The sequence below is a fragment of the Myodes glareolus genome, chromosome 6 (assembly GCF_982192425.1).
Source record: "Myodes glareolus chromosome 6, mMyoGla1.1, whole genome shotgun sequence".
NCBI classification, from domain to species: domain Eukaryota; kingdom Metazoa; phylum Chordata; class Mammalia; order Rodentia; family Cricetidae; genus Myodes; species Myodes glareolus.
Genome location: NC_142031.1, coordinates 65,899,869 through 66,021,090, shown reverse-complemented (window position 1 = coordinate 66,021,090; position 121,222 = coordinate 65,899,869). Strand labels below are relative to the sequence as shown.

The 121,222-nt window shown below is 43.3% G+C and overlaps 1 protein-coding gene across 3 annotated transcripts; it reads right to left on the bottom strand.

Annotated features, from left to right (window-relative positions):
- Nucleotides 1–9,900: 9,900 nt before the first annotated feature.
- Ldah (lipid droplet associated hydrolase) lies at nt 9,901–89,522 on the bottom strand. 3 transcript variants are annotated; one of them, XM_087907253.1, is made up of 7 exons: nt 89,417–89,522; nt 79,342–79,497; nt 72,418–72,561; nt 53,648–53,817; nt 24,987–25,221; nt 16,817–16,899; nt 9,901–11,806 (listed from the first exon to the last, which is right to left on the bottom strand). In XM_087907253.1, exons 2-7 carry the CDS (start codon nt 79,493–79,495, stop codon nt 11,615–11,617), a joined length of 978 nt encoding a protein of 325 aa, XP_087763379.1. In that variant the 5' UTR covers nt 79,496–79,497; nt 89,417–89,522; the 3' UTR covers nt 9,901–11,614. The 3 variants fall into 3 exon arrangements, with proteins under 3 accessions (XP_087763379.1, XP_087763380.1, XP_087763381.1); XM_087907254.1 differs by having other exon boundaries at nt 89,284–89,425; XM_087907255.1 differs by lacking the exon at nt 89,417–89,522 and adding an exon at nt 89,256–89,405.
- Between the last annotated feature and the right edge of the window lie 31,700 nt (nt 89,523–121,222).

Here is a 121,222-nt window from a genome sequence, read left to right as displayed (position 1 = left end):
CAGATCTGGCTTTGCCCATTAATCATCTTGGCAAGTCCCTCACTTGTCTTGGCTTCGGTTTCTCCAGTTGTGTATAGGGAAGAGGGGAAAGGATCTGGCACTGTCTGCATGACTGCATGACACCTCTGATCGTAGGACTCAGGAAGTTGGGATAGATTGGTGATCCTTCCTACAACGGGTTTGAGTAAGCCACATAGCTTCTTTGAGAATGAATGTCCTGGTCTCTGAGTCTTTGTGTAGCTAAGACACAGACTGGAACAGAGGTTGCTCGGTAACTTGTCCCCCCGCCCCAGGATATTCTGACTGCTAACTGTGAATCTAGACGTAGGTTTGTGAGCGCACTGGAAGGCTTTGGAAGAGAATGGAAGGCTTGGGGCGGGGGGAGGCTCACACAACCCACCAGCGGTATGTAAAGCAGGGTATAGTCTCTTCATTTGTACTTCTTGGTCCAGACCCCTTCATCTATCCATCTCTCCACTCATTCCTTCTTGCAGCGATTTGTTATTGCTAGGCATCCTTCCATGTGTTGCGAATTCATCAGTATTGCAAAGACTCTTTGAGAGCCAGGGTGGGCAGGAGAAACAATGAACAGTAACACACAAGTGACTAACATACATACTGTCAAGGACACTCTGAGAACCACGACGATAGGAAAGGTCTTTGTGATCAGCAGAGAACACCCTGAGGCAGAGCCCCAAAAGAGGAAAGCATGGGGGTCTAGGGAGCATAACTGATTCCTTCCCTCTTACTTCTGCTTAAGGGATGCTAGTCACTTGTCACCTGTCCATTGCTTACACACCCCATGCCATTCCCTCCCAACAGCTGCTCTATCCAGTAATAGTGATTCGTATATCATTTTCTAGACTGGCCAGTCACCTAGACATTAAGGCTTTGCCCAGGGTCAAGAGGAAAGTAGCAGAGTCTGGAGTGTCAAACTGTCTTGGCTCAGCTTTGGGCTTCCACTGCCCCAAGGAGGTGAGACTGTTGGGGGGCTTTGGTCTGTTAATTTCCTCCATGACCCTCTCTGGCCCTCTGGAAGCTTCTCAGCAGAAAAAGGGACTCCAAGGTCCCGATGAGGATTATGAGAGAATCCCCCCAGTGGACTCTTCTCTCTGCCATGAGCTGGGAACTCGCTGTGCTGAGACACTGCCGCCTATAGGGCCAACAACAGGGCTCAGCTGTCCTCCCTCTGACTTCCTAGCCTGGGGCTTTCAAGGCTCCTGAACGAATTCCTATTCTGAGGTGAAAATGCAGAAGACAGAGAAAAAGGCCGAGAGATTCCCCAGCCACTCACCCTTCTCTGCCTATAGCTCACTCAATTCCTCCTATCTAGTAGATGGTCCCTCTTGGACCCACAATTCCAAAGCTAGCCCAGGCATGCTTGGGGGTTCACCTTGTATGCAGGAAGCCCTTGGCAACTGTCTGGGCAGTAGTGAGCCAGAGATCTGAGCCATAAGATGTTGGAGCTGTGTTCTGCTGCTGGCTATACACACTGGAAGGTAATGCTTGCCCTGGGCTTTGTCACAAGACTCACTGGGAAGTGGCTGCAGCAACCCAGTGGCAAATGGCGAAGTTCAGGGATGGTGGGGAGCAAACCATACAGGAAGTTATCACTTCTGTTCTCTACCTCTGTGGTGATCAGGCCCCTGCACAGTTAGGAGGGGTAGGGGTCTGCATTCTTACCCCAAGTCCTCTCCCTAGGGATAGATTGCCTGTCTATCGCCCCTGCAAAAACTATTGGCTCACTTTGAGCCCCTGCTTTCTCCACAGATCTTCTTAGTTATTTAGACCAACTTTCCCTGCCAGGCTTCAGTTACTACAAACGGCTGTCCAGGTTGCATTGGCATATCCCAGGCAGCCTTCTCATAGCTGAATGGAAGGCAGTTCTATAGGCTGCACCCATGAGAGCCATGGCTTTCGAATTTCACCTTGCCTATGGGGAGTTTGCTGTGACCTGAGATCATGGTCTTTGAAATCTGGTCTTAGAACATATCACAAGAGTTGTGGTGACTTCTGGGTACTGGAACTTAAAGAAGCTCCAGCTACTGCCAATAGGCATGGCCTTGATGATCCTCCTGCCACACCCAGATATCTAGCCCTCCTGTGTGCTGACAAGGGAAGTAGAGGTCCCTTAGAAGTGAGGAGCTGCGCAGTCCACATTATCTAGGAGAGGAAGCCAAGCCTGCAGCAAAGGGAAGCGGCTCACAGCCTGTCGTTTGGCATCACAGCCATTGGGACCCATGAGCCCTTTCAGAATCTGGCTGACCTGACCCTTTGCTCTCCACTGCAGCTCAAAGACACTTGGTTCTGCTCTGCTCAGGGGCCCAGTGAATGACTTGAGAAGTGAGATGAAGGCCACTGTCGGGCACTCTGGCTCCCTGCAGCCACACAAAATTAAAACACTCAATGTGTCCTCCAGAACCCCAAGAGACCTGAACTGAAGACATCCCTTGAACATCTGGCTGCAAGTCCCTCACCCTTCCTGGCTTTGCCCCCTGCCAGCTTTAGTGAGACTGACAATCACATTTCAACGGAGGGACAGTGAAAAGTGGAGGAACCACGACAGCAGGACCAGGAGTGTGTCCTCTGTGAGGTCGCACCATGACCTCTGACCTCCACAATCCAGAGCAGAGAGAGAGAGTAAAGGGAGAGTGTACCTGGTTTAGGCCTCCCTGAGGGGAGATGGAGAGAGAGAGAGAGAGAGAGAGAGAGAGAGAGAGAGAGAGAGAGAGAGAGAGAGAGAGAGAGAGGTGACAGCAACCACCCCTCCTCCACCCCCGCAGAGGCATCTTCTTGCCTCTTCCTTCTCTTTTGATAACTCTGGTTCCTCTACCAGCCCCTAGGAAAGCTTAAGTCTCTCCCAGAAAGACCTGGACAGAGAAAGTAAAGATTCCAGCAGCTTCTGAGGGCAGCACCCCGGTATGCCCAGGGCCAGTCTTCCTCCTCAAGCTGCAGGAATTTCCCCTTGCTTAACCTATAACTAGGCTGTCCGGGTTGCCCCAAGCAACAGCTCTGGCATTCACACTGGGGTCCTCAAAGCCCTGGCCTCGGGCCTCTGGGCGTGGCCTGCTCTGTGGCCCAGACCACCCTGTGGAGGAGGGGAGGAGAGGTAATAGGAGAAGGTAGCTTCTTTCCCAGAGCCCTTCCTAGGAGAGCTTTTCAGTGCCTCCTAGGTGGGACAAACCGCAGAGGACTGGCGGATAGTGCCATCTGCTGGCAAGAGTATGTAACAGCGCCTGGCTGTTTAAGCCGGGCCTCTGAACTACCCTTTTGGGAGGTGTCCAGGGAGAAGAGATGAACACACTCAGTGAGGCCAGAGAAACATACTGAGGTGTGGTGGAGTACCTTGCCTTCAAACCACCATTACTGTGGACTTCCTTTGTTACTCTGACACAGATGATCTCTATCCATAATTCTAGCATTCAGCAAACAAAGTGATTTTGACTTTCGAGCTAGCCTGAGTTGAATATCTTCAGACAAGCAAAGTCTAACATAGTCTGCCTCTTTTAATGGGAATAAAGTGTGATCTTGCTGAAGAAGGTGTGTCCCGGGGGATGGGCTTCCATCTCTCTCTCCCTCTGCCTGCTGTCTGCAGATCAGGAAGGAAAGCTCTCAGCCACTGCTCCAGCGCCATGCCTGTCTGCTTCCCACCGGCGATGGCAATAAACTCACCCTCTGAAACCGGAAGCAAGCTCCCAATTAAATGCTTTCTTTTATGAGTTAGCTTCGTCATGGTGTCTCTTCGCAGCAACAGAACAGGAACTAAGACAGCATCTTATTGTGAGATATTTGATTGCCCTGTCACTGCGATTGGTCTAATAAAAAGCTAAATGGCTAATAGTGAGACAGGAGATATAGCAGGGACTTCTGGACAGAGAGAGCTCTGAGACAAGTGCACACGGAGTGGTCCCCCCACACAGGAGGGAGGAGTCTTGTGCAACATGGTCCTTGTTACCACTGACTTCACCATGGAGCTGAGCAGGAAGCACACGGTACCAGATTTAGATCCCACATTCCAGGCACTGTACACAGCTATGCACTGGAGCCTGTGGGACCCACGGAAGGTAAAATGGAATTGCTATCAAGGAAGTCGGCCACTTTCACAGGAATCCCGTGGTACCCCTGGCAGGCACCAGGCAGGGGGCACATCCCTGTAGTGCCCGGGAAAGCCCAGCTCACTAGCTCACACGGTATTGGTGGCAGGCATGCTAGCAACACTGGGTCTCATGGGGAGTCCCCACTCGGGTCTCTCAAGACAGCTCTCACCCAGATCCTTCACTTTAATAGTCTCCCTTATACCCAACAGCCCACATTGGAATCTTAAGTCCCCAGGTCCTGACTATAAATTCAGCATCTCCACATCCAAGGTCCTGAAGTCTCTCTTGTCCAAAACAGACTCATCATTATACCACCTCAGGGTTCTTCCAAGTGTCGAGCCACAAAAGAGACCACTAGCCAGCCACTTGCAGGAGCTAAACCATAGCAGCATCTTTTTACAATTTCTTTCTCTCTCTCTCTCTCTCCCTCTTTCCCTCCCTCCCTCCCCAGGCTGACCTGACCTCAAGCTCACTGTGGAGTACAGGATGACCTTGAACTTCTGGTTCTCCTTCCTTCACCTCCTGAGTGCTGGACTCACCACCATGGGTTTACATGGTACTGGGCATGAAGCTTTCTGCAGTGGACAGGAAGAAGAAGAAAGGGGGTGGGAGGGAAGGGTGGGGAAAGGAGGGGAGGGTTTAGGATGGGACAGGAGGGGAGGGTGCATTAAGACCTCTGTTCCTGCCTGTGTGATGGCTCAGGGAGTGGAAACATTTTCTGTACAAACGTGCTGACCTAAGCTCAATCCATGGTGGGGAGGGGAGAAAACCAACTCCTCAAAGTTGTCCTTGACCCCACAAGTGCAGTGTTAGTTGTACATATGTATACACACACACAATAATAATAATAATAATAATAATAATAATAATAATAATAATAATAATAGAGGGGGCACAATATGGCCCATGGTAACTCTCCTGTGGCCCAGCATCTGTAGCTATTGGTCACTGGAGAGAGCAAAAGGACCGTACAGCAGTTCGTTGCCTTCACCTGGCCCTAGTGCCAGCCTCTTGAGCCACAAGCAGGACACAGCCATTGGCTGATAATATTGTCTGATTCTCTTTGAATCTCATGGGGTAGAGAGGTGAGTTTATTCCGTGTCGGTTCAGCCAGCTACATGCGGAGGAAAACACCCAGGGCCTTCTCTTCAAAGACAACCAAAGTAAGCCAGGTCACAGACCTCTTCCAAGGTGTGGCCTTCCACCAGAGTGCATGCCCCAGCAAAGAGAGAGTCAAGGGTGGAAGGGACAGGAAACCTTAGGAAGAGTGCCAGGATAGGCTAGAGATCTGAGTGAGTATCTGGGACTGGGGACTGCTGTGTTCTCTGTGCAGGCCCCAAGCCTGAAGAGACAGAGCCCAAGAGGAGAAGACCCTTGCAGACTGAGTGATCGGCTAGGTGCATAAGTGAAAATGGACCCGGGGAGGAAGAGAGTGCTTTTGCAGCTAGCCGTAGGAAAGATGTTTGAGGACTAGCGGTTGCAGACCCATCGTCTTAGAAACCTAAGCATGTACTGGGATTAAATAACATCAGGTGCCAAGTTTATGAGGTGACTTTGGGGGACCTGGGTAGGGTTGAGCTGCGCATGCCCCTCACAACCTAGGTTACCTAGGCTGTGTTGTGCAAGAACGCTGCCACCAGGGGGCGGGCGAGAGATGGAGAGGTGGCTCTGCGTCCAAGCTGGGCTAAGTGAGAACCCTGGGAGACCCCAAAACCAGACTAGAGACCTTCTGCCCGCTAACAGCCAATGTATATTCCCCGGTAAGCCAGACCCCCCGACCTTTACGTCCCGAGCACCCTAGCAGCCTGAAGGTTTATTCTGCTGCACCCTACTACCCCACGGGTGCGAGGTGTGCCACCTAGCGTCGTCCCCGGTTTAACAGACTGGGAAACTGAAGCCAAGCACTCATCCAAGACTCTAGAAAGGCCCGGGACTGGTGAGATCACGCTGGCTGAAACAGAGACCATTCCCAGTCCTTGTGTATTTGGGGATCATTTCTTCAGATCTCCCAAACCTTTCAGCGCTAGCTCTGTGTGTACTAGCTCGATACTAAGCACCAGGGAGACGTGTCACGCAGTGTGACAGTTTGAATGTAATTGATCACCATAAATTCATGAGGAGTGGCACTATTAGGAGGTGTGTCTTGTTGCAGGAAGTGTGTCACTGTGGGGCAGGACTTTAGAGGTCTTTCTGCTCAAGGTAAGCTTAGTTCAAACCACTTCCTGTTGCCTGCAGGTTAAGATGGAGGACTCTCAACTCCTCCAGCACCAAGTCTGCCTGCATGCCACCATGATGACAATGGACTAGACCTCAGAAAATGAAAGCCACCCCAACTAATTTTTTTTGCTGTAGTCATGGTGTCTCTTCACAAAAACCTTTTCTAAGATGCTGAGGGTAGTCTTTAAGGTTTCAAACACCCATGCCAGGCCCAGTCTCTCTCTCCCTCTGCCTGCTGTCTGCACATCGGGATTTAAAGCTCTCAGCCACTACTCCAGCGCCATGCCTGTCTGCATCCTACCATGATGGCAATGAACTAACCCTCTAAAACTGGAAGCAAGCTCCCAATTCAATGCTTTCTGTTATGAGTTAGCTTCGTCATGGTGTCTCTTCGCAGCAACAGAACAGTAACCACGACAACATCCAAAATTAAAAATCAACAAGGACTTTTGGAATCAAAGCTGCCATTGTGTGATAATTTGGAATGTCTATCCCTCCAACCTTGGTCATAGAACCCAGGGTTTCTGTTCTAGACACACAACGATGAAGGGAGCAGCACTGGTCAGTGTTTGCAACTTGACACAAGCTACAGTCACCTGGGAAGGGGGACCTCAACTGGGGAGCTGCCTCCATAAAATTGGCTAGTAAGCATGTCTGAAGGACATTTTCTTCATTAAAGATTGTTGTGGGGGAGACCAGTTAGGTGGTCCTGTTTTGTAAAAGAAAGAGAGCTGGGCAAAGCATGGGAACCAAGCCAGTAATCAGTGTTTGTCCATGATCTGCTTCAGTTCCTGCCCCCAGGTTCGTATCTTGAGTCCCTGCCCTGGCTTCCCTGGATGATGGACGGTAACCTGTGAGGTAAAATCAGCCTTCTCCTCCCCAAGTTGCTTTTAGTTATGGCGTTCATCATAGCAACGGAGAAGCAAACCAAGACAGGGACAAAGATAATTTTGACCTGGGAAGATGGAGCTTGAATACCCAGAGCAGGAAGAGAGACACTAGAAGGTGATTTCCCAGTCTCAGATGAAAACAGTTTCTCAATTGCTGCAATCGACCCACTGGATAGGCAAGCTAATTCGGTTGGCAAAGACCTCTGGGAAATCTGCCTACAGAAGGTACTCCCTGAGGCTGCCCCACAGAGAATGGTGGGCCTGCAAAACTCATTTAAGTCCACAATTTTTCAGGCAAATCAAATGGCTGCAGAAAGTGTGGACAGACATGTGAATAAGGGAACAGAAGGAGGGGGAAGACGTAAATGGTAAAGGAAAGGGAATAGGAGAGAAGGGAGGAGAAACGGGTTGGTATGTAAAATAAATGAAAAATGTTATTTAAAAATTGGAATAAAGGAAGTGGTGACCTCAGGGCAAGGTAACATCCAGCTAAGTTTCCAACCTGTGGAAAGGAATTAAAGAAAAGATTGGGTATGATAGTGTACAGATTTAATCCAAGCACAAGGAAGGCAAAGGCCAGCAGATCTCACCCAGCTAAGTTTCCAGCTTCGGAAAGAGAATTAAAGAAAAACTTAGAGCCTGGTGTGGCAGGGTACATCTTTCCAGCACTCAAAAGGCAGAGGCGTCCAGATTTCTGAGTTTGAGGCCACATTAATCCACAGAGAAAATTCCAGAACAGCCAAGCTTAGGCAGTGAAGGACAGAAAGCTAGTGAAGATGTAGCTGAATGAAGGGGCCGTGTTCCAGTCCCAGCAAGCAGCAGAACTTAGCAGTTCTGTTTAGAGTCAAAGATAGGAGAAAGGGATTGTAGAACCTTCTTCCCCAGAGACTAAGAAAAGTTGCTGAGTTCAGGCATGTGTCAGGGGTGTCTCTGAATGGAGGCCGAGGGATGCCATTGTGTGAAGGTGTGAATTGAAGCCTGGAGACCCCAAGATGTTGGAGATGCCAGAGCTGTGGAATGCCTGCTGAGGAGACCTGGTAATAGAGCAGAACCAGCACAAGAACGCTGCAGTCAATAGAGCTGAAAGGACTTGGAGATCTAAAGAGCATTTTCACATCAGATATGGAGTTGTAGAGTTTGGAGTATGTCTAGCTGGTTCTCAGTCTTGCTTTGGTCCAATATTTCCTCACTGTGCTCCCTTCCATACAGTCATTAGGGATGGTAATGTATATCCTGTGCCATTATAAGTCGGAAGTATGTGATCTGCCTTTTTATTTTGATTTTACAGAGGATTATAGTTAAGAGATTGCATGGATTTCAGAAGAGAGTTTGAACTTTAGATTTTAAACAAGTTTGAAACTGTTACAGACTACGAGGACTTCTGAAGTTGGACTGAACGCAACTTCACATTATAATATGGCCACAAGCATTTGGAAGCCAGGGAGTTGGAAGCAGCAGTCTGAAAGAGAATGGCCTCCAAATGCAGTTGCACTATTAGGAAAAGTGGCCTTGATGGAATAGGTGTGGTCTTGTCGGAGGAAGTGTGTCTTTATGCAGCTGGCACTGAGGTCTCCTATGTGCTCAGGACACTGCTCAGTGTCTCCAGAACACACGCCTGCGGCCTGCAAGATGTAAGACTCTCAACGACTTCTCCAGCAACAGGTCTGCCTGCACGCTGCCATGTCCCAACAGGATGAGAGCAGACGGAACCTCTGAACTGTAAGTGAACCACCACAATTAAATGTTTTCTTTGAAAGACTGCTGTGGACATGGTGTCTCTTCACAGCAGTAGAAAACCTAACACAATATGTAACAGTATAACACAGGCGTTTTTCTACGTCTCTTTAGTAAAATTATTTAAGTCAAAAAAAATTTAACACTACCATCTTTACACACCATCCAATTGTCCCCAAATTTATTTGATAAAAAAAACGTCAATGTAAAGTCAGAGGTCATGTCAGTTGGTCACACTCCTTTAGTCTGAATAGTTACAGATTTACTGTAAGTAGGAGAGAAATTCAAAACAAAGAACGAGCCTGGCTGTCCAAGGGTTGGAAAAGACCCCAGACACGAGCTACGTGAGCTGCCCTCTTTCGTGGCACAAGGAGTCACCATGGGCATTGATCAAGTTTCCAAGTAAAGCTTTTCACACACACTAGACAGCTTTATAAGAAGCACTATGAGGACCATAGTGACGTTGTGTGGCTAACTGGAACACACAGGCACAGCTACTGGGAAACGGATCTCACCCACTAGCTAACAATTTTGGTATTCTGCTCTCTCCTCTTCCTCTTCCTCCTTCTGTCTTGGACAGTGCCCTCCTATCTTTGACACAATGTCTTGTCATGTTCAAGATGGTCTCCAAGTACACACCTGAAGTGCTCAGGGAGGCCAGAGGAGGGCGGCAGATCCTCTGAGACAGGAGGTACAGACTGTGGTGAGCTGACTTGGGGTGGTAGGAATTGGTCTGTGGGTTCCTGGTCCTCTGGAAGAGCAGTTAGTGCTCTTAACCACGGAGCCATCTTTCCAGCCCCTCTGTAATTCTTAAGGATTCAGTGTCCTGAAACTTGGTTCTTCCCTCTCTCAGGAGTGCAATGACAAAGAACTGTGTCCTGATAACAGTGAGCTTAGCTTAGGCCAACTGCGTACATTATATCCTTGCTCACAGCACACAGAGATCAGACCAGACACAGCAGTAACTGCAGGAAAACATTTATTATAAATATCATTAGGTGTTTAGATGAGGAATAGGAATGAGGCACCAGAGTCTTTTAAGTAGAGTTTAGAAACACAGAGTAATGTGATTTCTGAAAGGAATCTATGAAGGTTGTTCTGTTCCAGTGCGTCTGATTGGCCAGCATTTGTTTCCACACATTGATTCCCAGCACAAGTGGACCTGTCCTATAAGCAAGGCACTCGGAGCAGGAAGCCTGGCTTCCCAGGTCAGCTCCCCAGAAGGCCTCCGGGTGCAGATGCACTGAGTATTTGTGTGTAGCACCGACCCTCGCTGTATAGCTACTGCCCTTCTTCATGGACTAAGAGCCCTCCTTGTCTGGAGTTTGGCTTTTCCTCTCTGAGAAGTAGAGCTCCAATGCAGAAGCCATGCAAAGGATGAGAACCCAGCCATCCCTCACCACAGAGCTGGCAGCATTTAATAACCAAAACTGTCTTCAGAATCCCATATTTTTGAGAGGAAGGACTGCCTCACTGCAACAAGAACATTTCTCTAGAAGAAAATGGAATGTTTCCAATTGTGCGCCAAGTCTCACTGTCACTACAGACAGTGGGGTTCACTGGACTCTGAGAGCTTAGGACTGAGTCAATTAAGAGAGGCAACATAGCTGTCCCTCCACTTCTCAGTCAGGAATATGCTTTCGCAGGTGAAGTAATACGAAATTTAACGGATTATTTCTGTTCATTCATAAAGTGAGGTCTTTACAGTCAGTAAAGTTTAGGCAAATGGGGAATTAATTTGTTAATATTTTACTCAATAATTTAAAACACCTTTCCAAAATTTATGTGCTGGGAGATTTTCAGAAAGAAAGAATCATAGGGTAGCAAAAGCCATCACGAATAGCATCAGTGGCTCACCACCTCCTGCCCATGGTGCTTCATTGGAGGAACTACACCGATGAGCTACTCTATGGTCATACAAATTTGACATGGACAGTCCATCCCTCCCTTCTGGCTCTAGAGGAGGCTGCAGGGACCTGACAATTTAGGACCCAGGAAGAGCCTGCTGCCCATCCTGTAGCAGGTCAGAGTCAGGATCCTTCAGCAACTGTCTAGTTGATAAATATCAGGCAACCTTGATTCTTGGTTCACTGCAGGAGGATCAGAAAGACAGGCTGACGACCTCAGCCAAGACTTGTACAAAGTTGGGACTGATTTTTCCCAGTACCTGAAGGGAACCCAAGTTCACTGCCGGCGTCCTCTGCTCATTCCTCCCTGCAACTGGACGAGGAGGGTGAGCTTGTCTCTGTCTCACTCATTCCACGTGACTGACTGCCCACTTCACGTTCATGGGTGGTTTCTATTTTCTAGGAAGCGTTTCATAATTTCATTCAGGACAATCTGTCCTAAAGTGATAATTTGGTCAGAATCCCCAATATTTAGAGTCTCTTCAGCTTGTAGGATCGCGCTGGGCAAACTGCGCTGGGCAGTGATGTTGGGCTTCTTGTGAAGAGAGGAATCCGTGTGGAGGCCACTGTGTCTCCTGAGTCAGGGATCATGTGGAATGAGTCATCAACTGTGCTCACTTCAGTCTCAGCACAGGGAGCTGAGCGCTGGTGTCTGTAGCCGAGGGTCTCAATGTCCTTTTCAAGCATTTAGATTAAACATCGCCGCTAAGCAGAGCACACCTACGTCTTCTATGTATTGAATGTAGGTGCGTTTTCCCTGAGCCAGTGCTTATATTTTGGGCAGTTTATTATTCATCCAGTCAGCAACTATGGCAGCCACCTCCTGGCTGAAACCGAGGACAAAAGCATGCGCTATTCCTTTCTCACAGAGTCGGATATCGCCGCCTGGGAAGTCTTTCTTCATGTCTTCATAATACTTCACTGGACACCAGTCATCTGTTTTACCGTAGTAAAACGTCAGCTGAAAGACAAGAAACACCATTTTATCCTCCCCTCCAACATCCACCGCCAGCAGAGGACTGCAGTGGTCTGAGGGTCGCCCCTGTGCCCGACTCTGCCCACGGTCCTAGGTCCCTTCCAGAGCCCTTAGAGACCGCAGAATGCATTAGGGCAGGAGATGGGAAGAAACTGGAGACTTTGTGGGGGCAGATTTCTCTAACTCATAAAGGAACACCTGGCCAGTTCATGTGCACAGAGGTGGGGTGGACATGGGAGGAAACATGCTGACAGTGAGAGAGACAGGTAAGCTGACATGGTCACTGTGAGAGTAGTGGCCACAAACTAACTGTTTTCACACACCACTTTGGGAAGCACAGGGCTGTTCCCACAGGCAGCGTGCACCTCTGGCTACGGCAGGCTAAGCAGACAATGGGGACAGCGCTAGGGCTGAAAACTCCTTTCCTGAGAGCTCTTTGCCCATTTTTTAAGTCACAAGGTAGCACTGGCCTAGGGCAGAGGCAGTACCACCTTACACTGCCACAGCTGCCCACCTTCTTCCAAAGGCTGCAACCAGTGTGCTCTCCCTGTGAACAACTGAAGACTCCTGTGGACCCAGAGTGACATTCAGATTCAGGCCGGAAGCAGCACACAACAGCTGTTTCCAAAAGCTTGGGCCAAAGACGGTCACAGCAGTTTAGAATTTCCCTCCTAAGTGAGTTTGAAATGAAAACTTCCAGTTGATAACCAAACACTAAGTCACTTTTCTATGAAAGAGACATGCATCTCCTCATAGTTTAGAGCAGTGACAGACTCAGGGGAGGCTGACCTAGCGTCACTCCAGATACACCTGGGCCTGATATAGCACAGAAGAGCCTGGGGTCCCACACAATTGAAATGTACAGGTGATTTTCTTCCCTTGGCTTCATCTACTCCAGAGTTCACCTACTGCCCCTCCGCCTCTGTCCCATTATATTCACTGGCTCCTCTATCCACAACCTTTAACCTGAACTGCCCAAGCGTCAAGCTTCAGATGGCTTCTTTATATTTCAGACTTCTGCTCACAGCTGCAGCTATAGGCCTGTCATGCCAAAGCCAAACTTGAGCCCAGACTCTTCCTTTTAAGTCTCACAGCACACACCTGGGCACGGACTTGCTGGGATGTTCCACAGGTGTCTCATACACAAGCACCAACCACCTCCCACAACCTGGGGCTACTTTCCCATCCTCCCTTCCCACCAAATCTAGACCATGGGCAACAGTCTCAGATTCCTTCACCCCATCTGCTAATGCCCCACCTGCACGAAGGGCCTTTGATTCCTCCTCCTGAATCTTTTCAGCCCCAACCCCACTGCGTTCATTCTTCTAAAAGCCTGTAAACAGGCATGCCACCTAAAACGTAACTGGTTCCCAATATTGTCCCGACACTTTCCCCAGATTATCCCTCCCGTGGGGTACTCTCACCACATTTTTGGGGATTATTGATACATACTGGGATATCTGAATGGGCTGTTGGCAGCTGCTCTATGTTCTCACTGGTTATTGGCCATGTGGCTATGTCATGTAGTCACCAAATAGTCATAATATCCTCTAGTTCAGTATTTCTTAACCTTCCTAATGCTGTGACTCTTTAATGCTGTGACCCTTTAATACAGTCCATTATGTGTGGTGACCCCCAATCATAAAATTATTGTCAAAAGTGTAATTTTGCTACTGTTCTGAATCTTAATGAAAGCACCTGTGTTCTCCAGTGGTCTTAGGCTACCCCTGTGAAAGGGTAGTTCAACCTACAAATGCATCATGACCCACAGGTTACAATGGCTGTTCTTCTCTTGTTTTGTTTTGTTTTGTTTTCGAGACTGGGTTTCTCTGTAGCTTTGGAGCTTGTCCTGGATCTAGCTCTTGTAGACCAGGCTGGTCTCAAACTCACAGAGATCCACCTGCCTCTGCCTCCTGAGTGCTGGGATTAAAGGCATTCACCACCACCGCCTGGTTAAGAATGCCTGCTCTTGATGTTGTCTCTTGCTTATGATTTAAAAAGTGTCCAAACCAACACATCAGGCTAACCCAGCCTCTCTTTCCCTAAAGTGGGGCTTTTAATGACTCCTACAGTCCCCACAGATCCAGTGTTTTGGACTAGAAACTTGATATATACCCCCAATTATAATTTAATTTTCTTTCAATTATACAGACAATAAGCTACCATATTACTAATACACATATAATCAAATCATAGTAAACTTACTGTAGATGACTAAAAACTGAATTACACTTATTTCTACAAATTCACAGGAATAGCTCTGTACTTAAGTTTAATTAATTTTCAAATATGTGTGTCTGTGTCTGTGTGTGTGTCTGTGTTTGTGTGTGCATGTGTGTGTGAGTGTGTGACTGTGTCTGTGTGCCTGTGTCTGTGTCTGTGTGTGTGTGTATACATGTGAGTGGAGGTGCCCATAGACATCTGAGGCATCAGATCCCCCTGGACCTGGAGATACAGTGGTTCTGAGCTGCCTGGTGCGGATGTATGAACTGAACTTGGAGCCCTGAAGAGCAGCACTCACTGCTAACCAATGGGCCATCTTGCTAGCACCTGTGATTATCCTTGCCTTCAATGTACTGATAAAGATGCACATGGTACATTAAATTAAATTGTAATGCATTCTTGGTAACTGTATTTCAATATAACCTATATTCTACAACAGCTTCCTGATGGACCTGTCTTTCCACCCACCTACCTAGCACACATGCACTGATGTGCTGGACCGTCAGATGAAAATCACAGTTCCTTCCGTGGGGAGGGCAGGAGGGCTCATGTACACCTGTGTGACAATTGTGACATTCCAACTCTAAACAGGAGCCATGAGGCCCACGGGAGCACTGCAGCTGGGGAAACTTCCTGGAGATGGCAGTGGGAGCCAAGTTTAAGGAAAGTGGGACTTAGCCAGGTGAGGGGACAGGATCACCTCTGACATCACCGTCACCCTACACTCCTAGGAAAGAACTATCATGCTGGATTTTCATCTGGAGAGAGAAGCAGTTGCCTACTACAGGGAATGTGAATCAATACAGGTGTCCATTACTGGACATAAATTCTCCAGATTGTCCAAGGAAGACAGTTGCCCTGGACATTTCAGTTAATTGGTCACTTTCCCTAAACATATTAAAACACCTCTTTGTGAGAACAAGGAAACCAATGGCAGAGAACCTGACTGTGACTTCAAAGCTGAAGCCTGTCACTCAGGGTAGAAGAAGGGCCCAGGAAGCTTTTGGCATGGTGTGGTAGAGACTAGTTTTATGCTAGCTTCGTGTGGCTTCTTGGTGGGACGGCACACAAATACTCTTTATGGAATGGCTTTGAGGGGAATAACTGAGACAAAGGGAAAGGTTCTCGCATCTGTGATGGCTCAGAAACTTCACGCTGGGCAGTGTGAACAGACACAGAGGTTCTGAGTACCTCTTCTCGGTGGAAACGGGGACCAGGCATCCTTGAACACACACTTAAGGGAGAGGCATTTGCAGTCTCAGGAACTGGGCTCTCAGCTTTGACTACAACATCATTTCTCAACCTGTGGGTTGTGGCACCTTTGGGGATCAAAGGACCCTTTCACAGAGGTCACCTAAGACCACTGGAAAACACAGATATTTACATTACAATTCATAACAGTGGCAAAATACATTTATGAAGTAGCAATAAAAAGAATTTTATGGTGGGGATCACACATCATGTATTATGGGGTAACAGGATTACGGAGGTTAAGAACCACTGGAATAAAAGGTCTCTGGATGAGAGGAGGTATTGCCCACCTTCCTAGGACTGTGTGCCTTAACTTCCCTTATTTCCTAAGCTGACAGGGATATATTGTGTTAAGTACTTTATTAAATTAAGTTGCAGCATGGTTCCTCCTTTTATCCTTATGTAACATAAGTGCCCATACATTCCCTGTCTCTGTATTCACTTAGGAACGCTGAGGAACAGGGACGATCCTATCTGAGGGGAGAGCTGCTCTCTGGCTGGTGGAAGGTGTTCAGTGAACTGACTGAAGGGAGTCACAGTGAGACAGGAATGAAGCTGCACACCAACAGAAAGAACAACACTGGGCATGCCTTAAATTCTGCCCTGCATTTGATGTTGTCATCTTAGAAACACAGTTGTTCCCTGGAGTTGGTGAGCTCCATCCTGAGCCTGTGCTAATAGTAACCTTGAAATGTTGCCTGTCTAGCGGCGCACTCCCGGGTTTCTCCCGAGAAATTGTCAGGAAACTTCCAGCCCTGCCACAGCTGCCGTGAGCAGACCTCTACCTGGGAACGATTACACGTGCATGAGGATTTAACCTAGCACAGGAGTAAGTTAGCGCCTTCCCTGACCTCTTCCTGACCACAACACACAAACAGGATGCAGAACTAGTACTGAACAGCAGCTGGCTTCCCCAGGTGGGAGGACCGCCTCTAACAGGTCAGTCCCGTCATCCCCAGGTGTAAATTTTGGAAACAAGTGTCTGCCAGTCTTACTATAAAGCAGGACTTGAACTGTTTTTATAGACGCCCAACCTGGTGAAGTAAAATGCATCTTGGAAACAGACTCGCTTATAACTTAACTACAAAATAAAATGCTGTTTTCTGGTCATTTCACACCCTCAGTGCTGGAGTATTTCAGAGCCCTGGACAGTAGCAGGTCCTCCTTGCCCAACCTGCTCCAGTCAGTGAGTAACAGCTGCCTCTTGACACAAATTTCTATCTCCAGACAACTGCTGCTCAGGAAATGCGATGGCCACCAATATGCTGATGATATGATGACGTAAACGTAATGACACAAACCAAACAGTACCGGCATTTCTCCAGGTCCTCTTGGGAGGAAATATGTTTAACACAATGAAATCTTTCTTGCAAAGTATGTAACGCTTGCTTCCTAAAACTGCATCAGGGAGGGGTTGCAGAACTGAAAATCAGCACTGTGGATGAGCTGCAGTCCAGTGTCTCACAGTCTGAGAAGTATTTCTTCCCACCACCTGACAGCCTGCAGCCTCGAAGTGGTTACCTTAGGTAAAAGTTCCTGAATGGCTTCATCATCTCTCTTTCCCACCTGCATCATCTCTTGGCTCCCAAGGTAGGCAGCATTCGCTTCATTGGAAACAAACAAAGAAACAAACAGTTAAACACATAGACTATGCAGAAGAAACACAAACATCAAATGAATTTTATCAAATTGATATGATTCCTTTTTCTAGAGGCCAAGCGCTATTTGACACCAGATACTGTGGGTCTAAAAGATGTACACGAGCTCTCTGGCAGGCTTGCAAAGGCAAGGTTGTGTTTTCAGAGCACTGTGTCTCCAAGGTTCACCTAACCCTGGGAGGGGCAGCCCATCCTTAAGTAAAATGTTTTAAAAAAAAGTTTTTAAAGAGACAGAGTTCAGACAGTCAAACATTAAAAGGAATGAAAAAAATAAGCCACGTAAAGATGGACTATACACAGAGAGTCTGGATTATGTACATTATTGTGTTTTCTTTGAAATTTTTGACTGTTAAGAAGCTAAGTACAGAGAGACATTTCATTGTATGGGCTGCTAAGCTAAGCCAGCATGTATATTATAAAGGTATCTTGACCTCAAAGTTTGAGTCTATGGATATATTGCTTTGGAAAAGAGGTTCTTCTTTTGTCTCCACAGAGGATAAAAACTTGTGGATTCATTCCAGGCTAATATGATTTGATATACCACGACCCCCTGAAAGGTTGCTGAGAACACCCTCAAAAATTACTTCACCCAACTGCTGACTGAGATAAACCTAGCAAACATGATATACCATAAAAGACCTGATTAACAACACCCCCAAAAAGCAAAAAGCAATATGAACAAAACTATGCACATATTCCCAAATATTGTTTATAATTGTTTGTTTACACTTAAAGGGAGTATACTATAGAGATGAATAATTTGCTTTGGTATGGATCTTGGTTTATTGATACAAATTTAAGGTAAATTTTGTTATACTGTATATATATATATTTCTGCTCTTGATTAAGGTATTATGTTTGTGCAGTACATTTAAAAATGTAATGTATAATTAAGAAATATAGGTAAATAGAGAGTCATCTATAATAGTCAAGCTTGTAGTCACATTTGTCAGATAGTTATTCTTCAAATCTTTCAGAGACCTTCATAATATAGTATTTAAAATGTTTAAGAACTTAAGACTTTTCATGACAATGAGACACATATGCTCCTGGCTGTACCAAGCTACTTCATGAGGATGATAGGCATCGAAGAGGCTTCCTATGGAGTTTGTTAGCCATTTTCGGCAAGAAACTGCTCTTGCCTGGACTGCTTAACTGGATATGCAGGACCCACAGAGAAATGACTGCTAAACTTGCCTGAAGGTGAGACACGATCCTTCAGGGTTCCTGCTACATGAAAAAGTCTGCCAGACATTCTTCAAAATACAGAAGAAAGTGACTGACAAACTGTCAATATAGGTGGAACTGTCTTTGAAATTTCCTGCTTTGTGAAAAAGTATGCTGGATACTATTGGTCTGTAGGCTGAAGATGGATGCCCCAATGGTACAGAAAAACTTTGGGTGACTGTTCAGGTAGCGAGATGTCTCTGTCAGTTCTAGAGTTTTGGAAGTTGCTTACAATGTACTTCCTGTTTATTTAGGTAATATTATATCCTTCTGGAGCCTTTGATGGAGTTAAAGAACTTATGGTTATAGTTTTCCTTAGTTATGATAAAAGATAAAGTAGATATAAATATTGTAAATGTAATTCTTGTTTGATACCTGTTTTGTAATATGTAATTTTATTACTTTAAAGTGAAAACCTTCCTTTTTATTTAAGCAAAAAAGGGGAGGTTATGTGGGCATCTCCTCTGTGTGCTGTGATTACCGTTAATGAACAAAGAAACTGCTTTGAACCTATAGCAAGGCAGAACTTAGGTTAGGTGGAAAAAACTGAACTGAATGCTGGGAGAAAAAAGCAGAGTTAGGGAGATGCCACGGAGCCACCGCCAGAGTTAGACATGACGAAACTTTAGCCGGTAAGCCACAGCAATACACATGTGGCAATACACAGATTAATAGAAATGGGTTAAATTAATATGTAAGAGTGAGCCAATAAGAAGTTAGAGCTAATGGGCCATACAATAATTTAATTAATACAGTTTTTGTGTGATCATTTTGGGTCTAAGCTAGCTGGGCAGCCAGGAACCAACAAGCACCTCCCTTTTACAACACATCCTGGCCGGTAAGGCCCAAAGATGCCAGGACAGCCTGGGGAATAAGAGTAGAACCCACAGCCTTCAGGCAATTTGAAGGGTTCCACTTGTGTTTGTCCCTGTATAGAAGCCGGGAAACTTCAAACAACAAAAGAGATAATTGTAAAATTCACTTCATTGATTTCTCTTTGGTCAGAATCCCTGCTTTTCACTTCAACATCTGCTGTCTTGAAAACTTTTGATTTTACATTTTATTTGTTGTTTCAGTTATTTTGGGCAAGAGGGCAAATGAAGTCCTTTTTATTCATCTCAGAAGTGGAGGAGCTTTGTGAAGTTATTGCCATTTGAAATGAAAATCCACTTCAGATTTGCCCAATCGAGATATTGGCAAACAAGCAATTTATTTGGTTGCTACTTTTACAACTGAGAAGTCTTCATTAAGAGATGACACTTCCTGTCTCTGGAAACATCTGGAGACTGACGCATCTCAGCATCACGAGGAAGACTTTGTGGTTCTGTATTACAAATTAAATTCAGAGATTGTTTTAACCAACACTGGCTAATGTTTGGGTATTTCTAGCCTACGAGGATTTATTACAACAATACCGAACACAAGGCACTGAGTCACACATTTAATGCTACAGAGCAGCAGAATTCAAGTTACACGTGTGACCTTGGGAGGCTCCTCCGTGGCTGCCATGTGTTGGTCAGACCTTCTCACAGCCCACACGAGGCTTCAATAGTCATCACACATTTCCAGGTAGCCTTTCTACCCTCCCCACCAGCTGGAGTGTTATCAAGTGTTATCAGATCAAAGCTCCTATTCCAATCAATACTTCGTAGGCTAGGCACAGAGACTCCAGTGATAATAACTTTCCTATGTAAGCCAAACTACCACAGGCTCAAACCCCAGCTATTTACTCTCTGAAAACACCCAAAAAAAATCAACCCAGCATCTTACCTTCCCTCCACTTGAAATCACCCCAGAGCTAGGTAGGTACCAGACAACAGACCACCCAGAGACTTCAGAAAATGTAACAGCCAATCCTAGATCTCCCAACCCAGATGCCAAGCACCCCACAACACAGACTGTAGGTCCTCTGTCCCTTCTGCCTTCTGAACTAATAAACAGGGTGCTTCCTTGTGGAGACCTGTGGTGTGGCATGTCCCCCACTACTGGGAGCTGTAAGCAATAACCTCTCCTTTGAAAGGCAGCTGACTGCATGTCTATTGTACCTGATGGAAACAGTTCTAACTGCATTCTGCATCAAGGAGACAGGGCATCTGGGAGGGTGAATGCTGTGACTTAGGTAGAGTAGAGCAGAGGAGAGGAAAGAGCTACAGTACCTGGAAGTTTCAGCAGGTTTCAGAGTGTCGAGCACTGTTGAGAAGGAAATGTCTACCATGAGGAGAATGGACGTGAAACCCTGAAGGATGACCTAGGAAAACGCTTGTTTACTTGGGCTTCATTAAAGCCTAAACACAGCTGAACAAAGGCTCACAAGGAGCTCCATGCTCTAATTTCTTTGCTGCAACCACCTTCTGAAACGTTTGACATTCAAGTGTCACCGTGGATGACCAGAAGAGAGGCTGAGGGCTCAGGGTGGCTGAGGGCTGAGGCTGAGGACCAACAGGACATTGATCTCATAGCACAGTGTTGCTGGGTTTTCCACATGCTCACAGTCTGAAACAAGGACTGCCTTCTGTACAGACTGTGTCCTGTCCTGATGTTATCCATGGGGCCAGTCATCTCTGCTTTACAACTGACCAAGGTCTGATTTCCAGGGTCTAAGTACCACTCAGGTCCTGGATCTGTTCTTCTGACAGCAGACATTGCCACACCTGAACATCACCCACAGCAGTCCCTCCTGCTCCATTGTTAGCTTACGGGCAGAGATTGTGCCTCATCCATTAGTCTATCTAGTGTTCTGCTTCTAACAGGTGTATAAAAGGAAGGGTTAAGTGACGTAAATGGGAAGGGGCTGAGGGAGACGGATGCTTGGCTAGGTATTTTTGCAGGAGTGGTGAGAAAAAGCCTGCTGCTTTATTTAAAGTGGTCCAGCATCTGACATCACTGTGGAAACAATCATGGAAGCCGAAGCACATTGTTGAGCTAAGCAGGAACTCAAGCAGAACAAATAAGCACACATAAGAGGAGGGTCTAAATCTTTATTTTGACATCAGTCATATACTTGTAACTCCCAGGGATGATACATAGGAGCTGAGCTGCAGGTAGACTGGGGAGCTGCAGGGTCAGTGGACAGAAGCTTCAGCAGAACAGAGGCCCAACACAAGAAGAGCTGTGGTAGAGCCCGGCAGTGCAAACCAGGAGGCCCCCCCCCCCAAAAAAAAATCTACAGAATTTGACAGGCACAGAGGCCAAACAAAGACACTTAACACACGGAACTTATTTAACCTTTCTTGTTTCCATTGTTTTTCATCTTTGCCAGTGGTGAAAAATTTGTATAACAACAAAGAAACTAAGCCCAGAAAAGAAAATCTCCTATTCTAAAATTTTTCCAAAATTAAGCGTTTCTTACTTCTGAAACATACTGTTTCTTTACAAGCCAGGACTCTAGTACTGTAGACTGACGACACACTGCCTGTCTGCAGCACTGAGAAGGCCACGTGACTGATCAGCACGACCATCCACTTCGTGTAAAATGTATAATATTATCTTAGTAATAGTTTGTTTATGACAGTGAAAGACGTAACCAGTGGTAGGTAGTGTGCAATTTTAAGCTATCACATTTTAGACTGACAATAATTTAAAAATGTGAGTTAAAACTATTCGGATAAACGATAAACATTGCTAAGACTATTTAACTTTAGAAGAGATGAGGTCCCAGAGTCATATAATTACCCCTAGTACTAAATCCAGCACAGACAAATGCTTTCTTTCTGCTCTTTTCTCCTTGGATTTTAGGTTGAACTTCTTCTGCTCACTAAGTCCTCAGTAGGATTTATGAACAGACTTTATGTACTTTTTTCTTTTTCTTTTTTTTTTTTCGAGACAGGGATTATCAGTAGCTGTGGAGCCTGTCCTGGAACTCGCTCAATAGGAAAGGCTGGCCTTAAATTCACAGAGATCTGCCTGCCCTGCCTCCCGAGTGCTGGGATTAAAGGTGTGCACCACTACCACCACCTCCTGGCATGAACAGACTTTCACATGCCCACCTGAGTGAGAGAGTAGATCACAGGATTTCTTTGTGGTAAAGAAATTTAATCTGGGACAAGATGAAAATATTCTAAGGAGAAATTGGTGACCTGCTGTGAGGCTTGCTATCGTTAGCTTGATAAACAGCTTGAACAGTTATCCCCATGTTTATTAAGGAGGGAGAAGACTATGGAAGCTTCCTTCACAACATGATTTACAAAGCACAAAACCCTGGCAGAACTGCCTCGGGTCTTGGGCTCCGTTCCTCTCCTGAGGTAATGGAAAAGAATGAACATATCAGGTTAGCCTATCAAAAGGACAGTGTTGTTTTTATATGCTATGAAACGTCATACGGCAAAATATTCAACCATTTGTGTGCCGCCACCCTGCACAAAGATGGCACGCCAAGCCTTCTACTCCGTCTTCATGTCTCCAACCCTCCCTCAGCAGGCCAACATTGTAAACACTTAATTGTTTGACCTTGATACTGCTGAGCTAAACTATACTTTCTTTTAGCTTTGATCAGAAAATCTAACTTCGTGTCTTAGTGGGACGACAATGTATATCTCAAGAAATGGAAGTGTATCAACTCAAGGAAACATGCACAGTAGCAAATATTCCAGAGTTGAAATTAAGGGGGAACATCCGTGTATAGTCTTTACAAACCACATTTCAGAATATCAAGTTACCTAATTACCCTGATGGATGCAGAGGTAAGGCTTATACTATCTGCTAATTGAGTTAGGGCCACTGTCTAGATGGGAAGCGACATTTCTCCCCCTCCCACAGGAGGAGAACTCTGATGCCACAGACCTTGGCCTGCTGGAGGGAGGGGGATGTGAAGAGGTAGTAGAGGCTTGGTGTGCCTACCGTCTGCCCAGGGTGGCAGCACTGAAAGGACTGAATATTTTTGTGTATGACCTTTCAGAGCCTATGAAAACAAAACTGTGTGCACAAACTAAAGGACACTGAAGGGCGCCCCTATCTAGACAGGGCAGGATTTATAATCTACCCCTTGGACTAGCAAACTTCCTCCATGTGTTTCCATAAGATTTCTCCTGTAGCACAGACATTACATAATGCACAAACACTGCAAGGCAGCCTGCAAGTCCACCCAGCAAGTTAAAGATCATCCTCTGAAGGGCAACTGGACACGGAGCAGGTCCCCAGCGGGAGGACATAGCTGGACCACAAGCAGTACTGGGATGATTTCTGACTTGAACATTTGCTAGGACTCCTTAGCCACACCACTGAGGCCCCTATGAACACTGGTTACCTTTCTCCAGGGCATGAGATGTTCTGGGGCCCACTAACCATTCTCAGCCTGAAGCCATCTCTTAAGAGCACTGTCCTTCCAGCAAGTCACCAAAGGCATGACCAGGTGGCTGGAGAGGGGGTAGCTTCTGTGATGATTATGGCAAGAGGAGGCAGTGGGTACTGGAGAGCCAGAGGAAGAGGGGTTGTGGTGGTCGGGATGTCTGGACACTTGGTTAATGACCACGAGAGGAGGCCGTGGGTACTGGAGAGCCAGAGGGAGAGGGGATGTGGTGGTCGGGATGTCTGGACACTTGGTTAATGAGCATCTCAGGGTTACTAGGTTCAACTAAACATCCAGGCAGAGGAGCCAGGGACTAGAGAAGTAGCTCTTGCTTCCTTTCCCTGTAACCAAAGTTACACTAACTGGAAAAAACTGAAGTACTGACTACTTGGGTATTGTTAGTCCAAATCAGAGCCAAGGAGCGGAAGACCAGATGAAGCAGGCACACCAGCAGCAAGACGGCTATGTGCACAAATACATCTGCTTGCAAGTCGGTCATTTAAAGTGAAGAAGATGAACTTCCTTCTGGTTTTTAGGGTCTATTTTGAAGACAGTGAGCGACTGTGGTTGGGGAGAAAGCCTGAAACAACGTGGCTGGAAGGCGCTGGTTGGCCCTGTCTAGAGGGGGAGTGTGCACTGTGGTTGAGCTCCAGCGGAGGCTGCTGGAGCCCATGACTAGAGTCCAATCACTGCAACTGCAAGGGGGCTCCTTCCTCACCAGTGACTTCAGGGGTGTTTCTCTAGGAAGATGCTTGTAACTCTTGTGTAGGAAAGACTAGAAATAGCTTACATAAGCACTTGCTTAAACAAAAAGTAAGTGATGGCATATGTATTATATATTCACTTGATACAAAACTGTCGTTTAATTATTGCATTTAGAGTTTATATAATTGAAAGATAAAAATTTCTTATGTTCCACATCCTGATCTGAGGCCTGCTTCTGGTCACAAGTTAGCATGGTGCACAGACATATGTGCAGGCAAAACACCCATACATACAAAAAACTAAATAAAATTTAAGTAATTTGTAAAAACTAATAAGTTATTATTGTCCAAAAGTACAAAATAGAAAGACTAATCATTGGTATATCTGAAAGTATAGACAGCAGAGATTTCAATACTAAACTATGTTAGCATGGTGATGTTTACTCTGGCATAATTTAAACTCTTCTAAATTGATGGAAAAGATGAGCATCAAGATGTAACCCATGCCCTCTACAGGCCATTACTGCAGACACTGAGCTGCAGGCTACCTCTGGATTCCTGCGAGGACTCCACACAAGCTGTATCCTGTGCTTGGCTCATCTCCCCATGCTGTAGCTACAGCGTGAACCAGGAGCAGAAGGGAACATTAAAGCCCCATGAGATTTTTACTTCCGGTTATCCTGAACTCAATGTCAAATTAAATGTGGGGTAGGAAAAGTCAAACAGATAACTGCCCGATGCTCACGAACTGGCCAAGACTAGTCTGCACACTCTTCCTTACACAACAGCAGCCACACACCTTTGAAAAGCATGCTTACCCAGGCAGAATGGATGAAGAAAGTTCTTCAAAGGAATTTCACAGGTGAAGTTCAGTTTTTCAAGGGCTTTTTTGATTATGAAGGACTTTATTATTTCTGGACATGGTTTAAGTAATAAGTAGCCGGTAGCATAGAGCGCATATCGAAACCAGCACAGAAGTGGAGTGGCAATTCTGCCGTTGGGCGTCTCAGCCATCCGCTCAATAGTGGGAAACAGCAGAAAGGAGTGGATGACCTACAAGAAAGAAACACATTTACATGAGAGGTTTTCTTACAGAATAGCCCATGCTTGCCTGTATTTCCTATAGTCTCCTGACAGTCACCAGGCCTTGGCTGTTCTTCCTACACTCTCCTCCTGGCAGTCATCAGGCCTAGAACACCACTAGAGATGCGCTCACACAAAGCTAAAGCTGACTGTATTCTTACCCCATGCTAGTCCATAGGGGGCCTAAGTGCATCCTGGGGCACTGGGGCTAACTATGGGAAGGAGGAGGAGTGACAGACACTTCTAGGTCATGATGGAAATTCACCATTCATTGAAGGAGTACCAGAAGGAGGAATTCATACCCTGACCTGACTTGATGGGAACAGGGTCGCACGAAAGGCTCCATTGCTATGAGCATTTCTTTACTGATTAGACTTGGAGACAGTTCTCTTTTCAAAGTGGGTTTCTCTTAATTTCAATCTTTTTTTAAAATTTATTTATTTATTAAAAATTTCCACCTCCTCCCCGCCTCCCTTTTCCCTCCCCCTCCCTCTACTCCTTCCCTCCCAGTCCTAAGAGCAGTCAGGGTTCCCTGCCCCATGAGAAGTCCAAGGTCCTCCCCTCTCCATCCAGGTCTATAAAGGAGAGCATCCAAACAAACCAGGCTCCCACAAAGCCAGTCCATGAAGTAGAATCAAAACCCAGTGCCATTGTCCTTGACTTCTCAGTCAGCCCTCATTGTCAGACACATTCAGAGAGTCCAGTTTGATCACATGCTCCATCAGTCCCAGTACAGCTGGCCTTGGTGAGCTCCCATTAGATCAGTCCCACCGTCTCAGTGGGTGGACGCACCCCTCGTGGTCCTGACTTCCTTACTCATCTTATCCCTCCTTTTGCTCCTCATTTGGACTTTGAGAGCTCAGTCCAGTGCTCCAATGTGGGTCTCTTTCTCTATCTCCATCCAACGCCAGACAGAGAATTCTCAACAGAAGAAATTCAAATGGCCAAAAGACACTTATGGTCATGCAATCAGCAAAACACAAATCAAAACAATGTTGAGATACCATCTTACACCTGTCAGAATAGCTAAAATCAAAAACACCAATGAGAGCCTATGCTGGAGAGGATGTGGAGTAAGGGGAACACTCATCCATTGTTGGTGGGAATGCAAACTTGTGCAGCCACTTTGGAAATCAGTGTGGCGGTTTCCCAGAAAACTGGGAATCAACCTACCTCAGGACCCAGCAATTCCACTCTTGGGAATATACCCAAGAGATGCTCAATCATACTACAAAAGCATTTGTTCAACTATGTTCATAGCAGCACTATTTGTAATAGCCAGAACATGGAACAACCTAGGTGCCCCTCGATGGTTAAAGAAGGTGTGGCACATATACACTTTAGAGTTTTACTCAGCGGTAAGAAACAATGACATCTTGAATTTTGCATGCAAATGGATGGAAAAAGAAAACACTTTATTGAGTGAGTTAACTTCAATCTTAACTTTATCTTAAGGATAAAAGCATCAAACTGGCTCACTCAGGAAAACAGAGATAGATCCAAATGCTTCTCCTGATGAAAATGAACATAAGTCCAACCACTTTAAGTCAGACAGTATTTACCACCTGGTTATTACTAGCTATGTGAAAATGACTTCTATAGGAGATCAGAAAAGTCAAAAGAGTTATGCTCAATCTATTAACGGAAATATAAATGGGCACCTCAGTAATAGTAAAAGATCATAGAACAGGAAAATAAGAACAGAGGCTATCAATTTAAGTTTCCTATCCTTTACTTTTATTTTATATGTATGGGTGTTTTGCTTGCATGTATATATGGGTACCATGTGTACACAGAAGCAAGAAGAAGGTGTTGAATCCCCCTGGGGCTGGAATTCCAGACAGTTGTGAGCCATGATGCAGGTGCTAGGGATAAAACTCAGGTTTTCTTAAAGAACTAACATTGCTCTTTACCACTGGAAAATCTTGGCACCTACACCTTAATTTATAATTACATTAGAAAACCAATTTAAAGTGTGTGTGCACACACATGTGTGTACCAGGGTGCACATTTGGAATTTAGAAACAATTTGTGGGAGTCAATTTTCTGCTTCCACTATGAACTTGGGATATCAGGCTTGGCACCAGTCCTGGTTTTATTTTTAAACATTTTAAGTTAAACAGAACACACATAGAGTGAGGCCAATCACTATAGAGCAAACAGCAAGGCAGCAGAAAATGCAACGAGCACAGCCTGCCTTGAATCTCCAGCCACAGGGTTTCCTTCCGGTCAGCACCCATCACCTCATGTGGGCAGTCCTTTTCCATTTCACATCAGTGCTCACGGTCCCTTCACAATGAAGAGCCTCTAGGTTAATGAATTTTACATAACAGCACGCTTTATGGTTTTACTTCTTTTATTCAACCTCATGTTTATAAACATCTTTGTTTACCTTATTTTTGCTAATATTCCACTATATAAATATGCAAACTTTATTCATTTCACTGTAAGAGATTTCAGTTGTTTTCAGTCTTTATTCAGATCTTAGTTTCTGACCCAGTGCTTTCGCTGTAAAGAAGCTAACGCAGGTCTTGCAAAGGCCGGTATGGCCCACACCTCTCCTCAGCTGTTGTTGTCTACAGGGTTGTTACTTTCCCTTAACCTTTGGAGGATGAGCGCACGGGGTAGCGACTGCAGATGGTGGTTTTCTCTTTTATTTCGTTTCTCCTCTTCTACACTAAACATCTCATGCCTTCTCTCTTCCTGTCTGTGAAGGTTCTAAGGAGCTGAAAATGATTCTAGCTTTTGCTTCTCGACAAGAAATGTGCTTGTTTTTTTCTCTTTCTCTCTCAGAATTTCATTATATATTTGACTTTCTGTAGTTTGGAAATGCATGCCTAATTGTAGCACATTTTAGGAAGCTGTTAATCCAGTGCGGTGTCTACGGAGGTCCCTGTGTCTCTAGTGTGGTGTCTGACATGAATTTAGTTGCTATCTTTAAGAGTTACTTTCTGTTTCTCTCTTTCCCTACTGTATGCCGGTTCTTTGTAGAGTCCTACACTCTTCCCAAACTGTTTTGTTTCTCTTTGCTTTTTGTTCTCTTTGCTTTTTGTCATTAGAGGTTTCTACTGAGATATCTTCAAGCTCAGAAATTCTTCACTTACTATATTCAAGTTACTCACACACCTAACAAAGGCCATATTCATTTCTGTTCCTAGTTTTGATTAGCAGCATTCCAACACCTCTTAGGAGTCCCCTATCTGCTCATGTTGCCCACTTCTATTAGAACTTTTAATTTGTTCATCATAGCTGCTCAAATTCCTGGCCTGCTAATCTCCACAACCCTATATATGGGTCTGCTGCTCACTCCACTTGTCAAGTTGTGCCTTCTGCTACTTAGCATTTCTTGTAATGTTTTTCCTGCCAGCCAGACACAATGTGCCAGGGGAAATCAGCAAGTGTGGCGCTGCTCACACAGTGCTCTCTTGTCGTTCACAGTGGATCTGTCTCTGCTTTTTGCCAGAAGTGCACGGGATAATTCTACAATGTCCACCACGGGAGCCTAGTTGAACTCTTAGGAGACAAACCTCAAAAATATACAGTATAAAAATATACATTTCTCACATGTCTGGGACCTCCTGGAAGTTCTAAACTTCAGAGTTCTTTACTCTGAGCCCTCAGGAATTAGCCAACCACTACATGGCTTCTCCATCCTTGACATTTGGCTCCCACAGGGCTTCAGCATGTGACTCTCCACTCTGGTAAGCTGGCACACCTTATATGTCCCCATCTTTTGCACTGATCTTTGGTGGCCATCAAGCCTGCTTGGCTTTTCATGGACCTGGGCATGAACTTGGTCCTCATGCATACAATGCCAGTGCTCTGCTTGCTGAGTCATCTCCCCAGACCACCCTTGCTTTTTAAAGAGCTGTTGTGTGAACTTTGTCCTGAAGAAACAAGAATCAACATCTGCTCACCCACATAGGGCACCCATCCCAGAAACAAAGAAACAATTCCATCAGTGAGTTCACCCAGAGTTACTCTCACAACTGTCAACAACTTATGGGTCATTACACTGTTAGGAAAAACTGTTTTTCTCAGCAACTGTTAATTGTTAAACCTTCGAGAAGGGCTGGGGCTTTGTGCGTCCCTCCCCTGCACTATGATACGGAGTTAATGAGCTCAATTCTGGACGAGTCTCCTTCCAGTAACTACAGCTGCATCCTGCTCAACTGGACAATGGCCACATCATGTCCAGAGGACAGTGTGTCACAGCTATCGTTATCCTGGCATCTCCTCAGTGATACAACTTTGTGGCTTTGTTCTGCATGTCCCTGGTGATCAGGGATGTTGAACACATTTTCAGATATGTATTGCCAATGGTATTTCTCTTCTGAATATAAATTGAATCAAGTTTTTGATCATTTCTAAACTGGATTTGGTCTTCTATTTTAAAAAAAATTATATTTTGTATTTATATCTTTATTGTAAATGGTGGAGCATGCACACACAATGTGCACCTATGTAGATTACAACAAGTGGAAGGGAGTCGGTTCTCTCCTTGCACCATGTGGGACTTGGGAATCTACCTCAGGTTGTCAGGGTATGGGCCCCTTTTCCAAGGAGCCATGAGCTCACCTAGTAATTCTTTCCAGTTACTGTTTTTTGTAGTTTTTTTTAAATGAAATTCTTCTCTAACTCCTAATCAAGAATGTGACTTTTCCTTCAAAATGTTTCTTTATAATAACTGGATGTGCTGGCCCTTATCTTCTCTACAATGCAGGCCCATGCCTGTGGCTGCATTACATCAGTTGTGGGTCTGTTCTCTGACTTCAGATATCTGCAAATGTTTGATCATTTCCTTATGTATTTTACATCTCTTTCTGAGTGAAATCGACACACTTTCCCTGAGGGTGGGTTTCTGTCTCTTCACCGTCTGCTGTGGGCAGTTTCTTTCTCTTGGTCACCTGTTTGATGACATTGCCCAAATGCCAAATTTGGTCAGCTGCTCCCTGGGATTCTCCCTTTGTGTCTCTCACTAATGCAGAACAGGGATTTGACGTGAAAACTGAGGAGGGTTTTTTTTCTTTTGAGTCATATCTTGTTTTTTCCTGGTCCTATCTCTCAGCTATTTAGCTATTTCCTGTAGACATTTTCTTCTACAACAATACTTGAGATATTTTGTTTCCTTTTGCTCATAATAATTTGCATTTCTCTGGTTTTCCTCCTGAGCCCAACAAGAATGTATAATTCCAGGTGTTTCTGTATGGCCTGGATGATGACCGAAAAGTTCTGGGGTGAGGGGCAAGGGCTTTTCAGACATCTGGAAATGCTGCTCCAGTAGTGAAGCATTGCCAATGCTGCCAACACACTTCTTAAACAAAGCACAGCGTTTCAGCCGCAATATAAAGTGAGATCTGAGCTCACACAGAAAGTACATTTTGTCATATTCCCATGCTATAATGTAGGTATCTGTCGTGTTATTTTAACACCAAGCAGCATGCTTTAGGAGTCTGAGGGGTAAAACTGACGAAAAACCTTTCAGGAATCAGAGAGGTGATCTATTAACCAATGACTTCCCACCACCCAATTGCGAGTTTTGTCTTTTAGGGAATTCTAATGTCATGTGTCCTTTCAATCATCAAAGTGACAGAGATGCGGCTTAAGATTTAAAGAGACTTAACAGATTGCAAATAGGTGGGTTTGTGCAAAGGAGTCCCTTGTATTGAGATAGGAAGGGCTTCTCTGTGTCCTGCTGAGGTTTCCCAGGTGGAGTGAGCTCTCCCCACCCCATTATTGCAAGAAGAGCTCCCCTCCAGGCCAAGGAGCAGGCTGCCTGGTAGCAGCTGAGGAAGCAACACAAAGATGTAGAAACCGCTCCTATATATGCCCTTCCTCCATCTCCACCCTCCCACTCCCCCAAGTTCTTGCTAGTCCTTCCCTTCTCCCTTCCCTCTCCCCTTCTCCCCTTACCCACTTCTCCCAAACTCACCCCCACCCCCATGCTCACAGCTTTTGCCCTGCAATCTTGTTTGCTTCCAATTTCCAGGAGGATCTATATATGGTTTTCTTTGGGTTCACCTTGTTATTTGGCTTCTCTGGGCTTGTGAACTATGGGCTTAATGTCCTTGGTTTATGGCTAGAGTCTACAAATGAGTGAGTACTTACCATATTTATCTTTTTGGGTCTGGGTTATCTCACTCAGGATAGTGTTTTCTATTTCCATCCATTTGGATGCAAAATTCAAGATGTCATTGCTTTTTTACCACTGAGTAGTACTCTAATGTGTATATATTCCACACTTTCTATATCCATTCTTCCATTGAGGGGCATCTAGGTTGTTTTCAGGTTCTTGCTATTACAAATAATGCTGCTATGAACATAGTTGAACAAATGCTTTTGTAGTATGATTGGGCATCTCTTGGATATATTCCCAAGAATGGTATTGCTGGATCCTGAGGTAGGTTGATTCCGAATTTCCCGAGAAATTGACACACGGATTTCCAAAGTGGCTGCACAAGTTTGCATTCCCACCAGCAATGGATATAGGAGCAGGGATACCCACAGTTAGGGATCCATTTTAGGGTTGGCAAGAGTCTTGGCTCTAGAGGGGATCCCATGTGTCCATGGGATGTCTCCAGCTAGGTTCTTGGACAGCAGAGGAGAGGGTGCCTGAACTGTCCTTGCCCCACTATCACACTGATGATTATGTCGAATATCACCATAGAATCTTCGTCTGGCGACAGATGGAGATAGAGACAGAGACCCTCATCAGAGCAATGAACTGGGCTCCCAAGGCCCAGTTGAAAGGCAGAAGGAGGGAGAAGATGAGCAAGGAAGTCAGGACCGCGAAGGGTTGGTCCACCAACTGAGGCATTGTGCCTGTTCTAATGGGAGCTCACCAAATCCAGCTGGACCAGGTCTGAATGAGCATGTGACCAAACCGGACTCTCTGATTGCGGCTGACAATGGGGGCTGACTGAGAAGCCATTGATAAAGGAACTGGGATTTGTTTTTACGGCATGTTCTGGCTTTTTGGGACCCTACTCTATATGGATGCACAGCTCCCTAGGCCTGGATGTAGGGGGGAGGGCCTTGGACTTCCCACAGGGCAGGATTCAGGCCCTCTCTCAAGCAGGTCAGAAGAGGGAGGAGGGGGTGTGGGGGAGCAGAGGGGATTGGGAGGAGGGGAGGAAGTATAAATAATTGAATGGAAAAACAAAAATTTAAAAAATAAATAAATAAATAAATAAATAAATAAATAAATAAATAAAAAAGAGGTAGAAACTGAAGTCTCAGTGTTGCTACTCCTGGGGCGACACTCTGGTCAGGAAGCCAGGCTGGCCTCCGTTATGAGCACACAGGCTCGTCTTGGGCAGTCAGTGCTCTTCGGTAACACTTGGGTAGACTTCCATGTTCTGGTAAGGAGACCGGTCTGTCACTTTCTTTTCCCAGTTGTGTCTACATTCCTTTGTATATTAAGACTTCCCTGAGCTGCAAAGCATGGCCCTTCCTCACTATCTAGAAGGCTAGTAAAATAATACAATTATTTATGCTCTGAATATTCAGCAGATCTCATCACTGAAGCCATCTGGGTCTGGGTTTTCATTTTCCAAAAACGCATGGGCTATTGATTTGTTCAATTTATTTAATAGTTCAAGCTTACCCAGGACATTTCATCTTGAATTTGCTGTCATATATTCCCGCTCCCCCACCCCAACCAGGCTTCAGTCCACTTCATTTAAATCTCCAAACTCACTGGCAGAACATTATCTATAGCATCCTGTTATTATATTTCCATCTCTGTCCTAGTAATGATGTCACCGCTCGCAGCTCTTATGCTGCCTGTGGTGCCCGAGAGAACAAACTCTAAGGAAGTCCCTTTGTTTTAGTCCTTGTTCTCTCTGGGGCTGATTCTGTACAATATTACACAGCTATAAAAGCTTTCTCTTGGCAAGAGCTGCAAGATAAGACTTTTCCTATTCTTTCATTTTCTATATTTCTACATAGGATATGGTTGGAATTTTCCTCTATTCAATCTCATAATTTAGTTAGGATACATTTTCATCTAAAGCTACTGCTAATATTTTAGGTATGAACCCAAAGTACACAAATCCCAGTTCCCAGCTCCCCTGTTAGCTTCCTCCATATTCCTTTATCTTTCTTATCACATTTAATAGAAAACAATAAAGGATATGGAAATCTATATATGAAAGGTCACACTCAAAGATTGGAAACCGAAGACTACACAATCATGCCAAAAATGCAGAAACACCATCTGACAATAATATAACATCCTCTCATGCCATAACTGCACAATGAATAAGGTGTGGAAGGAATGTGCTGCACAGCAACAGCCGTAGATGGCATCCCCGGTGCTAACATCACATCCATGACTGAGAGTTCGAGGCTTTCCCCATAAGGAACAAGACAACAGTAGAGTCTTACTAAAACAAGTAGGTTCAAGAAATTGAAAGTTATGTAAATCAGAAATAAGGAGTTATACTACTGTGGACAGTAAGATGCAAATAGGAAATGACACAATGAAAATCTGTTTGAACTAAAAAGTTAGTTCAGTAAAGTTGCAGGATGAGAAAATCAACACTTAAAAAATTGGTAATGTTTCTGTAGGCCAGCAACAAACTTCTCCCTAAAGGATATCAGGAAAACAATTTCACTTTTTATTGAAGAATGGGTTTAATCAATGGGGCTGGAGACATGGCTCAGCAGTTTGAACCAGGTACTGTTCCTCCAGAGGACTCAAGTTCAGGCCCCAGCACCCATGCATGTCAGGTGGCTCACAGTCAACTTCAATTCCACCCTCAAGAGATCTGACACTCTCTCCCGGCCACTGCTGGTACTGCAATGATGTGTAAATCCTTCACTCCCCCATCACATACACAAATTTAAAAATAAAAATCTTAAAAAGAATTAATTTAAGCAAAAACCTGTATACTCAGAGGTGTAAAATACTGAAAAAAAACTGAGACATCAATAATGAAAACCTCTCCACTGCCCATCAATTAGAAAACTACTATGAATATGTCCACACTACCAAGGGCAATCTACAGATGCCATGCATTTTCCACCAAAGTTACAAAGCTGTTTTTCACATTTAAAAAGCCAAACTGTGTACACAGCAACAGAAGACGCCAAATATCCAAACCAGTCTTTAAGAAAAAGAGCAAAGCTGTTGCATCACACCAACTGACTTCAAAACACACTACAAAGCTATACTCATCTAAACAGGATGGTAACGGCATAGAAGGTATTAGGCCAATTGCACAAAGCATGACCAGTGTACACTATATACTTCTATGAAAACGTCCTTATGCAAGACAGCATCATGTACAATGAACACATACAATGAAAATTTAAAAAAACAAGGAGCACTCCACATACTTGATTTTTAAAAGACAGATGTGAGAAATACACACTGTGGAAAGGAGGGACTCGTAGTGAACAGAATTGGGACATCTGGTAACCCACAAGCAGATCAATGAAATTAAATACTCATCTCATTGGAAAGTTTTAAAAAGCATTAAAGGTTTAACTGTAAGACCTAAAATCACAAAACTATTAGAAGGAAAAGTGAGAGAAAAATCTCCAGGAAGTTGATCTGAACAAGCATTTATTAGATATGATTCCAAAATCATAGACAACAGAAGCAAAAATCAAATTGGATTGCATCCAGTTAAAGAGCTCTGTGCAGGAAGGGGAACAAGCGGTAAGTGGAGAGACACCTACAGAACAGGAGAAGATGTTGACAAACCATGCTTCTAACAAGGGAAAAATATCCAAAGCAGATAGGAATTCAACAAATCAATAACCAGAAAACAAGTAACTTGATTAAAAAATGGGAAATGTGGGCAAGAGAGAGGGTTTGGCAGTGAAAAAATACTGGCTGCTTTCACAGCAGGTCAGAGTTCGAGTCCCACTCCACATCAGGTGGCTTACAACTCCTTGGAATTGCAACTCCAGAGGATCTGATGTCCTCTTCTGACCTCAGCAGGCACCTGCTCTCACATGCACATAACCACACAGGCACATATGCAGGAAATTAAAAATAAAATAAATCTTAAAATAATAAGAACACAGAGGACCTGCTCCCTGCATTCACACCATTGTTCTTTCTTTAGGAGAGCAAAACAAACCACACCCTAAGGTATTCTGGACACAGGTAAACACACATGTGACAATACACATCACAAACGTTTCACATGGTGACATTGGAAAGAAATACTCTTAACCTTCCTGGTAACCCTACAGCAAACCAACGCAGTCAATTAATGAAAACCATCTGTTTTCCAAACATCTGATAATTGAGTGCTGTTTAGAAACCCATTGTTCATTTGAGTTCCAAGCTCATTCATTAACTTCAAAATCAGACACCTATGCTTACTATGATGGCCTCGGAGACGTAGAGACTACAAATGGTTAATGCAGTTACTGTCAAACTGGAAGTACTGCACAGATTCCACACGAGCTGTGTAATCCTCAGGACAGAGGGAGTTCTGGGCTGATCAAATCAGCTGGCAGAAACAGGAAGCAACCCATTATTTTTACACATGATCCTTTACTGTGACCCATGTTAAACAAAACTGCACGCAAGGGGAACACACCAGCAACCACAGGTTATATTTGGTTGATCTATATCGAAACAAATTGAGTATTGAAGTGTGCTCTGAAATCCTGGGAATGGACCAAAACAATAGGAAGTTCTCATATCTGCTCTGAATGCCTCATTGCCTCGCAAAAACATAAGAGCAGAGACGGTCACAACCAGTGCTCAGGAGATGGGACAGGCAGTCACGACCAGTGCTTAGTATATGGGACAGGCTCCGCCTTCTCCCTGTGGAGAACAATTCATGGCTGCTCAATTGAGACATACTTTCGCCAGACATCAAGATAATTTCAGGGAGATTTATAGTTTAAGTTTGGTAGGAAAGCCACTGTTGAGATTTCTTTTATTCTTCATATAGAAACCCACTTAGAAAAGAAAAAAAATCCATGCAGGCCAAGGAAGTAAACCTAATTTTCTGACCTCGCTTGTTCAGAGCATTTTCCAAACCTCAGACAGGACAAGCCATGTTCTCATGTGACTGCCTCGTTACAGAAAGCACATCCATGCTGGCCTGCACGGTCTGCTCTACGGAAACAGTTTCATCTGTGACCTACCAGAGTCAACTTCAAAAATACTGTTTTTACATTTAAATTTGGTATGAGTGCGTGCGCACATGTGCATGTTCATAAGTAGGTGGCCATGTACACACATGTGTGGATCAGAGAACAACTCCTGGTAATGGGTTCTCTCCTGCCATGTAGATTCTGGAGATCAAATCTGGGCCATCAATGAAATTTGGTTCAAGTGTTTTTAACCACTGAGCGATCTCATCGGTCCCAGTGATTTTATTCTGTTTTTTTTTTTCTTTTAATTTTGTACAGAGTGCACTATGCAGCCCGGGATGGCCTGGAACTACGGAGTAGGCTGCCCTCTGAATCACAGAGATCACCCTGCCTCTGCCTCTCAGTGCTAGGCTTAAAGCATGTACAACCATGCCTAGCTCAGAGTCAAGCTTTCATGATGAGGCACAACCAGGTTTTCTTGGACATTTCATGGAAAAAAGTAAATATTCATACGAGGACTTTATATAATGTCTATGTTTTGGAGTCAGTGGCAGTATTCTTGTGTCATTTTTCTTGAATTTACATATTTAATCATTCAGAAAAGAAGTCAAGAACCATGCTGAGATGTGGCCATGGGGATAGAGCATGATGCTCAGGTGTGGCCTTTGTGAAACATTTCAGTATGTGAAATGTTTACTTAGTGATTTTTCACAGTATCTGGAAACCAAACGTCAAAGAGAATCTAACATAAAAGTAGAGTAAATCATAAAAACCTCCCATACATCTCCCCATTTGTTAGCTTATTCCAGAGGTACCCATTGTCTCCGAGGGGCAACAGTGATGTCTGCATGTGGTGACCAAGGGAAACCATGACACTAGAGACACTGACACCACCACACACTGCGATTTGCTTATTAGGGTACCCACTTGGCACAGGGGTGGCTGTGTGCTTTCCTGCTCCACACCAGGCAAACAGGAAAACACAGCACAGCGCCTTTCTTCTCCTATAACTGCCCGCAGTCCTTTGAAAACATGCAATATAAACCTTCCTTCAAAGATCAAGTTGTGAACAGTCAAAGTGGAGATTGAGAAATAATCTTAGCTCTGCTTGGTTTTTTCCCCATAAAGTCACGTGTCCCTGTCCTAGTGTCCTTTCAGAGACACAAGCAATTAGCTTTCCTTGTCTCTGTGCAGTTCACAAACTGCAAATGTCACTTTTATTTTAATCGGAGAGCTTGCTTTTGAGAGAGTATTGTCTCTAACATTTAATATACAGAAAGTAAGAAATACGGCACAGCAGGCATGCACTTAGCACAGCAGTGTGATTATCTGTTATTTCCTAGGCTTTACAGAAGCGTACTTTCTAAGCATTGTCTCACTTAATCCACGAAACAGCCTTATGAAGTAGGTTTCTTTATTTTCATAGATGAGAAAAACTGAGGTTTAGTTACAAAGTAACAAATATGAAGCATAAACCCAAGCAGAGTGATTTTGGTACTAACCATTAAAAACGATACCTGTGAAAAACTTCTTTTCAATAGTTACTATTTGGAAACATCAGTTTCCTCATGATGAAACAATTGCTGCCATTATTGTCAGGCGATCTATACAAGTCTCAGAAGTCATTTAGCATGAGAAAAAACTAACTCACATGCTAAGAAGGCTGAGATTCTCCATCTCATGATTTTTCTAAACTTTAATTTTCCAAATGTAAAGGGAAAAGGCCATTTCGTGTATTTAATCTGCAGGCCAGAGTTGCTAATTTACAGGGAACAGAAGGATACTTGCAGAGAATCTGTGTGGCTTACAACAATGATAGGAGAATTTTGTTTCCTAATCATCCTTTAAGCTTCTATCCTTATGGCTCACATTGATTTTCCTCGGGAGGCAAAGCGCTCCTCTCAGCCGCACAGCTCTTGGAAAGAATCCTCTGATGCCGCCACTGAGAACCCCTGAGAAGACGGAATGTTCCCGGCTCACAGCTGCTCACCCTTCCCAAGCTGCTCTACAGCAGGAGCATCTCTGACAAAACCCCTGCCACTCCGAGGTGAAGGGTGCTCTCCAGGTGGATCAGCATTCAGGGAGCGGTGACAACAGTAAGTCACCCTCATGTTACAGCTACAAAATTCTCACTGGGCACCAATGGCTGTGGGCATGATGAGCCCTTCATCCAGTATTTGCTGAAGGCTGTGAAGTCAGGACACCTCAACTGCTGGACAACGAAACAGACTGCTTGAAATTAGACTCCAGTCTTCTAAAGGCGAGACTTGGAATGAGAAGAGCAATGCATTAGGTCTGCTGTTGAAATTTACTGAGTATCCTTGATATATGAGATGCTGCGCAGATTGACACACAAAGCAGTCTCTGACTTCAGAGAGGGTGTGTGTGTATGTGTGTGTGTGTGCAGGTGTGTTAATGTGCAAAGGGTATCTCTATGCAGGAAATAAAGATCAGGACAAAGCTGAGCCCCAGACTCTTGTCTATCATGCCCCATTACTAGCAATAGGCCTCAGAGAGATTTTGCCAGGAATCCACTGGACACCTACATGAGCAAACACTGACGGCACAGCAAAGGGTAACTCAGGAAAACCACTGCAGATTATTTCCCACTTAACTGCGGAGAGACATTGAAAAACATTTCTGTACTGTGCATGAAAATGCTTTAAAAACCTGTACTAAGGTGAGGTAGAGGACTCCTTCATATCGTTTTAGAGAGGTACACAGAGGCAGGGCCTCAGCACTCAGTGCAGGTAGCAAAGTATTCTGCCATAGAAACTGTTCATGGATTCCTAGCCACCCAGAAGCCAAATGGAGGGCACAGGGCTTGGCTTTCCAGTTCCATTTCAGCCAGGGGCAAAGCCATCAGTTAGGGCAGCTGTGACCCCACAAGACAGAGGCTGAAACTTGGGAATATAAAGTGATCGCACAGGTTAAGCTCAAGCGGAAGTGACTGGAAGAGTGTGTGAATTCCCACACTAGCTGGGATGATGGAGCCGGAGATCTGTCCTGTTCAGGTCAGGGAAAATAAAGGCCTCTAAGAGATCCATTCAGTAATTCATCGGTCTCTCCGAGGGAGAAGTTCCCTTTCTTCACTGGTTCTCACGCTCCAGTGTGGTGATTGTTTGTGTTTTAAGAAATAAAGCTTGCCTGAAGATCAGAGTGCAGAGCTAAGCCACTAGAGGTCAAGCAGCAGTGGCACACACCTTTAATCCCAGGCCTTGGGAGATAGAGGCAGGGCGATCTCTGTTAGTTCAAGGCCACCCTGGGCTATATGAAATTGATACAGTCTATAAGAGAAACAGAGCTCACACAAAGGTGATCCCAGCACTAGTGAGGGGGAGACAGGAGTGATATGGCTGGGTGCTGAGAGGAATATAAAGCGGGAGGAGAGAGAGCTCAGATGCAGTCTGAGGTAGGATCTGAGATGCAGTCTGAGGACAGGATTGCCCCTTTAGTCTGAGTGCTAGAACAGGTTAAAAAAAAAAATTTAGTAGTTAGGTGCTCTGTTTCTCTGACCTTCAATTTTCACCCCTGAAAGCTGACTCTGAGTTTCTATTATTAAGAACAGTTTGAACTTGTGCTACACACCAACTTCACAAGGAAGCTCTTATCCTAGGGGCGCCTCATCTCCCAGGTCCACACAGCCCAGATTAGTTCCTTCCAAGGCTCCTTTACCTTGGGAGTTCTCCCAGTCCCTGCAGACCTGCAGAGCTCACAGAAAGAACACCTGACTCCAGAAAAAGCCCTCATGCCCCCCCCATGAAAGGCCTGGACATCATTTCTGGGCCTAGTGGTGTCTACTTCTTCGTTTTAGAATGTTTGGCTTACAGACACAGGCCACCAGTTTATTAATCAAAAATGCCAATGCTATGCACAATTCTGTATGGGAAAACTATACATGGTTACCAATGCAACCTTCATCCAAGAATTGCAAAATTAAGACAATTCAGAGGCCCTGGATAGCAGTTTAGTAAACATGGATATTTCTCATTGATTTAATTCACATTTTAAGGGAATACAAAGTTGTCTTTATAAAACACATCATGCCACAATTATCACAGCAAACTTCTTTTGCTGTGATTCTAAGTAATTCAATGATAGCCTCAGTTAATCCAATCGTTTTTTTGTTTTGTTTTGTTTTTAAGATAACAAACACCTCCTTTATCTTCAATATCACACAACTTCCATGAAACCTTCTCTGGATTGCAGTTTCCATGAGTAGAGAACAGTTACTATGTGGAAAGTGTGTTTGCTAGGAAAAGTACCCAGAGATCAAAAGTCACTAGCAAATAGTCTTTTCCAGATTTTACTCTGAGATAAAAATATTTCCTCTTCTCCTTTGAAAACTCCCTATTAACAATAGTGAGAGCATGAAACAAGCAATTAACAAGTCAGTGAATTAAAGACACGCCTGTATAAGCCATGACACATCTGTGCAGTCCCATGAAGGAGAATGCATCTGAAACGCTCTCTCATGCAGCATATCCTAATGTCTTCACGTCACCATTCACTAGTTCATGTCAGTGGGGGTGGGGGGTGTGTAAAAACTGCATGTGCCCTTACATTCCAAATCACACCAAAGCAGACACAGCAGAAACCAACATCCTCATAGCGGCATTATAGCCTTTATGAGAGTGGTGTAGGTATGTGTGTACACAGGTAAGAAGTGTTAAGTTAGCATGCAAGAACTCACTTTGTTGCAATCAAGGTGTCAGCTGGGACAGGGAACTCACATGAGGCTAACATGAGAGTCAAGAATCAATAAAGCTGTCAACTAACGCTATCACCAGGAGTCAGTTCCTTGCAGGGTAGAGCCCATGGCTACGGTTTTTCTTGGCTGTTGGTTCAAAGCTGCTTTTAGCTTCTAGAAGCTGCTGTAATCCCTTGTCACATGACCAGGACAGCGCAGAGCATGGCAGTTTGCTTTCCAAATAGTCAGAGGGACAGGCTTCAGCAGGACAGGGTGTCACCCCGGGTATGTAAATCACATGACTCCTCCCACCTTTACTGTATTTCATTGGTTAGAACTGTAAGCACGGAGGAAGCGACATATGAACATGGACATGAGAAGTGGACATGAGACCGCAGGTGGACACCCAGGGTCTGCCCACCACACTCCTGCTCACTTCCTTCTTCTGTGTCACTGTATTTTGTGCAAAAGTTTGATTTGTGTAAATTAAATCTTTACCTAGTCTAAGGCCACAATATCATTCAGTTTAAAGTTTTAGGAGTTAAATTGGAATTGCTCCTTTACATATTGTGGTGGTTTGAATAAATATGGCCCACATAGGCATATAGGGAGGAGCACTACTAGGAGGTGTGGTCTTATTGGAGTAGGTATAGACTTGTTGGAGGAAATGAGTCACTGGGGGTGGACTCTGAGGCTTCAGATACTCGAGCTACACCAGGTGTGGCTCTCTTCTTGCTGTTTGAGGATCCAGATATAGAACTCTGAGCTACCTCTCCAGCACCACGTCTGCCTGGACACTGCCATGCCTCCAACCATGATGAGAATGGATGAAACCTCTGAACTGTAAGCCACCCTAAAGAAATGTTTTGCTTTATAAGATTTGCTGTGATCATGATGTCTCTTGACAGCAATAGAACACTGAGACACACATGCTCGGCCGATCTGTGCTTCTCTCCTGACAACAGACGGATGTTTCCTTAGTCAAGGCAGGTGTCAGGGTTCTTACAAGAAGAGAAGGAGCCACTGGTGCTCACAGGCTGCTGACAGCCAGCAGTAGCTGCTGACAGGACTGTCACGCATGTACTTTATTTCTATTATAAAAAGGAAGGCATGTCTTCCTTCGGGGATATATAGGAACATGTAAAACCCCACCTTCGAACTGGCAGGAGTCAGCTTCTGTTCTATGACAAAAACTAGGCCCCAAGCTATAAGCCCAACAGAGGAGCCAGTAGGAAACACGGCCGTGTCTGGGCTGTGTTACAATGAATGTCAGACTGGCACAGGAGCACTTTCTGTATCTGAGAACACAGTCTCTTACAGAGATTCAAAAACAATGGATTAGTAAAGTTAAAGGGTGTGAACACCCTTTACAGAAACTTTCCCCTAATAATATGGGGTTGTTATAGAACACAGTGAAGACACGACAGTCATCACTCCAGGGACAGCAGCCATAAGTCACCCGGGATCTCTGTGTTCACTGTCAAAATGTCCTGGGCTCCATGATATACTGCAGAGCGTCACTGAGCAGACATGTAAGCACCCGTCATTCTCCAGACACCGACTGGGCAGCACCACTTCCCACACTGTGGCAGCTGTGCATTTCACAGTTGCTCTCAGGTCCACTGTCTGCTGCTGTCCTTTGCATTTTGATCCGAGAGCCTGCTACTCTTTCCATGGACGTCTAGAAGTTCTTTAGAGTACGAGGTTGGGTACTAAGCTTGGCGGGTGAGCTCATGGTGGGTCCAATCCCAGCACTGCTCCTCACCGGCCACTTGGACCTGAGCAATAATCAAGGTCCTTCAGAGTCTCCAGTTCCTCCCATATGAACACGATCATAAAAGCCTCTTCTGTTGAAAGGATGAAAGAGCATTCCTCTTTTTTTTTAAGATTTATTTATTTATTATGTATACAACATTCCTTCCATGTATGCTTGCATGCCAGAAGAGGGCACCAGATCTCATTATAGATGGCCGTGAGCCACCATGTGGTTGCTGGGAATTGAATTCAGGACCTCTGGAAGAACAGTCAGTGCTCTTAAACTCTGAGCCATCTCTCCAGCCCGAGAGCATTCCTCTTTATGCTACAATGGCCACAGGAAAGAGACTTATTAACACTACTATAAATAGCCACAAGGGAAGTACATACCTGAAACAAAATTTAACATTCTAAAAGCAAGAATGTTAAAAGAGCTCAAATTTTTTCTCTCCATTAACTAAAATGAACAAAGTATACTACATTATTTTCTCTGTTCTAAGCACAGATATATAGGACATGCTAGCTTTAAAGTAATTTTTATTTATCTGTGCGTGTGTACGAGTGTGCATGCGTGTGTGCATGCCACAGAGCACATGTGGAGGTCAGAGCACAACCTGTGGGAATCCTCTCCTTCTATCATGTGGTTTCCAGAGCTGAGGCTTAGATTGTCAGTCCTGGCAGCCTTTACCCGCTGAGCCATCTTGCTGGCCCAAGTTAGTTATCTTTAAGGTAAGAGGCAAATCAGTAACTGTGCTGCAGACATCTCCAGATAAACCACACGCAGCTCTCACTATATTTCCCTCTGCCATTTCTACATGGTTTTCAGAAGCCATGTGCCAGCGGTACACTGTGTGACATCCCTCTGAATGCTCCTTTACCTTTATTTTTAGATGTTTTCCTCATCTTTCTGAAATTTGAAAATATCTTAACTTTTATAATTAGAAAACAATTTAAAGAAGGATTATTATAAAAAGAAATTCTGAATACAATGAAAATCAAAACATAGTTATATCCAAAAATACACAATAAAAGAAATATAAGGATGAAATACCATAAACACTACAATTTACTCAAGGTAGTCATGAAAACACTGAGATGAAAATACAGCAAACATTAGTAGCTATACTATGGAAGATGGTTTTACACGGATTCATTACAAAATTACTTTATTTTTGAAAATTTCAAGTAGTTTAATATTATAATAAGGACTTTTTAAACTTTGAAAATTTTCATAATAAAAATGTAAAAATGTCACTGAATCAAAGCTTTCTATTTATCCCTTGCCCTCTACAGTAGCATATACTGATATCAGTGAGACGGTTTGTTGCTCAATATTCCAGTTGCTTTGGTTTGTTTTGAAACAGGGTCTGAATATATAGCTCAGCTTATCTTGAAACTCACAGTGATCCTCCTGCCTCAGCACCATGAGGACAGAGATTACAGGTATGGTCTACTAAATCTGGTTCTGAATCCACCTTTAAGGTCTTTAGATTCCCTTAGCCAAGGCCTGATTTCCTTCCTGACATAGAAGTGATCATCCACATGTATCAGATCTTACATCACTCCACTTGAGATGTCGGTGCACGGAGGCAGGAGGATGACTGTTAGTCTGAGGCTAACACACAGAGCTCCAGGCAGCCTAGACTTTACATTAAGACTAAACAAAACCCAGGCATATTCAGCACTACGCCATCTCAGTGAAACATGTCATCAGCTAACATTGAGGCAAAGGGAAAAATAAAGTTCTTTGTTAATTGCTAATTTTACTTTTTTGAGACAGGGTTTCTCTGTGTAGGTCTGACTGGCCTAGAACTCGCTCCATTGACCATGCAGGCTTTGAATTCACAGAGTTCTGCCTGCCTCTGCCTCCTGAGGGCAGGGATTAAAGGTGTGTGCCACCACTGCCCGGCCTATATCTCCCCTTCTATGCACCGCTCACTGAGAGCTGGCAGGCTGAGGGGAGGTCTACACCTGACAGTAAATATATACTTAGATCTGGAAGCTCAGAAGCCCCGCATGAAGATATTCATAAAGCACCGAGTGCTGACACTCATGAAGAATGTTCTATTATAAACCCGTTTTCACTTTCTTGCCGCTTCCAAAAAAATTAGCCTTTTGTGGTGAAATTTTCCATGCTTAGTTTCAGCCCAAAGGTGATTTTTTTGCGAAGTTTGAGAAAAATATATTAAATAGTGCTTGAGTTATGAAAGGATGAAAAACGACCACATAAAATTTCCACTTTGAAAGCAGTTTCAGGATTTGCAAAAATATTCAGACAGCTAACAATGACTGCAGTTGAAAAGCTGAAATTTTCCATGTGTCCAGTGTTCAACAAAGTAGTCTGAGAGATTCAGAAAAGACAATATGCGTGCACACAGGCAAACAAATACATACGGGATCTGGCAAGATTGCTCAGTGAGTAAAGGCACCTGTGGCCAAGCCTGATGACCCGAGTTCTATCCCTGCAACCCACACAGTGCAAGGAGCATAATGACCTCTACTAGCTGCCCTCTGACCTCCACATGTGTGCAGTGTGGAGTGTATGACCCCTACTAGCCGCCCTCTGACCTCCACATGTGTGCAGTGTGGAGTGTATGACCCCTACTAGCCGACATCTGACCTCCACATGTGTGCAGTGTGGAGTGTATCAACCCTACTAGCCGACATCTGACCTCCACATGTGTGCAGTGTGGAGTGTATGACCCCTACTAGCCGACATCTGACCTCCACATGTGTGCAGTGTGGAGTGTATCGACCCTACTAGCCGCCCTCTGACCTCCGCATGTGTGCAGTGCTGGCATCTGCACCCACACATATTTGCATGCTCAGACATACATATATTAAAATGTAAAAAGTATTAAAAAACAAATATATACTGAGTCAGAGTGTAACAGGCCACGGGAAAACCAGCACTCCACTACATTTAACACGAACCTTCCCCAGAACAGATTTATTGCTTTCTAATGCGAAGTCTTTCACAAGCAGAGGATTCACGGCTGACTCTCTGATCACGGTTTTCACACCAGGACTCACAAGTGGTCACAAGGAGACAGTGTCAGCTAACTGCACTGCTTCTGTGGGGTTCAGAGCCTGCACTGCACTGTCCCAGATGCCCACCCCAAGTCTGCAAGGCTCACCCTGTTTTTAGTTCACCTTCTGCCCTTAGCCAGGCCTCGATGCCGCCTTCCGCCTCAAGAACATTCACACAAGCTCTGATCCCTCCAAAATCTCCCCAAACTCGCTGCAAAGAAACATTCACCTACTTTCCATTAAAACTCCCAAGTCCTTGAAGAACTCAGGAATTGAGGAAACAACACAAAAACCTTTAATTTAAGGACACGGAGCTGGAGAGACGGCTCAGCGGTTAAGAGTGCTAGCTGCCCTTGCAGAGGACCTGGATCTGACTTCCAGCACACAAGGCAGCTCACAAGGGACAGTAACTCCAGTGCCAGCAGATGCAGCGCCCTCTTCTGGTCTGCTCTGGCACTACATGCATGTGGTAGGCAGAGGCACATGCAGGCAAAACACTCACATACACAAAAAGAAAAAAGAAAAATTAAAGGATACATTCACTCAGCCAGTTCCTTATTTCCTAATTGAATTTTTCTCCTCAGTTCTAGATTAATATCTATTGCTCCACATTTTGCAGCGTCCTTCTCTTATTTCACTAACAGCGTACTCTGCAGGGTAACCTCCAACTGTAAATTTCAGCAATGGGATGATTTCCACCTCATCTTCTTAATCAGCTGTCACGTTACTTCAGCTGTCACTGTGAGACGAAGGAAACAGAAGGTCCCTGCCCTCTAGGTCTGGAGTGGGAAATGCCAGAACCTCACCCCGAGTCACCGCAGTGACTTGCTTAAAGCAGGTCAGGTGCCCAGGCTAAGCGCAAAGCAGAGAGGGAAAGAACTCCATTTCTTGAGGAATGAATGGCAGGGAGCCAGGGCTCTTCATCCCCACATCACTGCACCTCTCCTGACCTCCTTTCCCTTCTCGCAGCTTCTGTGCTATTCGAGTCTGGATGAATGGCTTTCAGAACTTTTACCTTAACTCACAATTAGATATACATTCCAGAATGGAACCTGAGATAGCAGCACACACGTGTAAAATGAGAAACAAATGTCTGGCAATGAATACCTAGATTACAATATAAATACAGGCTGTTCTATTTCTTTAAGTGCTGTTTGGACATTCATAAATGATTTCTTCTCTCAGGAGAGCATTAGACATCCTAGCCCCATGGGCCAAGCCCTGGTCAGGTGACTTGCCCAGGACTGTGTGGAGCACAGAGAGACCCCTTCAGAGAGAGACTTTAGAATGCAGCCCACCCCGTTCTGTCCTCTCCGTGATGCCAGAACATGCCAGACTGAGGCCGTTTCTGTTTGGATTCTGGAGTGAGACTGTTCAGAGAGAACTGCACAGGGACGGCCCATCCTCACAGGATGTTTACTACAAGTAAGAAACAAACCTTTTCACTCGGGCTTGTGCCCCGTGCCTGTGCAACTGTGGCACAGTCTTCCCATCCACACCGGTAACCCACGCTGGGTGATCATCTGGGAGACAACTGTGTTTTCTGCACCTTTCTCTCTTCCTCCTTTCCACAATGGAACAATCTGTGCAGTGCACACATCTACACACTCTTCCTCCTTTCCACAACGGAACAATCCCTGCAGTGCACACATCTACACACTCTTCCTCCTTTCCACAACGGAACAATCCCAGCAGTGCACACATCTACACACTCTTCCTCCTTTCCACAACGGAACAATCCCTGCAGTGCACACATCTACACACTCTTCCTCCTTTCCACAACGGAACAATCCCTGCAGTGCACACATCTACACACTCTTTATCCAGTCTCCACTGGGAATTCACAGTGCACTGTATTTAGAGCTGCTCACTTGCACTAGGAATCACGCCTATTACCTCGTAGTTTTCTTTTCACTGCATCTTCTTTCTTGTTTCACTTTCTTCACTGAGAGATGAGTTCACTGCATGTCTGATATGATCCACGATCCCTGCTATGTTAGTGTGTCCCCCACTGCTAGTGCAGGAGCTATAGTCTGACTGGTCTTGTTAGATGTATCACACTGTAGCCCAACTCAACATTTTACCTGCTATTGCTGTCTTCAGGGGCCAGTGACAGAAGTGAATTTTTTCACTGCTTAGAGCGCACAGTGACTCCCTCTCTCCATCTCACGGATGTGGACTTCTAGAGGCCTGTGCAGATGCCCGGCTGTGGAGAAGGGCTCTGTACAGAAACTCCTGCCTCAAAGCTTGTTTTGATCTTCTCAGCTGGAAGAAGGTTCTGCTCTCTACACATCCAGACCCTCTCAGATCTTCCCTAGTTTACTTCTTATCACTAGATCTGGGGACAGGGCCCTGGCGACAGCTCCTGAGACACCAGTCGTTCCTCTGCCTCCCTGAAGGTTGGCCTAACTACTGAACAGAACACAGCACAGCGACATGTGATTCTCACTGCACTCCTGACTTGGATGGGCCAGGAGGGCCCTGCAGAGCAGAGCAGTTCAGCACAGGCTGTCTTGATAACTGCACAGCAGGCAGAAGATCTGAATTTATTTTGTTCTATTATGGGGGGAGATTTACTCCTGAATTGACAAGTTAAAAATACTACCGTGCAATCCACTCAGCGAACTTTTTCAAGCGACTCAGTTGCAGTCACACATTTGAAGTCTAAACTTTAGGGTATCTGATAGCACTCAAAGAAAGAAACAGGATCCCAGTGTGGGGGCTCACGCTGGAAACAACCCTAGAGACTTAAGCAGGAGGACTGCCTGGGCTATGTAAGCTCTAGACTGGCAAGTCAGACGCTGTCCAAACAAAAAATAAAAACACCCAGAAAAAAAAAAAAGAAAAAAAAAAACGAAACCAGAAAGGAGAAGAAAGCTCTGGCCTGTAACAGCACCTATGCACTTCATTTTCTCCGTTTTCCTTCAGTATCCTTAGGCAGACACGGTTTGTCTTTGCTGACACAGTTATAAAATGGCTGTCAGTTTCTTCTGCTCATAGTAGCAAGCAGGAAAAATGGGTTTTAAGTTGAAAGATGGTTCCTAATACTGAGAGGAGATGGGAAACCTATACAACTGACAGACAGGACCCATTTTCTAAAACAGTGAAAAGGCCACAGTTCCCTGAAAATGCTCATGGGACAGGCAGACTCTCTTGACTACATTGTATCTAGCTCAGCACCACCAGGATTACAGTAACTATATATTGCTGCTCAGAATCTGTAAGCAAATGGTCCTCTCTGCTCCATGGTCCTTGATGAAGAAAGCTAAGTAACTACCAGGCACCGGACAAGGCTTTGCTGCCCCTGGACTAGTGTGCTGCACATCACCGAGTTGAAGCTGGCTGGAGGTAAAGGAAGACATTTTGCTGTTCAGAAGAGGTCAGCTGTCTGCTACCGTGTACCTTCCCCAGGGAATGCCAAAGAACACAAACAAACTTGTGAAGGATCTTCTCCTCCCAGAGGATGCTATCGCCAAATGTGAAGGTAACTGAAATCATCTCACAATTCAGTCCATAGCCCAGGTAAGTCCTAATCTACACTTTATGAAAATGGTCAATTGGAAGGCACCATTTAACATGCAGAGGGCTCATGCTGAGAAAGCAGGCTCTAGAAATTAGGGTAAGATTGCTACTCATAACTGCTAGGGCACCTGCAGGGTTCCCACCCTTTAGGAGACATAAACACAGCCATGCACATTGTAGGCACACACCATAGTCTATCAGCCAAAGGCTGAAGGACATCAGACACCTTCCCAGACCCTCTATAAACACAGCTAACAGAAGTACATCCCACTTCAAGATTGGGCTCTAGATGAGGCTGAATCCCAATGAGACCCCTTTCTCTTACTTTTTTCAAATAAAACGAAGATGACTGTCAATTAACCTCATCTCAGAACCAGGACACTATGGGTCTAACGACAATTATGAACATCGTTACAAGTCAGGGCAGCAACTGCTCATCAGTCTACCAATGGGCTCTCGAATAGAAAAAAAAATCCCATTACTTACAAAATATCTGACAACCTTCTATTTCTATATTTTTATGCATCAAATTTGATCAAAGAAAGAAACAAATAAAGATTGAATACCAAATTTTAAAAGATGTAATCATTTAGTGCTGTATAAAAGTACAAGTCAGATAATACACCTGGCATTGTGCAATAAGTCTCTACAAATGACTTAAGAACAAAGTTGTCAATAATTATACAAAACTATTACAAAAAGCTAAACCAAAGGAAACCAAACAAACCAGCTAGTAAACTGAAAATGTGCCCTCAAAATTTTATGGGAGTCAAAATTCCAGTAAAATAACAGAAGAGATGGAAACACAAGTTTCTTATTATCACACTTCATATGTTATAAAACATAACAGCTAACTTAGTTTTGGCAAATGATTAGGGATTGCAACACTCTGGCTTCCACAAAATCACTTGATTGTCAAGTGCATCTCAAATGGAGCATGTCATGTTAACTTCAGGCATGCAGGGACCACATCATCAGTGAGACACTGAAATTTCAACACTTCGGCATGGATCACACGACCAGATTAACAGGCCCAGGTGTTTAATGGTTGAGGGGTGGGATGTGGTGGTGGAGAATTTCAACAATGCAGATAATTGAAAGCAGATGAAGTTTTTAAAAATTTATATGAGTGTTTTGCCTGCACATGCCTGGTGCCTGCAAAGGTCAGAAGAGGGCATCAGATCCCCTGGATCTAGAGTTACAGATGGTTGGGAGCTACCATGTGGCTTCTGGGAACTGAACCCAAATCCACTGCAAGATTACAGACATTTCTCACTGTTGACCCATCTCTCTAGCCTCAGATAAAGCCTTTGACTAATGGAAACACAAAATTTTAGTGATGGCTCCTTCCCTCCCCAAAGGTGACTTGTATGTATAGTCAAACGCATTATTTACTGTTTAGACATGTATGACTGTGTGTCTCTTCTATATGTATTTGGTATATAGGCATGTATGTGTATGCATGTGTATGCATGTACACGAGGAGGGCAGAGGTTGATGCTGGTTCTTTCTCAACTGTGCTCCACCTTAGGTATGGAGACACTGTCACTGAGTCTGAAGCTCATTGATTGGTTGAGGTTGGTGGGCTGACAACCTCCAGCCATCTACCTTCCTTGCTCCCAAAGACCTGGGTTACACCTCGCTTTTATGTAGGAGCTGGAGATCTAAACTCGGGTCCTCACGCCTGTGGAGCAGGCACTCGCCTCACCGAGCCATCTCTCCAGCCCCATCAAAGAAGAGGAAATACAGTTTCCACCGCTCTCGGGAACTCTACCACAGTCTATCTTTACAGACGGATTGTGTTGTCCTCATGTTTCTCCTTTCCCCCTCCCCTCTTCTCATCCCTTCCCATCACCTATCTTAATTCACGTGTTCACAGGACACCGCAACCCCGGGAAGGTACATGACTACCACCTGGTGAAAGGCTCTGTAGTCGGGGACCTAGTTAAGCTGTGATCAGATTTCTGACTAGAAACTGAGATACAAATGTGTACTATTTACACTTCTAGTCTTGGACAACCTGATATAGAGTAGTAGGTTGGTGTAGGAGGTCCTTCTGTTTATGTGTTGCTTTCATTGGTTAATGAATAAAGAAACTGCCTTAGCCTTTTGATAGGGCAGAACTTAGGTAGGTGGGGGTGGGGTGGGAGAACAGAACTGAATTCTGGGAGCAAGAAAGCAAAGTGAGAGAGAGCAGCCATGGAACTGCCAGACTCAGACATGCTGAATCTTTCCCAATAAGGCACTGTCACGTGACAATACAGAGATTAATAAAAATGGGTTAAATAAAGATGTGAGAGTTAGCCAATAAGAGCCTAGAGAAAATGGGCCAAACAGTGATTTAATTAATACAATTTCTGTGTGGTTATTTTGAGGCTGAGCTAGCCAGGTAGCCAGGACGAATAAGCGGACCCCCCCTCTCCTTACAACTATAGGAAGTCAATATAGCAGGTAACATAATGACTGAAACGGGTCTAATGTCACTTCCATAACAACAATAGTAGTAATACTTGCTTAGAACTTTAAAACCCCTGTCAACACTTTTAATATTTGGCATAATTCTTCAGAAGATCCTTGAAGAACACATAATTATTTTCAATGTGTTGATGGAGAAACTGAGGCCAGAAACTCAATGACTTTTCCAAGTTCATGCAAACAAAAGATGACAAAAAATATTTGAGCCTAAATGACTAGCGAGAGCCAGAGCTCATGGGGAATGTGTGACTAGAAGCACTGACATATGGGCCTGGCAAGAGAAAGATGGCAGCTGCCTGTAGGGTAAGAGGAATGTCAAGGGCAGAAAGGAGGCGGTAAGGCACCAAGGCCGACACTGAGGGTAAAGCTGCTCTCTGACTGAAGTACCTCATCTGGGGAGGAATACCTCAACTGAGTATAAGCAGGAGTCCAATGACGAGAGCACTGTCTTCAGTTTCCTGAGTTCACGCTTAGACATAAAAACATATTTTCTTATATCCAAAGGGAGAAAATTAAAATCCATTTGGTATTAGAAACAGGGAGACTGTAGTTGTACTCTTTCCAACTGCTGGTTTGAGCACCGAGCGCAGCAAGCTGGCAAGAAAGAAGGCAAATTCCTAGCAGGATCCAAGACACTGCTGGAGATACTTCATCACAGGGAGTGAAAAAAATTCATGGACGGGGCTGCTGTGAAGGGATCCCTTCCTCTTGCTTAGCTGTCTCATCCATGAGACTCCAGGCTCTTAGCTCAGAACCATGCCATGTCCCCTGGGGTGTCCTCAAGATGGCACAAAAGTTATTTTATACCCTTGCGTGCCAAATGAAGACATAAATTATCTTGTAACTGTACCCACTCAATGGGTCATTTCATGATGCATGAGTTAAGGCATGCCTTTAAGGCTCTTAAAGAATACACTTCCTATTGGGGGCACTTTAAGTTTTACTCTGTGACTTCAATGTTAATGTATAGTACACAGCCGCACTTAAGAACCAGCTGCTGTGGGTGTAGCTCAGTGGAAGATGCTTGCCTTTCGTGCACTAGGCCCTGAATCCATCCCCAACATCAGGACAACAAACATAAAGATAGACAAAGAAAGTATTTCTGAATGAAAGGTGCACACGTGTCTAAAAACGGTTAGAAAACAGAGAACAGACAAGATTCTAAACTTCTAAACACTTAGCATGTTCCACAAAGACAGGCATTTTACCTGTCGAAGATGAAGACGACAACATATTTTGCTTCTTAAGAGAGATAGGAATATTTTCTTATTTCAATTTTCTGAAGAATTATGTATTTTGACTTTATTTGATGGGTGTTTTGTCTGCATTTATATCAGTTCATTGTCTGCATGCAGTGCCTGCAGAGGCCCGGGAGGGTATAGGATCCCTGAAACTGTAGCTACAGACTGTTAAGAACCACCATGTGGGTGCTGGGAATCACTCTTGGATCCTCTAGTAGAGTAGTCAGTGTTCTCAACCACTGAGCCACCTTTCCAGTTCATGGATAGTTTCAAAACACTCTTTCAATAAAGACAGAGTCCTTTCTATGCCACTGTCAGTAACAGTTCTTAAATCCTGTTTCGTAAAAGAGAACAAGTTAATAAATGTAACACTAGATCCAGAGAACCCTAGATTCAAAGACATTCATTTAGAGACATCTCTATCTTTCCCTCCATTATTCACAGGAACATTATGGAAATTTCTTAAACATAGGTCTTTAACAACAAAGATAAGGCAGTAACTACACATACACCTCCCCCCCCCCCCCCGGTGGCTCTACAAAAAAGCAAAGGAAAGATGAGGCTTTTTGCAAGGCAACAATCAGGTACCCACAGTCCCCTTCTAAGGCATACTTACGGGCAGCTCAGGGGCATCCTTCATGACTCGAAGAACAATATAGCTGCCTATGGAGTGGCCAATGAGTACAAGCTTCACATCCTTGGGCACGTGAGCTCTCAGAAAAGCTATTTTGTGCTGTATTTGACCATTCAGACCATAGATGTCCTCAATTTCTTGAGCATTTGGCTCTAAAAGCAAAAGTATGAACATGTTTTAATGAATACACAAGCTTATTAAGTAGAAAAAGATCTACAAATACTGAGACTTAAGACCTAGAGTCAAGCCCTGAGCACTTGCCGTAGCCTGTGATAGATGAGCTGCAGCACTAGACACTTAGATTCCAGACACCCATCCTCACCACAGAACGGGAAAGGCAGCAGCAGCTGAAACGTCACAGCTCATGGGCTTTGTAAAGACTGACAGCTGTGGACCTGTGAGGTAGGGCAGCTGAGATTCAACTGCAGGTTTGTCCTCCAAGCCCATGAACTTGCAGCTACTCCATGAGCCACTGCTAGTTTAGGTCAGTAGTTCTCAAGGTAGATCATGTAGCTAGTACTCGGGAAGGGCTGCTGGAAGATAGCTGGGCCCTGACACAGAGTTTCTGACACAGTAAGTCTGCGTGGAGGCCCAAGAATTTCCCTTTCTAAGTTTCCAGGAGATGCAGGCAGGCAGAGTCTAGAGTTACACACTGGGAACCACTGGGTTAAGCTGACTCAGATCCAGTGAACTAAGAAAACACATGATGGATACTGTTGACTATGTTGAATAATCTGTGCACACTTAAAGAACTTAAAGACTTAGGTAGAAACCTCAATGTTAACACATACATTCGTGACCTGCAATAACCTTTCTGTTCCTATTCTTTTTCTAGGGTCTTCAAGATCTAATTAAAACTACACTTGCATAAGCTCACTGACCCAGAAAGACAAAGACAGTATGCACTCACTTATAAGTGGACATTAGTTGTTAATAAGGGACAATCACACTACAATCCACAGACCCATAGAGGCTAAGTAACAAGGAAGGCTCTGGGCAGGAGGGGTGAGGAATTGTGTGTGGATCTCCCTGGGAAGGGGAAAAAGAATAGATTTTGTGGGGGGAATGGGGCAGGGGAGGACTGGAACAGGAGGGATCGGGTGATGAGGTGGAAGGAGAGAATATTGGGAGAGGCAACTGGAATGCGGGGTGCAACTCAGGGGCAGGGTAGAAATCTAGCACAACAAAAACTCTCCAAAAATCTATTAGGGTGACCCTACCCAAGTCTCCTAGAAATGATCATGGTAGGAAGACAGTGATGCTCTGCACTCAGAGAAATGCTGCACCTCTCTCCAACTTCCTCAAGGGAAACACTACTAGAACACTACTATAGATGTGCATGTTCGACTACGTATCTGAATGTGAGCATATCAGTCTACATATACCTCCCTACATGTATGTGTATATATATATATATATGTGTGTGTGTGTGTGTGTGTGTGTATGTTTAAATACAGATCAAATATTAAATGAGTAACTTTATCTATGTATTTTCACTCAAACAGTATTTATAAAACTCCAACAGCAATAAAACTAGACGTAAGACTAGAAAATAGTGCCATGTGCTGGAGTTGTGTGTGCAGATGGTAATCCCTCACATCTTACACAGGAATTCTCACAGCTGCAAAATTCTTACCCCTTGCCCCACTGTTACTCTGAAATGATACCCTAAGAATTTTGATCAAATATTATATATATATAAATATAAAGACTGAAATAATAATCTCAGATTTGAAATCCTTTGAACAAGATGAGTATACCAATTATTCTTTAGATGGACTTTTAAGAACAAACTATGTTCATCATACATGTATATTACAAACAGAAAATCTAAAAAGTCATTAAAATTTAACTCTAAATTCAAAGTAGAACCAGAGACAGAATTAAAAAAAAAAACTTTACTTTGTTTATTTATAATATAAATGGGTCTGGCAATGCTAGCCATCATATATAATCATAGAACCTGAACTGTTAAGTATGTATGAATATTGAACTTTGTTTGAAAAGAGAGACGTTTTGACACACAGTCCCCAGATGTCATCATCTATTTTCCAGGGAAAAGTCACTTTGCTGTTACCCAGAAGGAACAGCGAAAGCCCAAAGGACTTTGTAAGTTCATGCTGCAGGCCAAAGAAACAGCGGGTGAGAACTGTGGCTCCTACTTCTTTACGACTCATTCCTTCAGAGATCTGAACGACATTCCTTTCACAGTTATCCCTAGGTTTACTATCTGAGGTGAAGGGTCACCTCACAGTTCGGGCTCATCTGCTCCCAGCTCTCTCCATGTTCTGTAAGCTCTTTGGATGGAAATACTGGTGAGACCCTGCCAGCTCTGAAAGCGTCTGACACACTGACGAGATGAGAGACGGCATCTACAACCATTACAAATGCTACCTTACTTAAAAACAAATGAAAACCTATGACCCCGAAGAAAGACTTATAAAATAATTTTAATTATTATTCTCCAAACAGAGGTATAGTGGAATCACTATAATCAAAAGGCATCAAAGTGTATTTCCCACTTGACGGGCATGAAGGGTCTGCCAAGGATCTCAACAGATAAATGCGGGGAACAGGAGGGAGGTGCAGGAAGAACAAAATGCTACAAACAATAAACAAAAGTAAGAGGCACAAAGCACAGTATTTGGAAGCGATAAAGAGTCTGAAGGCTGATATTGCCTATAGGGAGCCATGGAACTACGTGGCTGGAAAAGAAAGTTGACACGAATCTAGCAGGACATGGGCCATTGCAGCAGGGCATGCGACTGCAGAAAGAAGCAGCATGCTTGGCTGTGGGCTCAAGGGTGGGTGCTGCCATGCTGACAGCCCCGGTACATCAGGGACTACTAAATGCACTTGGGAAGGTGCCAGGGCTTTCAGACATACTATCCAGATGCTAATGTTCAGGTGGGTCATCCTGAGCAGCTCTCATCTGAAATGCCTGTCACCAGAATCGCCTAGATTTCAGGTCTCTGTGTCTGTCTGATTTAGGGATACTTGCCTTGAGTTCACTTCCTAAGCATCTCTCATTCAAAACTCTGCAGTATGAACGAGGCTCCCCAGTCTTCTCTGCCCCAAGACTGTAACCATGTGCTCCATTTCCAGACCCCTCTCCAGCTCTGCACTTTAACGTGAAAACATTGCGTTCCTAGTGGCTGTGAGCAGCGGCTGGACTGTCCCCACCTTTGGGCTTGTCTTTCTTCAATGTTCTTCTGCTAGTCACTGTCCTGGGAAGAGGGAACTCCTCCAAGCAGTTTCTCCCTCTATCTGGAGGACTACTGGGTGTGGTTTTGTTTCTTTATAACTGCACAGGCTAAATTCATCATTAATTGAAAGACTGGTAATATTTCATCTGCTACAGTTGAACCGGTATAATATTTATCTTGTGCTTCATGTGTTTTGAACAAAGGACCTGAAGTATTTGATAATAAATTTGCCACCGAGTATGCGGACTCCAGTAAGTCAAAGCAAGAGAATTTAAACTCCCAAGTTGTTAAAATTGTGTTTCATTCGTCTTTCTTGAATCATCAGAGAACAGCTGTTATTATGTTTTGTCATTATATCCACTTTACGATTCTGTCAATGTGCTATAACAGGAATATCATTCCCAACTGCTCATAGTTGTAACGCATGCTCACATGAGGCAAAGCATGCTGCTGCGCTGCTATAGCTCACACTCTCTCGCTCATTCTGTGTTTTCCAAACCATAAAGTGCACGTCAGGCACCTGTACTTAGGGTGATAACCCTGCACGGGAACGATGTCCCTGTCCTGCCTGCACTGACCCATCTTATGGCCCCCATTTGTAAAGCACAACCTCTAATAGGTAACGTAGGATGTAAGGCCCATGGCTACACTCGGCCTCATAGAACTTTTGGGATACTTGGGGTACAGATGGAAAGTCACCTCGGAAAGTGGACATGGGCATCTCTATTAATTCTCCTGCAGTACCACCTATCATTGTCTACTTGATCATAAATCCTAAGTGATGGCAGACTGCCCTTTCACCCCCTTCACCGTTCGCTGGCCTCTGGGCCTCTAGATGGCACTGTTCCCATTAGGTAGCAAAGAGCTCAGACTAACTGCTAAGTTATTAACACATTATTAAGTATAGAACAATCCAAACAATAAGCATTCAAGTAAAGTTATAAATAAGCAAAAATCATTTTAAAAAACAAATGTATTTCCTAAATTCTGACTCACAACATACATACACGTTTCACTTATGTGGGGCACTAGTGCATGGTAGGGAAGAATCCATGGCCAAGTTCTGGAAGATGGGGTCCTAGGAGCAGCAGCACAAACACTGTTGGGAACTTGCTAGAAATGCAGACTCTCAGGTGGTGCCCACATCTACTGATCAGTGCATCTGGGTGTATACTTATTCTAATAAACCTTTGGGTAACTTTGAGACATGCCAAAGTTTGAGAACACGAATCATATGTGACCCTTCATGTCTGTTTTCACTTTAAAGTTGCAACTCATGTTCTGTCTATTTGCTTCTGATATTAGAACATATTTGACGGCTACCGTGACAGCTGCTGTTGCTACAATTAAGAATTCTCCCTATATTACATGCTGCTCCAAGATAAGACATGATAGCTGCCTATCACTCAGAAGTTTGAGCTATGGGACAGATAATTTTCATTAGGGATTAACTAGTCTCTTACACGTAAAGTTTCTTGTAGACAGTAAAGAGTTAGGCCTTACTTTTATGTACTCCAATAGACTGTCTTTTGAAGTATTCATTGTCAAACTGATTACTAATACAATAGATAAATGATTGTATAAAACTTATAAGTGATTTTTAAAATAATTATGTGTCATGTGAATGTCTAAGTGCAGGTATGTGCATTGAGTGCAGGTGCCTGGGGAGACCATAAAAGTGCATTGGTTTCCCTGGAGAAGGAGTTACAGATGGCTGTGAGCTGCCCAACTTGGGTCCTCTGCAAGGGCAGTGAGTGCTCTTAGCTGCTGAGCCACCTTGGCAGCTACTCTAAGTGCTTTCTATTTGATACATTTGCCTTCCCCCTTTCTTTCTTTCTTTTAACTTTTTCTAGTCTTGATTAAGCATATTTAATCATCCCATTTTCTCATTTTATCATAGTACCCATATTTCTTCAAAAAGCTTTTAGTGGTTGCCCTAGAATTTGCAGAACTTAATCTAAGTCCAAGTAACAGTATATTACTTTGCCTTCAGTTCATGTATGTTATATAACATTGTCATAATAGTATTTGTTCTGGTTCATCCTTTAAACCATTGCCAAGACTCAGACCACTTATCCACACATTATCATCACTAATTAATCTGAGCAGTCATTAGGTAAATTTAGAATAATGAACTTTAAAGCTTTTATTTATTTCTTCTTCCTAGCTTTTCTCTTTTATATTTTTAATTTGTGTGTGTGTGCATGTATATATGTATATGTGTGCATGAGTGTACCTATGTTTGTGCGTGCATGTATGTATGTGTGGTATGTATGCATGTATGTATGTGTGTGCATGTTTGGGTCCACATGGGTGTGTACATGTGTGTATGGGTTTGGCTTGTCCACGAGTGTTTGTGTGTGAACGTGCATACCGGTACGTGTGTGCATACGTGTGTGTGTGTGTGTGTGTGTGTGTGTGTGTGTGTGTATGCGTATATGCACACATACAAATACAGGTGTCCAGAGACCAGAGAAGGTGTTGGATGCTCTGGAAGCAGAGTTACAGGTGGCTGTGACCTATGCGACATGGGTGTGAGGAACTGAGCTCTGGTCCTCTGAAGAGCAGAGAGTCCTCTAAACTGGTCAGCCATCGCTCTAACCACACCTTTCCATTCTTGCTATAGCTCTGATTTTCTATCTCCAGTCTTCTTTCCTAGGGCAGAGCTAAAGCAAAAGGTCTCCCCAGCTTCTGTCTACAAAGTCTTTACTCATCCTTTACTTCCAAGGGTAATTAAATTAGACACAGAACTCTAGGTTGCTGATATTTTTCTTTCATACTTAAGTATTTTACTTTATTCCCCTCTTTATATCCGACAAGAAGGCTCTGGAAGTCTCATCGTTGTCTTCTTTCAAGGCTTCTATTTGCCTTTGGTTCCCTGTAATTTCAATATGGTGAACACAAGGGCAAAGATTTTGAGTATTTATCCTGTTCAGTGTACTCCACGTTTCCTGAATCTGAGTTTTATTATTTGACTTAAGGGCTTCCATTATTCTGGCTCCATTCTCTCTATTCTCTGGTATTGTAATTATGCGGATGTCACACCTTTGAGACTGTCCATAGTTCTTGGATATTCTGTTCTTTAAAAACATTATGTTTTTTTTCTACTTGCATTTCAGCTTGGGAAATTTCTTCTGGCCTACTTTCAATTCCACAGATCCTTTCCTTAGCTGCATGAGGTCTAAAGACAAGCCCAGGAAGCCAGTCTTCATTTTGTTGCAGTATTGTAATACTTCCTTCTGATTCCTTAAAGAGCTCCCAGCTGCCAGGGGTTCCCATCCTCTGCAGTGTGTTACAGCTCTCACTGGGGTCTCAATAGTGACAGTCACGTTTATTTTAAATTCTCTATCTGAGAGTCTGAGAATTGGCACTAGGCACATCTGAGTTTGGTTAGGAGTCACAGTTTGTTTAGTCTTCTTGACTTTTTCTTGTCTTTACAAAGCCTTGTAACTTTGACCGAAGTTGGACATGATGTGCCAGTTCTAGGAACTGAGGGAAACAGATCCTTGCATGAAGCTCAATGTCAAGGTGGCCAGGACCTGAGCTACATTTAATATCCGTCAGAGGCTTTGGTTCCCTCCACGTCTTTGCTTTTTCACCCTTCTCGCAGTTGGTTTCCCCTAAGAGCTCCTGATCTGCTCCTGTGTCTTGCAGTGCACACACCTTTGTTATATTAGCAGTCTATTGACACGGGGTAAAATATAGGAGTAAAGTGATCTATGACCTTATACTTAATGTCATGGAGGGGGCGAGGCTGAGACTCTGTGCCATGTTCATAAGAATATTTTTCTAGACCGCGGGCCAGGTTTGGCGGTGAGTGCAAAGGGGCTGGAGTCCCTTTGTTCCAAAAGCCGGCCTGCAGCAAGCCAAGACTGCAGGCAGGGGCACCTCTGACCAGCGAGGGGCTCTGTTCCTGTGGAGGGGTAAGTGTATTGTTCCTGACCGCCACACAAGGCCGGTTAGGGAACACACAATACTCCCGCCACCCTTATCTCCCTGACTACTCCAAAGGGGCAGCTTCCCCAGCTAATCCCTCTCTCCTGCAACGCCATCCCAGCTTTCTGCCTGGAACCCATACCCTCCCCTCTCCTTTTTTCGGGGCTTAAATTCCTCCATCTCAGCCGGGGTGGGCACCGCGGGCCAGCTTAGGCGGTGAGTGCAAAGGGGCTGGAGTCCCTTTGTTCCAAAAGCCCGCCTGCAGCAAGCCAAGACTGCAGGCAGGGGCACCTCTGACCAGCGAGGGGCTCTGTTCCTGTGGAGGGGTAAGTGTATTGTTCCTGACCGCCACACAAGGCCGGTTAGGGAACACACAATACTCCCACCACCCTTATCTCCCTGACTACTCCAAAGGGGCAGCTTCCCCAGCTAATCCCTCTCTCCTGCAACGCCATCCCAGCTTTCTGCCTGGAACCCATACCCTCCCCTCTCCTTTTTTCGGGGCTTAAATTCCTCCATCTCAGCCGGGGTGGGCACCGCGGGCCAGCTTAGGCGGTGAGTGCAAAGGGGCTGGAGTCCCTTTGTTCCAAAAGCCGGCCTGCAGCAAGCCAAGACTGCAGGCAGGGGCACCTCTGACCAGCGAGGGGCTCTGTTCCTGTGGAGGGGTAAGTGTATTGTTCCTGACCGCCACACAAGGCCGGTTAGGGAACACACAATACTCCCACCACCCTTATCTCCCTGACTACTCCAAAGGGGCAGCTTCCCCAGCTAATCCCTCTCTCCTGCAACGCCATCCCAGCTTTCTGCCTGGAACCCATACCCTCCCCTCTCCATTTTTCGGGGCTTAAATTCCTCCATCTCAGCCGGGGTGGGCACCGCGGGCCAGGTTAGGCGGTGAGTGCAAAGGGGCTGGAGTCCCTTTGTTCCAAAAGCCGGCCTGCAGCAAGCCAAGACTGCAGGCAGGGGCACCTCTGACCAGCGAAGGGCTCTGTTCCTGTGGAGGGGTAAGTGTATTGTTCCTGACCGCCACACAAGGCCGGTTAGGGAACACACAATACTCCCGCCACCCTTATCTCCCTGACTACTCCAAAGGGGCAGCTTCCCCAGCTAATCCCTCTCTCCTGCAACGCCATCCCAGCTTTCTGCCTGGAACCCATACCCTCCCCTCTCCTTTTTTCGGGGCTTAAATTCCTCCATCTCAGCCGGGGTGGGCACCGCGGGCCAGGTTAGGCGGTGAGTGCAAAGGGGCTGGAGTCCCTTTGTTCCAAAAGCCGGCCTGCAGCAAGCCAAGACTGCAGGCAGGGGCACCTCTGACCAGCGAGGGGCTCTGTTCCTGTGGAGGGGTAAGTGTATTGTTCCTGACCGCCACACAAGGCCGGTTAGGGAACACACAATACTCCCGCCACCCTTATCTCCCTGACTACTCCAAAGGGGCAGCTTCCCCAGCTAATCCCTCTCTCCTGCAACGCCATCCCAGCTTTCTGCCTGGAACCCATACCCTCCCCTCTCCTTTTTTCGGGGCTTAAATTCCTCCATCTCAGCCGGGGTGGGCACCGCGGTATGTACAGGCGGTGAGTGCAAAGGGGCGGAAATCCCTTTGTTCTAAAGCCCGCCTGCAGCAACCTAAGGCTGCAGGCAAAGTGATTCCTGGATAGCAAGGGGCATTAATCCAGTAGCAAAAGACCCAGCGGAGGGAAGAGCCATTGGAGAGCATCTGAAGGAAGAGATGGGCAGGCGCCAAGGCAAGAATTCCTCCAACAATCTGAAAAACAACACGAAAACACCAGATCCCAGCGATCTTATGACAGAAGGACTTGAACACCCTATACCGGAAGAAGTGGAAAACAGTGTCATTATAAAAGCAATAGAGTCTCTTAAACAGGGTATGAATAACTCACTTAAAGAAATAGAAGAGAAATATAACAAAAAGATGGAAGAAATGAGTAAAGAAATGGAAGACAAATATAACAAAAAGTTTGAAGAAATAAGTAAATTCGTAAATGATACCCTGGGAAACCAAGAAAAAATAATCAAACAGGTAATGGAATCAGTTCAAGAATTGAAAACTGAAATGGAGGCAGTGAAGAAAACACAAACCGAGGACCGGCTGGATATGGAAAATCTAGGTAAACAAACAGAGACTTCAGGAACAAGCATAACCAATAGAATACAAGAGATAGAAGAACGAATCTCAGATTATGAAGACACCATAGAGAAAATAAATGCCCTGACCAAAGAAAACAGCAAATCCAACAAATTCTCATCACAAAACATTCAGGAAATATGGGACATAATAAAAAAACCAAATCTAAGAATAATAGGAGTAGAAGAAGGAGAAGAATTGCAGTCCAAAGGTCCAGAAAATATATTCAACAAAATTATAGAAGAAAACTTTCCCATCCTAAAGAGTGATATTCCTATGAAGGTGCAAGAAGCATACAGAACACCGAATAGACTGGATCAGAAAAAAACATCCCCTCGCCATATAATAATCAAAACACAAAGCATTCAGATTAAAGAAAGGATATTAAGAGCTGCAAAGGAAAAAGGTCAAGTAACCTATAAAGGTAAACCTATCAGACTTACACCAGACTTCTCTATGGAAACCATGAAAGCCAGAAGGTCCTGGATAGAGGTACTGCAGAAACTAAGGGACCATGGATGCAAGCCCAGATTAATATACCCAGCCAAGCTTTCATTCACTATCAACGGAGAAAACAAAATATTCCAGGATAAAAACAAATTTAAACAATACGTAACTACTAATCCAGCCTTACAGAGAATATTAGAAGGAAAATTACATCCCAAGGAATCCAACATTGCCAACACTGACTACAATAACTCAGACATCTAGCGACCCTTCACTAGCACAACCCAAAGAAGGAAAACACATACACTCTACTACCTAAAAAAAAAAAAAAAAAATGACTCGAGTCAACAACCACTGGTCATTAATATCTCTTAATATCAATGGACTCAATTCACCTATAAAGAGGCACAGACTTAGAGATTGGATACGAAAACAGGATCCAATATTCTGCTGTTTACAAGAAACACACCTCAACCACAAAGACAGACACCTACTCAGAGTAAAGGGTTGGGAAAAGGTTTTCCAAGCAAATGGACCTAAGAAACAAGCGGGTGTGGCCATTCTAATATCTAACAAAATCGACTTCAAACTAAAATCAATCAGAAAAGATGGAGATGGACATTTCATACTCATAACAGGAACAACTCATCAGGAAGAAGTCTCAATCCTGAATATCTATGCCCCTAATATAAAGGCACCCACTTATATAAAACAAACTCTTCTAGAACTCAAGGCAGTCATCAAACCACACACACTAATAGTAGGAGACTTCAACACTCCTCTCTCACCAATGGACAGGTCAATCACACAGAAACCAAACAGAGAATTAAGAGATTTATTGGAGGTATTGAATCAAATGGACTTAACAGACATCTATAGAACACTCCACCCAAATAGGAAAGAATATACCTTCTTCTCTGTAGTTCATGGAACCTTCTCGAAGATTGACCACATACTCGGTAACAAAGCAAACTTCCACAGATACAAAAAAATATTAGTAACCACATGTGTCTTGTCAGATCACCATGGATTAAAATTAGAATTCAACAACAATGCTAACCCCAGGAAGTCAACAAACTCATGGAAGTTGAACAGTCAACTACTAAATCACCCCTGGGTCAAGGACGAAATTAAGAAAGAAATTAAAGACTTCCTTGAATTTAATGAAAACAAAGACACAACATACTCAAACCTATGGGACACTATGAAAGCAGTGCTAAGAGGAAAGTTCATAGCAATAGGTGCCCAAATAAAGAAAACGGAGAAAGCACACATTGGAGACCTAACAGCACACTTGGAAGCTCTAGAAAAAAGAGAAGCTGATTCACCCAGGAGGAGTAGAAGACTGGAAATAATCAAACTGAGGGCTGAAATCAACAAAATAGAAACAGAGAAAACAATCCAAAGAATCAATGAATCAAAAAGCTGGTTCTTGGAGAAAATCAACAAGATTGACAAACCCCTATCCAAACTAATCAAACGGCAGAGAGAGAACGTGCAAATTAATAGGATCAGAAATGAAAAGGGGGACATAACCACAGACACAGAGGAAATTCAGAGAATCATTAGATCTTACTACGAAAGTTTATATGCCACAAAGTTGGAAAATGTAAAAGAAATGGACATTTTTTTAGATAAGTACCATATACCAAAGTTGAACCAAGAACAGGTGAACAATCTAAATAGACCTGTTAGTCGCGAAGAATTAGAAGCTGTTATCAAAAATCTCCCTACCAAAAAAAGCCCAGGACCAGATGGTTTCAATGCAGAATTCTACCAGAACTTCCAGGAAGAGCTAATACCTATACTCCTTGACGTATTCCACAATATAGAAACAGAAGAGTCATTGCCTAACTCCTTTTATGAAGCTACAGTTACTCTAATTCCAAAACCACACAAAGACACAACCAAGAAAGAGAATTACAGGCCAATCTCACTCATGAACATTGACGCGAAAATTCTCAATAAAATACTGGCAAACCGTATCCAAGAGCACATTAGAAAAATTATCCATTATGATCAAGTCGGCTTCATTCCAGAGATGCAGGGCTGGTTCAACATTCGCAAATCTATCAATGTAATCCATCATATAAATAAACTGAAAGAAAAAAACCATATGATCATCTCACTAGATGCTGAAAAAGCATTTGACAAAATTCAACACCCATTTATGATAAAGGTGTTGGAGAGACTGGGGATACAAGGATCATACCTAAATATAATAAAAGCAATATACAGCAAGCCGACAGCTAACATCAAACTGAATGGAGAGAAACTCAAAGCCTTTCCACTAAAATCAGGAACGCGACAAGGCTGTCCACTCTCTCCATACCTCTTCAATATAGTGCTTGAAGTTCTAGCAATAGCAATAAGACAACATAAGGAGATCAAGGGGATTCAAATTGGAAAGGATGAAGTCAAACTTTCGTTATTTGCTGACGATATGATAGTTTACATAAGTGACCCCAAAAACTCTATCAAAGAACTCCTACAGCTGATAAACACCTTTAGTAACGTGGCAGGATACAAGATCAACTCCAAAAAATCAGTGGCCTTCCTATACACAAAGGATAAAGAAGCAGAGAGGGAAATCAGAGAAACATCACCTTTCATGATAGCCACAAATAGCATAAAATATCTTGGGGTTACTCTAACCAAGGAAGTGAAAGACCTATTTGACAAAAACTTTAAGTCTTTGAAGAAAGAAATTGAGGAGGATACCAGAAAATGGAAAGACCTCCCCTGCTCTTGGATTGGGAGAATCAACATAGTAAAAATGGCAATTCTACCAAAAGCAATCTATAGATTCAATGCAATCCCCATCAAAATCCCATCAAACTTCTTTACAGACCTTGAGAGAACATTAATCAAGTTTATATGGAAAAACAAAAAACCCAGGATAGCCAAAACAATCTTATACAATAAAGGAACTTCAGGAGGCATTACCATCCCTGACTTCAAACTCTATTATAGAGCTACAGTATTGAAAACAGCTTGGTATTGGCATAAGAACAGAGAAATCGACCTTTGGAATCGAATAGAAGACCCGGATATTAACCCACAAACCTATGAGCACCTAATTTTTGACAAGGGAGCTAAAGGTATACAATGGAAGAAGGAAAGCATCTTTAACAAATGGTGCTGGCATAACTGGATGTCAACCTGTAAAAAAATGAAAGTAGATCCATATCTATCACCATGCACAAAAATCAAGTCCAAATGGATTAAAGACATCAACATTAATCCGTCCACTCTGAACCTGATAGAAGAGAAAGTGGGAAGTAGTCTACAAGATATAGGCACAGGAGTCCTCTTCCTAAGTAGGACCCCAGCAGCACAGACAATAAGAGAAACAATGAATAAATGGGATCTACTGAAACTGAGAAGCTTCTGTAAAGCAAAGGACACTGTCAGTAAGACAAAAAGGCTGCCTTCTGACTGGGAGAAGATCTTCACCAACCCCTCATCAGACAAAGGTCTGATCTCCAGAATATACAAAGAACTCAAGAAACTAGGCACTAAAACTCTAATTAACCCAATTAAAAAATGGGGTACTGATCTGAACAGAGAATTCACAACAGATGAACTTCGAATGGCCAGAAGACACTTAAGGTCATGCTCAACCTCCTTAGCGATCAGGGAAATGCAAATCAAAACCACTTTGAGATACCATCTTACACCTGTCAGAATAGCTAAAGTTAAAAACACCAATGATAGCCTATGCTGGAGGGGATGTGGAATGAGGGGAACACTCATCCATTGTTGGTGGGAATGCAAACTTGTGCAGCCACTTTGGAAATCAGTGTGGCGGTTTCTCAGGAAACTGGGAGTCAACCTCCCTCAGGACCCAGCAATTCCTCTCTTGGGAATATACCCTAGAGATGCCCAAACATACTACAAAAGCGTTTGTTCAACTATGTTCATAGCAGCACTATTTGTAATAGCCAGAACCTGGAAACAGCCTAGGTGCCCCTCAATAGAAGAATGGTTAAAAAAGGTGTGGAACATATACACATTAGAGTTTTACTCAGCGGTAAAAAATAATGACATCTTGAATTTTGCATGCAAATGGATGGACATAGAAAACGCTTTACTGAGTGAGGTAAGCCAGACCCAAAAAGAGGAACACGGTATGTATTCACTCATAAGTGGATTCTAACCATAATTAAAGGTCTTTGAGCCTATTATTCGTGATCCTAGAGAAGCTAAATAAGAAGACGAACCTGATGAAGATTATTTACCTATCCGCCAGGAGGTAGGAAATAGTCAAGAGTCCCAGGTAACCTTGGGTGCATGGGGGGGGGGTGGTGGGAGGGTTGTTGGAAGGGGAGAGGGTTAGAGAGAAGGGAGTAGGGGAGGAAGGGAGAAAGCTCGGTTGACCGGGATGGGGGGAAGGGAGGAAGGATGAATGTGGGATCAGGGAAGAATATATTTCAACTAAGGGAGTCATATTAGAGTTTACAGGAAACTTGATTATATATGGGATCCCAGGTCCAAGGAGAGATCCCCAGATTGTTCTCTGGACAGAGGAGGGGGTGCCTGAACCAGCCTTGGCCCGTGACCATACTGATGAATATTTTGCTTATCACCATAGATCCCTCACCTGGCGTTGGATGACGATACAGATGGAGGCCCGCGTTGGAGCACCGAACTGAGCCCCCCAAGTTCCAAACGAGGAGCAAAAGGAGGAAGAAAATGACGAAGGACTGCGAGGGATACTATCACCCACTGATACAAGGGGTCGGATCTAATGAGAGTTTACCAAGGCCAGATGGACCGTGACTGAAAGAGCATGTGATCCAACCAGATTCTCTGAATGTGGTTGGATTTTCTGAATGTGGCTGGCCTGCAGTCTTTCCGAGAAGCCATTGACAATGACACTGGGACTGGTTTCCTCTGCATATACTGGATTTTTGGGATCCAGTCTGTTTGGATGCTCACCTTCCTGGACCTGGAGTGAGGGGGGAGGAACTTGGACTTCCCACAGGGCAGGAGACCCTGACTTCCCTTGGGGACAAAGAGGGAGGAGGAGAGGGAGGGGGGGAGTGGGAGGGCGTTGGGAGGAGGGGCGTAAATGGAAACTTTTTATAATTTAATAAAATTACTAAAAGAAAAAAAAAAAAAAAAAAAAAAGAATATTTTTCTAATTACTTTCTTCTCTATCTCTAACCTCCTGGCCTTCCCTCAGGTTAGACAAGGTCTGGCAGAGTCTCATCCCCTGGAGAGTAGCATTTGCTATTGAGAATTCTTTGGGAATGCTGCAAAATGATTTCTTCTCTTCCCTCCTCAGAAGACCTGGGGGATATTCTCAGATAATTACTGTGTTAGCTTTATTGCCATGACAAAGATCCCATGGATATAAGTTCATGGTTTCAGAGGTTTCAATCCATAGCTATGTAGCCCTATGGTTTTGGGCTAGGCAAGGAATGGCAGAACAGAACTGTTGGCTTCCTGGTGACTGGGAAGTAAAGAGAGGAAAGGAAAAAAAATAACCTCCAAGGTTATGACCTCAATGACCCACTTACTCCAAAATGGTTTATCACCTCCCAAGATCCCATTACGTTATGAATCCCTAAATGGAGTGATTCACTCATGAGGTCAGAGTCCTTCTGACGTAATCACCTCCCATAGGCTCTACCCTAACCTCTGAAAACTGCTGCACTGGAGATCAGTCCCTCAGCAGAACACTCTGGGGACATTTAAAATCTAAACTATAATTGAACATGGTGGTACACTCCTACCACCCCACCTCTAGAGAGGTGGAGGCAGAGGATTGCAAGTTTAAAGACAGCTTGAGCTATTTCATGAGACTTTGTCTTAAAATATAAACAAACACGGCTGGAGAGATGGCTCAAAGGTAAGGAGCACTTGTTTGTATTGCAAAGGACCTGGGTTCAATTCCCGGAATCCGCATGGTGGCTCACAACCACCTGTGACTCCAATCCCACCTCAGACATCAAGGGCTTATATAGTGTGCATGAAGGCACCATACCGCACATATAAAATAATGAAACAAATCTAAAAAGCAAAACCAAACAAGCAGCAATCTACAACCACAGCCACAACACTGACTCACAACTGAAGAGGGAGCTCCTGGAGGTAAAGCTCTAGAGAGTGCGGGCTTCCATTTCACTCTCTGCATAGTCTGCGCTTCACCTGTGCTCCACAATTCACCGCAACCCCCATCTGTGTTTTCCTGGCTTAAGGTTTCCCTAAGATTTTGAGTAAGCTGTTCTTTCATGGTGGAGCCATCTCCCGAGGTTGTACATGGCATTGGTCCTGCTGTCTTGAGTGTCTGACATAGCTAAGAAAAATCATGGATTTTCAGTTTGTCCAGTTTACTTCTTACTGTGAGGAGGGGAGCAGTAGATTCCAAGCCCAACACATCAGAGATGAAACTGGGAGTTTATTACTTATTGTGGAAGAATTCTACACTACGTCCTTTCCTCAGTGCATAATATTTGCCAACTACGATTTCTGAACAGAAAGAAGTAGTAAATAAATGTTGTAAAGCATCTTTATGAAAAAAAAAGTATATTACTTAGGTTTAGGATACACAGCTTATCATTACATTTTTATAAGGGGTTTAAAAATAATTACAAGGCTGGATGGTGGTGCACACCTTTAATCCCAGTACTTGGGAAGCACAGGTAAGCGAATCTCAGTGAATTTGAAGTCAGCCTGGTCTTCAAGAGCTAGTTCCAGGAGAGCCAGGGCTGTTACTCAGAGAAACCCTGTCTCGAAAAATAAAAAATAATAATAATAATAACCAAAAAAAATCACTGACGATAACACCCACCAACTGACAGTTCTCATGCATTTAAGTCTGGGTAAGTCTTGGGTGACTTACACAACATTGAAGTAGCAAAGAATCTGGTCTCTCAATGCTTACATGCCAATATTTTTACTTGAAGTTAATTTTTGATCATAACAAAACAAAGCATTATAATATTCATTTTCAATTTTAAATTATAAAACAGAAATTCTTAAACGTTTTACTTAGCATCTAAATTTTACATAAAAGGCACATATAATTTTAATTTGAAAAATGCAATATTTACTTCAAAAGAAGAATAAGATCATGTATTAGTCATTGGAAGTAAGAGATCATCTATAAACTGTAAAGTTATGAACAAGATAAATTGATATTACTTATCTAACTGCAACACTTCCCAAAAGTTAGGTGAATATGCAAGGTACTCAGAAGAGTTCACATACATAATCATAATGACAATTATTTTAAATCAGACAACAACTGTATCTGATATGATGGAGGGTGGTCAGAGTACATAGTTAAAAAAGAAACATAATCAAACTATCCTTGAGTACCATGTAGATCATTCATAGAGTACAAGTTTGTGTATTGAAATTTGTATGTTAATATCTAAAAGGATCAGAAATGTATAAGCATAAAGAATACAAAGGTAAAATGTTACTGAATCTTTAAAACAGAAAGAGAGACCTGTAAGGACCAGGAAAGAAACAAGCAGTAAAGCTCCTCTCTCCCCACAGTGAAGACTCTTGAGTTTGACATCTATTGGGAATTTAATTATGTATTTCCCCTCATTTATAAGATCTTTAGGAAAGTAAACACGCTAGAATTCTATGGGTAAAACACAGGTAGCTTGCAACGTACAAACAATAACATTCCTTTCCCTGATAAACCATCTGGCACATTAGCACACAGAAGCCCCGCCCTCCCTTCTCCAGGGAGCCTGCAGAGCAACAGCCCTCCTGACCCTCGCCTCCTTCCATGCTGCTCTACTGTCAGTCCTGCTCGCCTCCACCCACACATCCCAGACCCACCCAGGCATCACTATGCCATCGATGATCTAGTGATTACACCCCCTTTACCTACAGATGTGGTAATACTAGAGTCTGAATCCTTTCTGGGAAGCACTCTAATGGGGCTACTGTATGGATCTCAAGAACTCTTCCCACAATGAGGAGGGAGTGGACTCTCCTTCCCAGTATCCATCTACCCAGGGTCTTCACCTTGAACCTTTCAGCCTTGAGAAATTACGACACATGGGCTGAGGATGTGGTCAGTGTTGGGGTACTTTCCTAGCACCACACAGTTCTAGGTACAGTTCCCAACCCTATATCCCTCCAGCTGAAAGCAGAAAATTATGAGAAATAAATTTACTTGTAAGTTACTCAGTCAATGGTGTTCTACCACTGCAGCTCAAACTATGACATCCATTACATCACCAAGTCTCCTCTAACCCCTAATGTGGATTCCAAGATCAGCAGGGCATTCTGACAAGTCACCACTAGTGTGGGAGAATTGTCTGTATTCTGTCAATCATATTTTAATAAAACGCTGATTGGCCAGGCAGGCAGTATAGGTGGGAAAACCAGACAGGAAGTAGGGGTGGAGCAAAAAAGAAACTGGGAGTATTCTGGAAGCAGAAGCTCCCTCCGCCAATCCTGCGCAGACCACCGAAGAGGCAGCATGTAACTTGCCCAGCTGAGAAAGGTACGGAGCCATGTGGCTAACATAGATAACGATAATGGATTAATATAAGTTGCAAGGGTTAACAAGAAGCCTGACCTAATGGGCAATCAGTTTATAACCTTATGGAGTCCTGTGTGTGATTTTCGTTGGGAGTTGCCGGCTGTGAGGTACTGGGCAGGACAGATACCCCAACAAGCCGACCCCTCATGTTACACATCACTCTTTGACTAGGAGGGAGAATGCATCTCTAAAGACTATGTTTCATTCTTTTCCTCCAGCATTTCTTCTAGTCCACTTTGGACGCACATTATCAATAACTATACGGCTGGTAACTAGTTAGAAAGTAAAGAGGGAGATTCATATTCAAATTGTTGATGTTTACAAATCCTTAAGAAAATTATCTGCAAAAGACAAACTAGCTCTAAAATTATAAAAATGTGGCATCTGGGGTCTAAGACCACAAGCAGAGGTGAATTCACTTGTGAACCGTGAATGCTGATAGGCTTTCTAGAAACATGGATACCATTCACTGTCAGTCAAGAAGGTGTTAAGAAGGACATACCCTCTGATGCTGTGAGAATCTTCTTATCTTTGGGAGTCAAGGCAAACCCAGCATGAGAGATGATCCACACCGGGAAGCGGCCTTTCGTCAGAGAGTACAAGCTCTTTGCAAATGGCAGGTAAAAGGGGGAAAAGCCTGGGTTACCTAAGGAAACATAAGATTGTGGATTAGAAAGGTGGCAGACCCATGTGAGGTGATGTTAGGCCTGAAAGAGGGGGCTCCGGGCTTTCTCACACCATTCTCTACAAATCCAGTAACATTCACACTTACACTTAGTTATCATAAGAAAGATCTTCACAAACCAAAGCATAGAAGTATCTTTTTAAATCTCCCTTACATGGCTCCCCACTGTTACCAGAATAAAGCCCCAAACCACTAATACTGTCTCTGTGGAATTTCAAGATCTGACCACCTCAGTTATTCTGAACAAAAACTAAAATTAAAACAAACAACAATAAGAACAACAAGAAAAAAAAAAACAGGCCAGTCAAATCAATGTTAGAATCTTACAAAACTTTAAATGTTATCTTTCCATTTCAAATATTTGGAGTGCATGTGTGTGTGTTGTATTGTGTGTTTGTGTGTAATGGACCACAGAAGGACATACACTACACATGATTTTTCTTGTGTATATACAGAAGGGATTTTTGACATGGATTTGGCATAGAGGAACAGAATAATCACTATGATATATCTGCAGGGTGAAGTCAATGAACTAGGGGGCTTTAGCCTGCAATCATCATCTGTATAAATTCTTCACTGTTTGTAGCACTTTCCACAGATATCCACTTTTACCTACCACCTATTTCTCCAATTCACTTATCTATTTCCTCATGCTATAAGGTGTTCTCTACTTTAGCTGAACATGGTCTGTGGCAATAGTGTATAAACCACGATTGCCATCCACACCAAGGGTCCACATCTTACAGATCCCTAGACAGCACAGCAAAGTGGAAGAGAATTAGGCTGTCTGGGCTGTTAACTCTGGCTTTCCCTATGAACTGTGAGCTTTGCCAAGTTATTTATTCTCTCTGTGGTTTGACTTTTCATCTATGAAATGGGATAAAGTACAAATGTACATGATGCTAAGTGAATTTATAGACATATGACATATTTCAATACTGCTTGAAACACAGTAATAGGTATAAAGATGCTAACTATTCCACGTGCACAGCCTTGTCTGCCTATCATGGTACTCTGTAATGGTTTCATCATCCATATTGATACCTTGCTTCTGTAGCATTCTGACCAAGCCTTTAAGTTCTAAGCCATCTTATGGTGGTGCTGACAATTTGCCAACTAACATGAAAACTTTCTCAAGGCAGTGATGTGTTCTTTGGTCAGCTTTCTGGCTACTGTGCAGTTGAAGAAGAAGGAATGGAGAGGGGGGATATCAACAGAAGTTAGATACCCATTGTGTATGCGAATGGCACTTCTTCACCTTTATCAATGTAAATATGCAGAATAGGAACGCTGTTTAGCAGTAAATACAAAACAGCACACTCAACTTCTTTTCTTCTAATAGCCAGTTACATGAAAACATTAATTACGTAATGTACTTACCCCCTTGCATTGATCTGAAGTGTCTTCAGATCCAACACTAAATTTCTAATTTATTTAAACCTGTTCTTCTTTGCTAAACCATCCTATCTTACACCCTTCTGCACACACACACACACACACACACACACACACACACACACAGAGGCAGGTGTACATGTTCATGGTTTAATAATGTTCATGGACAAATCCTTTCTCTTTAAGCTTTCTAGGGGCTCAAAGTAGTTGAGTCCATTTTGAAAAATCTTCTTGGGCTTCTGAGTGAAATTATACTTAATTTACATATTATTCTAGAAAGACCTGAGATTTCACTGAGTATAGCTGTGATGCTTTGAACAAAAATGGCCTCCAAAGAGAGGGACACTATTAGGTGTGGCTTTGTTGGAGTAGCTGTGGCCCTGTAGGAGGAAGTGTGTCACTGTGGGTGTAGACCTTGAGGTCTCTTTTGCTCAAGCTATGTTCAGTGTAACAGACAGATCACTTCCTGTTGCCTGTGGATCAAGGTGTAGAACTTTCAGCTCCTTCTCCAGCACCATGTCTGCCTGCATCCTGCCATGTCCTGCCATGATAATGGACTGAACCTGAAATGTGAGCTGGCCCCAGTTACATGTTTCCCTTTATAAGAGTTGCAGTGTTCGTGGAGTCTCTTCACAGCAGTAGAAACCCTGACTGGACCAATAGCCTTTCTTCAGGGAGTGTTTTCTGTCCCACAGTCACACTTTACAACAACTAATCAACATATGGCTGGAAGCATCACTAGGTAACCCTCAGAACACCTTAAATTCTTAAGTCAGCGTTTTACATATCCTAACTCAGTCTTTGATGAAACAATAAGAACAAACAGGTTATGTAACTTTTGGCACAAGTAAGAGAGTCATTTGGGAAGAAGGAATCACAATTGAGAAAGGGCTCCCACCAGACTGGCCTGAGGGCAAACCTGCAGTGCATTTTCTTGGCTGCTGGGGATTGATGTGGGAGGGACCAGCTCACTGAAGGTGATGCTACCCCTGGGTTGGTGGTTCTGAATGCTATAAGAAAGTGGTCTGCTCAAGCCAAGGGGGTCCAGCAAGTAAGCAGCACTCGTCCACGGCCTCTGCATCAGTTCCTGCCTTGAGTTCCCACCCAGCTTCCCTGGATGATGAAAGGTAAAGCTGTCAGATGAAATAAACCCTTTCCTCCTCAACTTGTTTCTGGCCTTGGTGCTTCATCACAGCAACAGAAACTAAGACCTTCTGTGGACCTGATTACAGTTGGTCTTACAAAACACCTACAATGCAGGCGGAATTCCCATTAGAGGAAAGTGAACAAAGAGCCATTTACACAAAATTTGGCACTTAGTAGGCACTTAGTAAATGGTAGCTGTTATAATTATTATTACAATTAAAGCTAAAAAACATTAAAGATCATAACTACACATTTTAGGTACAACAAATTCAATGACAGGGTATATAAAAACATTCGAGAACAAGGTAACTATAGAACGGCCTTTTCTGCTTGTCTCAGGGTGTAAGTTTGAGTTCTTCCTCTTATTTACAATATGATCTTAATTAATTCTCCTTGCTTTAATACAGTATTTTATGACCACCAAGTAGAATGCCAACTACAGCAAGCTCAATCTCTGTCAGTATTATAGCCTCCACTACATATTACTGTAACTATTACATTTGTATTGGGCAGTCACTGTTTGGAAGTCACTGTGTCATACACAGGCATGCAAGGAGCTCCATGGAGATTATACAGAAGAGAGAATAAAGACATAATCAAATGGGTGACCTGATTCACACATGTGATAATTCGTACAAACAAAACAAATAGGATCTTGTGAAAGAGATCAGTATGACTTAAAAAAACAAACAACAAATCCAAGGTCTGAGGAAGTGAATTTTTTAGCTGCGGTCCAAAGGGTAAAATGAAAGCCACGAAGAAATAAAGAGCTTAGTTATTAAAGAAACAGAAGTAGTCCCTCCACCCTTGGCTCTTCTTGTTATATCCAATAGCATCACAACTAAGGAAGATGGCTAAGAAGCCTTTACACAGAAGGGAGGATGAGGAGAAATAAACTAGTCAGGATCTGAGGACCACGATTGGAAATTTGCCCTTTAGTCTATCAACACAGGATTAAGAGGGTTTAGGCATGATCAGATTCCAATCATTTCTTTTCAACAGTAAAAGAATAATTAGAAAACATTAGATTTTTGATAATTAAGACAAAATAGACCACTTCCTATAAAGATGGAAAGTATCTCAACTTATTCAAAAAGAATTAGGTAATTTCAATAGACCTACTATGAACCAAAGAATGTCAAGCTTAAAGACTGAAGAGCTCGCAAACAAATCCAGACCTACATGGCTTTACTGGTAAATTCTGCCAAACATTTAAGGGAAGAAATACTATCAGTTTATAAGTATTCTTCAAGAAAATATGCAAGGAAGAAATAATTATCAGCCCATTCCGTGAGGTCTATATCACCATCATACCAAAGCCAGATGCAACTTCTAGAAAAACAAAACTACAGGTCAGTATCACGGGGAACAGAGGTGAAAAATTATACACTAAAGGCCAGCAAACTGAACCCATCAAAAGTTTAAAAACAAAATCTACATTGTGACTAAGTAGAGTTGATCAAAGGATGACACCATTGATTTAACATTTAAAAATCAATTTTATCTGTCATACTTATAAACTGAAAGATTCACACATTCATCTTAATAGATACAGAAAAAGTGGAACTTGGAATGTACTTAGTAATAGAGCTATATTTTTAAACACAACACACATGAAATACTGAATCACAATTCCTAGATTCTGTACACAGTCTTTGCACCCAGTGAAGCTAGTCTCTGCCCATTACTGTCTGTTTCTCAATGTATTTAATCTTTCTCCCTTTTGAGACAGGGGCTCTCACACTCTAGCACATCTTGGCTACTTACTATGTAGCCTGGGCTGTCCTCAAATCAAAGCCCCCCCCAAAAAATAAATAAATGCAGGGTGCTGAAAGTGGCATGATGGGGAAAACACAAAACTCTGGATGCCTCCACCCATAAGTGTGCACCCTAACTTTCCTGACAGTTTACATAGATGAGGCCCCAAACAAAGGTACGGGAATTCTACCAGCCTAGGCCTCTGAGGGAATCTGAGGAAAACAGTGAAGGCCACAGAGGAACAGAGCAAACATAAAGGACACATCTGAAAATCCCAAAGTGCTACAAGAGATCACAGGATGAGGAATGTGTCGTACTTCCCGGTATCCTCAGTGCCTCCGCTAACTGCTCCCTCTACCTCCTCACCACACAGCAAACATGGCTTCCCTCACTCACTGTTGTTTAACACTTCACACACCTCAAGGGCAGCAAGCACTTTTCAGCAGCACACCCAGAAATGAATCCCACTAGGTGGGGGAGTTCCAGGGCTGCCTCCCCTATCAACTATTTCACGTTACTTTAGACTTACTCTGCCCACTCCAACCCATCAGCTTTTTGGTCACTCACACATTACCTGGTCCTTAAGTGGCAGTTCTCTTGTTGCGCACACGAAGAGATTTCAAAACCCAGATGAACTGAGTCACCACCTCTGCCCCATAATTTAGCACAGTTATCAAACCCAAAGGACTTATCTGCACCAAGTTTAAGCAACAAGTTCCTATAATGTGGCCTGGTGTACATAATGAGGCCCTGGAGGACCTTTGGAGAATGACTGTGCCACCCCCACATGTTCTGGATCAGAAGTCGGTGATGGGACAAAGGAACACTGTGACTCAGGCCTTATCTCTTAATCCGACACGGACTGTAAGAACAAGCTCAGGCCCTTTCACCAGCCAGAAACAGCTAACAGAAAGAGCACCCCAATTCTGAGGACCCTTCTCCAGATGAATCTTGGGCGCTTTTACCCCTTACTTACAATATGCCTGCTATTCTATTCTAGCACGAAGCTGCTCAAGAACCCAACACCTACCTCTCTTTTGGAAGACAAGGCCTTTCATTGGGCAGACTGCTATTCCACCTATCGTCCTCAAGGGGTCGCCCCACCCTCCATGAGCACCGCTCTCAGAAACCGAGTTTGACCCTAACAGAACACAGACATGGGGGTGGGGCAGGGACTACTACACTTTCCCTTAAATCCTTTCACATTTGATCATTTTAGTTGTCAAACTTCCCCCTCCCTCCCTCCCTCCCTCCCTCCTTTCCTTTCTCCCTCTCTCCCTCCTTCCCTTCCTTCCAGCTGCAGGACAACACCTCCAGTCCAGGATGACTAGTCTAGTTCATTTTTCAAGGAGAACGTTAAATCCTGGAAGATTGCAAGCTTGTTTCCAGAAAAGGTTAAGCCAAAAAGATAGCAGCTCAGAAATAGCACAGCTGGGCACGGAAGTCCCGTACTGAGGCGAGGTAAGAGCGGTAGAGCTGAGCACGGACACCTCAACTCCTTTCCTCCGTTCCGCTCTGAACATTAGCAGACAGGCTCTCACACGTCACACAGAAACATGGAAGAAGATTCCTTCCCAGAAAACAGAATAATTGAAGGAAGAGCTACAGATCCTGAAAACCAGAGACTCAAAATGAAACGCTGAGTTATACTCAATACTCCACAGTGAGACTTGCTCAGGGAGACAAACGTTCTTATTAGCCCGGGTCTGTTGTAATTTAAGCACAGGTTGTCATGGATCTTGGGGTCCCTAGTCTAGGAAAATTCCAGTAGCTGACCAACTCTGGGCATGTGGAGAAACCCCACCTCTGTATGTAATGACCATCTAAGGAAAGAAGGAGCAACAAATGTCTTCCAGCCTGAGGGATCCACCACACAGTGACAACGCATGGCATGCAGAGCTGTTTTTATAATCCTAAAGGAAAAGATTACTTTGGCCAGTTTGAATATCTCCATCTAACCTAATAAATGCAGAAATAAAGACAAAGACACACCGACAGGGAGTCTGCCACATGTGCCAGGCAGAGCACAATTTCAAAGTTTATTATTTGCAACCAACTAGCTATCTCTGGCAGTGACAGAGAAAAGTCACAAAGGGCGAGGAAGAAAATCACAGAGTATAAATTCCACGTTAAATAGATAATCATTTAAAGGAGGGAGAAAGTTGTTAAAAAAAAAACTTAAACTTTGATAAAGATACAAAAATAAAAACGTTTATAAGGGAAATTACAAAGTTGTGCATGTGGTACCTTCTCCATAATAAGACAAGGCATCTCCATATAATAGGTAATATGGAAAACACCAATGTAAAGAAAAAACCGCACGCCCAGAGCAGTAACCATGGTTGTTATCAGGAGTAATTTAATTTCCCTCTGCTTCTCCACAGTTTACCAGCAGCAGCTCTGCAGGCAGAGGCTCTGAGCATCTGTAACGTTTACACTTACCTGGAATAACGAAGACAAGCAGTTTGGGCCTGGTGACACTCGGTTCATCAAAGAGGTTCGTCCAGGGCCCACATTTTATAATCTGGGTTTCATCTCCACCGCAGAAAAAGAATTCCTCGTGCACAGGGATTTCTTCCTGAACGTCTGAGTCCATCGCTAAATAAAAGGATGAGGGGCAGGTATGAGAAATAAAATAGAGACCAAGCAAAAGGCCGGAGAGGTGTGCACAGCTGTGGTCTCAGCCCTCAGGAAGCGGACGTGGGAGTTCAAGGTTAGCCTCTTTAGCTACAGAGAACTGGATGCTAGTGTGGAGACCCTGTCTCAACCTTCCCCTCCTCTCTCCCCATCCCCCACAAAAGGCAGGAAAATATAAAACCTTGAACCAAAGACAAAATTGAAGAATTAAAAGGGGTCATTTAAAAAAACACTCAGAAAAGAATGCCGCAGGGCACCTCCCAGGTGCAAGACTATTCAGCTATCTGCATCGATTCAAACCAACCACAAGGGTTTCCTGAGAAACACCAGTCACAGGTCAAGAATGAAAAAGAGGTCAGAATGGGCCTGAGTCAAAGACAGATTAGCATTTTCCCCTGTGGCTGTCTCCAGTTGGAAGCCACAGTGCCCTTGGATGACTTCCCTGCCCTAGGCTGGCCTCTCTGGTAGCTCAGTGCCTCACCTGAGATGGCCCTCAACCTTTACCTGGCAATGGCTGGGGAAAGCTCAGCTCTCCCAGGATGGGACACTGAGTTCCTTATGCTCATTCTAGTCACCCTCTTCTGTCCAAATTCTGCAGTAGTCTTGTGTAAGGGAAGCACCGCATCACTGGATTATGAAAGAGGTGGGCAGGGAATCCCAGGGCATGGGGCGGCAAGCATGCATGATTCTCTGTATCACGTTATACACACAAACTGGTGACTCTGAAATCTTTAAGTAATCCCCCATCTCTGTTTCTGCCCTCCCTGTCTGTGGGTACCAGGTCTCAACACTTCAAGACTCTGTCCTAGCCTTCAGGACAGCCTGCCCCCCCCCCCACCCCGCCGTGCTATCCGGTCCTTTCCTCGGTGCCCACTGCTTTTCTGCAGTCACTCTGCTCATGCTTTCTCCCCAGTCACTTCTGGACGCCTTCCTGCTGCTGTCAATGACCCATTTGCTGCCTCCCACCAGGAATTCCAGCCCCTCTCTCATGGCTGCACTCTCTGCTCTGACCCTGGGCTCTGAAATGCTTTTCTTCTGTCAGGGGAGGCCGTGATGAGTTCGTGGTGGAAGTGGTTGGAGAGTGGCAGCTGGAAGCCTCCCCTGCAGGCTCTCCCTGGTGGACACGTCTTCCCCTGTGTGCTGTTCAGGCTGTGAAATCCCCCAGTGGAGGCTGCTTTCCAACTGGAGGGGGTTTTGTCACCAAAAGATGCAGAGCAATAACTGGAACTGTTTTTCACTGGTAGAACTGAGAACTCCTGGCATAGAGTGACTAAGGGCCAAGAATGCTGTTAAAAATCGAGTCCTCACAATAAAGCATGCAGTCCAAAGGTCACGGATACCCAGAATGGAGGAAACTGCTCTAGTGCTGGGTGTCTCCAGAGGGTCACTTACACCAGCAGTGGGCTAGCCACTGTGCTTTCTTTAGGTCTCCTGGCAGGGCACCAGCAGCACTGCGGCAATACCCCAAGTGTCTGCTCCATGGTCCGCCTCTGGACGGCCAGCTGCTTGGCCTTTGTTCTCCATGCTGGCCCGGAACTGTGGGTCTCAAGCTGTGCACAGGCACTCTGGACACACCTGATGTGGGCGCTGGGATTTGAACCTAAATCCTCAGGCTTGCAGAGGAATCATGCTCATTTCCCCTGCCCACAGTCTTTTTCTTAAGTGGACACTGGTTAGGTAGCCAGCTAAGTTTTAGACTTAGTGCAAGTAAAGAGTCCAAGACTAAGAATATAGAAATGTAGGTTCCAGAAATAGGAATGCAGAAATAAAGAAATATAAAGTTGTAAGCCTAGGAGAATGAGAGTAGACTGTTGGCAGCTTTAGGTTTAACTATTAACAGTGGGTTACTTTGCCTTACAACCCATAGCTCTGTCTGCAAGACTGAAGCAGCCCTCTGCAAACTGAGGGTCAGCTTTTAGATGACCCCCACACACACCCAGGTCACTCATGACCAGCAGCTGATGAGAGCTGAGTTAACCTTTAAATGATGGGATGTACCTAACTTTTTGGTTGTGCACTGTCCCATACACTTGCCCGCTACGCAAAACTGGCTGCATCGGGAGTGTAGAGCTTTGGTAAACACCATCAGGAAGTGCCAAAAGGAAACAATGGGCTAAATACAAACACTAGTTTAACTGAAAAATCCTGTTAATGAGAAAAAATGTAATTTGTATCTGACTTTTATCGCAAGACTGTAAAAATTCTTGCCTGCTTCTTCCTATAAAAAAAAAAAAAAAAGGGAGTTTGGAAACAGCCCATGGCCACAGCTCTGGCCTCTCTGACTGCGGTCACAGTTATAGCTAACTGATAAGCTTTGTGCCCTATGAAGAATTTTTTTTCTTTTTCTAAAATAAAGATTCCTTTTGGTTTAATAGACTTTGGTGGTCTGTACCCCATCTTTGTTTGATGCGAGGACCCAACACAAGTACTCAATGTCTTTCCCCAGACAGGTCATCGTAATTAAGGCAAAGGCAATGCTGGTTAGGATGCAGTGTAACTGGAAATCCCACACATCTGGAAAACTATCTGACAGCATGGCTCAACATCTACAAAAGGCACCACTTTGCCTCATTTTGAGGAATTAATTCTATACAAAAAATAAAATCACAAAAATATTTCTGTAAGACTGAAGCAAGCAAGGAGTGCTGCTTAATAACATCAAAGGGCTGAAGAAGCTAAGTGGCCATGAATGGGGCTAAGCACAGCATGACAAAGCGATGTGAGAGAGTTAACTACTTAACGACTCAGCATTCGGGAGGGATAAATTATAGTTCTGAGCACATGTGCCCCATTGAGACAGCTCTGTAAATTCCCTTTAACTTTCCTTTTCTCTCTAAAATTTCTGATTTCATTTCTCCAGTCTTAGGATCTGTCCCCTCATCCCCCTTGTCTATGTCCACACTCCTTTTGCTGTCATTATTATGAATTTAGGTGGGATGGAGAAATAAACACAGTTTTTTGTTTGTTTGTTTGGTTTTTGTTTTGTTTTGTTTTGTTTTGTTTTGTTTTGTTTTGTTTTGTTTTTTAAGACAGGGTTTCTCTGCAGCTTTGGAGCCTGTCCTGAAACTAGGTCTTGTAGACCTCAAACTCACAGAGATCTGCCTGCCTCTGCCTCCCGAGTGCTGAAATTAAAGATGTGTGCCACCACCACCCGGCCTTAACCAACTTTTCTTAAGCAAGAATAATTAGAAAAAATTAAAAACTTTAAGTTGAGGGAACCACTCCTGATACAAAATATGTTAACTAAATAAATTTCACTCACCTTTATGTACAGGCCTATTTTAATCACTAGTAAATGCCACTGCAGCCTCTGTAATGATCTGTCCTGTCTCTTTAAGAGACAAACAACGCCCACTCCCTCCCCTGTCTGCTGAGGCAGGCAAATCTTCCTTCCTTCTTGCAGCCTGAGTCTCTTCCTTTTCCTTCCCCCTCTTGAAGAGGCAGTTTCTGCCTCTCCCGTCTCTCCCTTCTGTCTCTCCGCACTGTTCTCTCTCTCTCTCTCTCTCTCTCTCTCTCTCCCTCTCCCTCCCTCCTCCCCTCCCTCCCTCTCCTTCTCTGCTCTACCCTCTTCTCCTCTTCCCTTCCATAACCTACTAAATAAGTGTCCAACCTCACTCTGCAAGGCTTGCCTATCCATCTGTCTCTTGCATGTGGCTCGACGCCAGAGACCAGCCACCTTTGGAGACCTGCTGCATGGTCTCAAGTGCCGTCCCTGCCTGGAACTGGCTGCTCTCAGGATCCGCTGCCCCCTGCCTGCCACCACATGGCCCACTGCCTGTCACCGCTTGGGGACCTGCAGCATTTCTGCCACTGCAGCCATTTGAGGATCTCTGCAGCATTTTTAGTTAATTCATTACAGCCTCCTCTCCAGAAATATCATAACACAGTAGGTGTACTTGTGAAGGTTTTCTGACATTTACAATGCATCAGAAACAAAATCGATGGCGGCTAGTACAAAATGTTAAATTAGGGCACAGACTGCAAAGCCAGTGACCACACTTAACCAGAGGGAAATTCTGCCATTAAACACACTCCTGACTAATTATAATTAATTCCAAGTAATGATACTCTGGGAGTTTGATTAACATCAAGATTTCTGAGAGTTCAAGCAGACGTGAAACTCAAACACAGTCTATGAAAACTGGGAAACAAAATCCACAACTGCAGTTCTAAAACACTTCAAACACAATAACTGGACTGAGAAGTGTGGAGTGCTCACTGGTGTTGCCAAGGCAGCCTTCCCTTCCCATCCCCTCCCTTCCCTTCCCTTGTACATCTGAGTCTCAGCAAGCAGTGGAGAAGGAAGGAAAGAAAATCTTACCTAAGAGCCCGAAGTAATTCAGTTCTGCAAGGACAGATTAACAAAACACTATGTTATGACAATTATAGGTTGCTGAAGGGTGACAGTTCCACCCTCAGCCTCGGCTTCAGTCTATGAGCAGGCCTGGATTAAGTCAATTTGATAAGCACCAAGTGTCAGGATGGATGACAACCAAGTGTGACTATGACTTGTGCAATTTATGAAAACCTGTTTTTCTAAATACAGGTGCTTTATCTGTATTAATAATTTTTGAATTTTATGTTGCAACACAGCTTTCCAATTTAATCTCATACAAACCTAGGGAATATGTAAAAGAGAGAACCAGCATTTGACCAGCATAAATCTTAGAAGTTCAAACCTACAATATTCTCATAAATTTATTGTAATACTTAGAATGCAACTATATAAACTATATTGTATGAAGCCAATGGGAACAATAAAACTAAACTTATGAACAAAAACATTCAAAGTAGAGTTGTACGTGTACCTTACTAGGCTGAAGCATCCAAATGCCTGCCGCTTATTTTTTCTATCCAGAATTCCTACCGTCATGTAGGAACTGGTGATGATAACTTTTAAAAAGCTTGAGCTAAAATGACCCAAGAGTTTTTAATCACATTAAGCATCAAAAAGACATAGCAGGTGGGTTTTTCAGATTTCCCCCTTTTCTTCCGGTACATGTGTGTCCTCACCTGTTTGCATATGTATGGAGGGCAGAGGTCAACTTAGGGTATGTTTGTCTATGCTCGCAGGGACCTTAATTTCTTCAGACAGGGTCTCTCTGCGCTGACTGGCTGGCCAGTAAGCTTCCAGGACCCTTATGTCCCCTCCCGCTCTCCCTGTGCCGGGGTCACAACAGAGCTCTTCAGTGAGCACTCGGGGTCCAAACTCAGGTCCTTCAGCATGCACAGCGCGCACTTTACCCAGGGAGCAGCCGCCCAGTCTGCAAGAGTTCCATTACTCTGTCTGCTAAGAACCTGTGTCACTTACCACACACATGGGAGTCTAAGAAGCTCCTAAAGCGTCCCCAGAAGCCTGTCTTCCCGTGAATCACTGCCGTCTCACCATGAGACACAGCAGAACACACACTCGCGCATGTCTGATTCTTGAATGGAAATTAATTCGTGTGGTTCCTGGGTACCAGCGTTTAAGCTACTTGTGAACTATTTGGCGACTGGAATGCACAGATTGGCTTTTGAAAGGTTTGTGGCAGACACAGCAAGCTTGTAATTCATATGGAAAGACGATGTGAGAAGGAAATATGAAAACAGCAGAAGCTCTAGTCCAAATACTAACAAGCTGGTTACCCGTATATGTTAAACCACAGAGGTGAGACTGGCAGTTGGCTTTGCTTGGAGGTCTTTTTTTTTTTTTTTTTGAGTGGGGCTGGGGATTGAACCCAGGGCCTTGCACACATGCTAGACAAGTGTTCTACTACTTAATATTCCCAGTCATTCGAGGTTTGCTTTTAAGTTGAAAATGTAGTGAATCTGATTTTGCAATAGCAGATCAGTTGCTTCCAAAAAATCTTCCACTGGTGACAACTGGAGAAGCCAATGAAAAGCTTTTTCTGCCTGTTATAAAAAATACCAGTAACACTAAAAGAATGGTCCAAGAATGTATAAAAAATTTGCTTAACAGGAAAAACAAAACGTGATATATGAATGATAAAAAGGCAGAGAATAAATTTTAAAAATATAACATCAAAAATACGGAATACAGAGCCTGTCGGCAGCACTCTGCTCTCTCTGTTTCCCCAGACCCAATCCCTCAGGGTTGGCTCATCTCCAGCGCTGCAGCAGACACCAGCTGCAGCCTCCCTTTCCCCTGCCCACATCTCCTGTGGATTCCCCAGACCAATCTCTCCTGGCTTCCCTTCCTGACTCATTGCTATATCCCAGCCCCCAGCTCAAGCAGATGATCCCTGTTCAACTTCAGGCCACAGCTTTGAGAAACCTGCCCACAGACTGTGATGGCTGTGTGTTGCACATTTTCCTGGCCTGCTTGGCTGATAGTCATGGGGAATGACTCCTGGTTTTCAGGCTGGGATGAAGCAAGGACTTGAGGGAAGGGGTTGGAAGGGATGGTCCCTGGGATACGCAGGAGACATGGGCAGCTGCAACAGGAAGGGAACCCTCAGCTGGTGATCTCTTGCAGAGCTAGGGAGGAGACTGAGAATTGGGTCTCTGGAAACAGAATAGTGGAGACGGTCTGTGGAAATAGAAATAAGAAAAAGATGGTCTTTCAAACAAACAACACGGGCCAACTAGATATCAACATAGAAAATGAATCGACCACAACACAGAGGAAGCCACATATAGCATAAAACAAAGAGAACAATAAAACGTCCAAGAGACTCATGTTTCCATCACAACTTATCTCCTGACCTTTGTACAGTCAAAGGTTACTTAAACCAGTTACAGCACACCATAGCCATAAAGGAAAGGGCTTTAAAATGCATTCTTTAGATAAAAACATGCATTCATCACTAGACACTGGTAGTGAAAGTATAGTCAGAAAACAGAGTAGGAGAGGATGCACGTGCATATGTACAGCTTTCTGGTTGTAAGACCGATGTTAGGATGTTCTCCAGAAACAGGTGTGAATCTTGAATGCTACCTATACCATAATGCATTTGTGTACGTGCATGTATGTGAACAGGTTCAGTGTTCTCCCACTCTGTAATTTTCTTCTCATTCTCTTAATTTCTCTGTATACAATCTATCTAAAGATATAACCACCTTTTTGTGGGGCTAGGGATTGAACCTAGGACCTTGCATATATTAGGTAATTGCTCTATCACGGAGCTACAACATCAGTTCATACTTTTTACATTATGTGTATAGTATCTATACATACAAAATAGACTTCAACAAGCACATGTCCAGAATATGCAAAGAACATCTACAAATCAGTAAAAAAAGACACAACCCAATTAAAATACAGGTAAAATGTCAGAAAAGCACATTTTAAAAGCGAATGGCCCCAAACAGATGGCTAATAACCATAAGGGCTTTCTAGAAGAAAATATGGAAACTATCATCTGGGTGTGTTGGTGCACGTCCAGAATCCCAGAATGTGGGGGGCTAAGGCAAGAATGTTGTGAGTTTGAGACCAGTCAGGGCTATATGATATAAAATTGTCAAAAAAAACAAACAAACCCTACAAAACAAAAACCCAGATGTTGAGGCTAAGGCCTATTTTCCTAGCACTAGAAGGTAGAGGTAAGATCAGGTTCAAGGTCAGCCTAGATTAAAGAAGACACCATCTCAAAAAAATACAAAATAAAAAACTCTATAAAGTATAATGCTAATCACAGTGGACAAATTTGCAGAAATACACACACACACACACACACACACACACACACACGTTGAGATCAGGGCTGGACTTCTACAACTCCAGACTATGAAGGACTTGAACACCAGCTTAATGAGTTAGGGGGACCAATAATTCCACACTATATCTTGCAAGGGACCTGAATTGAGAGCTGTGACAATTTAAAAATTAAAAAGTTCCTAAGAATTACAGGGCACCCCACTTGTTCATACAACATGGCACACCATCCTAACACTTAAACCTTTAAACAATGTGTTATATCCTCACAGATTATGTGGATTAGAAATTTTAAAAGGATAGGGTATAGATAGTCTTGGTCAAATCTCAAGTAGGTTAGTTAAGAAAACTCAACAGCTGGCTTTGACGTGTTCACTGGAACAGGGGTCATCAGGAAGTAACCTTATTGATAACTCTACAACGGGTGCTCCAAGACAACAATAGGTTCTTGGTTTAGAAAAGCAGAACACATCATCCCTAGCTAAGCTTTCCAGGTGACCTGTTTTAATGGATTTTTGCAGTGCAGACATGTTGATTTCCAAATACAAGTGTCTCCCGAGGATTAAAGTTCTCTGACCTCTTAGGACCTCACCTCATTCATCAGTCATGGAGCATTAGTTCACAACACACTGATAGGCATTTTGAACCTTTAAGAGACAAACATACCATCTCAGAAAGTGATCTGCCACATTGCCAATTCTTACCAGTCTCTCCGACCTGCTAACATCCCAATTTCTTCCTCAAAGTAGTTTGGGAAAATGTTGACAGCATCAGGAAGGTAATAGTTTTCAAGTAAGAAAGGACTAGATTAAAGTGTTCTTATAAGAAGACTGAGGAAAAATCAGAAAAAATGTAAGAACACACTAAAGTTTGGAAGCTACCCAAAGAATGCTGTATAAGAAACAAGAGCAAGGGACTTAAAAATAATAATTAACTTGTATAGTGGGATCAACTGCAGGGTGAAACCAACAGAAAACTGGATCAGAAGACTTGGATAGAGTCACCGGATTAATGAACCTGAATTAGTGGGAAATAGTCTAAAAACTTAGCAGTAGCCCAGAACTTCTACTACAATGACAACCTAAAATTCATACAAGCAGAGTTCCAGAGGAGACATTGTGGGGCTAAACGAGACACTGAGAGAAAACAGTATCTGGAAGCTCCCCAAATTTGAGAAGGACATAAATCTACAGATGGATTCAAGAAGCTGAGCAAACCTCAAGTTGGAGAAATCTACAGAAATGCAAGGCATGCCAAAGATGCATTTTGAAAAACTAAAAACAAAGAAAAAAGTTTTTCTTAAATCAGTCACAGAGCAACAACACATTATCTGCAATGGTGAAGGTAATTCTCGTGTGGATTTCTTGGGAGAAACCACCCGGGACAGAAACATCTTTCAACTTCACATGGAAAACAAGAAAGTATTCAACAGACACCAAACATTACAGCTTACGGTTTCAAAGTTTGTTTTAACAAATCTTTGTGACTTAAGCCTAGAAATTTTTGTTGTTGTTGTTTTGTTTGTTTTGTTTTTGTCTTTCGAGACAGGGTTTCTCTGTAGCCTTGGAACCTGTCCTAGAACTCGCTCTGTAGTCCAGGTTGGCCTCGAACTCACAAAGATCCGCCTGCCTCTTCCTCCCGAGTGCTAGTTTTAAAGGCTTACGCGCCACCATCACAAGACGAGAGATTTTTCTACTTTCCCGGGTCTGTTTGGTTGCACCACCCACCCCAGCAATAAGGACAAGCTTTTAAAATTAAAAGGGCAAAGAAAGATGGGAGGGTTCAAATGGCAGACTATCCGTTCTCCCACTGTTTAGCATACAGAACAGAGAGCAGATGATCAGTAATAACTTGAAAGGGAAGAGATGAATTAGTGAGTAATGAATGAATTGTCTCAACCTGTATTCTGAGCAGCGAGAGAGTGGGGGAAACCGCCAAAAGTGAGAGTTGGCAACTAAGGCAGGAAGAGATGCGAGGGCAGCCCCAGACGGACTCTGACTCATTTCTAGCGCACTGCCTAACGTGGCACAGGCTCATCCCTTCCCAGGGAGCCGCTGGCGACCTTGTCACAGTTGGGGTGCATGCAGTACCATCTCGTTCTCCACGACCAAATTCAGCGGCTCCGCACCCGGGATGAAGTCGTTATCCCGTCACCGCCTTGAGCGCAGCACTCCCGTCCTTCCTCAGGGAAAACCACCCACCGTGCGGTCTGCAGCACCTCACCTGTTCACCTGCAAGGTGTATCAAGCTATCCACAGATCTGGCAAAGCGGCACCAGAATCGGAAGTCCCGGTCAGTCGTGACGTCACAACACGGCGCCGAGCCCGTCCCGGAAGTTGGCGCCCTTAGAACGCTTTCTGAGCGGGGGATCCCGAGTTCGAGAGCTTTGATGACACCTTAGTAGGAATGTGGTCCCTAGCCAGCGACATAGCTGGGAGCACTTAGAGAGTTTCCTTTATGTTTTCTAAATTTTACCCGTTTTCTGTTCTTTATGGTTATTTATTAGTTTTTCCCCTCCTCTGACGCCCTTTCTTCTGTTCTCCACACCTGCCCCCTTTCCTGTCTTCCATCTCCAGTCCCTTCTTCATGCACACAGGGAAGTTGGCTCTCAGTTAACCTTCGCGTTAGTATTCCGCTTCACATAGTCTGCACTTTGGGATAATGAGACTGTTCAGAGGTGCTTTCAACTTACCACAGACTCCAAGATCGTATCCTCAGCACTTGCTACGTGATACGCGTTCAGTGTATTTACAGTCTTAAAGTTCTGTAGCCGATATGGCATTCTTATGTCCAGACGAAGCCGCATGGAACTTTGAAAAATCACAGTAATTATCACACACGCATGGAAAGGAAGCCTTGTTCTTGTATTCAGTACCTCAGTGATGGTGCCACCTTCCAGCCAGCTGTGGAATGAAAACCGCTAAACTTCATTACCCTTTTTTGTCAGTTCTGTTTTCCATATCCACTAGGTAACATTCAATGAATGTAGAAAAAGCCATTCACTGTGCCGAGTTTTTCATGAACCAATTTTTAAAACCCCACAGCTATTCAGTAAAGCCATTATTAAAAGTGGTCATTAGTGTCTGGAGACATAAACACATAGAATAAGTGATTATGTTACAATGCCAGGATGTGACATGTACAAGGTAGTGTCCCTCAGGAACACAGTTTTATGTGTGTAAATTTCCCACTAGTAACACTGAAAAACTATATTTATATGATGCCACTCAGGTCTATTTACCTACATCTCCAACAGCAGGATACATCTAGATGTCAATACAAAATGGAAGTGGAATCTTAAAAACAGATTAAAAACAGGACGTCAAGGTACACATCTCTCTCCATCTCCTGGCTTCAAATCTCTCTGGGTATCTGTTGCATCCGTCTCTCTTCCACAGGCAGAACGCATTAACACATTAACGTAACATGTCTTACACATGCCTTGTAATGCATTATCTCAGGTGATTAATGTTTCTAGTTTCACTGAACCTGTGCCAGAAATAACTGAAGGTTCTGTCTTTAAAGAGACAACAATCTTTTCTGACCTTATAGATACTCAGGATTATATCTACTCAACCACAGTTTAAAGTGAAATGTGGGGAAATGAAGTAACTTGCTCAAAGTCAGTTGGGAGGGCTAGACTCAGGTTGCTGACAGCAACTTCCCAATTGTTCCTCGTGCCTTCTCTGGGCCTTCTACTCTTGGGATATACATGCTTTCACTAATTAAGTTGTCATATTTTTTCGCCCAATGTCCCATTTGCTGCATAACAGACTATAACTGATGCGCCTTGTTTAAGTAGTTGAGTGGAGTGTTCTCTGAAGCCTGCAGAATTCATTTGGCATGTGTCAGGTAAGCTGTAATTGTGGCGCTATTATATATTGAGTTTGGAAGTAAAATACTCCTCCCTTCACCATAAGGCTCGTGTGTTGAAATTTTGGTTTTTCCATGCAGCAGTGTTCAGTTGTGGAGTATCTGAGAGGTGATTTGACCATTGGTAATGTCACATCTGAATGAGCTGTTAGAAATTGAAGACTGCTTCAGGAAGACAAATCATTGAAGGACTGTGCCTTTGAAGGATATAGCTTCTTTTATCTCTCTGTGCTTCCTGGACAGCTTTGCAGTCTCACACACTCCCCACCATGATGCTGTGACTCACCACTGGTCTCTCAACCTGTAAGCCAATACGTGTGTTTGTTTTCTTTTGTTTGTTTGTTTTGAAGCAGGGTCTCTCTCTGCATAGGGCTAGCTGTCCTAGAACTCACCAGGCACACCAAGCTGTCCCCAAACTCACAGAGATCTGCCTGCCTCTGCCTCTCAAGTGCTGGGATTAAAGGCACACACCACTATGTCTTTATAGCCGAAATAAATATTTCATCCTTTAAATTTATTTTAGGTATTTTGGCACAGTGATGAAAAGTGACTGACATATGTACTTCTTTCTGTTTTGCATGCTTTTTTAACATCAGTTTCCAGTTCCCATTAAAGCAAGAGTTCCATGTAAATCATGCTTTTACAATCTTTAAATAATGTTAAAATCCATGTGCATCATTCACTTGTTTGAAGGTCTGGAGAATTTTGAAATGAAGACTTTTATTTGCATTATCTTTATTAGTACTTTTTAAATTTTAGTTTGAGTAAGAATGACATAATACTTTAGGAGCCTAGAAATTACACTGTAAACAAGTTTTCATGTGCTTCTGCTTCTGGTGAGTGTTAGGCCATTTTGTTTTATTTTGTTTTGCTTTTTAGGCCCTATTTTGAGTGACTCTTCTCTCTGTAATAATAGGGAAAATTCTTAGGGATAAGGTAATAATCTTCATTTATGTTAGTAGGTATATGAAAGTATTCATGAATGTTATGTCTTATACCATGTGTCTTGCTAAAGATGTTTCAGAATATTTCTGGGAAAGTAAATCTATACTTCATCATTTATCACATTGTGTTAGATACTGTTCTGAATGCCAGGAACAAGAGCGAAAGATTCTTGTTCTCTGATGGACAAGCAGGTAAACATGGGATACTGTAAGAAAAATTAGGTGGGATCACTCGAAAAGTGTGGACTCTCGGTCCCGATGACCTAGTGGAGGATGATTCCAGATTCCTTCTCATGCCCATCTCCGTTAGTCTGACCACCTTGTCTCACACAGCCCTCTCCTTGCCCCCCTCTTTTTCTGTCTAGAATCTCTCTGCAGGAGGTTGTGTCCAGTTCCATGTATTTAAATGTTTTCTATAATCAGATAAATCTCAAGTCTACACTGACAACCCAGAACTTCCCCATGAGCTCCAAGCTTGTCATCAATCAGCCCATCAAATGTCTCCACTTGATAGACAAATAGGCATGATTAGTTACTGTCATCTACCCACAACTGTTGGTTTGGAACTCCAATGGTCAGATATGGATGCACATTATTATAAAATAAAGAAAGGACTTAAAAGCAGTTAGAAGCTAAGACAGTTTTTATCGTATCTTGACTTTATTTTTTTATTAATTTATAAAAATTTCCACTTCCTCCCCTCCTCCCAATACTCTCCCACTCCCCCCACTCCCTCTCCAGTCCTAAGAGCAGTCTGCAGGAAGTTCAAGTTCCTCCCCCCTCCCTCCAGGTCTAGGAAGGTGAGCATCCAAACAGACTGGATCCCAAAAAGCCAGTACGTGCAGATGAAACAAGTCCCAGTGCCTTCTGACTGGGAGAAGATCTTCACCAACCCCTCATCAGACAAAGGTCTGATCTCCAAAATATATAAAGAACTCAAGAAACTAGACACTAAAACTCTGATTAACCCAATTAAAAAATGGGGGTACTGAACTGAACAGAGAATTCTCAACAGAAGAATGGCCAAAAGGCACTTGAAGTCATGCTCAACCTCCTTGGCGATCAGGGAAATGCAAATCAAAACAACCTTGAGGTACCATCTTAAACCTGTCAGAATAGCTAAACTCAAAAACACCAATGATAGCCTATGCTGGAGAGGATGTGGAGTGAGGGGAACTCTCATCCATTGTTGGTGGGAATGCAAACTTGTGCAGCTACTGTGGAAATCAGTGTGGCGGTTTCTCAGGAAACTGGGAGTCAACCTCCCTCAGGACCCAGCAATTCCACTCTTGGGAATATACCCAAGAGATGCCCTATCATACTACAAAAGCATTTGTTCAACTATGTTCATAGCAGCACTATTTGTAATAGCCAGAACCTGGAAACAATCTAGGTGCCCCTCAATAGAAGAATGATTAAAGAAGGTGTGGAACATATACACATTAGAGTTTTACTCGGCGGTAAAAAACAATGACATCTTGAATTTTGCATGCAAATGGATGGAAATAGAAAACGCTTTACTGAGTGAGGTAAGCCAGACCCAAAAAGAGGAATATGGTATGTACTCACTCATGAGTGGATTCTAGCCATAATTAAAGGTCTTTGAGCCTATAATTCGTGATCCTAGAGAAGCTAAATAAGAAGGTGAATCTGAAGAAAATCATATAGTTATCCTCCTGGATATTGGAAGTAGACAAGATGGCCAGGCAAACTTGGGTGCACGGGGGGCTGGAGGGGTGGAAGTAAGGGAAGATGGTTAGAGAGAAGGGAGAAGGGGAGTATTGGGGATAGCTTGAGGAAATGGGATGGGGGAGAGGGAGGAAGGATGGATATGGGAGCAGGGAAGTATATATCTCAACTAAGGGAGCCACTTTAGGGTTTACAAGAGACTTGATTCTAGAGAGGTTCCCAGGTCCAAGGAGAGGTCCCCAGATTGTTCCCTGGGCAGCAGAGGAGAGGGTACCTGAACTGGCCTTGGCCCATAACCATACTGATGAATATTTTGCATACCACCATAGAACCTTCATCTGGCGATGGATGAAGATAGAGACAGAGACCCACATTGGAACACTGGACTTAACTCCCTAGGTCCAAATGAGAAACAGAAGGAGGGAGAACGTGAGCAAGGAAATCAGGATCAGAGGGAACCTTCATCCGACGATAGATGGAGATAGAGACAGAGACCCACACTGGAGCACTGGACTGAGCCCCCAAGGTCCAAATGAGGAGCAGAAGGAGGGAGAACATGAACAAGGAAGTCAGGACCGCGAGGGGAGCGTACACCCACTGATACAAGGGTACTGATCTAAGGAGAGCTCACCAAGGCCAGTTGGACTGGGACTGAACGAGCATGTGATCAAACCGGATTCTATTAATGTGGCTGACATGGGGGCCATACGTAAAATGAAAAAAGATAGTTTGTTTTCTTTTAAAAAATAAAATTTAAAAACCAAAAAACCATTGAAAACATGCTTATAAATTTACCTAAAAATATATAAAGGCCATATATATATATATATATATATATATATATATAGAGAGAGAGAGAGAGAGAGAGAGAGAGAGAGAGAGGAGGAGAAGGAGGAGGAGGAAGTAGAGTTACACTTCATGGAATAACTCCAATGCAATAGACCATCTTTGAAGAAAATCTGAGTGCTAGGCATGGATAACATCCTTTGAAGTTGTTGGCCAAGGAGGCTTGTGTCTAAGAGACTCTCCCAAACAATATAGGTATTGCCATTTTCTTTGCCTGCCCTCCAGAACTTGAAGGTAGATCCTATTGCTGAAGACAACACAGACTTTGGACACAGGCCTTCAAGGTATCAAGCTGGAGCTGGTCTGAAAGCACTATTCTCAAGGACTAGCTATTCATAGTGGAAGGTGCTGTATGCTGCCAAGAGAGGAAAATATACATATGTTCTTTTAATCTTTAACAGTTATTCCCAAGATAATGTGCTACTGTCATATCACTGGGGATTGTGGTGGTTTGAAAGAAAATGACTCCCATAGACTCAGGGAGTGGCACTCTCAGGAGATAAGCCCTGCCTACTCCTGCTTTCTTCTTTTCTGCCATTTCTCTGAGGAGGCAGCTTTCTGTCTCTTCTTCTTCTTCTTCTTCTTCTTCTTCTTCTTCTTCTTCTTCTTCTTCTTCTTCTTCTTCTTCTTCTTCTCCTCCTCCTTCTTCTTCTTCTTCTCCTTCTTCCTCTTTCCCTCTATCTACATCTCTCCGTTTCTCTCTGTTTCTCCCGTTCTCTCTTCCCTTCCCCGTTTCCTTTATCTCTGTAAACTCTGCACTCCATCTGCATGGCGGATTTGTCTCCAGCCCACAGCCCTCACCCGCCATGGGATCACACTGTAATCTTAACAGCAATAAAATAGTTTTTAAACATTTTCCACGTAATCCACCACATACAATCTCACGGCAACTCCAAACGTTTTGTCTTAATCCGTGCTGTGTCCCCTGGTGCTTTTCAATGAGCCCACACCGTAAAGAAGGGACTGGGAATGCTAGAGGAGGATAAGAAAAATATGGACATTGTAGTTCAGATATCTGTATAAACTCAAAACAAACAAGTCAGCATTAGCTATATATGGACACCACTTTACAGTTCAGAGTGTTCCCATTTTATTGAAGTCCTCAGAAGCTCATTGCACCATTCAATGAGATTTCCGTGGGCTAATAATACTATTTCCGGACTTTTACAAATCATTCCTTTTAATTTTTTAATTGAGACTTCATATTCTCCAATAAAATAAAGATCAGGATTTTCATAGATCCAAATACTTTTCCATGCAATTCATCTTATCCAACTGTGGGAAACACAATGATGGTTTTCTGGAGATTCTAATGTTCTAACCTTGGGAATTGCTCTGTGCTACATTTCATGGTTAAAGAGACATTGCCAATGTGCCGAAGATTGTGATATGGAGAAATTATCTTTGTTCCTTCAGATTGGTCCAAAGAAATTACAAAGATTGAAGAGGGAGGAGGGGGGTCAAAGTCACAGAAGACACTGTGACATTGAAATCAATTGGGGAGCAGGGGACAGGGGTGTGATGGTAGAAACAATGACATGGTGGGAGACTCTGCATTGCTGCCTTGTAGGTAGAAGACGGAAGTGCCTGTTACTGTTCTTGCACGCATACGGTTTCTACACCTTTGCCTTCTTAGCTTTGGAAACCTTTAAAAGTCTCATGCTGGCATACCTTTTCTCAGAGCAGTTCCCAGTCAAAGAACTGGAGTCATGTTGTTAGTACCCCCATTTTATGTATGGTTATTCATGGGATTCTTTTTTTGTTTGGTTTGGTTTTTCAAGACAGGATTTGTCTCTGAAACAGCCCTGGCTGTCTTGAAACTTACTATGTAGACCACACTACCGGTGAACTCACAGAGATCCGTCTGTCTTTGCCTCCCAAGTACTGGGATTAAAGGCATGTTCTGCCATCACCCAGCTATCTTTAATATTTATTTTTTTATTTCATTTTACATTCCAACCACAGTTCTCCCTCCCACCCTTCCTCCCGCCCCCTTCACCTCCCCCCCCATCCCGCAAGCCCACCTTCATCCACTCTCCCGGAAGGGTAAGGCCTCCCATGGGGAGTCATCAAAGCCTGGCACATTAAGTTGGGGAGGAACCAAGCCCCTCCCACACTGCGTTAGGGCTGAGAAAGGCATCTTACCAAAGGGAATGAGCTCCAAAAGCTCTCACACCTGGGGCCTCTCAAATAGAGCAAGCTACACAGCTGTTTTCACACATACAGAGGTCCTAGTTCAGTCCCATGGGCGCTCCAAAGCTATCAGTCTAGAGTTCATGACTTCCCAAGAGCTTGATTTTTCTGCTGTCTCTGTAGATTTCCCCATCATGATCTTGACCTCCCTTGCTTATGTATTCCCTCCTCTCTCTCTTCCACTGGATTCCTGGAGCTCAATCTGGTGCTTGGTTGTGGATCTGTGCACCTGGTCTCATCAGTTACTGGATGAAGGCTCTATGATGACAGTTGGGGTATTCACCAATCTGATTACAGAGGAAGTTCAGGCACCCTCTCCACCATTACTAACAGTCGTAGAGCTGGGGTCATCCTTGTAGATTCCTGGGGATTTCACTAGTACCTGGTTTCTCCCTAACTCCATAATGGCTCCCTTTATCAAGATATCGCTTTCATTGCTCTCCCACTCCATCCCTCCCCCATCTCAGCTATAAGTTTTTCCAGCCCTACAAACCTCTCCGCCAACACAATAATCCAAATCAGACCAAATCAAACCAAATTAGAAGAAGCCCAGGTTTAATGGATGCCAGCTCTCCCGGGTGGTCCTCCAGGAAAACACAAAGAAGAGGATGGAGAACTGGGAGACCATGTGTTCTCTGAGGGGCATTTTAAATAGTCTGTGGGACTGGTTTTGACCCTCTCTAGGGAGAGGTTGCCATTTGGCTGGCTTGCTCAGAAGTGAGTCTGGACTGTGGCAGCTCCCAGCAAAAGGGAGGCTTGAAACGGAACTTTCCACCCAACATTCGAAAATGGATTCCAAGAGCTGGGGTGGAGCCCCCAACCAAACATTCCAGACTCTTTGGATAAAGGGGTGCCAGGGAGCTAAGGTGACATTTTCAACCTAACATCAGCCATCCCCTGTCCCCTTCCCTCTACCACCTCTCTAGCCCCCAGATTACAGGAGATCTCATCTAATTCCCCTTCGTCTGTGGAATTCTTAACTGAAATTTAAAAAGTGAAACCAAGTTTGAAAAGAAGCGATGAATTCTGATGTCTTTAAAGTCTTCCAACTTCTACTCCCAAAGCCATTTATTTTTAATATTTCAGGAAATTTAGGAAAACATGTACTATGTCTTTCCTTCCCTTGTCTTGCTTCCCTCCCCTAGCCTCTGCTCCTCACCCCTCCCCTCTCTTCCCTCTTTCTCTTCCTTTCTTTTCTATCTTTCTTTACTTTCCTTTTCTCTTTCCTCCTCTTTCTTTTTAATTTTTCTTTGTAGATGTTGAAACTGAGATATCAATCTTAAAGTATGTTGAAATCAGGAAGATGTGCTAACTTTTTGGCAGCCCACATCTGAAATTCTGTGTTTGGAGAATGTTCCATTACATTCTAAGCCCTGTGGCAGGCCTGCTGTGAGAAACTTTCTTCCATTCAAAGAGATAAAGTTTTCTGGTATAAAGCTATACTAATACAGCCAGTGACCTCATGGACAGCTTGAATAGTGTGCTCTTAAGAAGGAGAAGTTCAGAAAACTATGGATTAGATAAGGAAGTCTCTGACTAAAGACAGCTTTTGAATCTTGCCTTAAGAAATAATGTTTCTGCGAAGGTGACCAAAAGTTGCATTATGGTCAAGGTAGCTAATTCAAAAAAATATATAAAATGGTTTGAAGTGGCATGATGCCATGACTCTACTGTTGTCAGCTCTACACAGTAAAAACTAATGTCCCTTTTGCTGGGAATGATGGCAAATACTTGTAATCCAGGTACTTGGGAGACTGAAGCAGGACAGTCATGAATTCAAGGCTAGTTAAGGCTACACAGCAAGACTCTTGCTAAAAACAACAAAAACCTAAACCAAACAACATCAATAAAACCAGAACTACACACACACACACACACACACACACACACACACACACACACACCAAAAAAAAACACAACCACACATAAACTAAATGTGATTATGAGAAGACTGAATGTAATGTTTCATCCCTGGATGTTTTCACTGAGTTTACGCAGCTTCTTCTGCATAATTGTCCTGAAATGTTTCCTAACACTTTCATGATGCTTTTCTGAACAGCTTGGACCTCACATCCCTAAGCTCTCTTCCTAAAATACAAGCCCCTGAGTAGTAGGAAACCCTATCTATATGGCCTCTGGCATCTCCCCTTCCATTACCAGTTGTAGGGAAGCCACTCACTGTACAGTGACATGATTTGTTGAGAACTTCTCAGAGCCCAATAATCCTTTCCTGCCTTGATAACCCAGAAAATCCCTACACATCCGAATACTCAATACCACTGCCCCAATTTTCCTAGGTCAACAGAGACTTGTGAGCACTTGTGGTTTTTAGGGCTAATCTACAGAGTGGTACTCGTGTTCTCTAACACAGTTTTTGTTTGTTTGCTCTAACATATATAAACTTTTCCACACATCACAGCACTCTAGCCTCCGGTGCTTCAGGATGAACCCCTACTAGATTAAGACTTAAAAATAGTGCCATCATCTCATCTCATAAATTAGCAAATACCTTTAACATGGCCTGTTATGCAGCCCATGTCCAGTTTCTCTGACGTAAGCTTGACTTACGCCACCAACTCATTCTGTTCTGGAGCTTTAGGGGAACAGTGCGCTTCACTATTGCTGTCCTTCAGTGTTACTACAGTTACAGAGATTGTAGACTCTGATGAGCTTTTTACATAGCACAACAAGGACACAGTTTAAAATAGAAGCAAGAACCCACATACATATATGATAACTTAAAAACATCAAGAGGAATGGCTCATATGGTTAGTGAATAAATGTTGTTTAGTCAGATAATTACTATGCTTGACATTTCATTTATAATGCTTATGAATTTGCCTCTTGTGTGTATAAATCAATACACATGTATGCAAATATAATTTATAAAATAAATCAGAAGCAAGAATGGCTACATGAACCTACCCCTTTCTTCCTGTAAAACATATTAGAGTCTAAGGACTTCTTCAGGTTTTGAATCTGGAAGCCCTACCTATCTGGTTGGTCTCTGGCAGCGCCCCACCACCAGCACTTCCATTACAACATGGCAAACAAGCTACCCATTGTACTGTGATATCTGTTGAGAACAACTCAGGGTTCTGTAAGAACTGTGTTAATCCCTTCCCAAGGCCATGCTTTCATGACCTAATTGCCTTGAACTGGGTTCCAACTTCTAAGGGCTTTGTCTCTACCTCACCAAACTGAAGACCAAGCTTTGAAGTATGAACCACTCCTAAACTATAGCAACAAATAGGATTTCAGCCTTGAGCACAGGTTAAGATGAATGTGGGAAAGCTGTGTGCTAGATAAACTCTGTCCTCACAAGATGGGAAGAGATGCTTCTTGCAATGCCCAACCCATCATCCCATGTGGTACCCTCCATAAATACTACTGGGGCAGTGCTGAATGTGTTCCTCTGTTATCCATGGCCTGGAGAGAGGTAGAAGGGCAAATCAACCCCTTCTTCATTCTCATCTCTGCTAGTCAGTGTCAAAGTATTAAGGCATGTGTACCTTTAATTAAGAATATTATGGTCCCTCTTCCCATTTGCCTTGGAGTTCTGGTAAAGATTCCTATTCTTAGATTAGTTTCTGTTTGGAATTTGTTACAGAATACTGATTTGTAATCTAATGTCATGGCCCCGGAGTTCCAACTTGGGAACTCTGCATCAAGGCCAATCAGTGATACATTATCAGTAGCAAAGAGCATATACTGCCATCATTCCCATTGCAGGATCTAAACTTTCACAGGGGCCAGAGGTCAAGTTCTAGTTTAGATAAATCTTCACCTCCAGGAGTCTAATGTCTGTGGTGCTTTGCATTATGTGTTAACTTGGTTGGAATGGGCTTCTTCAAGGAAGACATGGAGAGAGAAGAGGAAATTTGATTGAGCAATCTGTTTTATTTGGCACCCAAAAAATACACACATGCAACCAGTCTCTTTCTCTCTCTGTCTCTTACACACACACACACACACACACACACACACACACACACACACACTATGCTGTTGTTTCTATTTGTTCAGTTTCTTGGGAACCCTGACTAATACAATGGGTTTTGTTTCATTATCTCATTGTTATGTAACAAACAATTCTAAGACTCAGTGCTTGCAGCCATTTGTTTTGCTCACAGATTTGCAAGTTGTTTAGAATTCCCTGGGAATGGCTGACTTATGCTTGATGTGATGCATCTCAAATTTTCAACTGTGTGAGTGGGGTAAAAGCCTCCACTTAAACTGGCTTTCCCTCAGATGATATGGCTGTTGTTTTAAGCCACCCACTCTCTCCAGGTCCATGTGTTGAAGTCTTGGTCACTGGTTTGTGGCACTATTGGGAAGTGGTAGGGTCTTAAGAATATATGTCATAGTAAAAGAAATCAGGTCCTTGGGGGCTGCCTGACTTCATAGGGATACTGAAGTCCTATCCCCCTGTCTTTGCTGCTCTTTGTTCTGGTCACTGTCTGGTGGGCAGGTTCCTCTGCCACATGCTTCCACCCTGGTGTGCTGCCTCTTACCATCTGCAGTGCAACAGGCTGCACAGACCATGGGCCTCTGAAACTGTGGGCCAAAGCCAGTCCTTCCTCTTTTTTCTGTTATGTCCTGTACTTTTTTTATTGCACTATATATTTTTCTCCACTCCGCTCACTAACTCCCCTTTCCCCTTTTACCCACTTCCATGATGGGAATGCTTTACTCAGGAGGTCTTGCCTTTTTCTCCTTCCTATGTAGATCCATGTATGTCTCTCTTAGGGTCCTCTTTGTTGTCTAGGTTCTCTGGGGTTGTAGACTGTTGTCTGGTTTTTCTTTGCTTTATCTCTAAAAGCCACTTATGAATGAGTACATATTATATTTCTGTTTGGGCTGGGTTATCTCACTCAATTTAGTTTTGCTAAATCCATCCATTTGCCTGCAGATTTCAAGATGTCATTATTTTTTAAGTGATAAGTAATACTCCATTGTGTGAATTTACCACATTTTCCTTATCCATTCTTCAATTGCGGGGCATCTAAATTGTTTCCAGATTCTGGCTATTGAGAATAATGCTGCCATGAACATAGTTGAGTACATGTCCTTGTGGTGTGATTGAGCATCATTTGAGTATGTACCCAAAAGTGGTATTGCTGGGCCTTGAGGTAGATTGTTTTGTTTCCTAATTTTCTGAGAAATCGCCATATTGATCTTCAAAGCAGCTGTACAAGTTTGCACTCCCACCAGCAATGGATGAGTGTTTCCCTTATCCCGAATGCTCTCCAGCATAAGCTGTCATCGGTGTTTTTGATCTTGGCCATTCTGTCAGGTGTTAGATGGAATCTCAGAGTTGTTTTGATTTGCATTTCTCTGCTAGCTAAGGATGCTGAACATTTCCTTAACAATCTTTCGGCCATTTGAGATTCTGCTGTTGAGAGTTCTGTTTATGTGTTATTCCATTTTTTTATTGGATTATTTGTTCTTTTGATGTCTAGTTTCTTGAGTTCCTTGTATATTTTGGAGATCAGCCCTCTGTCCAATGTGGGGTTGATGAAGATCTTTTCCCATTCTGTAGGACCATTTTGTCTTGTTGACCATGTCCTTTGCTTTACAGAAGCTTCTCCGTTTCAGGAAGTCCCATTTCTTAATTGTTTCTCTCAAGTGTCTGTGCTACTGGGGTTATCTTTAGAAAGTGGTCTCCTGTGCCAATGCGTTCAAGTGTACTTCCCACTTTCTTTTCTATGAGGTTCCGGGTGGTTGGCTTTATATTGAGATCTTTGATCCATTTGGACTTGAGTTTTATGCATAGTGATAGATATGGGTCTATTTTCATTCTTCTACATGTTGATATTCAGTTATGCTAGCTATTTTGTTGAATATCCTTACTTTTTTCATTGTATAATTTTAGCTTTTTGTCAAAAATCAGGTGTTTGTAGGTATGTGGATTGATGTCTAGGTCTTTGATTCGATTCCATTGGTCCTCCTGTCGGTTTTTATGCCAATACCTAGCTGTTTTCTTTATTGTAGCACTGTAGTAGAGTTTGAACTCAGGGGTTGTGATGCCTGAAGAAGTTCCTTTATGGTACAGGATTGTTTTGACTATCCTGTTTTGTTTTTTTTTGTTTTTCCATATGAAGTTGAGTATTGTTCTTTTGAGGTATGTGAAGAATTTTGCTGGGATTTTGATGGGCATTGCATTTAATCTGTACATTACTTTTAGTAAGATTGCCATTTTTATCATGTTAATTCTACCTTCCCAAGAACATGAAAGATCTTTCCATTTTCTTGTATCTTCTTCAATTTCTTTCTTCAAAGATTTAAAGTTCTTTGAAACAAGCCAATCTCACTCATGAACATTAATACTCAATAAAATACTGGCAAACCAAATCCAAGAACATCAGAAAAATCACTCACCATGACCAAATAGACTTCATCACAGAGATGCAGGGATGGTTCAACATATGAAAATTTGTCAATGTAATCCACCATTTAAGAAAACTGAAAGAGAAAAAAACACATGATCATCTCATTAGACGCTGAAAAAGCCTTTGACAAAATTCAACACTCCTTCATGATAAAACTCTTGGAGAGTGCAGGGGTACAAAGAACATACCTAACCATAATAAAGGCAATATACAGCAAATCAACATCAAAGTAAGTGGAGAGAAACTCAAAGAGATTCCACTGAAATCAGGAAAAGGACAAGGTTATCCACTCTCTCATATCTATTCAATATAGTTCTTTTTTTTTGAAAGTAATTTTATTAAATTATAAAAAGTTTCCATTTACGCCCCTCCTCCCAACGCCCTCCCACTCCCCCCCTCCCTCTCCTCCTCCCTCTTTGTCCCCAAGGGCAGTCAGGGTCTCCTGCCCTGTGGGAAGTCCAAGTTCCTCCCCCCTCCCTCCAGGTCCAGGAAGGTGAGCATCCAAACAGACTGGATCCCAAAAATCCAGTATATGCAGAGGAAACCAGTCCCAGTGTCATTGTCAATGGCTTCTCAGAAAGACTGCAGGCCAGTCACATTCAGAAAATCCGGCCACATTCAGAGAATCTGGTTGGATCACATGCTCATTCAGTCACGGTCCATCTGGCCTTGGTAAACTCTCATTAGATCCGACCCCTTGTATCAGTGGATGATAGTATCCCTCGCAGTCCTTCGTCATTTTCTTCCTCCTTCTGCTCCTCATTTGGATCTTGGGGGGCTCAGTTCGGTGCTCCAACGCGGGCCTCCATCTGTATCGCCATCCAACGCCAGATGAAGGATCTATGGTGATAAGCAAAATATTCATCAGTATGGTCACGGGCCAAGGCCGGTTCAGGCACCCCCTCCTCTGTCCAGAGAACAATCTGGGGATCTCTCCTTGGACCTGGGATCCCATATATAATCAAGTTTCCTGTAAACTCTAAAATGACTCCCTTAGTTGAAATATATTCTTCCCTGATCCCACATTCATCCTTCCTCCCTTCCCCCCATCTCGGTCAGCCGAGCTTTCTCCATTCCTCCCCTACTCCCTTCTCTCTAACCCTGTCCCCTTCCAACAACCCTCCCACCCCACCCCCCATGCACCCAAGGTTACCTGGGACTCTTGACTATTTCCTACCTCCTGGCGGATAGCTAAATCTTCATCAGGTTCGTCTTCTTATTTAGCTTCTCTAGGATCACGAATAATAGGCTCAAAGACCTTAAATTATGGTTAGAATCCACTTATGAGTGAATACATACCGTGTTCCTCTTTTTGGGTCTGGCTTACCTCACTCAGTAAAGCGTTTTCTATGTCCATCCATTTGCATGCAAAATTCAAGATGCCATTATTTTTTACCGCTGAGTAAAACTCTAATGTGTATATGTTCCACACCTTTTTTAACCATTCTTCTATTGAGGGGCACCTAGGCTGTTTCCAGGTTCTGGCTATTACAAATAGTGCTGCTATGAACATAGTTGAACAAACACTTTTGTAGTATGTTTGGGAATCTCTAGGGTATATTCCCAAGAGAGGAATTGCTGGGTCCTGAGGGAGGTTGACTCCCAGTTTCCTGAGAAACCGCCACACTGATTTCCAAAGTGGCTGCACAAGTTTGCATTCCCACCAACAATGGATGAGTGTTCCCCTCATTCCACATCCTCTCCAGCATAGGCTATCATTGGTGTTTTTAACTTTAGCTATTCTGACAGGTGTAAGATGGTATCTCAAAGTGGTTTTGATTTGCATTTCCCTGATCGCTAAGGAGGTTGAGCATGACCTTAAGTGTCTTCTGGCCATTCGAAGTTCATCTGTTGTGAATTCTCTGTTCAGATCAGTACCCCATTTTTTTAATTGGGTTAATTAGAGTTTTAGTGTCTAGTTTCTTGAGTTCTTTGTATATTCTGGAGATCAGACCTTTGTCTGATGAGGGGTTGGTGAAGATCTTCTCCCAGTCAGAAGGCAGCCTTTTTGTCCTACTGACAGTGTCCTTTGCTTTACAGAAGCTTCCCAGTTTCAGTAGATCCCATTTATTCATTGTTTCTCTTATTGTCTGTGCTGCTGGGGTCCTACTTAGGAAGAGGCCTCCTGTGCCTATATCTTGTAGACTACTTCCCACTTTCTCTTCTATCAGGTTCAAAGTGGACGGATTAATGTTGATGTCTTTAATCCATTTGGACTTGATTTTTGTGCATGGTGATAGATATGGATCTACTTTCATTTTTTTACAGGTTGACATCCAGTTATGCCAGCACCATTTGTTAAAGATGCTTTCCTTCTTCCATTGTATACCTTTAGCTCCCTTGTCGAAAATTAGGTGTTCATACGTTTGTGGGTTAATATCTGGGTCTTCTATTCGATTCCATAGGTCGACTTCCCTGTTCTTATGCCAATACCAAGCTGTTTTCAATACTGAAGCTCTATAATAGAGCTTGAAGTCAGGGATGGTAATGCCTCCAGAAGTTCTTTTATTGTATAAGATTGTTTTGGCTATCCTGGGTTTTTTGTTTTTCCATATAAACTTGATTAATGTTCTCTCAAGGTCTGTGAAGAAGTTTGATGGGATTTTGATGGGGATTGCATTGAATCTGTAGATTGCTTTTGGTAGAATTGCCATTTTTACTATGTTGATTCTCCCAACCCAAGAGCAGGGGAGGTCTTTCCATTTTCTGGTATCCTCCTCAATTTCTCTTTTCAAAGGCTTAAAGTTCTTGTCAAATAGGTCTTTCACATCCTTGGTTAGAGTAACCCCAAGATATTTTATGGTGTTTGTGGCTATCGTGAAAGGTGATGTTTCTCTGATTTCCCTCTCCGTTTCTTTATCCTTTGTGTATAGGAGTGCCACTGATTTTTTGGAGTTGATCTTGTATCCTGCCACGTTACTAAAGGTGTTTATCAGCTGTAGGAGTTCTTTGGTAGAGTTTTTGGGGTCGCTTATGTACACTATCATATCGTCAGCAAATAACGAAAGTTTAACTTCATCCTTTCCAATTCGAATCCCCTTGATCCCCTTATGTTGTCTTATTGCTATTGCTAGAACTTCAAGCACTATATTGAAGAGGTATGGAGAGAGTGGACAACCTTGTCGTGTTCCTGATTTTAGTGGAAAAGCTTTGAGTTTCTCTCCATTCACTTTGATGTTAGCTGTCGGCTTGCTGTATATTGCTTTTATTATATTTAGGTATGATCCTTGTATCCCCAGTCTCTCCAACACCTTTATCATAAATGGGTGTTGAATTTTGTCAAACGCTTTTTCAGCATCCAATGAAATGATCATATGATTTTTTTCTTTCAGTTTATTTATATGATGGATTACATTGATAGATTTGCGTATGTTGAACCATCCCTGCATCTCTGGGATGAAGCCTACTTGATCATAATGGATGATTTTTCTAATGTGTTCTTGGATTCGGTTTGCCAGTATTTTATTGAGAATTTTTGCATCAATGTTCATGAGTGAGATTGGCCTGTAATTCTCTTTCTTGGTTGTGTCTTTGTGTGGTTTTGGTATTAGGGTGACTGTAGCTTCATAAAAGGAGTTTGGCAGTGACTTTTCTTTTTCTATATTGTGGAATACATTAAGGAGTATAGGTATTAGCTCTTCCTGGAAGTTCTGGTAGAATTCTGCATTGAAACCATCTGGTCCTGGGCTTTTTTTGGTAGGGAGATTTTTGATAACAGCTTCTAGTTCTTCACGACTAACAGGTCTATTTAGATTGTTCACCTGGTCTTGGTTCAACTTTGGTATATGGTACTTATCTAAAAAAAATGTCCATTTCTTTTACATTTTCCAACTTTGTGGCATATAAACTTTCGTAGTAAGATCTAATGATTCTCTGAATTTCCTCCGTTCTGTGATTATGTCCCCCTTTTCATTTCTGATCCTATTAATTTGCAAGTTCTCTCTCTGCCGTTTGATTAGTTTGGATAGGGGTTTGTCAATCTTGTTAATTTTCTCCAAGAACCAGCTTTTTGCTTCATTGATTCTTTGAATTGTTTTCTGTGTTTCTATTTTGTTGATTTCAGCCCTCAGTTTGATTATTTCCAGTCTTCTACTCCTCCTGGGTAAATCAGCTTCTTTTTTTTCTAGAGCTTTCAAGTGTGTTGTTAAGTCTCCAATGTGTGCTTTCTCTGTTTTCTTTAGGTGGGCACTTAGTGCTATGAACTTTCCTCTTAGCACTGCTTTCATTGTGTCCCATAGGTTTGAATACGTTGTGTCTTTGTTTTCATTATATTCAAGGAAGACTTTAATTTCTTTCTTTATTTCTTCCTTGACCCAGGGGTGATTTAGTAGTTGACTGTTCAACTTCCATGAGTTTGTTGGCTTCCTGGGTGTACCATTGTTGTTGAATTCTAATTTTAATCCATGGTGATCTGACAAGACACAGATGGTCACTAATATTTTTTTGTATATGTGGAAGTTTGCTTTGTTACCAAGTATGTGGTCAATTTTCGAGAAGGTTCCATGGGCTGCAGAGAAGAAGGTATACTCTTTCCTATTTGGGTAGAGTGTTCTATAAATGTCTGTTAAGTCCATTTGATTCAGTACCTCCAGTAAATCTCTTATTTCTCTGTTAGGTTTCTGTCTGATTGACCTGTCCATTGGTGAGAGAGGAGTGTTGAAGTCTCCTACTATTAGTGTGTGTGGTTTGATGACTGCCTTGAGTTCTAGAAGAGTTTCTTTTACATATGTGGGTGCCTTTATATTAGGGGCATAGATATTCAAGATTGAGACTTCTTCCTGATGAATTGTTCCTGTTATGAGTATGAAATGTCCATCTCCATCTCTTCTGATTGATTTTAGTTTGAAGTCGATTTTGTTAGATATTAGAATGGCCACACCCGCTTGTTTCTTAGGTCCATTTGCTTGGAAAACCTTTTCCCAACCCTTTACTCTGAGTAGGTGTCTGTCTTTGTGGGTGAGGTGTGTTTCTTGTAGACAGCAGAATGTTGGATCCTGTTTTCGTATCCAATCTCTAAGTCTGTGCCTCTTTATAGGTGAGTTGAGACCATTGATATTAAGTGATATTAATGACCAGTGATCGATGACTCCGGTCATTTTTTTGGGTAGTAGCGTGTATGTGTTTTCCTTCTTTGAGTTGTGCTTGTGAAGGGTCGCTAGATGTCTGAGTTAATGTAGGCAGTGTTGGGAATGTTGGATTCCTTGGGTTGTGATTTTCCTTCTAGTATTCTCTGTAAGGCTGGATTAGTAGCTACGTATTGTTTAAATTTGTTTTTATCCTGGAATATTTTGTTTTCTCCGTTGATAGTGAACAATAGCTTGGCTGAGTAAAGTAGTCTGGGTTTGCATCCATTGTCTCTTAGTTTCTGCAGTACCTCTATCCAGGACCTTCTGGCTTTCATGGTTTCCATCGAGAAGTCTGGTGTAAGTCTGATAGGTTTACCTTTATAAGTTACTTGACCTTTTTCCTTTGCAGCTCTCAATATCCTTTCTTTAGTCTGAATGCTTTGTGTTTTGATTATTATATGACGAGGGGATGTTTTTTTCTGATCCAGTCTATTCGGTGTTCTGTATGCTTCTTGAACCTTCATAGGAATATCGTTCTTTAGGATGGGAAAGTTTTCTTCTATAATTTTGTTGAGTATATTTTCTGGACCTTTGAAATGCAATTCTTCTCCTTCTTCTACTCCAATTATTCTTAGATTTGGTTTTTTTATTGTGTCCCACAGTTCCTGAATGTTTTGTGATGAGAATTTGTTGGATTTGCTGTTTTCTTTGGACAGAGTGTTTAATTTCTCTATGGTGTCCTCAGAGTCTGAGATTCTTTCTTCTATCTCTTGTATTCTATTGGTTAAGCTTGTTTCTGAAGTCTCTGTTCGTTTACCCAGATTTTCCATAGCCAACCGGCCCTCGGTTTGTGATTTCTTCATTGACTCCATTTCAGTTTTCAAATCTTGAACTGTTTCTATTACCTGTTTGATTGTTTTTTCTTGGTTTCCCAGAATTTCATTTACGGATTTACTCATTTCTTCAAACTTTTTGGTATATTTCTCTTCCATTTCTTTACTCATTTCCTCAATTTTTTTGTTATACTTATCTTCCATTTCTTTACGGCAGATTTTCACCTCCTGTTTAAGTTCCTCTATTATTTTCATAAAGAAGCGCTTAGAGTCGATTTCTTCTATTTCTTCTGGAGTAGGGTGTTCAATTCTTCTAGTTTCGAGCTCCCTGGATTCTGGCGATGTCATGTTGCCTTTCAGGTTGTTGGAGGAAATCTTGCATTGGCGCCTGCCCATCTCCCCCACTCTGGATGAAACTCCTCAGCACTTTCTGGATAGAACTCCTCAGCACTCTCTGGGTAGGACTTCACAGCACTTTCTGGATAGAGCTCCTCAGCCCTCTCTGGGAAGAACTCCTCAGCAGGGCAACAGGGCTAGCTGGTCTTCCCAGGACTCAGGAGACAAAGGGCCCGCAGCAGTGGGGGGAGGGGAGGGGTCCCTTGGAACACCGAAGACCCTGCTGCAGAAGCTGGGGGGGGGGGGGACTGTGCTCTCTTCCTGGGCAGGCAGGCTGCCCCGGTGAGCACCCACTCACCTCTCTGGGAAGAACTGCTCTTCAATATAGTTCTTGAGGTCCTAGCTAGAGCAATGAGACAACAAAAGGAGAACAAGGGGATACAAATTGGAAAAGAAGTCAAACTCTCACTATTTGCTGATGTTGTGATAGTTTACGTAAGCGGCCTCAAAAATTCTATCAGGAAACTCCTACAACTCATAAACACCTATAATAATGTACAACAACAATAATGTAATGAGATACAAAATTAACTTAAAAAAATAGTAGCCCTCCTTTCTACAGATGATAAAAGTCCCATATTTTGTTATAGCAGTTAAAGGCTGTTTTACACAATTGGCCAGTGGGTACGACCAGAGCTTCAGATGAGGAGCTGAGCCCCGGTTTCCTAACATGTACCTTTCACAGGCTGCTTGGGTCTGCCCACACCATGGTGACTGTATTCTAAAGCGAATGGCTTAAGAGTAAGAATCAGGCAGTTGTATCTCCCTTCCTGTCCTTGCTTTAGAACTCACACAACATAATTTTCCCTCAAACACAAGCCCACCTGGATTTCAGGAGGGAAAAACTCTGCAGTTTCCAGATGAAATGTACAGTGTTCAGGGGGGTGTGGATTTCAGACAAGAATAAATGGGCTCTTAGGGATTAAAACATCATGTCAAAATTTCAGGTTGTGCTGAAGGGTTAAGACATCATGGGCAATATTCATTTCATGTTTACGGACGTTTATCATGTTTATAATCACATAATATTTGGATCATGCTTAAGGATTAAGACATCGCATTCAATATTTGGATCATGGATTAAGACATCATTGCAATATTTGGATCATTCTTAAGGATGAAGACATCATGTGCAATACTTGGATAATGCTTCTTGTTGGAACAAGTTTCTGGGAAGGCTCCTTGAATTTTATTTTTTTGACCTGTAGTATAATATCACTCTATTGAGGGAAAAAGATCAAAATCATAATATAGCAAGAATATGTGGACCTATATTTGGAAACAACTCTGCAACGACTTCTGATTCACCCGATGTGTAAAATATGTTCATGGTCAGCTTGTCTTATTTCTCTAGGAACTGATTTGAAATGTAGAATTGTCCTTAAATTACGTCCTAGGATAGGTGAAGGTCTTGATGTACTGAAAGCCGAGGAGAGTAGAGACAAGTTTTGTGTTCCCTGTAGAACTGACCTATGACAGTGAGGTGGGAAGAGAATAGTAGCTATAGACTTCCGTTTCTAAGTAGAAAGAAGAGAAGTGACTTATCTGGGGTAGTTCTGAAAATCTGTTAGGTGGATGTTGTAGGTTCTTGGCTAGTGGCTCAATCCTGTTGCCCAGGGATGGATCCTTAGTGCTCTTGGCTGTGTCTAGGTTTTTAGTTCTTCCCGCCAAGGCACCTTTCTTCTATAAAAATGGCCAGTATTCGTAGTTTAACAATTCACAGTTCTCTTTCCTTTTTGTCTTGTAGTCACACTTCATTTGTATTTTAATAAATAAAGCTTGCCTGGAGATCAGGAAAGTAAAACAGCCACACTGGTCAGCCTAAAGACCAGGCAGCAATGACACACATCTTTAATCCTAGTAGCCATACTAGTTTGCCATAGAAACCAGGTGGTAGCAGGACACGCCTTTAATCACAGAACTAGAGAGGATTATAAAACAGAAGGAGACACGTCTCAGGCTCAGTCTCATTCTGAGGTTTCCTGGAGGCAGGATCACCATTTCAGACTGAGGTTGAGGTAAGAGCCAGTGGTTGCCTGCTTTGCTCTTCAGATCTTCAGGTTGAACCCCAGTGTCTCTCTTTGAGTTTTTATTAATCGTGCTTCATGCAAGTACCTATTTTATAATAATCCTCTCTTTCAAGTGACAGTTTGTTCATCAGAGGACAGGGAATGCCCAGAATCAAGGAAAGCATAGGTTGAATCTGAAGGCACACTGTTGTTGAACCCTGTTCCTGGAGATCTCCTAATACACAGTCTGGTCCCACAGCATCATCCTCTGCAGGGAAGAAGTCAAGTCCTAACCCAGAGCTAACACTGCTTTAATGTGGCAAGTCTGATAGTGGACAAGCAACAGAGATTCTCAGGACTCTGAATGACTGTCCTTTTCATATCTGTTCTGTCCGTTGCATGGCATATCTGTTCTTCTGTGCCTCTTGAAGTACAGGATGAAATATCCTATTTTTCTTGCCTACTACGAAATTAGAAACCCAATCTCTAGCTCACTTGGACCTTTACAGAATGTATAAAGCACACTTGTGAAAATCTGTTCAACACATCAGTAATCATGTCCATTTAAAAAAATACCTTTTTGAATAGTGGTGATTCTTGAATCTTTTATGTTTGAGACAGGGTCTCACTTTAGTTCAAACTTGTGAGCATCTTCTTGCCTTAGCCTCTTGAGTAGTGGAATTTTAAGTGTGTGTCACCATACCTATCTTATGACACTTGACCCGTTGTTGTTGTTGTTGTTGTTGTTGTTGTTGTTCTTCTTCTTCTTCTTCTTCTTCTTCTTCTTCTTCTTCTTCTTCTTCTTCTTCCTCCTCCTCCTCCTCCTCCTCCTCCTCCTCCTTCTCCTTCTACTCCTCCTCTTCCTCTTCCTCTTCCTCCTATTCTTCTTCTTCTTCTTCTTCTTCTTCTTCTTCTTCTTCTTCTTCTTCTTCCTCTTCCTCCTCCTCCTCCTCTTCCTCATCCTCCTCTTCCTCCTCCTCCTCCTCCTCCTCCTCCTTCTCCTCCTCTTCCTCTTCCTCCTATTCTTCTTCTTCCTGTATTTTGATAGGGTTTCTTTGTGTACTCTTGACTGTCCTAGAACTCACTCTGTAGACCAGGCTGGCCTCAAACTTACAGATACAGCTTCCGAAGTCCTGGGATTACAGATGTGTGTGTCATAATATCTATCTTAAGATACTTGAATCTTAATAAAATAGTTAACTACTATTCCAACACATTATCGAGAAATTACTGAAAGCCATAGAGTTGTTTGCAGATCGCCCTTAAGCTTGCTAGCAGGTATTCCGTCTAAATGATGTAATAGGTAAAATGTAAATTACATGCTATAAATCTTGGAAAAAGATAATGTGCCAAATTGAGCCTCTTCTTCAGAGTTTTTTCATGTCAGAAGACTTTGCATTTTTATTGGGTTTGAGGATGAAGCCAGGGCCAAGGTTGACTGTTAGGTAAACTTCTTATATAAATCTGGTCAGATAGAAGAAATTTTATTTGTGTTGAATCAAAAACTGCAAATGCACATTAGACATGCTATTTGGGCTACTTTCTGGAAGATTCCTTTTGTTCCCTACTTCCCTAGCTGTACTCTTCTGCTGATTGCATCATTCATCCCTACGCAGACTCCTCTATCTGGTCAGTTTGTGCATGTTCCCTGGGACCTGGGGATTTTGTGACGTCATTGAAAGTGAGAAGAGGCAAAGCTCCCCACTCAAGTGTCTTCTGGATTTGATCCAGTGTCTCCACCAGCTGTAGAATAGTCCTCTCCACACATGAATCCATTCCTGCTACATGTATTCACAACTCTTCCAGACCAAAGCTCTGGGGTGTCCCACCATTCACATGGTTAACACTCGGGCCTTCTTCTTCCTCCACGTTTTTGTTCATGTGACTCCCTTCTGCCAGTCAGTGCAAACATGCAGCTAAACAAACAAAACCACAAGCAAACAAACAAACCTTGCTAACCTTCAAGGCTCTTTCCTCATGCCTTTTCTTATTGAAGAAGATATTGTGCCCTTCATCTACTTGTTCTGAGCATAGACTCAGAACACATTATTGATGTAGAACTTACATGATAGCTTTATATTGTAGTAAGGAGTTGTGGGCAGGCCTGCTTTTTATCCTGCCCAGCTCCCGCATGGCTAGCTTAGCCCCAGAAATAATAACATATAAATTGTATTCATTTAAGCATTGCCTGGCCCATTATCTCTAGAGAGTTAGTTACTGACTAACTCTCATATCTTGATATTAACCCATTTTTATTAATCTGTATCACACCACGAGGTGTGGCTTACCGGGAAAGATTCAGCATGTCTGACCTGGTGGCTGGCTCCATGGCATCTGGCTCATAGCCCTCTTTCCAGCATTTTGTTCTGTTTATTCCGCCTACCTAATTTTCTGTCCTATCAAGGGGCCAAGGCAGTCTCTTTATTGACCAATGAAAATAACATAATAGACAGATAACCCTCCTCCATCATTATATTTACACATATGTGCATCTACATGGGCATTCACTTGTACATTGAATTATTGTACAAGTTGATACATTATTTTGAGTATCTCATGACGTGAATCATGTCTTCTTCCAACATGTCTAGCATTGGCTTTTAGAAAAATGATGAATGAATCAAATAAATGAACAAATGCAATAGTCCCAGAAGAACCATAGAGTTTTTTGGCAACCCAAGAGCTGCCTTTATGGAAGAGAACATTAAGTGCCCCAAGTTCAAAAGAGTTTGAATTTGCTTTCATGCTTTAAGAGGAAATTAAATACAAGAGTGTTGAAAGTAGGGGTGAGTTATTGAGGAGGCCTGGGGATTGTGGTCACTGTAGGAGTTGAGTCTGCTTTAAGCTTTGTAGCCGTTTAGGTAGCACCACTTCACTCTCTTAAAGGAGAAACTTCTAGTCAGTCAGATACCAGGGAAGATAGTGGATCCTGAGAAAGACTTAGATCTCATATCTGTCCTCTGGTGAAGTGGTCTATCTATTAATTTACTCTTTTTATTACTGAACGAATATTAGTATCTGCCAATTACCAGTCCCATACTAGGCTTAGAAAATAAAATAGAAATAACATAAGCACAGTTAGTTGCCTACCCAAAACATAATCCAGCAGTAAACACCAATCCTTCCCAGGATCCATCTGTGCCTCTAGACCTGCACATTCTTCTTGGAAGAACACACTCACTTTTGTGGCTTCACTATGCTATAAACACTTGTGACTTTACTTCTGCCCCGAATATTGACATGATCTCTACGTATGTACATCTTACACTATTTAACCATTTCCTCTGAGGGGCTTCCATGCAACATATCAAAATCTTCCTCCAATATATCCCTCTAGTAGTAATTTTTCTTATCCCAATTCATGTAGATGTTATTTGTAGTTAGACCCTAGTCCTGAAACCATCAGCCATAAGGGGTATTTGGTCAGTGCTTACCCTGGACCTTGGACTGTGAGAATATTTTGGCATACATTGTCCGTTACTTATTTTCTTGTTTTTGCTCATCACCATCATATCTTTGCTCTCACTTCTCGGTGTACAACCTGATTTCAATCTCTTACGTACTATGAAGTTCTCCAACTTTTTCTCCTATTAGTATTGAAACTAAAGTTTTCTCACTTCCTCTTGTGATATCTTACTTTCCTCATTCCTTTAGTATACTTACAGGAGTTAGATTATTTTCCCTGCACAATAGTCTTAGTGTACCATTAGAAGTTATGCACACCTTGCCAAGACTTGTTCCTCCCATGTGTAGATCCAGCAATGCATCTCTTTGTAATGGACCCCAATCTTATTCTATTACAATATTCCACTTGAGGTGTTGATCTTTTTGGAGTGCCATTTTCCTGTTCTGTATATTTGAAATCCCCAAAGGCTCAGCACCATCCCCTAGCCTCCCATCCTCCCACATCTTTGCACTATAATAATGGTTCTCTCTCCTCTACTTCCAGAGGGCTTTTTTTTTTTTTTTTTTGCAGTGTGGTGATGACAATCATCCAGATGAATATACATGAGGAGGAGACAGGCTGTGTCTACAGCCAGTCTTTCTGGTTATGCACATAATTTCAAATAAGGCAATTGATTATCATAAGCTCTCTGACCTTGGTTTAGACCCAAAATCTGTAGGTGGAGTACACTCCGAACTAATAACCAACAAGACAGCTTCATTGTTTGCTTTGGCTAAAAAGGAGAAAGCTATTCAGAATATATAAATATCTCATGTAAGTAAAATCAAATCACATTTTATGCTCAGCATGGTGGTATTTTTGGAAGAGTTGAGATGGAAGGGACGAGGGGCAGCTGGTTGAGCTAAGACTGTTTAAGGAATGGAACAACTGTAGCAGTGATCACATCAAGCAGCTCCCTGAAACCTTCCATGCCGTTTGAGGGGAGCATGTTAGGTCACTGTCTGCTTTGTCATTGTTGTTATAAATGACATTAATGTGGTTATGATCCTTGTATAAGGCAGAATGTTCTGGAGATGGCATTAGCATTTCTAGGTCAGATGAGGCTTAATTCAGTATACCATTGTAGCAAGTGTTTCTCACCGAGCATGTTATTTCGTGATAAAGTCAAGTGATAGCTGCTCTGTACAGTGTCTCTACCGACTCCCCAAACCTGCTCAGGTAGCTTCTCCCTCCCACTGTACTCCTACAGTTTTCTGGGCATTTGTTAATTGCATTATGTGTCAGATTATACTTACCTTTCCTGGAACGGACTGGGTGTTCCTTAAAGATCTTCAGACTGCTTCTTAAATGCATTGATATATTTTGCTCAATAATAAAATGTGAAATTTGGGGTTTTTTTTCTTTTTATAATCACCTTTGTTTAATGAGGAAAGAGCAGAATTCAGGCAAAGATGGGAGATGTTTGGTCTGAAGTACACCCATTCCAGAAAAGTGTGAGATCACATGAATGAAAATTGACGGTACTTCCTCATGGGACAAGTATCTACTAAGGATCCTTCTGAGGAAGGAAGGTGTGACGGGACGATTGTAAGTCAGGGTTTCTCAGGGCTTGCTGCTCTGGACATCACCTCAGACCATGTGTCTCTAAAGCCCAGGAGACAGAGGGAGAGCAGGGCACTGCCCTCCCCCAAAGGAAGGGAGCCTGGATCCTCTTGAGCCTGATGAGTGTAGCTGCCTTCTGGGGGTGTACTACCAGGGTCTACATCCCTTTTCCACCAAGAAGGAGCTCTCTGCTGAGAGGGTGAGCAGACTACAGACAGCTCTGTCCGTCTCTCACCACTGTCCTCATGGGCGCTGCAGAGCTCCTATCAGGGATCTCGGAAAGCCAGACGGGAAAAGAATCAGAGAGTGTTTGTGTAGCACAGCCCAGATCTGACCATAAGCACAATTCTTCTGAGCTAAGACAGGGTCACTGTTCTTTCTGTGAGTGTATTAATGGCGTACACAGTCAGTCTTTAGCTTCATGGGTCTTTCCTGAGTGACCGTTTCTGAGAATGGGGTTTAGGGAAAATTGGAAGAAATATATTTATGGCTCAGACACTGCATGAGGTAGATTTGATCAAGCAGCCAGGGGTAAAGCAGCCACTGATCCTCTGAAGAGGGAGCAGGGAGAGGAGGAGAACAAAGCTAGAAATAGTAGGAGGCCCAGCGATGGAAAGACAAGTGGGAAGGAGCAGGAACTCTTCCCTGAACTCAGTGGGTTGCTGGCCTGAAGCTCTCATGCTCTGCCTGGTCCAGGGAAGGGATTGGGGGAACAGACAGAAGTTGAGAGAGTAATGTCTTTTCTTTCCATGGAGAACCATAGTCAACCTCATAAAAAGAGTCAGTGGAGAGGGGTGCCAGAGAAAGCAGACAGACTAACAGAGCCCCACCCAAGTGTTCAGGCCAAGTCAGTGAACATAGGAACCTAGACTCCTTTGTGAAACAGCCTTGTGGGTTCATATGTCAAAGTGTGGACCGCCGTGTGAGAGAGTATGTGCGCCTTTCCGTGAAGACTGATCTCAAGGTCTCTGTGCCAGTCTTCAAAGCACAGCTCGTTTAACTTTTCATATAAGCAGCTTTGGAAAACAGGGATTTTTCAACCTCAGGACATTTGGGGTGCATGTAGTTTCCTCTTGTATAATATGTGGTAGCCTCTCTGCCTCTTCCTCATCAGATGCCGGTGGCACCTTTTCCCCAGGTGTGGTGACCAAGAGTGTTTCTAGACATTGAGATCCACCCAATGAGATCATAAAACCTACTCCAGTGGAGAACTACTGACTTGAGTGTTCTTAGGGAGGATGGTTCTGTGTTAGTTTGCTCAACTATTTTCTAATCTTAGTTTTTAGTATTTTTATTATTATTGGACCTAGTTTGATTTTCTTTTGTTTTCCTTGGTGCTGGGGTTAAACTCATGGGCACAGGTTCCAGAACCTTTACACAGGTAACTTATTTATTCACTTAATGAGCTTCTTCCCCATTAAAGTGGTAACGGTAACAAGAAAAGACAATTTGGTTCTCCAAATCAGGCAGCATTCGAGCAAGACAAACAACATTGATACTGGAGTCAGAGAACCTGTGCCCAGGTCTCTGCATGTGTGGCTGTCAACCAACCTCCCGGAGCCTCTAAACGACTGTAACGTGGTCCTGCAGTCCTTAGCTATGAGGAAGGTTGTTTTGTTTTCCCACTTCTATGAACCCAGCAGTAACTAGTAACAAAACTGCTGCCAGGAACCTTCCTGTAGTTTCTCCTAACACACTGAGAATCACATCAAACAGACGGAACTGACTTCCGTTAATGAACCTGTAGAGATGAGCAGATATGTGTTTAAAAAGAGATAGAAACAGCAACATAGGAGTTCTTAAAAATGGATCGATTTGATGACCCATATATGATCGGCATAAACAGTAGAAACAGGAAGATACAAAATACCTGTAGCCTGTGTCTAAAACATAAAATAACACGGAAAACATAAAACTTAAGAAGATAGACAGCCCTGCCTCGGGAGAACTGCTGTCACGGTGAACTATTGAAAGTGCACTCCGTGGGAGTGGGGGATGGTCCGTAGACCAGAGGAGCAGACTGGCTCCGGAGGGATTGACTTTAGGTTGGCTGGATTTAGTGTGTTCTCATAGAGGATGAGTTCTCTTCTAGATTAGAAGATTAGCTTTGAGAGAAGAAAAAGGAAAGAATAAACACAGATACAAGAAAGTACATAAGGCAATGTTGAAGGAGAGAGAAGTCTGGATGACGTCCTGTGTGGATGGCTCCCGATAACACTGCAGCATGGTGGATGCCCTAGAGGAGACATGGTATCAGCCTGCTTTGTGTCGGTACAAGGAGTACTGCAGATTGGGTGCTTTGTAAAGAAATGGGGTTTACTTAGCTCTTGGAATTGCAGAAGTGTGACACCATAATCTACTGGAACCCATGTCACCCCATGGATAGTGGAAAACCAAAGGGAAAAGAAAACTTATGAGAAAGGAGCTCACCCATTTTATAAAAATGGGTCCTTGGAAAGACTAAACCATCTGCATAAGGATGGATCTTGTCTCCAGAGAAACCATTAATCTCTGTTAATTGTCCTACCTCTCAAACCATTGCATCAGTAGTTAGTTTTCAACACAGCCTTCTGTGGGGCCAGACCACACCCAAATCATTTCAGATGCTTCCTCCATCTTCCTTTGCTCCTCATCCCGTCTTTTTTTCCTGACATCACCAATCTCTTCCTGGGTTATTTATTTATTTGTTATTTGCTTGTTGTCTGTCCCTGAGTCACAGCACACACACAACCAGTTTGCTCACTGACACTTACTACTTGACTCTTCTTTCCTGACTCATCAGAACCTGTAGGTGCTGGATTCTATTAATATAAATAATTGTACTTATTAACAATCCAATTATTCCTTAAACTACAAAAAGTAATTGTAAAAGTATGTTAGGTAGGCCAGTTATATATAATCCTTCACAGTGGCTCTTGAACTTAGGGATCATATCACACATTCAAGAAATTTAGATTTGACAGAGTGGGTTAAAGGTTATTCGTCGTAAACTTAAAAAAGTAAATACAACATGAAGAAGCTGATGCTCAAAGAAGCTCAAAAACACACATAAAACCACACATCCAACAATGGGATTGTGTTTAAGCTGGCTTAATAAGTTTTTTCAAAGTGCCCCATTGTCTCAAAGGAGCACCTCTCAGTGCCATTTATGCCCTAAATGTTTTTATTATTACAAATAGAAACCAAAGTCACCAGCAGTAACTCATTCTCCTGTCTGCAACTCCTGGTGACCTTTAATCTACTCACTGAATCTACACATTTCATATTCTAGATATTTCTTGAGGCATAGTCATATGACATTGTCCTTCGAGGGAGGCCTGGATAATTCCCTGAGTGTAAAATTTACAGGGTTCATCCATGTTGTTGCATGTATCATAACTTCATTCTTTTCCGTGAGTGATATTCCATTGTGTGCATATATACCACATTAAACATCCATTGGCTTACAGGTAAGCACACAGAGAATCTCCCTCTGGTCTGCTGTGAATAGTGCTAACGATGCACTATAGACACGGGTATAGAAGTATCTGGGTCTCTTTTCAGTTCTTTTCATCAACTTCCTATATGTGGATTTTCTTGAACAGTGTGGTAATTCTTTGTTTACAGTTTTAGGGAACCACCAAACCGTTTTCTAGAGTGGTGGCACCACTGTGGGCTCCAGCTCCCAAGGAAAAAGCATTCCATTTTCTCCACATCGTTACCAGAAGTTTTCTCTGTCTCTTTTGAACGTAAGATACTGTTTCTGGCCATATCCAGAGAGCAAAATCATACTTCCAGAGTGTCCCCAACTACTTATGGGCAGACTTGGGGGCTCAATTCCATCTACTGTTGGTACAGAGAATTAATCAGTATAAAACTTTACCTGCAGATGCAGTGGCTATGACCCCCATATTTCACCACATTCATATTCTCATACAAGTGATTCATATCAACATGGAAGAAAGGGTCTGAAGAAGCAGAGCTGGAAAAAATATTTGAGCCATTAGTCCTGCCAATTCAGCACCAGGGCATCTTGACCGCGAGTTTGGAAAACAAGAAACAAGCCATAAACTTCTGCACTCTGGGAATGCTTACATCTGGCGCAAGAAGAGGCTGGAGGACAGAGCCCATCAAACAGCCACAGCCAATCCTTGGGGTGCATTTCCAGGCTGCCTGAGAGGAGGGTAATCAGAGCCCAGGAGCCTGTGCAAACATTGTCAACAGGAAGAAAGCAGCTTGGACCATGTGAAAGGGTTACAGAAATGGACGAGGATGGACCCAGGACTCAAATGGTACAAAGGAAGGTTTACTGCTGAAGGACAAAGCAGGAGAAACAACAGATCATTGCTCCTAGGGCTAGTCAGCTAGAAGTGACTGTGGATGTGGATGACTGGGTGGGAGAATCCACAGATTCTGCACTGTCCTTTGGGTCCTTTGACAACTAACTTTCATTTGAGACCATGACAGAATCCCCCCTGTCTATAGGGATTGACTCCAGTGGCTATGGATGTCTCTGCTGTCTGTGTGATAAAGTGTAATGCAGAGCTAGTGTTTTATTCTTTTAATTTGTGGACTGAAACACCATGGCTTCCGGGCTGTGGGCCTTTTACAGCAGAGCCATCACTGCTTCAAGGATAGGGATGGAGCAGGGAAGCTGCATAGCATGTAAGTGGATGGGTTGGCATCTCTGAGACAGTCTTAGTGATGTCTAGATGTCTGTTGTTTTGGTCAGCCTGTGAGAGTTAAGGAAATATGTCAAAGAATTCTACATGTACTCTTCTTAACAGTTAGGCCTTCATTG

What these genes read in the sequence shown, in the direction of transcription:
- Ldah (XM_087907253.1), bottom strand. Translation starts at nt 79,495, where the DNA reads ATGGACTCAGACGTTCAGGAAGAAATCCCTGTGCACGAGGAATTCTTT. An exon ending in AGGATGCCCCTGAGCTGCCC is followed by an intron (nt 25,222 to 53,647) that starts GTAAGTATGCCT and finishes TCTTTCTTGTAG; the next exon opens with GTCATCCACTCCTTTCTGCT. An exon ending in TCTTCATCCATTCTGCCTGG is followed by an intron (nt 16,900 to 24,986) that starts GTAAGCATGCTT and finishes TTTCCAATGAAG; the next exon opens with CGAATGCTGCCTACCTTGGG.